Below are 108,401 nucleotides of genomic sequence, written 5' to 3'. Positions count from 1 at the left end.
CAACCCAAATCAAAAGGTTGACCGCATCGCACAAGAAAACAGTCAAAAAACAAAAAACGCAGCCATTGAAAACTTTAAACTGCAAATCAACAGTTTGGCAAACCAACAAACAAACAAACGAACAAGCGAAAAACAAGCGAACCAGAGAGGATGGCATAAAGAGCAACAAACTGAAACTTTTCCCCTCCAGTTAAATAATTCTACTCCTCGATCTGCACTTTTCCAACGAAATGCAAAAGCAAATGAAAATCACCTCCGTATTATATCTCAACTATGGTAATTTGCAGTGAAACTACTTTGCGGGCTGCAAGCAAACATTTCGCGGCTCAAATGCGAACTGCAAACAAATGAGTTGGTCCAGCGAAATAAATCATGTCGTGGCAGGGGCTTGGGCTTTGGCTTGGGTTTGGGTCTGAGTGTGGGTTAGAAAAGACTCCTGGTATCAGGCGGTGCTAAAGTGCAGAGTCAGGCTGCCTAAGTGGCGTGAAATGAAATGCTTTCTTTCCAGCAACACTCGCGGCAACAAGTTAAGTGCAAGCTAAATCAACAACTGAATTTCCCCCCGTGCTAAACAGCAGCAAAAAGAGAGTCAGCTCAGGAGGTGCCAGAAGTCAGCGAATATATGTAGGTGTTTGTATACTCTCACAGCAGCTGGAAGGGTACAAAGGGTTCTTAATTTTTAATGAAAATATACAAAGAACTGATATGATGGCTCCCTCTCTTGATAGCTACCACAGTTAATCCACTTTGAATCCCAATGTCGTAACTAAACCAGCTGCAAGGGTATTCAAAACTCTGACAAATTAAAATCCAGCCTTTTCGTTCTTTCTTTTCTGCTCATCCTCTCTAGTTGACCATAAAAGTGCATGTGTGATAGCGTCTGGGAGTTGCCTGGAAGCCGAAGATGGAGCTGCAGCCCCCAGACAGGTAATAAAAGCCAGAGAACGACATGCACAGTTCTTGGATTGCTTGCTGTCGAGGCACAAGCATTTGCATAAGCCTGACGTGAGTATTATTCACTATTCACTTTGATTAGCCCATGCCAAAGCGTTTTATTGGAATACATTACTCATCCTATCAATGCCTAGCCTCCAGGTCTGAGTGTTGCTAATAGTCCGTTTCCGGCGACTGTTAGACTCGGCGGCAAAGGTACATTAAAAATTCATAAAAATTATGCTATGCGCTTCACACATAACAAACCCGTAAAGCTCTAAGCTAATAATAAACGACTTTACTCGTCGAAAGAAATGGAAAAGCAAAGAAAAGAAAAACCTTTGCCTGCCCCACGATAAGCAATTATCTGACAGATAAAAAAGGGAGAGGGAGAGCAAATAGTTGCATTCTTTGTTTGTTCTTTGTTACGACTTTCGCTGCGAGAGCCTAGGCCACACTTCATTAACCCCCCCGCCCCCAGCCACGCGTCCATGCCCCTGCCACAGAATCTCCACTCAATTGTGGAGTGTCAAGTTTTATTAGCCCTCTGGGTACCCACATAGTTCCATAGTTCAGTTCCAGACTGAAGTTCGATGCGGGGAAAAAGTAAAAGTTTCTTTTGGCTGCTGTCCAGCGTTGACCCATATATATCTATTCGGTTTTTCTTTCGATTCTGTTCAGACAAAAGCGATTCGGAACGAAATGCATTATGCAAATGCAGCTGCAGCTTCAGGGGTTTTCTATATACTACATACATACATACATACACATGTACATACATATTGTCTGTAGAATGTCGGGGGTCGCAGCGGGTAACTGTGTGGGTGCTGCGGAGACAATGGATTCGCCTTGTCTGCCACATGTAATTGAAAATCGAATGAGATGAAGGCATATCCATCTCAAGAAAACATCTCAATATGGCTGCTTTCCGCCGCTCAAGTTTCCGAGTGGAATGTAGTAAAGTTTTCCCCTCAGCAGCAAAACTTTAAGAGATTTATTTGATTCGGAGCTCATTTCATGGCTGGACGGGAACCACACAATCCCGGTAAAGTTCTTCAGTCAAAGGTAAAATCAATAAACAAGTTACCAAAACCAACCCCTGGACTAAGGCTAAGGCCATAAACAATGGTGCGCCTGAATTGTCGGCTCGGGTCGGGTCGCCGGGTCTCCAATTCTCGAGTACAGGGTACACTGTACACTGTGTACAGGGTTCGGACAGAGGGCGACAAAGCGTGTACAAGTTGAACAATAATAACAAAGCAGAAAATCAATTGGAAGTACTTAAGCAAACAATGGACCAAAGTAATGAAAGAGCAGGCCAACCAATACCCCAAAAAAAAAAACCAAAAAAGAAAAACGAAGCAAAACAATAAAAGCCTCTTTGGGCAGCACGGAGCATGGGGTAGCTTGTTTCGGTAGCAAGTGGCGTCTAATTTAGCACAAGACGATTATTTAGATATCAGCAACAGCCACTGGAATTACGGCCCGCCCTCTTCCCAGAGTAATGCCCAGAGAGCGGCGAGTTAAAGTGCGAAAAGAAATTAAAATAAATAAATTGCGTGCCCCACACACATGCACACACGCGAGAGGAGTGCCGCGGAGCGTGGGGCGTATGAGTAATGCGTCACAGCAACTAAACGAGCGGAAGCATTTAATTAGCGGCTTTAATAATTCAATCAGCGTTATGTGTGCTCTCTGCCGCCTCTCTCCGTTGTGCGTGCGTGTGTCTGCTGACCGCTAATTTTTATACAACAATTTAACAATATTATTATCGTTCGAATTTCGGCTTTCGGTTTTCGTTTCTTCTTTTTTTTTTTGGCGGCGGGTGTACATTTCACAGGCAAGTGCTAAACGATTGGGCTTAAACGATTGATGCCTCAAATTATCGAAATTTGAATGGATTTTCTCTGCCTGGTCGCACAATTTATGCCATAGAAGGGGAATGGGGAGGGTGGGTGGCGGTTGGCCTGCGGCTGCCTTTGTAATAAGTCCTGTGGCTTTTCGGGGGTGGTGGCTTGAGGACCCTTTGGGGGTAGGCTGTTGCTTGGGCGCTTGTTATGCCACCTGCTGGGTTACCAGGCAGCGGTTTCCATTACTGTTTATGGGTTAATGAACCTCTCCCTAATTAGGTTAGCGGTTTTGCACCAGCCCAAAACTTAACACAAACACAAAACTGATCGCTGGGCAATGGAGGAGATAGAGAGGGAGACAGAGAGAGAGAGAGAGAGAGAGAGAGAGAGAGAGAGCGGGTGAGGAGGAAATGCAAATTAGTTGCAACATTATTGGTTTCGTGTTGACAGAGAAATCTCTGCTGGCTGCTGATGCGACTTTAAAGCGTTAAAATTGCAAATGCCCGACGCACGCACATATATGGCAGAAATTGCAATGCTATAAATTGCCAGACGGCCAACACGGGCAATGGTCAATGCCAATGATGGCCACAGAGCCGCAGGCAACGGCGCTGGAGAGTGTTTTGCAGCGAGTGCTTAATGAAAAAGTAGGAAAAACAAGCAACCAGCCAGAAGCAGAAGGCAAGGCAAGGCAAAGCCTGGTCAGGTCTGGTCTGGTCTGGCCTAGCCTGGTCAACATCCATTGATGTTCAAGAACAGACAGACAGACAGAGAGACAAACAGAGGAGACAAACAGAGGAGACAGTGCTAGACGGAGTCAGTAAAAACCATCAAAGCCAGCGCCAAATGTTGGCCTAAGCTGCAGGAACATGGAACATGGCCATGTCCAGTGTCCAATGTCCAATGTGCGTGCATCTTGGCCTGCAACCTGCAACTGACTTTTTTCCACCCCACCGCCAACCCCAGTCCAACTCGTGACCATATCGATGCTGCCTGCTGCCTGCTGCTGCTGCTGCGAGCTTTGATTTGATGGCCATGTGTCCCCATGTTCGCTTTCTGTTTCTCTCCATCTCTGTGTGTGTCTCTCTCTTGCAGCATTTCACTTTACCCCGCAGAACGCAGTGAAAACCAGAGACTCGGACTCAGACTCAGACTCGGACCCGTACAATCTGTGGATCAGCCTAAATGACTGCATCCGCCGAGCGCAAATAGAGGAGAATCTTCTGCTATGAAGTAATTTCATGCCATTCCAGATAGCTTTGCCGAACCGAACCGAACCGACCCGTAATTAGATTCAATTGCAGGCCATCCACAGCAGCAACTGCAGCGGCAAGTGAAAAACTAATTTCAACAAACGATGCAAAAATGATAGCCACACTCAGCTGCGATTCGGAGCCAGTTTCGTTATTGTTCTCCGCACAGAAGCGTCAATTGCCCAACTAGAACAAAAAGCAGTGGCAGCAGCCATAGCATCAGACACAGAGCTTTCCCATTTCCCATTAGCAGAGTAAATATAATTACTAAGGCTAACTGGGGCAACAAAAATGTCAGGGAAAAGCCAGCAAAATCCAGGCCTGGCCTGGCCTGGCCTGGTCTGCACTCTTAGCCTGGCCATGCGAGGCGAGGCGCATAAATGCATGTTGAAGTCAATTTATGCAGGCCAACCGACAATGCAGCTTAGATCCTTGGCATCCTCTTCAGGCATGTGCCTGGCTTTTGTGCCAGGCTCAGATTCCAAACACACACACACACACATGCCGAGGAACAGGACACGTGCTTGTTAACGTAATGTGAACACCTCTGCCGCAACCACTCCTCTCTCTGGCAGATTACCCTCCTCTCGCCAGCACCCCTTGAAATATGTTAAGTGGCTGTCGGGATACCATTGCGTATGAGCTGCGTGTGTATGCTGCAATCTCAATGGAATGCAATTTGCCATTTTAGAGCCTCAAACCTCACGTGCAATTAATTTTGCGATGAAAGAAAGTCGAGTTTTGAGTTTCTGTGTGGTGCCCAAAAGTCTCCACACAACAAAATGACAAATGGCCTGCACATGCCCCAAACTTGGAATTGGACAAAAGTTGCAACTCGCAAGACGAATGTGCAGTATTTTCTCAGATTTGACAGCTGCTGACATGTGAAGGCAGGCAGGCAGGGTCCCGGTCCCGGTCCATGTCCATGTCCATGTCCATGTCTTTGTCTGTGTCTGTGCGGGCTCTTCAATTTGCCATCAAAATTCAGACCCAAAGCATTTTCCTTTGGGAAAGTTTTTGGGGAAAAATTACATTAAGTTTTCATGGGCTTATCACAAATATGTTCCGCTACATTTATGCGGGGCCACAATCCAAAGTTAATTTTACCAATAATAATAATACAGAATAATGTATCCGAAAATCAATATGCCTGACGCGTGGCCTCCACGGAAATGTTTCGGGCTCATAAAAGAAATGATAAAATGAATAATATTCCAACTGTTTTTTTTTTTTTTGGTATTTATAGGGTGAGGGAGTGTCGGGGGACAATGCCTAATGACACGCAACATGGAAGTTATGAAGCCAGGAAAAAGGGTGTGGCTGCCCAAAAGAACTGAAACACATTAAGGAAGGCGGGGAAAAACCAAACAGGAAAAGGGTAAGTTTAACCGACTATGGAGTACCCGTTACTTGTGTACATTTAAGCAACAGTTGAAAGATGATTTCCCTATTCAGCTAGAAGTCGGAGGCCCCCAAATGTGGGGTTCCTCTAGCTGTTTAATACTCTTAGAATATCATAGAGGATGCACATACGGTTACGTACAACACGAGCATACCCTGCCCGCGACGGTTACCGCGCAGAGGAAAATGCTGCCAAGATATGTATTGTGTGTGCTTCCCTGCAGCGATCTGTTAATGATACTTTCCCGGTGAAAATCACCAGCGAAATGGCGTACAAAAAACGAAACGAACTCGAAACGAGGACACGCACATTATATAGCAATTTGCGGCTGTTGCAAACTGCGCTCGACTTTCGCGACTGCAAGGCAACAACAACAAAAACAAAAAAAGCTTAAAGCAATTTAGATTTGGGAATGGGATTTGGAATGGGAATGGGGTTTAGGGGCCACTTTTTCAGCACTTTTTGTTGACTGTTGTCGTCTCACGCAACGTGTATGGTGGTGGCGACGAACCAATAAGGACACACTGCCACAATTGTTGCTGTTCGTGAGAAAAGTCAATGTCAAGGTGTCGGTGTCGGTGCCGTTGTCGGTAGCGATTTTCTATTAATACTTGTCGATGCGATATATATTTATTTGCTATTCGCTGAATGTTTGGCATTGTTGAGCGCCTGAATGTGCATTCGATTGCGTCCGCTCCACCCCTGCTGATGGCGGGGAGCTCATTAATTATTTATGAAACATACCAAGACGGAATGCCATGATTCATCCCACAAAATGCGCTCTACACAAATGTATGTATTCTCTCTGTTTTGCCCCTTGCCCGCACACTGCCATCAAAGTTTTTCTCCCTAACTCAATTGTTCTGTAACATGAGATAAATTGTCTGTGAGAGCCAGAACAAAAAAGCCAGGCCATCAACGTTACATTTTGCCAATTTTTTAATTAAATTTTTAGTCATCCTACGGGTACAATTTTGTCATTCCTTCTCTGTTTTGCTCTGCTCTTCTCTGGTTTGGCAAATGTCTGACTGTCCATTCTTTTAATTGACAAAATTGATTAAAACATTTTGCACCAAAAACTGACATTTATCTTAATGGTTGGGAAAATGTCGTTCGTTCGTTCGTTAGTTCGTTTGGGGGGGAGGGGAAATAGAAAAAGCCCGAAATGTGGAGCAATGAAATGCTCCAGCAGACACATTTCCGAAAGATGGAGCTCTTAATTAGATAATGGCTGTCAGCGCAGTTTGTAAATTGAATTTCTGTCCGAGTTAAATGGAAAGTTAAGTGATGGAAGGAGACATTTTGGTTTTTCAATGCAAAATTTATAGCAAAAAGGACAGATCACAAATTAAAGAGAATGCAGAGAGTCCATTCAGTCTGTCTCTCTCTGCTCTTTTAATCTCTCGTTCCACGTTTTACTCGCCCGCTCGCCTAAAACGAATACCGTGTCCGCCACCATTTTGATGGGCCTGGCCCACCCGGAATACATAATCTCTTTCACAACATTCTCATGGCATTTTAAACACTGCCCCAAACTGCCGTCACGGTTGTCCATGTCGTCCATTTTACCGCCTTTTTGCTTTATTTTTATCCACTGAAATTCAAAGACTTTTGCTTTGGCATAGTTTCGGTTGCCAACAAAAACGAAAGAATATTTCTATGATTTAGTAGCAAATGGATCCATGCTCTCTGAACGTTTATAATTTATTTATTATTATGCGTACGAATGTACAAATGTGTGTTGTGTGCCATTGAGCGACTGCTGACACGATATACACGCTTTCGCCTCCGCCTCCGCCGCTCCACCCATCGATTTGTTTCGGTTGTCATTTGTTTGTAACGATATTCGGATGTTGCGCAAAGAGCGAATATAGACTCGGTTTTTCGCTTAAATTTTCTCGATTTGCCCCGCATTAAACGGCGGAAGGTGGAAGGAAGATTTATGAGTGTGGAGAAGCCAATGTACTGCGGCAACTATTTCCTGCCCGGATGTCAAGCATGTGGCAGACAAATGTTCTCCAACTATTCGATGTTTGGTCTTTGGCCTTTGGCCTTTTGCCTTAGTCTCAAGTGCCTGCCACACTGCAATGCACTTGACACGTTTCCAAGGAGCGTTTCTAAGGACTTTGGACAGTTTCCAAAGGCGCTTGGCGAAAAAAAAACTTGGTCCAGGGAGGCATCCTTTTGAGAGCTGTGTGTGTGTGACTGGCATTTTAATAGGCTGCAGCTGAATTATCGACACATTTTCGATTTGTATTTCCCATTTCCCTGGTGCTTGGCTGCTTGGCTACTATTGACTGCACCCGAGGCGTCACCCTCAGCCGGACTCAAACTCATTTAACTAATCAAAAGTAATTTTAATCAAAGGGAGCAAACCTTTGCGGCAGACTCAGACTCTCGAAACGTAACAGATAACAGAAACCAGACGAAGCGAAAGCAATTAAAGCCACGTGCAAAGTTTGCCCAAGGTTCGGCAAAAGTTTTCATCTAGGTGGGGAGAGAGACACAGAGACAGAGAGAGAGAGAGAGAGAGAGAGAGAACTCCACTCCAGAGAGAAGGATTGCTGTTCGATTTTTTTCCGTATTTGTCTTGGCAAAGATCAGAGGGAAAGGACCCAGCTTGTTGGCCTTTGCTTAAGCAGCGCCCAGAGGCTAGGGCTTGGGCATGGACTGGGAGTTGGGAGTTGGGTTACCAGTAGGAAAAGCTCCGTTAAGCAAACTTAATTAATAAACGAGCGGCACAGCTGAAGGGGGCAGGAAGGGAAGACTCGCTCGCTCGTCGGTGCAAGGAATCGAAACTCATTAAAAACTTCCGCTGCGGTTTTCATTAAGCCCAGCTGCTGACACGCCCACTCATACGAAGGATGCCGCTGCTTGCCATTGTCTTCTATTAATATGTCAAGGCTCGAGCGCACACACAATGTGCTGGCACAAATAAATTTGAATAATTAAACGCCCCACAAAAGAAAAACATCCAACGGAAGCTGAAATAGAGACGGAACAGATGTCCTTTTATTTTCGGCAAGCTGTTGCCTCCTCTCGTACCCATCCACCCCCCCCACTTATTATGCGGCAAAAGAGATGTGTACAAAGGCAGAGAAAAATAAAGCAAAGATAATCGGGTCTGGCAAAGTGCAGCCCCCCCACACTCACACACACACACACAAATAGACCAAAGCGACAGCTTGACAAACTAATGACAAAGGCCCAAACGGAATGAAGTGGCGGTCCCTTGGCCAAGAAGAAGAAGAAGATCCCAGCTGCCAGATACTAGCCAAAAGGGAAAAAGGCAAAGCCAGTCCTTAGCCCCTGGGCTTTCGGTTAGCTCATTAAAAATGAGAGTGCCCCAGCAGAGTAGCCAGGGCCAGGGCCAGGGCCAGGGCCAACAAGTGCCAAAGTCACAATTTTAATTTCACAGAGACACAACACAACAGAACCGAGTAGAACCTTGTAAAACAGAACAGAACAGAACAGCGTTACCAACGGTACCAACTGTTTGTTCTGGTCATGATGGGTTAGATTTCTCGTTCGCCTTCTTCTGCCATGTTTGCCTAATCTCTAGTGAAGTACCCTCATCCTCAAACATCCTTCAAGGAGTGCGCGCTGCGCACCCACATTACCAGCCAATTATGAGGCGGGGGCTCTGCCGTTGACTTTGGGCCGCACAAAAGTTTGCCAACTTTAAGCGACAGCCGACAGAATGTATTTTAATTAAAATTCAAAGAAAAATCCATGGCATAAATTGTAGCAATTTGGAAATTTAATTGAGCGCAGCCACAACAAGGACACACTCTCTTTGGCGGAATACATTTTGCTTTACGCTCTGTAAACTTTTTTGCGGATCACCAAAAGCTGCAGCTCTAGTTTTGGGCTTTATTTATGGCGTGTAATTTTCAGCAGGGAAAAAAAATCCTAGGAAATCTTGAACAGAAATCTTTAAGTATTTTCCGCACAAAACGTAAGAAAATCTTCGCGTATTTTCAGGCAAAATAATTTTCAATGAAAATGCAAATCAATTGGTGGCTAATTGGAAAAGCTTTCAGCACGCGCACTCTCCGCTGGCCGCTGGAAAAGGTCAAGAGAGCAGATTGGAATATGCCGAACATTGCGTATACGCGGCGCTGGTCGCACGCCTTTTTCCTATTAAGCAAACAATTAGGCGCCAATCGCGGGCAATTATTAATTTGGCTTGGCTTTCAATTAAGCAATTTGTACCCGTACCCCGTTCACTCTCCACCTCCCTTCCCTATCTCTTTCTAGTTGAGTTTTGGGCTTGCCCGCGAGACCGCTGATGAATTTTGTGGTTGCGGAAAAAGTTTTGACGCAACAATAAGCGGAAGGCGGCATGAAAATTGGTCCATTTATGGTATCACAATGCGGCGTATGTGCGATTTCTTACATTTTACGATTGGCAGGCGGCGAATGCTAAAAATATCAAACTGCCGCGACCTCCCACCACCCCCCACAAAGTTGTTATGCTAATTTTCCACCCATGAGAAAAAAAAATTAGGAGGAGGCGCCGCGCCAGCAGTCGAAGCCGAACTCAGCATCAAGTGGCGGGTGGCGGGTAAAACTTTCACAGCGGACAGAGTGTCGGGGAAATGTTTGTTTAGAATTTGGCAGAGCGTTATTTATGGCCCAATAACTTTTAACTTCACATGCGGCCCCCTTCCTGAGTGGTGTGGGCCTCGGCCTGGCCAAAAAATGCAAATGACTTGCCATTTGGCCAAGACTCACGTAGTGCGGAAAGCTCAATGGGGGCGAATAAATTTAATTTGAAAATCGGGCGCTCTGCTCTCTTCGGCAGGTGAAAAGTTCCTACACAGAATGTCAATTGAATCGATGGACCACCATGCCTAAGAGGATGCTGTGGCCGTCAGTCAAAGTGTTTAATTAATGTCTAAACATTAGACGGGTACAGATTTTCATTAAGGTATAGACACACCACCGCCGCCTTCTTTTGGGATGTCCACGACGAAGGTTAAGGTCACGCCCACGCGGCTGCTCAAACAAAAATTCATTTTCTGTTTGTTTCTTGATTGTGTGTTTTCGGCTACAAATTAATTTCAGAACAGAAGCCATCACAACAGCCGCCAAATGTTGGGCCAAGAATACAATATATATAAATAATTAACCCCAAGAATATGTATATTAAGAGGTAAATACTCTTATGTATATATTTATGGGTGGTATATATCCCACAATGACGTCACGAAGATGGTGGCCAATTAAACATGTTCTGGCCCTGAAAACAGTGGCACTTCTGCATCTGTTTGCTCTGTTTGCTCTGCCATGAACTAATTTATTAAAACGAAAAAAGTTATTTAAATGGAAGACCCTTTTTTTGTAGCCACCATTGAACCATCTCTTTCTATTCATGCTACGGACTATCTCTGGCCTGTCACCAGTCGCTTTGTGTGTCTATTCTCTCTGGCGGCAATGTCAAAGGTCGCTGTGAATGGTGGCACATAATTGCACTTGACAGCAAACGACAGCCAGTAGCTGTGGCAGCACCAGTTACTGGCTGCACAAACCGTCGACAGTCGCCAGTCGACTGAAGAGATAAGGCAAAGTCAAAGCCCGGGGAAACTGTGAAAGATTGCATAGGAAAATGAATTCAATTGCATCGTTTTTTCTCGGTTTTCCTCCTTTTTTTTTCGGTGGCTCCCATCCAGGGCTGTCACTGATTAGACGGGCTCCCGGCGCTTTTGATGCTGCTGCACAGATAATTTTTCCATCTTTTTGTTGTTGTTGTTGTTTTTTTTTTTGCAGTCGCTTTTCCCCCGAAACGTGAGCACAGCGGCAGTTACCGAGTTTTTTTTTTTTTAGTTTTGCGAACCCTTTTTCGATTTGTTTGAATGGGAAAATTGGCTGGCAAAAAAAAAATGATCAGAGATCGCAGCGACGACTCTTGTCATTAAAAGCAAAAACAACAGACATTTTTGGGCTGTGCTGCTTTTGTTTTGATAAGTTTTTGAGATAGGGTATTATCATTTTGGGATGCTGTTTGTTAACATGGGGCATGGCATCTACAAGCCATTCTCTGTCCTCTGTCCATCCTGCCATTTCCATACGTATAACTCTTTAAGGCTAAACTTTATCTATGCGAAAGCTGTCACATATTGTGGCCCTCCTTGCACGGCTCTCTCCCGGCGTAAAGAGTACCAAAACTTCGTTCCCCTTTAAGTTGGCTATCAAGCAATTTGTGTTTTTGTTTTTGGTTATGGCCAAGCCCAGTCAGGCGGACCGCGGACAGTGGACAGCTGTCAGCGAGCATCGACAGTGGCCTGGGAAAGGGTCGGGTTTGTGTGTGTTTAGAAACTGCTTCATCGAGAGCGTGCCACAGCAGCTGGCGCATGCAACTTCCGCAATTGAGCGCTTCGCTAGGCACCCACAACCGTTGCACCGACACAAACACACACACACATTTGCGTGCGTGTCCCATTTTGGTCAAAAAGCAGGGTGGGTGGAGTGGAGGGGCATGCATTTCCAGGGAGTGTGTGAGAGTGGCAGTGCGGTCTCCGTGAGCCGGCGCGCCTGCTTGCTGCCTGCTGCCTGACTCATTGACCATTGATCAAGGGGGGGAACTTGTTTGCGGCAGCTGCGCCAGGTGTAATTGCGAAATACGAGCCAATTTGCAACAGCAAATTGTGTAATAGATAATAAATGAGCAGCGTTGAGAGCAGAGCACAGAGCATGTGCCACATTAATGCCTCACCGATCAGCAACATTCGAATTTATTGAATCACCAATGAGCTGGTATGAAAGATAGCAGTTGGCCGCCAAAAAGGAAGCCAAAAACCAAAGTCCATAAGCCCTGGCCAAGTAATGGCCACTTAATCCTTGACGGCCAGCATTAATGTCGCACTTGACACACATTAAACGCGACTAGAGGCGGGAATTATGTCGGAAGATGTCGGGTCTGGGTGTAGACACTTCATCTTTGGCGTGCTGATGGGCTGGGTGCTGGTGGAACAGCTCTGCTGGAATTCTCGAAGTGCAAAGCAAACGTATTGGTGTTGGTATTGGTATTGGTTCAGGGGGAAAGCAGTGGCACTGCCACAGCAGAAAGAGTGGAAAGAACCAAAGAAGTGGAGGCAATAGAAATCAGCAAAAATCGATTAGCCAGGCCAACCAATCAGCACGGAAATAAGCGGAATGAATCTGTAATAATCCAAACGAACTGCAAAGATGGAAGCAGCCGAGCAGTGCACTGCAGAGGTGGCATTGGTAGATGGAAAGATGAGTTACCTCAGAGCCGTAAGCATCTCCTCAATAATGGGGAATCCGCTGTAAGCCCAGAGTTAATCATTGCCTGCCAAAATGGTAGCCATTTCCGCACACAAACACACACACAGACACACATAAAGCGAATATATCCTTAGTGGTGGTGTGGAGGGGAAGGAGTGCTGAACTTTGAACCGGAAGCAGGCCATAAAACCATTTAGCTGATAATTTGCAATGAATATGAAAATTCCCATAACCCTCACCTCACCGCGCCTCACAGAAGAGAAGATTCAATTTGGGGGCAAAAGCAAAAGCAAAAACCATTTTTCCATTATTTTTATTACACTTTCAAGTAACTGGAAATATTGCAAATTTTATTATTCGATTGAAAGCCAGCCACAAATCGATGGAGAGCAGAAAACAGAGCCAAAGGCCAAGGGTTAGCCGGATGAGGAGGAGAAACCGAGGAACGTGTAGGAACGGATGGGCCTGTTGCCATAACATTAAAAATTGATTGTACTTATTATCGAATGAATATGGAAAGCGGGCGGATACCCAAAAAGTACAAGTCTACCATACACGAGTGCAGTACCAACCATCAGAATGATGATCCGTGCATTGTCCAGAACAAATTGTGGGTCATAAAGACCAGCCAGGCGGCAGTGAGGCGTGTGCAATTAGCCCATGTAAACCAGACGAATCGACACGAGGCTGAACTGAACATGAACTTGAACTTAAAGCGAAAGGTTAAGCAAACATGGGAAACCGAAACATATTTCAGCACACAAAAAAAAAAAAAAAAAAAAAGGAAAACTCTTTAAGAGAAATGTTAGGTTGTACAGCGGAAACAGACAATCGCACAGCATGAGGCAAGGAACTTGAGGACTCTTCAGTTTTTATTTGCATTTTATGACTCATTTTTCACGCCCCTCGTTGGATACTGCTTCTGGTTTCTGCTGTGGCAGGCAACCGAGCCGCCGCCTGTTGGTGTCAGTTGCGGCTGATAAAAGCCAGGACCAGAAGCCCCCACCCACAAAAACGAGGACAAGGACCATGAACCCAAGTTAAATTGCAGGCCGCATAATCCTTTTTGGGGCGTACTCTCCACTCGTAGGCGTTGTCCTTTTTGTCTGCCTTTGTCGTTTGCCAATAATTTATATATGGCAAAATGCTTTTGAAATGCTCCTGCGCCGGCAGAACCTACAAAGGAAATGCCAGATAATTGAAATTGATATACGAGTAGGTCCTGAAACAAAACGATGTCTGCATGTGCCGTCGCCTACGCTGTCTCTGTCGTCTCCACCGTCTCCTCCTTAGATAAACACAATGCCCGAGGAAAGCACAAGTAAATGGCATAGGGCTTTCGAATACATATATTGCGTATACGCCGCATGAACCACATTCATAATTTTGCGAAATGGAAAATGGGGTAAACACAAAATGGAAACACAAAGTAGGAAAATCCAAGGCACACTCAGTAGCAGCAGCAGCACCGGCACACACACACATGCGTAGCACGTGGACCCAAGGCATGTGGCCGTCTCCGTTTTTATTTGTTTTTTAATATTTTTATGTGTGGCCCGCATTTTCTTTATTTTTCATCTCGATATTCTTCTTGTGCGGGTGCTCTGTGTGGCGCTGTGCGTGGAAAATTGGAACACATGCGCTTCACCTTCGCCTTAATTAATATTATTTTGTAAATAATAATTAATTTTACCTCGAGCGTAGAGCACTGTGCTCGTAGAGCCAAAAATAAATAATTTCTCATAAATAAAAACAGACATAATGGAAATAATATTGTAAATTGGTGGGATCAGAAATGATAATTAACATGGGATTAAAATAAATGTGAGAAAAAGTACGGAAATTGATTTTTGATTGGAAATTAAACCAACCAAAATATATAGCGAAAAAACTGGAAAACGCAAAAGAACGCCACTGCAAGAAATCAAACTTTTCCACTCAATAAAGTTTGCCACAAAACGAAACTAACGCTGAGCAGGCACCAAACTTAACCCAACATATAGATAGATGGAAAATCGTCCATTTCTTTGTAATAATTGATGAACCCTGAGCCCAAAAATTTCCCAAATGCCAGCGGAAGTCGAAAGTTGTTAAGCTAAAATAAATCGCCTTGAATCGGATGCAATCACATAAATAATTGATAGAGCTGCTGGCAACCCGAAAACCGCCACGAATAGCGAAACGAAATCAGGGACTAAGCTCCCGCGTTAAGCATACGCAGTATGCGCCAGGCGCGAAACATAACAAAAAATATACACAAAAAAAAAGAGTGCGATAAAGCAAAAAAAAAAACCCGTCGGCGCCAGGCATCGTGCGTGAGCGAATAATTTATACACCTTTTGAAAGATTTATGCGGCAGGGCCCAAAGGCGGTGCTTGGTGGTGGCAGTGGCAAGAGTCGACAAGGCAATTCGCGAAATCAAAGCGTGAAATTCAATTAATCTAAGCAGGAGAAGCGGAAGGAGTACGAGAAGCAGGAGATGTCAGGAAGCCCCACCAGTCTGAGGTTTTAGTGGGGCATCAGGACAAACACACACTCTTGGAAATTAAGTACCCAATCGAAGATCCAGTGACTCATAATTCCCATAATTCTGGAAGCTCTTTCTCTTCACTCAGTCAGATGAATCAGTACGCTGACAAAGCACAAACAACGAGACAGTCCCTGCTGCTGCTCCTCATACTCAGATTCGTATTCGTATTTGGGTTAGGCCAGCCAACCATATAGCAGCAGCAGCAGCAGCAGCATCGGTAGGTAACGGTATCCACCGTTGTTTCTTTTTGGCCAAAAGTGAGACCCAGCCAAAAGCAAACCCAAAACAAATATACAAACAAACAAACGATGAAGCTGCAGCTGAAGCAAAAGCACAAACAAAGCGAAAAAAAAACCAAAAACAAAAAAAGTGCAAAAGCATAACAAAGTGCAAAAGTTTTGTATACCCTAACAGAGATCATAACCTTAGTGCCATACATGTTGTAAGTTTCTATTATCACAGAGCCTATAGGAAGGGCATCAGGGGTTCGTCCTTCTTGTATTTTTGTGGCTTTTATTTCGTTGGTTTTGGTGCTGTTTTGTTTATGGAAATATGCAAATAACATTGAAGTTTTCAATGGGGGTGGAGAAAAACTACAGCACGTGCACGGTGGAGTGCAGCGGCGAGAAAAGTTAAAGGAAAAGGAAAAAGAAAAAGAAAAACCTCTCTTCAAGCAGCAAACTCCAGCGATTGGTTTCCCTCCACAATTTGGCATACAGAATTGAGTGAATTTAATTGCAGTTGCAGCAGCAGCAGCTCCAGTGGCAACTCCAGCGGCAAGTGCAATGCCTTGCTTGCCACACAATGAAATCAAGTATGCAAAATGCTATACAGACAATGTCTCTGACTCTTGCTCGGTACGTGAGAATGATGCGACTAATGTTCAAATCATTTGCATACAAAATTGAGCATGTAAAAAGGGGCAAAGTCAATGCCCAGGCGGCAAGGAAGTCATGAACTTGCCACAACACAGGTTTTCCCCTCCAGTTGGGGGGGGGGGGGGGATCTGCCTGTTGCCACAGCTCATCAATCTTTCAGGTGAAATTAATTGAAATTTTGGTCAACCGCATGTAACTGATCAAATCAAAATTGAAATCAAAAGAACAGCAGATACAACAGCAAGAACAGCAGCAACAGCAACAGCAACACCAACACCCCAACAGTGAGCAAAGTTTGGCACGCAAACAATTTCCACACATTGAACAAAAATAATAAACAGAAGCCGAAAAAGAAACCAAAACACCAACAACGTCAGAGAAAAAACGCACACAAAACTAAACAAATGCTCAAAATACGATGCTGAATAATTGAACACGATACACACTACACACACACACCTACACAAACACGCACACCACACACAAACGTGTATGGAAATGAAAAATTTGTTTACCATTTTCCCCACTGCATGTGTGTGTGTGTATCTGTAGCAACACCAAGAACAACAACAACAACCACATAACGAGAGTTGAGAGTTTGGAGTTGTGACAGTTGACTAACTCTTTGCTTGTTGTTGCCGACTGTTAACGTGGAAAACTCTTTATTTGCTGCTTCCGTCAACCGCAGCGGCTGCAGCAACAACAACAGCCAGAGAGAAACGCTGTGGCTAGACAGGCCGAAGCTTTAGATACCCTCCCAGCTGTATGTTGGTGTATTCCACTCTGTGCTGACTGGAATAGATATATTATTTATCTCTTCTATCGTATGATGGAACAGTAATCCAATCTTGGGATGTTTTGGCTTGGCACTGATTGCAGAAGTTTCTTTTTCTGCACTGCAAAATTAAAGTACCCTCTTTAAGGGTATAATATACAACTGCAACAATCCACATAAGTGCAACAACCGCAACAACAAACAGCTGCAGAATTGGTTATGAAGCCGGTCATACACATGTCACAAATGTTTAATTGCATTTGCAAATTATTTAGAATAGTTTATTTGCCCAAGTACCACAAATAAAATTAAACCAAATGAAGCTTAATTAAATGGAGTCAGAATAAAGAGGATTTTGAGCTGGGACAATCTATACCTATTTATAAAATATTTTCTCTCTTGTTGTTTTATTAATATGTACGTATTTAATTACAGGGAAAATCTCTTCAATGATTAATGCAACGGAAATTCCAGTTCGCAAATATTTTTGGAAGAATGTTCAGCAAATTTATTGAAGAAGATGCCAGAAACTTGAAGCATGCAAAGAAATTCCACGTAAGTACATACCAACAATTCTGTATCTCAAAATAAATACCTCTCATACATACATACATACATATGTATGTACGTATATTCTTATCTTAATTTACACTGAATCTTCTTAGTCACAAATGACTCTTTGAAAGATGGCTTAAAAGCTCAGGGACAGCTTAAGTTGGCGGAAAATAAAGACAATTTCATCGCTTCTCTCCAAATATCGTAAGAAATAGAAGCAGCAGATAATCCAGACTGTATTTTAAATTAGTTTTTAGCAATTTTATTGCCCTAAGCAAATAGTTAAAATATTTATTGATACTTTTAGACTTCTTAGTCATCGAATTCCATTAAAATTTAAGAGAAAACATTAAAAAAAAAAACGCTTCAACGATGGTCATAAAGATGGCACAAAATACTTGTCTCAAGAGTTCCCCGAAAAACGCTTCGAAAGATACTTAGAAATAAAAATAGAACTCACCTTTGCCTGAAATGTGATGCCATGGAAGAAGGCCTGCTCTGCATGAAGGGGCACTCGCAGATCCTGATCGTCCTGCACCAGATCGTACGGCGTCGATGGCATTCTCAGATAGTTCAATAGCACCGATTCGGACCACTTGTAGTATCATGAGATGGTTTTCATCTTCCTCGTGCTACGCTTGTGCAGCTGATGGCGCAATTGCCACAAAACGCCACTTGGCCGACGCTTTGGCTGCTGTTGTGGCTGTATCTGAGGTTTCTGCTTATTCTGTTGCTGCTGCTGCTGTTGCTGCTGTTGCTGGATAATGCCTTTGCTTTGGCTCATGCAAATTGCTGGGGGGGCGACGAGCGCTCGCTCTGTGATTGATTTGCTATGTTTCTGGGGTTGCCCCTCTCTGCTCCGCTTAGCTCCGCCACGCTCACTACACTCTCCCCAAGCTCTCTTGCTTAATCTCAATTTATGAGCTTGCGGTTCCCGATGTTCAGCAAATTGAATTGCGTCAGTTGGACCAGCGATTCTTTAGGCGCTTTTCTCTTGCGTTTTATTATGAAATCTGCCCATTCACATTCACTGCCAATTCACGATGCGGTGTGGTGCGGTGCGGTGTGGTGTGGTATCTGCAAGTGGAGATGAGAGAACATAATACTTTAATAGATTAGAAAAGTAGAAAGCCATTGGAGCTTCAGTTTGAGCTTTGTGTATACTTATATTTTGTAATCAAACGTCGCGTCGTCTATCGATCTATCTATCTATCTATAAAGTGAGTCATTAAGTCGCTGATTTTGAGTCAGCTTTTGAATTCCCTGGAAGCCCCATTCACCATGCCCCATGCTAATCACGAGCTGCTTACGATTGACTCACCATTTGACTAGACAAACTCTTGGAGCGATGACACCCCAACCACCCCGCTGATCAAAGGTATCAATATATAAATATGTATGGGTTGATTGACTTTGAATTTGAATCCATCTACCCACACGTGTCGCTGTTTGCTCATTGAATTCGTAATTTAATTTATTTGTGGCATTTGTTTTTGTGGAGCAAATGTCTGCACTTTAATTGAAATCAATTGTCGATTTGCGTTTTCTATGGGACAGTTACAGAAGAGCATTTTAATGTTCTTTTTTGCAGAGGTTTCACTGTACTGTGTATGGTGATGTTTTGATTAAGTCTACCCGAAAACTTAAACTTAAAATTAAGAGCTGGTTACCACCATCCTCTCTCTGTCTCTCTTTGCCAATATATATATTTTTTTCTCCCACTCTCTCCGTCTGGGTCTCTTTATCTCCATCTGTTTATGTGTCTATCCGGCTCTTCTTCAGTTGTCTTTGTTTTGCAGCCTCTGAGGCCTCCTCTGAAGTCTCAAGTCAGTTCAAAGCCAGGCCAGAGGGTCATGGACGTTTACGCGTGTAAATGACAAAGCAGCCAAAGCGCAACAGCAACAGCAACAACAACTAACAAAAACAACAACTGAAAACAGCCGCCTTTAGTTGTTGCTTCGTTTGTTTATCTGCCTCCTTTTTGGCTTTTGTGGCGTCTCCTCGGATTGCCTGGTGCCTGGTCTCCAATGAATAAATATGCTGGAGTCAACTTTTTAAAAGTCCCATCGACACTCTCTTGCCCCCCTCTCTCTCACCCTCTCTCTCTCCAGTGATTGTTTCTCTCTGTCTCGCATTAAGTTATCAATTTGGGTGTCGATTGAGTTCAAATTGCCAACAGCTGATGCCGCCTCCGAATGGAGGGCATTGGGTTGAGGTTGGGGCAGCAGCAACAGCAGCAGCAGTTGACACTTTTCGGGGAGCGACATAAATCAGCTTTGGTTTAAGGTCAGTCGCCGCATTCACATGGGGATTAGGGGCGCTTGACCCTAAAAGTTACTTTAATAGTTGCTTCTGAATAGATAAATGGAACACACACCTCTTTGAAAGTAAGAATCAACTATTTAAGGCGATAATGGATGTACTCTAGAGTCTCCTGCAACTTCTAGTTTGCACAGAATGGAGATCTGATATCCCTAAGAATACTTCTAAATTGTTTCCAAGCTTAAGTTTCCTTTGTCTTGCTCCAATTTACTGCAGCAATGGTGCAGCCCTCGCCCACAGTCATATATCATCCAAACTGGTGGCCAAGGTACACTAGCTCTAGTCTCGACGCCATTTTGTGGCACATAGATTTACACACACAAATGTATGTATGTATATGTACGTGCATGAACAATAAGGTTCAAGTACCTCCAAAGCGGTCTGCACATGCGTTGTTCGAAAGACCCATCCAGAGAAAGGAAGAAGGGAGACAGAGCGACAGAAAGCACAGCGGCAGCAGCAGTGCACTTAACACCCACCCTGGAACCACCAGCCACTGCTCTGCCCTAGCTGGCCGCCCCCCTGCCACGAACCGCAGTGCTGCCCCTACTCTACGCATGACTCTTTTCGGATTCTTCTATCTTCTGGCTTACGTACAAACTATCGGTTTCGCATTGCTCCCTGCCTGTCGTTCTTCTGCTTCGAGCAGTGTTCTCTCTCTCGATTCCGTTTTGTTCTTTCGCCCGCACTATCAACGGCAGGCCACTGCAACTGCAACAGCGACTGCACAGCAACAGCAACAGCAACAACAGCAACAGCAGCAGCAACAACAACAACAACAATTAGAAACCCGTATCGCCCTGCAAGTGAATGACTGGCGACTCGCGAGGCTGCTGACGATGACGACGTGCTTCCAAGAAGCATTCAAGCCCAAGAGTTGGGAACCGGTTTCCATGGGCTCGACTCGACTTCGTGCTGGAGTCGAAGTCGAAGTCAAAGTCTTGGTAACTTACACGCTCACTTCCTTTCCGGTTCTTGCATGCACAAAGCGAGACAGAGACAGGGAGAAGGAGCGACGGAGAAAGAATGAGTCAGAGAGGTGTATAAGAGAGGGATGCAACTATTCCTCCTTGGCTGGCTGAGCAAGAGAGAGATGGCCACAAAACAAAACACAACGCAAAAGTCAGCTGCAGTTTCATGATACCCTGTAAAAGGGTAGACTACATACTTTTGGAAGACTGATTGCAAGGAAGAAAAGTAAATATTTTAGCATAAATACGAGTAAATTTATAATGTGGTCCTGCCATGCTAATGTCTTTCCTTGCATAGAACAGACTTTGACTATAGTTTAATATTCATTGAAAAATGTATTTCAAGGCAGCCTTCAAAAACTATTGCTCTTCCAGGGTATTTGGTGCTTCGGCCATTCCTTCCTTCTGGGGAGTCATTTCTTCTTGCATCTTTTATTTTTTGCAGTTTTTCAAGTTTTGTACTTGGCAATTACGTAGCAGCGAATGAAGCGAATCGCTTCGAAGCTTTTGTCATGCCTGAAACTGAAAATATTTACTGCGCAGCCGCGGCCGCAGCCTCCGACGAAGCTGCACTTGCCGCAAGCTGTTGCTGTTGCCGTTGCCGTTGTTGTTGTTGTTGCAGTGTCAGATTATGCAAGTTACTGGCGGGACACACTGAAAACGAAGTAAGAAAAACGAAACTGGTCGCCCGCAGCAGGCTGATATTTTACTCGAAAAACGCTGCGCACTTTTTGGAAATTGAGGCGGGAAAACTTGAAAGGAAAATATCTGCGTGAATAGTATGTTTCGCGCAATGTTTTTTCCTCAGCGAACTGCCTAATAAACAGATACAAAGCAGCAATTAAACAAATTCCAAGCGAACAGAAGAAAAAGAGATGCCTAAAAAAACGGACCAGCTGCGCTGTCTCCTGTGGTGGCTGCTCCTCCTTCTTCCGATGCGAGCCCCAGACCCGATCTGGGCGTCCGGTTGTGGTGGCATGGCCAAAGCATCAATCGTGTTTTCGATTTCGAAGGAAACTAACTGCCGCGAAAGGCAACATGCTACTGCCTTAGATGAGAGCCAAGAGAGCGAAGAACATCTCTCCTTTGTCCCGAACCGCAATCCGCAGTCCGCGATCCGCGATCGTCATCACAATTTGAGTTCTGTGTCTCGCCATTGTCGTGGCCATATATTTATGGGGCAGACAGCCCCAGACAGATATTCCAACAGCAACATCCAGAAACGAGGGAGAGCAAAGGAGAGGAGACGGCTGGCTGGTTGAATGGCTGGCTGCCTGGCTGCCTGGCTGGGTGCGATGCAAAACTTTTTGCCTGTATCTATAAGATACATTTGGTGCGAGGAGAGCCAGCCCCGCGTATGTGTGATATAAATAGCAGCGGGGCGGCCACTCAGCCTGTGCCTCCGCCTCCGCCGCAGCTCCGCGTACCCCGTGCTCTCCTCTCCTCTGACCCATAGAACGCACCTCAGCAACATTCAGATACAACATAAATCTATTGGGCAGAAGAAACGATTTCGAAACCGAAATGAGAGGGCTGGCGGCTGCCGGAGGAGAGAGAGTAGAGTAGGGGGCTGTGGGGCAGCATTGATTTTTACTTTTTTTGGGGAAATATTTTCCAACATTCTACGGCCATCATTTGCCTCTGTGTTTATTTGTTTGTTTGTTTGCCGGACCCGGACAGCCCGTCATTGGGGATCATTAGACTAAGCGCTATAATCCATAATCCATAATCGAGCCAGAAGAACAGACACTAACCTTGAAAGTTATACGCTGCTGGACCTTTCCCCAGAGTTTTCTGTATCTTTAAGCGCGAGACAACAGAAATTAATGATCAATCGAAAAGACACAACAAAGGGGGACCAGCGGCAGAGGCAGAGAGTGAGAAACGAAGCGAAACTAAAGTTAGCAGCAATTTTGTCATTGCCCTGAAATTTATCGTTGATTATGCGTGTTGTGCCTGCCGCTTCGGTGGCACTATGTATCTTTCAGATGCATTTCACCAGAATCATATAAAAGCGGTACGAATCAAACAATACATTTTTCTTTTCTGTTTTTGTTGTGCAATAATTTATAAAAATAATAAACACGACTATGGCGGCGGTAGTTTTCATTTTGGTTTTTAATTTTTCGTATCTTTTTTTTTTTTGGCACACATTCAACTCAAAGGCACAGACAAACATACACACACACACACACACACTCACACACATACATATATTGTATGTAGAATTTGGATCTCTCTAGAGATTGTGCACTGCAACCCAGAATGTATCTAGAACGCGTCGCGTCGCGTCGCGTAATCAGTTTTTTAGCTGCGAACTGCAAAATCTTTTCTGCTCTTTTTTTTAATTTTTTCTTATTTTCTGCAATTCTTTCATTATGCGCAAAACTTTCCATTTCTATGCGTTCGAACAGTTCTCGAATGTCACAGCCGCTGCTCGTCGGGTATATAATTTCACAGTTATCTCACACGAAAACTCACACACACACACACACACACAGACACAGACACAGGTGTAACACACCTACGGCTTTTAGTTCGCTTGGGTTCGGTTCTCTTTCTTTTCCTTCTCTGATGCTTTTTGGTTCTTTTTTTTTGTATTTTTGTTGGAGGTGATTTCAAAAATTAACTGCCAATTCTTGGAAACGGACGCCGATGAAGACGACGCTTTTTTCCGTGCCTCAACAACTTGGCTTTTTGGGGGGCTCTGAGAGAGTTGACCAACTGGCGCCGACTTGTTGCTATGTTTGGCTTTTAGTTTTTGGTTTTTTTTTTTCGGCTTTGGTAGTTTTTTGTTGTTGTTGTTATATTCTACTTGAATATTAAGTTATAAATTTTCGCAAGTTTTGCTTTACGTTCTTTATTTGCATATCCTACAAGTCGTTGCGGTAACGTAACGGAAATGTTGCTTAGATTATGATCGCGGAGAGAACTTCACTTTCGTCACGAACAAAACCCAGACAGACCAGACCGACAGAACCCAAGTCAAATGCAGATGGAGAATGCCGTAAAACCCGTTTTCCAGAATGCATCGGACGCAAACCAATAAGAACCAATATTTTTGGATGGAGGGGTGCGGGAGTGGCATGTGGCCCTGCATGATTTTATTAATAAAATATTGAATGGAAAATTACTTGTATTATGCTCGGATAAACGATAGATATTCCAATGCGTTAGAACCGCTGTTCAGTCAATAATACTCAATCAACGCGAATCGAACGTGAAGCAACCGGTATGCAAGAAACAGAAACAGAATTTCGTTTTTCAGTGCGACGCCAGAACTGAGCGGACGATGCGTACAAATTGTATACGCCTGTGTCGGAACAACCACGATTAACGCCGAACCACCCAAAACTGATGTTGGCTCGGCAGCGGCAAGAGTGCCCAAGCAAGCACCAGGCCCGAATGCTATGCCAGCATACAGGGTGTCTGTTTCTCTGTGGGGGCTCCGGCTCCTCTCTCTGACGCTCGGAAAACCTGTTTGTTTCCATGGTGTCTTCATGCAAAGAGTGAGGTCTGCACGCTCTTTGGGTAGCATATTTAGTTGGCCACTCTGTCTCTTGCTCTCTTGTTGAAACAACTGAAGTCATTCAGGCATGTGAAAAATAATAAGGGCGGCTAAAATTCTTTAAAATTGATAGTTTCAGTAATTTCAAAGTCATCTAAATTTTGTTAAGTTGGGTTAAGGGTTTCTTTCCCTAAAGTAAATGAAAAATTATCCATTAATGATAAATAAAATATAATTTAATTTGATTCAATTTATTAAGAATAAAATTAAATATATTTTCAAAGTTTAAATCATTTCAAAATTAAAATAATGCATAAAATAAAATGAAAAATTCAAATTGGGAAACTGACATACAAAAAATTCAAAACATTCGATTTTCGTACCAGAAACTTGAGAACAAGAGAACCCAAAGGAGAATAAAATGCATTTAAACTGAGCTGAGAATACCTCACCTTCGGCTAACTTACTTTGCTTGGCCATCATCTGGCGCTCTCTTAGCACGCTCTCTTATGCTCGGTGCCTGTTGTCGTCGTCGGCTGACTCTGGCCTCCTCTCTGCGGAAGCGAAAAGCGAAAGCCGTTGGCCAATCAGCATGCGGCAAATACACGTGCTCGCTGTTTGCCTGCTGGTGCGGGGGGCTGTTTGGGGTGTCCGGTGGGGCGCCTCAAAGCGATTTCGCAATGTTTCTCTGTTTTGGTTTCCGTGTGGGGACCCAGCGTCTGGGGTCTCTCTCTCTCTCTCTTTAAGTTTACTAAAGATGCGACCGTGTGGGTACTGCCCGTACTACAGGGTAAACATGGTCAGAACTAGGTACCACAGGCTAAACATGGCTAGGTGTACGAGGTGTTTGATCTGTAAATGTTCTTCCAATATCAGAGATTACCTATAATATTTCAAAGATTCCGTCAACCGATTTAAGCAAAATAAAATTAAATTTAAAGCTCTCATCTCGCTCCACCTATGGTTTGAACCCTCATCAATAATTCCTTTGCATTCCTTTAAGTTCAGCCTTGTGACTTCTCGCAAACAAAATTCTTGCCGACATTGCGACTCAATATATTGGCCAGAATCAAGGTTGACAACTAAATTCTGCACATACCGAATGTAACTCAGTTTGTGGTAGACAGCCACAACGTGAGTTAGGATGTTAGGATTCTGGGTTGGGGGTTTCAGGCGACAGACAACCCCTGAGAACATACTCCGCAGAGCTGGGAGTATTCACGCATAATTCAACCTCGACTTGCGGTGAGTTTGTGCAAATTGTATTCATGGCAAATATGCAAAAGCCGCAATCATATGAAAGGCATTTGTAAGCGGGTATGGGGAGTGGTAGCTGGAACAGGAGTAGGATCAGCAGAGCCAGCGACAAGTCGAGACCGCAAAAAGGATGACAAACAAGCGAAAGCTCGCAAAATGGATGCGGATGTGGCCCGCTTATCAGGCAAGCGAAACGGAACGGAACGCTGAAAGTCTGCTCAGTTTTTTTCCGTATTAGATACAGCCATACGGAATACGGAACACGGTCAAGGTACAGCCCTGGGTTCTTGGCATTACTTGCAGAATTGGCTTAAATCGGCGGCTAGCCAGAGAACTGCATTCGAACGGTCTGCAAATATTTGCCGTATTTTAATTACTTTTTTGTCTAAAGTTTTCGCAACAGTGGCAACACAGAGAACTTCGGATTGGAAATGGAAAAGAGGCAAAAGAACAAGTTCAAATGGCTGTCGCCTGTTCTCCTTCCCCCCCACCCCCACCGACAGATGGCCACTTTTTAATTAAAAAAGCGCAAAACTCAAAATGGCGTCCACAAAATGGCGAACAATTTCACAGCTTAACATGGTACAACTTTTACAAGGAAAACTTTAAAGCCGCCACAGATACAGCCATCTACATACTCGTACATGTGAGTGCGGGTCCTTGAGGACTCCTTTCAAAATGCGTTCGATCATGGAAAGCTGTCCCCTTTGGCCTGTGTCAATTTTCACTTAACACATTGTCGAAAAATCTTAAGAAAACCCTCCATCGAAACAGGAGGCATGCTTCAGGCTTCAGGTTTCAAGTGGCAGCAAAAGCAGGGAAAACTTTTCCCTTTTTTTTCTGCCTACCTCGGGCAAACTTTTCAACGACTTCCCGTTCGCCGCCACTCAATGACTGGATCATTGGAGGTGCTGGATGGAACAGCTTTAAAGCCAAATCAATTAATAACTTTTCACTCACATGCACGCTGCTGCTGCTGCTGCTCCTCCTCCTCCTGCTCGTATAGCCTCATTATTTTATGCATAAATTATATTACGGGCTGTCAGGGAAAAGGGAAACAGCCACCGAAACTCATTTGACATAAAAATTTACTGCATATATTCACCGGAGATGAACAGACGAGACAGCGACAACAGAGGCAGTCACGATAAGCTCCATTTGGAAAGGAGGGTGGCCCATTCCCATTCCCTTTCCCATTCCCTTGCCCCCGGATAAAACAGGATAAAACCAATAAATTTATTGTCGCACGCAGGACAAGCTGCTTGGCGGAGGCTGCTCCTTCTTTTGTGTTAACGCTTCGTTAAGTCTGCGTTAATTTATGGGGGCGTGGTCGGGGATATGCCTCGGGGCCAGAAGCCAAATGACTTTGATAAACCAAATTGTCTAGCTCAAACGGATGTTTTAGGAACGGTAGGAAGAGCGTAGAGTGCGGATGAAATCAATCAGCAAAGCAAATAAATACAATTAATGCTACATTACGCATACGCAACATTGCACAGCGGCAAAAGAAGAAGGCAAAAAAAACGCATGAGGCTGTGGCATAAATTATGTCTGGCAACGTCAAGCGTTCTTTTACAATTTTATGCATGTCAACGCCAAGGAGCAGGAACCCCGCACGACTTTATGCAAATACACGGACACGGCGACACGGAGACGGAGAAGTGCAGAGCCAAGTCCTGCGAGGCACAGAAATATGAATAAAGTAAAATCAAATATGCACTCGCGTGAAAATTAATGCGACACGCCCTTCAAGCACTCGACTCATTCAACATTCAACATTTTCTCTCCTTTCTTTTTTCAACGCTTTTTTCCCCCCATTTAACTTGTTTAATTGAAAGAGAAGCAGCGGAAACAGCATCCACAGTAGAAATGGAAGTGCAAATGTGGAAAATTTCAACTAGGAAAATTCAACTGAGTGCCGAGCAAACTTGTGGAAAAGTTGATGTGAGCGGGGGCTTACCTCCCCCGTCAAATGGGCGGGTAAATGGTCCACATAAAAATGATGCAAAATTCATGCGAGAACAATTATTGTAAAGCGGGTGCGAATATCTGCCTCAAGGGTTCATAAATACTTTCCCAGACAATCAATAAACTCAATAAAACGAATAGCTGAAGCTTCATGGCAAACATTTCACAAACGGAACTGCACATAAATCAAATGCAAAGAGCACTTATCCCTAAGCAGGATATGCATATTTGGAAACAATTTGCAGAAGCAATTAGACCTGCAACCTGCAAAGCATATCCTCAGGAAGGACATTTAATCGCTTTAGAGTATTCATTGAGTGATCGAAATGCCACTGGCAGGCTAACATTTTCCTGAATTTCCCCCATTTTCTTGCTGGAGATACTCATTAAAGCACATTAAAGTCGTAAAACTTTATGCTAATGGCGGCCATTTCTCAGTTGCCTGCAATCCGAAGACCATTAGAGCATTTAAGGGGCGCCCAAATCATTTGTAACCTCCACTAATTAGGCACCGATGCCGAAAGATAAGCTCAGGCCATATGGCTCCTGGACTCTTGGACGCCTGGTGAAGTTGCAACCATTCCCTTGCGACATGTGGCAGCTGCTGGTTCTACTGCTGCTTCTGGCAAACACAGCAGCAAGTGAGCTGAACCAGATACTGGACTCCATCTATGCGGATCTGCCCTTTGAGACGCTTTTGATGCTGCGACACAGCCGAAGCAGCCAGGCAGAGGAGCCGGATGGGCGGTGGGCCTGGGCCTGGGCCTGGTCCTGGCCTGTCCTAAGCTTCGATGAGCAAGTGGATTGCTATCTGAGTGGCAGCTACAACAACGAGATGCTGGCCCTGGTCTGGCTGAGTGGCGACAACAATGAAATGAACATGGAGCTGTGGCAGGCATTGGACAGGAATCTCCTGAATATGAGGCATGTCAGGCTGCTGCTGGTGCTGCAAACGGAGCAAGGACAGCCACTTCAGCAAATTGCAGCCACCGCAGAGCCCCTGAGATTTCTTCATGTGGCTGTCCTGAGTGCCAAAGGTACGGTATATCGCCTGCAGCCTTATGCCCAGCAGCATTGGCGAGAGATAGATGCCAGAAGAGAACCCATCTTTGGCAACATTCGGGACTATCAGGGCAGGGCCATAGTGACGCTGCCCGATCAATTTCCCCCACGTTCGCTGGTCTACCAGGATCCCCACACCCTGGAACTCGGCCTGACGGGCTATGTGTCCAAACTAGTGATGGAGTTTGCCCGCATCTACAACCTGACCATCCAGTGGCAGCGTCCCGTTGTACCCGGCAAGCACATGTCGCTGATACTCCTAAGGAATCTGACACTGAACGGCACCATCAGCATGCCCATCAGCCTGTGCGGCTATGAGGCGCCCAGCGAATCGGGCGTCTTCTCGGTGCCCTACGATCTGGAAAAGTGGTTCATAATGGTGCCCTGTGCAGAGGAGATTTCGACAGCCGATGTATATGGGATCCTGTGTGGCAAGAAGTTTCTGGGCATCCTGGCGGGCTTCTACTTCATCTTTGCGCTGCTGGACACCTGCTTTGGCTGTCTGCTGCTGCAGCGAGGCATCGACTGGTGCACACTCGCCTTCAACGAGCGCATCATATCGGGAATGATTGGTCAGTCGTTCAATATGAGTGCCCACAACATGATCAGCTCCAGGGTCGCCCATTCCCAGCTCTTTCTGCTCGGCCTTGTGCTGAGCACCCTCTTTGCGGCTCACCTGAAGACCCTGCTGACGAAGCGACCCCCCGACCGACAGATTTCCAATTTCCAGCAGCTGCGCGATGCACCGGTGGACATCTATTTTGACGAGGCGGAGCACTTCTATCTGGACACATTCTGGGGCCCCCATACCGTGGAGTTGATACGCTCCAAGATCATATATCTGAGCACCGCGAAGTTCCAGGACAACAGGAAAACACTGAACAAGTCGCAGGCTTTCTCCGGGCTCGCCTCCGAGTGGCTCATCATGACCAAGCGGCAGGAGCAATTCCAGCGGCCCGCCTTCTGCTCTATGCCCGGCCTGATTCTTGGCTCGCAGATCATCTTGTCGCTGCCCATGCAGGCTAATTCCATCTTTGAGCGTCCACTCAATCGGCTCATACTATGTGTTCAGTCGTCGGGACTTTTGGCATACTGGAAACAGCAAACGCTGCACGAGATGATTTCATTGGGTCTGATACCTCAGGATGATCCCTTTCCCTATGCGGCATTTCATGAGTTCAAGGTGGCTGACCTCACCTGGGTCTGGGTACTACTCGGCGCCTCTCTACTCCTTTCATGGCTGATATTTATTTGCGAGCATTTAGTGGATTTCCTGCAAAGGAAACGTAGATGAAGATTACATTTGAATAATAATTATTGAAAAATTAAATTAAATTTTTAAATTAATAATTAAATATTTAAATATAAATATTTCATATTTTTTATTTATTTATTTTACTTTTTTATTTAATATTTAAATATTTATTTAAATTAATATTAAATATTTATATTCAATTCAATTCATAAATATATAAATGATAATTTAAAATGTGTGAGAAGTTCTCATAAAACAATTTAAGACGAAACTCATGAGTATGACCCAGTCGTATCTTTGCATATTTACTCCGAACTGTGACAGACAGCATATATATATATATGCTCGTATGTACGGCTATTCAATGAACTGAAACTCAATGGCAGTACATTAGGAAACATTCAACCAAAACATTTACGTAATTAAGCGACATTTAATGGTGTTCTGATAGCCAATCAAAGTGCAAATGTGTGCCGTTACACTGCACTATCTAATATTCCATTCCATATAACTGCACACTGGGGAACGGACTAGGACCCGCATAGTCCCGCTACAGGCTAATGGTCTAATAGCCTCATCCAAGAGACAGCTTCACGTTGACATAAATCAAACATTTTGCCAACGAGCGGATTACTTTCAACGAAAAAAATGTCAGTCGACTGCTCCTGCTACTACTGGAACCTGCTGCTGCTGCTTCTGGCCCACCTCCTGTCTCTGCTCATGGCAGTGACGAGGTTCAAGTGTCTGTCGTCAGTACCGAATGCTGTTTGTTTAGTTTTTGTTTTCGACAACGAGAGCTTCCAGTCATTCAATCATCCGGGCCGTGGATATACGCCCACATAATTGACGTTTACGCCGTTGTCGGAGCCCACCAGTTTTATCTTTAAAGAAATACCCAGCCATCCGGCCATCCGGCCATCCAACCATGCAGCCATACAGCCAAGGAGACATGGCAGACAGACAGGCGCTGTAAGCAGGATTTGCCGCTTATTGGCGAGTTAACGCGCGCGCCTTATGATGCCGGGGCATTACAGGACATTTATGGCAAAATCGATGCGACAATTTCTGCTTTAAAGGGAAGGTTCTTATTTGTGGCTCTGCCTGCACCGAAATGTATTTTTGTAGATAAAGTTTTCCGTTCTAAAAAATGCAAAGTGTTCTGCGGCAATCGAATTACTGCTGCACGGCATTCTGGCCATGGTCATGCATTTTGGATGCAATTTTTAATTAAGCCCAAAAGCATTGTAGGGATTCGCTCAGAGCGGAAAGCTGATTCCATCTGCCTGAATCCACTATCTCTCTCCCTCCCTGTGAATCCGCAGCAAACACCAAACCAATGCAGTTCCCACAGCTAGTTGGGAAATGTTCATGTAATGCAATATGCAAATTAGCGGCTAGCTGCACAGAGCTGCTGTCAGTCACCCACACACACACACAATACAATGCCCACTGCCCGGAGCAGTACACTCCGCTAATTGAACCGCATTTCGGGGCTAATTGCAATAAGCGTCAGTGGACGGCCAAAACAGCTGAAGCCCCCAAAATGTTGCCACTATTTTTGCTCATTTTGTGTTGCCTATCAATGCGGGCAGCGCGCACTGCCAAATAAATTCGCTAAAATAAATTACAAAATTGCAAACTAATTTTCGGCTTTCATTTTGAGATTAAAGATAGACAGAGAAGGGAGAAGGACATAGGGAATAGCTTTTTCCATAGCTCTATTCAAATTTCAGCAACCAAACAATTTATTTGCTGTGAATTCTGATCGATAGAACTTTCCGCGACCTAAAATCAAAATATCATCGGGAAGCTTTGGCACTTAAATTCTGATATTGCTTATATTTTTAAGACTCTTACCCTGGTTTTTTCATCTCAGCTAATTCCCTTTTAATCTATCTCCCACTCGCGTAAAATTTCCGTCCTGCCGCTTCTGTCGTGCCATATATGTATCAATTCCACATTAATTACATATAAAAGTAAGAGAAAAAAAAATACAATATTTAAACGTAATTATTGAAACCACAAATTGGCCCATGTGTTAATTAATTCGTATTGATTCGATGCCTCTGAAAATGCTCAGTGAAATGGCATTTAAATGCAATCCAAAGTGGATGTGGAAGCCACAATGGTTGGGTGCATCCAAGCCGATTTCAATCGGTATTTAAATACGGCTAATATTCTTACCTTAATCCCCAGGAACTTTAACTGTTTGTATCATATTCTCAAACTTGAGTGGAGAAGCTGAGCTCATGCAGAGACGGAGACAGAGACATTCCTGTATTTTGTTCAAGTTTTGTGCATGCAAAATGTAAGCCCAAAAAGTTTGTCCTGTATTCTAGATACAGGAAGAACAAGCAAATAAATGCTGCATGGCATTTGCTGTTGCATGTCCCGCACCCACCTGGTGTGGCAACTGTATTTCCTATGTCTCTCTCTCTCTCTCTCTTGGTTTAGCATTCATTTGCAGTTGTTTATGCAAATTGTGGCAGCATCAAGAAAACTGTCAGACGTCACAAAAAATGTCACATAAAACGAGGCGTGTCGAGGCATACTTTTTTTTTCGATTTAACTTTTGGTCTAATTAGTCGTGAATTTCAACGCACAAATGTAATTTGCATAAATTGCAAAAAGGTTCTGAGGCTCTGCGGCTAGCCCCCGAAAAATGGCATGCCATTCATTTGCATTTGTTCTAATTATGAGCTCAGGCAATTAGCAGTCGAAACTTTTCCTTTCCGAGGCGAAAGCTGAGCAAAAACAATAAACGGAAAATCAAAACAAGCTTATGGCAGACACCTCTCCATCTCTGTGTGCCTGCCACAGGATGGTAGCAATCCCTCAGAGAAACTGTCAAAAACTCAATCACGAAACTTTCCCCTAAGCCGGCAAATGGCAAAGTTGTTGCTTTTTGGGGTAAGGGAAGCTTCGGAGTAGAGCTGCGTAGGGGAAAGGGGGAGTGAGTGGGTGTGGGAGTGGCCCACAACTTAGTTGGCATTATTAACAAGTTTTCTATATGCAAATCAGCTACGAAAATGAATGTAACTGACAGCACAGAGGGAACTTCCAATGGCAGCCAAACAAAGAGGTGGAAAATGTTTACCTTACCCAAGGCTATAGACGTTTCCCCTGTTATGTTCTATCCGATTCCTTTGCACCTTTCCTCCGGACGGTGTCTGTGTCTTCCTGCTGTCCCTGGCTTACATTTTGCTATTAGAATGCGAAAGTACAATAAGTGAAATTGATGAATGCGCCAGTGACAATGGAGTGCTTCGCTTGTCATTCTCTTGTCGGGTTTGGTTCTAATAAATGAATGGGGTGGTAAAGCGAACGAGCTGCCACATTAATCAAGCAGCTACAATAAATTTAAAGCCACAAAATGATCTTTTCTCATAACTTGGCTGTAAGCCCTAATCCGCTCTCTTGTCCCCCCATCCAGTTGCTGTGACCTTTAAAGCTGTCTATTGATTTGTTACTGGCTCGCTCTTAGTTCTGGCTCTGATGCTGCTGGTCCTTGCTATGGCTCTGATGCTGGTCCTTGCTCTGGCTCTCAAGCTGCTCCTGACACTGGTCCTCTTGCTGCTTGTCATAAATCAATCCAAGAAGAATTTTGAAAGCATTAAAAGCATTACGAGAACGCGCACCATTTCTTCCTTATTTTCTTATTGCTATTTCTTGCTGCTGCTGTTGCTGCTGCTGCTGCTGTTGCTGTCATGTCTTTGTCATGTTGAACAAAAGCCGCCATAGAGGCTGAACACACACATTACGTATACACGACGTAGCCCACATGCAAAAAAAAAAAAAATATATATATCAGGAGAGACAAACGCCATGGCAACTGAATGAGCGAAAGAATGAATGGGTGAGCGAATGAATGAGCGAATACATGAATGGAAAACCTAAGGCAATCTTTTGTCTCCCCATCTCGTTGCTGGGTTCTGGTTTTTGTGTGCTGTGTGCTCTTTTTGCCAGCATTTGCCCTGAAATTTGATTGTTTTCCATGTTACATCTGCCTGCCACAGTCACATATACACACGTGGATAAATGTGTACACTACGCAAATAAAGCTCAGAGCTATAGCTTAATATTAAAGTATGTCCACCTTCTGGCAGATACATAGTTCTTCTCGCTGTATGTGGCAGGGTATCTGCTGTCCACACACCCTTCGGGGCTCTTTTTCTCGCATTTATATGCATTCGATAACAAGGGATGGTATTTGTATAAGAGCGTAACATTATCGTTTCATATCCGTAAGGTCAACAAAAGTCGTTTGTGTAGATTGCCTGCTGCCAATTGGTTTCCACATGTGGCATGCAACATGTACACAGCAACAGCAGCATCAGCAGCATCAGCAAAGCGAAGCAGAACCGAACCGAACCGAAAACAAGCTTCATTTCGGTTTCGTTGGGATGCCAAAACAAGTTTGACAGCTCTGGGCAACTGATAGATACAGATACTCGTGCAGATAAAGTAAGCTACAAATTCTTGGCTGCATCATCCCGCAAAAGTTCATTGCCACAAGGCGGGGCAATACGAACAGACCAGACCAAGTCGTGGATTCAAGAGGAAGGAGCACTGAAAGTGAAGACGCAAATTGCTTCTCCTGTCAACTCGCTGGACAAGTTTTGGGTTCGCTTTGCTGCGGTTCTGTTCTGTTCTATTTTAGATTAAAATACTTGCAAAAGCTTGCACACTGCTTGCAGATAAAAGTAAAACTTTAAAATACTTAATAGCCAAACGGACGGAGGGACGGAGGACGGAGAGACGGATGGACAGTTACGAGGAACTTTCAAATACATAAATCGCATCCATTCGTGCAAATTAAACAAAATGCCAGCTGCCATTATTCCATATCGTATACCCATTTATGCTCTCGCATATAAAGTGACAATTGTTGTTGCAGCATCATCATCACCAATCACAAATAAAATATTTATTCGATTGACATTTCAGAATGCTCTTCATGCACACGAGCGCAGCCATAGAAACGGATTCGAAAAATGGAACTAAATGGACAGAGAAAAATAGATGGGGGGGTGTACTTTTAACACATACAACTAGAGAAAAAAGCACAGACAATTTATATATTTACATTTCGATATAGCAAAGAAAAGTGTTTAACTTATACTTTGATTTGTTTGATTTAAATATGTGATTGTGCATTTAGAGTTGCATTTCCACCAAATGTAATATAACATATTTATTTTACAGATTTTTGTATTTAGAATGAATATACATAGATCAAGAAAGAGTCTGGAATACATTTATGTTTAAATCAAAGTAAGTTCTATTTAATTTTAATAATTCTTTTGCATTTAAAAATCGAATATTATGCTACTTTTCTCTGAGTGTATGTTGTACAATGGTGAATATATCGTCTCTAGGGGAAATGGGCATCAAACGAATTGACCGCGGCATAACGAAAATTCATTTTAATTCAAATTATGTTTACACGCTTCCTGAATGGCTTATAAAATGTTAATTAGCAATGTTTTTGCGGAAATGGTGGTCAGAATTCAATTTAGTTGCCACTTCACCTGAGGATTGTTCATCGGACTATGATGGAGAAAAACAATATAGTTAGGTAATAGCTTTACGGCTTGTGTAATTATTATTATTGTATTCTTGGTACAATTGAAGTTAATCCTATAAGTACATACCCCACGGCTTACATTTTATATATACATAAGTGCTAAATATGTATATGCTTTATTCTTTATTCATTTTGACTGGTAAAACCCCGAATGCTCAACTTGTTAGCAGATCGTTAGATGCATCTACTCCGGAATATTAATCTTTGGCATTCATATCGATAACATTTCCATCCAATTGAGGGCATAAATCTTGCATTCTAGTATTCCTTGAGACCTTCTTCCTGCTTGCGACATTAACCGCTTCATTACGCTCACATTCACGGCCCGACGTGACATTTCAATTGGCCCGTGTCGGGGCAAAGGACTACATAAATCCTGTGTCATCTACCTACCCCTTACACTTTACCCCCCGCAAGCACGCACACTCATATTCACACCATTCACACTGGCATTCGCATTCGCGTTCGCATTCTCATTCAGAGTCATGAGTGTGTGGTGGGCCAAATGCATTGCACGTACAGCAGCCCTGCCATAAAATGATGGCAGCGCTAAAAAGTGTAAGAAAATCAGCAACTAAATGGGTGCCGTGGCCATGGCAGCAGTAGGGGAAGCTGCCACATTTTGCTACTTAAAGCCACAAAAGCCACACGCACATACACAGACCCACACACAGCTGCATGGAGGATGAAGCGGCATCTTTAGCACCGCCATTGTTGTTAATTTTGCAAGAAGGCAACTCTGCGACGGAAGCGGAAACGAAAACTATGAGCACTTGGCTCCTGCCATGTCTCGCCGCGTCCCAGCTAATGTATCCGTGTGTGGCTGGCTGGCTGGCTGGCTATGTGTGTGGCAGTTACAGTTGAGTTATGAGCGCACATAAATAAAATGTCAGCGACAAAATGGCTGCCAAAGTTTCTACGGAAATTACCTGAACTACGTCGTTGACACAAAATTGAGCCAGCAGCAGCAGCAGCAGCAGCACTTTGACATTTTGGGGTTTTCTTTTGGGCTGGCTTTGTTTCAGATCACGTAATCTCGTGCCATTTTTGGATTTGGATTATATGCCGCTTTAGGAACTGCCAAACGGTTTGATGAACTGCTAAGCTGTGTGGAATTTTAACCCAGAATTTCACCCAGCCCCCTCCCACCCGAAACTAATGCGATGAGCAGACAACAACATTATGTAAGCCCATTAAGGCTGTCAAAATCAGGTTAGATTCCCAGCCCCAAAATAACCCAACAAAAGGGGATAAGTTAACCCCCCCATCACCCCCAAAAAAAAAAGGTTAAACAAAGGCCAAAAGCCGCAGGACTGAAGGTTCGTTCGGTTCGTTCCCATTTTATATATTTTTCTATGAAATATTTACATTTTATTTGCAAGTTTTTGAGTGTCACTCGCGCTGAATATATTTAAAATTCCCATTAATCCTTTACAGAGGATTGTTAGGGCTCTGATGGCATGCTTAACCCTTGCTACCTCAATTTGTTTCACTTTCAGACCCTTTTTTCCGTGTGTGACGAAATTTGCTTTTGATTTGAATAAAAATGCAAATGTCTAGACGGGGGGAAAGTCTGAATAAATTTGTGTGCTCCAAGTATGGGTAGGTATACCTTAAAGCTCTACCACAAAAGCGGCTTGAGGGATCCAGCCAGCTCGTTGCCTCCTCTGTTTTTTTGTGGGTCTTCTGGCCATGCCCATCTGGCCATGTAATGCAATTGTTTGGCCTTTGTTTCATGCTGCACTGAACAAGCAGCACCAACAAATAAAAATAAAGAAAAATAAGGCACCAGTTGCAGTTTCAGTTGCAGCAAACATTCTTGGATATTTATTTTACTCCCTTTTGGGCGCTTGGCCATTTTCAATTTACGTTTACAATAATTCAACAAAAACGCTCAAATGGCATGCAATAAATTTGCCACATCAGGAAATGAAAGGGAAACAGAACAGAAACAGAACCATTTACTTTACTCTCTCATGCATTATATACTAGATATAGAAACTTTTAGTTTGTTTTATTTGCACATTTATTGCGTACAATGGCAATTTATGTTTTTGCCATTTTCAGCTATAAAACAAGGGAAAAATATACGAGTGTATATGTTGTATTAAATGTATCTTTTGGGGGTCAGTGTAAAACAAATGCTGACAAGTGCAATTATCCCCGACGGCGTACGAGAAGGTGGAGCTGATGCTCAGTCTATGTTCAAAGGTCCTTCCGCCCAACCAATGAATGTAATGCCAGCAAATGGCATTGTAAGTGCGGTCTGCTTTAGTCCGGTGCGGAATCCGAGTACATATTTCAGCTGGCCAAATGGTCAGTGCACAAAGGCAGCAGGAGAGACAGAGGGAGAGTGAGAAAGATATGTAGCTGGGCATCTGGCCAAACGGTACATACTCGTACATAAGTGCTCCTGATACGGGTTAAGTCTCACGCGACATTTGGAGTGCTGCAAGGGCATTAGGATTAAAGCTGCTAAGGCAGAATGTGGCGGTTATCCGTGGCATTTATAGTGGCTTACACATATACTACTTATTAAATATCTAACCTAATTTTTGATAAAGGAATAATTATATAATTAAATTGTAGGGCGAACTATTAGGCATAAATGTTGGTATATCATTGCCTTCTTCTGCTGTAGTTTGAATGGGAATATTGTAGGAATTTTGTGATTTTATGTACGTGCGTGTAGATTCCGTACTAAACCGAATTTTATTTTAGTTACAAATCAAATATTTCCCCCTCATTGTTGCTCTTTAAGCTTCCTCTATCTAATTTCTGGATGCCATTAGCGTCGGCTTAAATAAACATTATATTGCCCTATTGTCGATGTACTTCTGACTCTACTTATTGTGCCACCTGCCACTGCCACTGCCGCGACTCACGTTCTAAGGCTCACCCACTAGTTGCCATACAATACTTACATTTTAGCGTCCATAAAAGTTGGCTGCCGCTTTAGCGTTGGGCCCTAAATGAATTTATGTCAACGGCACTTCATCCAAAGGCCCCCAAAAACAAAAACAAAAAGAAAGCTAAAGCTGAATGCAAGCCACAGCCACAGCCCCACAAGTTTTTGTGTCTTGTGTCTGACATTAAATTAATTTGTTGCCTACAACTTTGCCGCCTGCAAATAGTACCCATGGGTGGCCGGCCTTGCTTCCTTGTTGCTACTTTCTCTACTCATTCGCATTCTCTCAGAGGAGCACTGGCACTGGCACTGGCACTGGCTTGCCCGCTCCAGTTTGGGCTCCACGAAAACTTATTAAAGATGAAACTAACAAGAAAAGTTTTAAATCATTCGCCAGTGCCAATGTCGCAAAAGTTCGGCGGCAGCACCCAAAAAAAATATAATAAAAGAAACGAAACGAAAACTATAACGGAAACGGCAACGGCAACGGGAATGAAAGGAATGCAAGGCGTGTGTTATGGGTGTTGTAACTGCTTCCCTAGGCTTGCCACATGCCACATACCGAACGCCTTGAACCGTGGCAAGGCGTGGCAAGTCGTGTCAAGGGCAGCGAACACACAGAAGGGCGAAGAATCCAGCGAGTGCTAAATCTTTGGCCTAATAGTCAACGCATTTGGGGAACTGGGGTTTATGGCTGTTTGTACTTAGCCCGTAACCCAAATTGATAACAAAAGTGTAGCTGACCGGCTAGTATGTATTGGCGGGGATAATATTCAGTCGGCAAGCAAAAGATCTTCAGTAAATTATATTTGTATCTTTTTGTTTAATGGGGGATTAGATAGATATAGACAAAGTTATGCCACAGATTCAATTAATCATTTTTGCTTGCTTGCTTTGTTCTTTATATCTCGTACACGTAGATGTTAGATGGAAAGTGCAAATTCCCAAGCAATTTGGTACACATTTTCTGGTACATTTTGCTAAGAGCATTGCCTTAGTCTACTGTCTCTTGGGAACTCTTTTCCCAACCCTTTTTCAGTTTCGTAATTCCCTATTTATGTTGAATTTTCTGATGGCATTGCTGTATTTCGGATGCGTCATGCCTCATTGACAAACTTGACCCACATGCCGCGTCTCCGTCTCTGCCATATTCATCTCCTCTCTCTCTCTCTGTGTGTTGCTTCTGTGCCATTAGCTGCCACTCCACCAATTTGTCGATCGTTTGCCTCACACTCGCACACCCTCCCCTCTCTTGCACGCACACTCCCTCTGTTTCCGCTTCTATTTGCCGGACCCCTCGCTGGAAACTTCATTAAAAGCTTCGACACTGCAGCGGCGTAAACCAATTACAAGTTCGAGGGGAGGTCGGCTGGTGCCTCACCAAATGTGATTAGAGTGCAATGCCGTAGCGGAAACAGCAGCTGCTCCTGCTCCTGCTGCTCTCTCTCGCTCTCTCTCTGAAATGAAGTTATTGCAGTGTGGGAAAGAGGCTGCAGGACGAGGGTGCGAGGGCCACCTCTCATTGCAGACACATAAACAATTTTACGAGGAAAATGTTATAAGCAACAAACGAGCATGGAAGCTTGTTAAATGATTTAGAGACCGGTCGAAGAGTCAAGCGTCCAGCGTCCAGGCAGGAGTCCTTGGTGCTGGTCCTTGTCCAGTACAGGACACCGTTCCAGTTCCAGCTGCAGCTGCCTGGCCAATATGCTGCGACATTCACTTAAATCAATTTACGTCCGCCATTTGCTTGGGAAATCTCTCTCTTTCAACGACTGCCACACACACAGCCACACACACTAAGAGTTGGTAAAGGAATAAAAACTTGGCCAAGGAAACTATTAAATCGTGCGCATCGACATCCTAGGAGTGTTTCTCTCTCTGTTCCTGTTTCTCCTTTGGTACCCGTACCCGTGCACTTGCAGTAAATTAAATTTCACCCATAATAGACTACTGCCATGATATGGGGAACGGGGCAGGACCTAGACTGACTGATTCCAGGGCAGCATGCCCATCCCCAGCTGCAGCTTTGACAACTTTTGCATATTTTTAGTGACACACTGCAGGATTCCTAACCCCAGTTCCCTTTAGTTGTTTTAAGGGACTAAAACATTGTTGTACGACTACGAGTACGAACTGTGCTGGCAGCTGCTCTGCCACATTCGCATTTTGCGGATTTTGTGCCCTTAGTTCCATTGCGGGTCAGCGTGCATATAACAAAAATTACCCAGCTTCCGCTTCCCCTCTCCCAGTGCCCTGCCCGCACCGCACTGCACCGCTTTTTGTTTCCTGCTGCATCCTGGCTGTGTCTCCGTGTCTGTATTCCTATTGCCAACTGCAACACTTCCTGTGTGTGCCATTGTCGGGGAGTCCAGTTGACTTTTGTATGGCATACATGACGGCGCCTGTCTGCCATCCACTCCGCTCCCTCACCCTCACCCTCATCCTCTTCCTCTTTGGCGTTTTCTCTCATGCAGAACTAACCGCATTTCCCTGCACATTTTCTGTGGCACATTTAATAATGGAAATCATTTTCATACATGTTCTGTCACAGATTTGGTTTACTGCTTTAAGCACACACACATTTACCACCGATTAGCGATTGAATCAGGGAATATATAGTGGTGGTATTGGCAGAAGATAGAAGGGTTATGAAGGGTTGGTCCCTTACCACAGCTGATTAATTACATTGCCCGCGCATCTCATTGAGCTCACATTACGCATACGCAGATGCATACGCACTTGGCTACAAGATTGATGACAAGCCACCCACCACCACGCTGGCCCACTGGCTCTTTTGATTGATTGTGTCCCGGCTGCTGATGTTCTCATCCTTGGCAGTCATCAGCCATGCACGTCGCATGGCATTCTTCGGCTATTCATCAAGCGAACTGACTGCCAACTGCCGCTTGCTTGGCCAAGTCTAATCATGGCCAGAATGTTTTCATTCGCTCTCTCTCTCTTTCTCTCTCTGTCTCTGTCTCTCTCGATTTTTCCTATCTTTTTAATTTTCCATTTTCCGCTGTTTATTTGGCATATACCAAACCCCCACTTGGCTTGCCGAGCACGTTGGCTTTTCCGAGTTATTCTCTTCGGGTTCGGCAATATTTTTGGAATTTCCCTCAACTATTTGTGACAGCCTGACGCCTGCTGCTGCTGCTGCTGCTTTGTTGGTTTTCTAATGCACTTAAAGCTGACAAATTTCACGCTTAAAGTGAGTTTTGTTGTTGTTGTTGTTGTTGCTGTTGCTGTTGTCCCCAGTTTCTAATTAGCATGCAAAAAGTTTTGGGTAGAAGAAATTCTGCTGGTAATGCTGCAATGTGTATGCTGGGCACGCGACGCCTTGGCAGAGTTGGCATTAAATTTCAAATTAAATTGCTGTCTGCAATGTGATACGAGAAGGCAGAGCCAGTGGCACATACACACGCACAGGACACACAATATACACGAACGGAACATGTGTTAAAAATCAGCGTCGGCAACATTTGTCCCCCATCACGTATACGTCACGTAGGCAGCCCCCAAAACAACAGCAAAAGCAGCAGCAGCAGCAGCAAAAAAAACTACTGGAGGGCAAAGAGGATACTTGTCAATTGGTTTTCCGCTCGGTGGCGGCTTAAAGCTTCGTCAGCTTAAAGCCGATCGAAAAATGTACGCATGTGACACGCCACGTGCAACAGACGATGCGTTATAAAAATAAACTTCAAACATTAATTCGTGTGTGTATGTGTGTGATTTAAGTACACAGGAGCAGGAGGCTCATGCATAAATCTCTTTCAACTAATCAGCCGCCTTCTGGGGTTAGGCACCCAGAAGAAGCCATAGCCATAGCCACAGCCATGGCCATAAAGTAAAAAGTTTAAACAGCACTCGAACTTCATAAATTGCACGCACAGACACACACATCTCAGATGGTGGTAACCGAGAGAGAGAGAGAGAGAGGATAATAACCTTATACAGGGGCTGTCAAAATAAATATAATAAAGCGAGAAAACGCTGTCAGCATTTTTAGGCGCAAGGCGGCGTCAAATGTCAAAATATTTAACAACAAGACCATCATCAGCATCATCATGCTGGGGAGGATGTAAGAGCAGTATGGAAATGCCTGCTGCCAAGGTGCAAATTCAATAAAGATAAAAGTTTGCTTGGACGAGACACGACAGACAGGCCGGATAACCTTATCGAGTCGTTGTCACGCCCCATGCCTCATGCCTGCCCTATCATTGAACATTTGCTTACAGCGGGAATTATTAAGAAATATTTTTGTCGCTTTGTGGGCCATCAAATTCTGTAACGAAATGAAAGCCAAACGGAGATGGTTTTCCAGTTCAGTGACAGCTTTTCATTTGTTTTTGTTTCCCTTTATGCTGCCCAGAAAGCCTCAACATTATGACAATCACACAAACACACACACACACACACACACACATAGGGCATAGCAAGAACGAATATAAGGAATATGGCAAGGACGAGGGAATAAGTCGACACAAGTTTTATCTTTACGCTTGCCTGCGTCTCACCCAAGTCGGAAACAAAAGGCGAACAAAGTAAATTCCACGGCAATGAAGTGTAAAAATAACAAAAGCTGCTTGCTCTCTGCTCCACCCACCTGGCCATTGTGTCTGTGCTCCTGGCCGTGTCCGTGTCCGTGCAGAGCTCTCCCGCCACATAGTTGGAATTTAATTTCCCAACAATAGCTTTTAGGGCTCCACTCCTCACGCCCCTACTCACCACTCCACCCCCACAAGTTGACCAAAAACTTTGGTTTAAGCATTTCCTTTAAAGTCATTCCCACGCGCGTATCCAGGAGGGTTGCCTTTTAACGCACATTAAGCCCGAATGTGTCCCTCTGTTTGCCAGTTCTTCCCCTGGAGTTCCTTTGCCGGGCATTTCTTATGGCCATTTGGCTTTTTATTGACTCCTTTTTGAGGGGGTAGCACGGGCGTTGGGCCAAGTAGCGTATTCTTTCTGGTATTTCTGCTGCTTTGTGGTGCTTGTCACGTGGCCCTGGATGTTCTAGATTTGCCGGACTGTGGACTCCCTCTGGGTAACGCGGGGCAACATTGCCGTCGGTTTTTATTATTATACTAGGTCTCTAATTGGAGGCCAGGCTGTGTACGTGTGCTGCTGCTGCTGCTGCTGGTGGGCACTTCAAAATGCTCGCATCCTGCACGCTCCTGCTGCTCCGCAAAAGGCAATTAACTTGTTTTAATTAGTTTTAACGACAAGTATTTGGCACTCGAATTTGTTAGTGTACTTGGGGCTATCAGGCTCCTGTCTGAGGGTGTTAGATTGGTTGGAATAATCCTAATTTGTATGGCAGAGATAATTCCAAAGAACTTGTTATTAATGAGGTGCAAAATCATGGAAAAGCGTTTTAGAAAATTGTAAATAAATAAAGCTTTATCGCTTAACCATTTTATTTGATTTATTCCAGCGCCAGCATGCACCTGCAACGACTGAAACCGGTTGGCAGATGTTCGGTAAGTCATTAAAAATGTTGCCTAATTATGCACGAATGAGCAAAGAGTTGCAGCTGCTGCTTTAAGCCTCAAAAGAGATGAAGATTTCTTTTGGAATGGTTATCTTAAGCGGCTCAATGGTCTAGGGGTATGATTCTCGCTTTGGGTGCGAGAGGTCCCGGGTTCAAATCCCGGTTGAGCCCATTGGTAGCACTCTTTTGAACCTTTTGTTGTTGTTTTTTCTCTTCCAGAGATATTTTATTATTGTAAAAATTTCATTCAAGAGATTCGCTTACTTAAATCAATACTCAGACATCAACTTACATATATCTGTGGCAGCCACAACGAGGCAATTGTTCAGCCAATCTGTTGGCCTCGACTTCAAGCAGAGATGAACAATTCAATTCAATATATTGAGAGTCAATTTCTAATGTTGGCAGGCGTTAAGACGGTACGGCCCTTCTCTGGTATCCAACTGCTACCCACCACATCTAATCCATTTCTCCTCTCCCCATGCTTGCCCGATATCCCTGTCATATTATCCCTGCTCCTTTGCTGACTGCCACCCTGTCTCAGTCTCTCTGCCTGCCTGCCAGTCTGTCTGTCATGTTTGTTTGCTCGTTGTCAAGTGTTTCATATGCTTGTCAAATATATATACGATGGAGTATTGGCAACACTTGCCTTGCCACAGCTGCAACACCACACCCCTCTGAATGTGACTCCCCTTTCCACACCCATACACCCTAACATGTCAAGACACTTGTTGTCAATGAAAGATGTTCAAGTGTCGCTTTCATATTACTTTTATAACGTGCGCTTAGGGGTCCACTCCAAAAGTACTTCAAAAATCAAGCAAAAAGGGAAGGTAACCATAACCGCCAGATAGATAAAGCAACTACTGAGAACTCCCCCATAGACTTGCGATATCCATGAAAAATTAATGTTTATTGCATTTTATTAGGCATATACTCATATGTATACTCCCATTTTATGGCTCTATGAATCTAATCACCATCAAAAGTGCCTCAATTAATATGCCTGGACAAGCACAAGGACTCTGCACAAAAAAAAAACCCACAAGCAAAAGCCCCAGGACCCTCCACACATGCAAAAAAGAAAATACAAAAAATATGGAAGGGAATAATTGTTTACGCATTCGAGCCAGAGCAACCGGCAACAACAAAAATTCAGCACCAGGACAACGAACCGCAGGAGAGGTCATGTTTTTGGGTACTTACACAGGAATATAACCAGTGTATGTGTATGTGTGTGTGTATGTGGCAGGAGCACGTTTAAGTGGCATACAAAGCAACAATTGAGGAAAGCAAATTAATAAAGTTAACAAGAGAGGCAGCCCATACAAAAATAGGAAAAGACATGAAAGGACAGCCAGCAAAAAAAAAAGAAGAGAAAGCAGAGGAACAAAACCAAAAACTCATGTGTGACAACACACACACACACACACACACAAATGGAGTGATAGAAAAATGTTGAAAAAGAACCTACAATCGAGAATGATAGATAGAAATGTACATACATACGTTCGGATTCAGTTTTATCAATATTCATCTGGCACAGAGACGAGACCCCTCCCTAACCGAAACATGGCAATTCAATCAGCAACTAGACAGACAGCAACTTTCAGTGTCCTCGGTGCGAGGGTGGAGGGTGAGAGGAAGACCCTCGAAACATATTCACCAAATCAAAAACTGCACTCAGCCGCAGATTGCGCTCACCATGCCACTGCCCGCCCGCACTCAGAGCCTCGCAGTCACAGCGTTCCCTTCACCCCTTCTTCACCCCTGCCATCAACAGCCTCACAGTCAGAGCTCGACGCAACTTCAATAAATTTGATATTCGCACCAAAACTGAAAATTCAAATGCTGGACAAAACTTTGAGCAAAAAATAAAACTAAACCAAAATATAGAGCTCACAAAAGAAATCAAATAAAAACAGCTGCGCAACAAAATGATTTAGTGACTTTCCTCAGAGTTGGAAAATAATTGAAAGAGGCGGAAATAAAATCACAAAAACCGAACTGAGTATCGAACCAGTTGCCAAAACCTACAGATCGAAGGAAACAAATAAAAAAAGGAATGTTAGCTGAAGCTTTGTATACCCTTCAAGATACATGAATAATAATAAATTGCTTGAGAATTATGAGCATTGGTTCCATTGGTGCTAAGTGCACTCGACTGCTAATGTCGAGTCAGAATATATGCATAATATACCTTATAGAATATAAAATACATACATCCTTCATTGCATCACAAACATCTTATGAAAATAAAAATACACGCGTCAAGGGTATAAATATAAAAACTTGTCCAAGGCAAATGTTGTGCCAACAGCAAATGGAACTACCCAATGGGAAAGAGATTGATGGCAACAGCCACAAGAACAGCAGCAACAGCAGCAGCAGGAACTAAGCCCAAAACTAAATGGACAGCATTGCGAAGGGTCAGAACAGCAGCAGGAGCAGGAGCAGGAGCATGAGGAATAGGCTGCCGGGCCTGGCGAGTGCTTTCAAATAAACGAAATTGCTTGTACAGCAACTGGCCAGACACTTGGCCCTGACCTTAGGCACATTTTCACACGACCAGCGCCAGCACACACTCAAGCAAATCGGAAAAATCAGTGTGGGGAAGAGAATGTGTAGAATAATGACAGTGGAACTACACGCCTGGTGAATGCCCTGCAAAAAGGAATCCCTTTAACTAGGAAATTTATATTCCGTATATTCAAAAAAACTTTAACACGATGAAAGAACTTTTGGCATGAATCTACTGCCCCAAAGTACGCAAGAGAAACTAAACCTTTACTGCAAAATTCTGCGGCAAGAAACAAAGTTTGAAGGAAAAAGCCTTCACGAAATAATGGAGCCCTAGGATAGTGTGCGTATAACTTCATCAACTCTCGCTCGCTCAGCGGCTGAGAAGCTCAGCAACGACCCCTCAGGCTCAGACAAGAAACGGAGGCAAAGCAGAAAAGCATACGCCACACATAGCACACATATCACATGGCACATACTCGTAATACTCATAAAGAAGAGCAGAAATGTTGCTGGCAGGCAGATCTGGCACCCACAGAGCAATGGCCAAGAAAAGGGAGAAGAGAAGGGAGAAGGAGGTAGAACCATTATTACATTTTTCACGCCAATAAAAACAAACACAGAAAGCAGAAAGCAGAAAGAGAAAAGGGAAAACTGTGCCAAAACTGGCCCTCGGCTGATCCACTGCCTTGGCATACAGTCGGAGTCTGAACCAGTCTGAATGCCTATACAATGCCAGTATTTTCCATTTTTTTTGTCCATGTTTTGGGTTCTTTCTTTTTTGTCAATTTCCTTTTTTGAGGCGTCGCCATCCGGATGGCAGTTCGATTTCGATTTGGGACACGGCCTTTGGTCACTCACGAAAATTACTAAAATTGTATATCCGTTTCCGTTTCAAGTTGATGGGTCCCGTGCCCCACAACCCACATCGTTCCCTTTGGCACTGCTTCTTTCAGTGCTTTTTGACAGGCATATCGAGTTATTTATTGGCACATGTGGCCCATGTCCTCGAACTGACCAAGTCCCTGCCAACCAGCCAACCAGCCAATAGTTGGGACAGCACATAATTTATGGCACGCATTACGCATACGCCGCATTGCACACCAGTGCTAGCCAGTGTGTCCCTGCGTGGGCTCAAGCGGAGACTGGTTACAGTCATTTCTCATTCCATGCAGTAGCATGGAAATGTAATCCCCTGCAAGCCTGCAAGTCAATTTCCAGAACAAGTGGAACAATTGCCCAGCCAATCAACACACAGCAAACAAATCCTTGTTCAGCTCCAAGTGGCTGTGGCAATTTCCCAAAAATGCTAACCAATTTCGAATGCATCAGCATCAGCAGGACCAGGCTGGGGCTAGCAGAGGTAGTTAGAGCAGTCAAGAGGTATTCATTCTACCCCCTCCAAACCCGTATGAAGATGGGGTGTTTTCGTTAATCATTACGAGAAATTGCCAGGCCAGGCCAAGCCAGAGGCTATAATGGTTAATAATAAGGCAGCTGCAGTAAAATGGCAAAAGTTTTGTGCGGTCGCTTGTGGCTTTATTAAAATAAATAACTACGGTTAAGGCCAGTTACGGCCAAAGGGGAATGGGGAATAACGACGACGAGCCAAGGTAAGGCTCGACTCAACTCGACCCTTGTTGCTGTTTCCGCTTCCGTTATGAATAATAAACTTGGCGCGACTTGAACTTTAACGAGGCTCCAGCTCCAGCTCCAGGTCGTCGTCGGCGTTGGCGTTGGGGCCAAAAGTTATAATTTGTGTAATTAAAAAGTTCTCCTGATTAACCTGACAGCTGACAAGGTCACTTAGTGGCTGGCAACTATCTACACGATATGACAATAGAACAAGTCGACTGCCAATGCAAACAAGTGTACGATGGGGGGCAAAATTGGGATACATTGGGTCTGTTGGGTGCAACTTTGCAGCATTTGTTGCGTACTGACACTGGTGGCCCATCAACCTAATGCACGTTGTTTTCTTTTTGTTATTTTGCCATTTTGTTGTGGCATTTCTACGTGCAGTTTATGGCAAAAGTTTTCAGCTCATGTCCGGCGGAGATGTCATGTGTGGCGGACACAGTTGCCAAGAAAATTGTCAGTCTCTGGTTCGTATTGTTGTGCCAACAGAACACTCTCTTCGGGCCATTTGTAGATATGTAAGCTTGAAGCTTACAGCAAAAAGTTTAATCGAATAAAATGATAAAAATAAAAAACTGTGATTAAAAGAAGCGATGGATCAGTGTACAAGTGCAAGTCAAACCCATCATTTTTGCAGTGCACTAAACTTTTAATAGAATGAAATTCTGTTCACAAATTTAATAACGAAAGCGGACAATTCGATAACAATTTAAAGTGAACTAACATTTTTGGAAGTGTTCGAAATCTAAATAAACAACATCATAATAAATGCACAATATATCCAAAATTGATTTATAATTGAAGGCACTAATGTGAGACCAGAAATAAATCCATTTATCATTTAGTTCCCTGTCAAAAGCACAGTTGAATAGTACGCATAAAATGGAGCCCCTCCATCTGTATTCAGAATTCTCGTAAGAGGCGTGAAGCCCTTGGACTTCCACCGCTGCCAGATGAATCTCTGCCAGCTGCACCGCTGCACATCAGACCCTTAGACCCTTAGACCCTAAGTGGCTGGCTTACATTATTACGTTAAATTCATTCCTTTCCTGCTGGGTAAGAATAACCCAAAGGATCTGCCAGTGCTCAATGTTTAATGTGAAAATTGCAGCCTAGAAAATGTACCGCTTCTCATTTAAGAGAGTCATTAGCCAAAGTGATTAATTGGAGGGGAAATAAAAACCATTTGAGGGTGCCCATTACCTACTCGCATTTAGTTTGGATCTGAACACACTTTAAACACGCAATAAGTAAAAACAAAAATTAGCTTTATCTGTTTCCAAATCGAATCGAAATACCGGCTTTTGGGCCAAACTAATTGCCCTGGCCATCAGGCCGCGTAATTGCCAAATAATGAACAGAGTTACACATCCAGAAAAACAAAAAAACTGTGATCAAATTGCAACCAACTGCCAGAGGAGACTCAACATGCAGTGGAGCCTGTTGCTGATTCTGATTTTGATTCTAATTGCCCCGTGGCCGTGCTGCCTGGGCGCCTACTTCAAGTTCACCAACGTGGAGTGCAAAATTCTGGATCCGAAATTCGTCGAGTTCAAAGAGTGCTACCTGAAGCTGGTGCGCCGCAATGTGGTGGGCATGAACTTCCATCTGGGCGTGAAGACTGACAGACCCATAGACAAGATCGAGTTCAATCTGTGCATATACCGCAAGTCGAATGTCTACAGGCTCTTCATGGTCAATCATACGCTGGACTTTTGCTACTACATGAAGAAGCCGCAACAGTATCCGCTCTTCTACATATTCCACGACTCGCTGATGAGCGCCACAAATGCCAATCACACCTGTCCCTATCAAGTAGGTCTCAGCTAACCAGCTAACCCCTGACTGATGTGCACCATACTTAAACCATTCTTTGGGCCCACAGGAAAAGGATATCTATCTGAGGAAGATGACGCTCAGCGAGCAGGCCGTCCGGGACCTGCCACTGCCCAATGGCGAATACAAGCTGACGGTGACTGTGGGCGCTTTTAAGGTCTGGCGCCTACAGGTCAACTTGTATGGAGTGCGTGGATAGTTTTTCAATCATCGTTTTTCAATAAGCAGCGCTGATCGAAGATAACAAAAAACAATTAGGCCCCAATCAAACGATACTGTGAACCATGTTAAAGCCCATAAGCCCATAAACTTGTCCATTACCCAACACAAATATCCATCAGTTTAATGTCTCATTCCGTTTGGGGAACATGAAAGATCAGCAGCTGATCCTGTCCAGTCTCATACTGTCTACACTGCTGCTGCTGCTGCTGTTGCTGAAGGAGCCGCACACCATCGAGGCCAGGGTCTTCAGAGTCACCAAAATGGAGTGTCGCACGTTAGACCCAACGTTTTCCCTCTTTAAAACCTGTAAAGTTGTGCACAGGGAGCACGGCAGGGCGGCACTATATGTCCATATAACGATGCCATACAAGGGGCCCATCGATGACATCATCGTGAGTATGCGCTGCGTGTCCCATTACATCCCCAGTGGTTGGTTTGGCTAATACTAAGTGTTGCTGCAGGTTAATTTGGGCGTTATCAAAATATTGAAAAATCGTCACTTTCAATTTGTGAACGAGACCCTGGACTTTTGCTCGTTTAGGCGCCATCCATTGGTGTCCGGATTCATTGGCTTCCTCATCAATCCGTTGCTCAAGATAACGAATATCAATACATCGTGCCCTCTACAGCAAGACTACATTTTCAATGGCTTCCCCATCGATGAGAGCACACTCAAAGAGATTCCTCTACCAAAAGGCGTCTACGTACTCCAATTGCGAACATCCATGCTCAAGAAGTGGAGGACTGACATCAAAGTCTATGCAACACGGGTTGATGGGTATACATAATTATTGATGTTCTACTCTCTGCATTTCTTTATTGGGTTCTTCATTAAACATATTTTTAAATTGTGTAAATTGAATTTGGTTGTATGAAACATTTGGATTTAGTTGTACGTACTCTATTTATATTTTATTGCAACTGGCACAAATTCGGGCTTGGCACGCTTCGTGTCTATCAGTTCAATTTAGAATGCCTAGGCAGCTTATTTTTTTTGAATTTAGCGTTCAAGAAATTATTTCCAATTTCCCGCCTACATTAGCATGTTTCTCCCGTACGCCACCTATCGGACAAGCGTATAACCAAACACAAGTCTGGCAGCACTGTTGAGCTGTAACACATCGTGACGCACGTCATAATTTTGAAATTAATTTTGCATTTATTTGATCCCAGCAAATAGCCTTGAAAGCTTTGTAAAATTGCTGCTAAATATACAACGTTTCATTGTTGAAATATTCAAAAACTAAAGAACTCGCGCCAAGTGTCATGGCAGCAAGTAGTTGTGTGTTACCAAATGCAATGTTTTCATATCCATATGGCAGACTTGCTGAAAATATCGATACTTTTGTGCGATAAATATACTATCGATGTTTTGCCCATTTGTTGATATATTTCAGTGTGCTCTTTTTTGCGTTGCAAAAGGTAAACAAAGGCGTTCCACAGCTGGCAAGATCAGGCAAATTGGGCGTGGAAATAGCAATGCAGACTAACTACAAAAACAGCGGCAGCAGAAAAGCTTATTCACGGCCAAATGAGAGTGGTAGCTGTGCAACTTGAAGTGGCGCCAAGGAAATGCTGGTGGCGGATGTCAAGGATGAGGCGCTGGCCGCCATGAGGCCAGTGAAATGCCAAGAAAGACTGAAACAGGCATCGGTGCTGCTGTTTGAAATCGGAAACATTATAAAACATAAGGCGGAAATGCAGCAGCTGCTAAGTGCTAGCAAATATGAAATATGAATATGAAATATGAAATGCTCGAATACTTGCTCGTCAGGTCCAGCCGTCCTTGAAGAAGAACCTGGGTGGGTGCTGGTGCGCCAACCCCAAAAGAGGACTTACGACCAAGTGAGTAGTTGGGATTTTAAACAATCTATATAAAGCCAGCCCAAAAGATACTTTATAAATTTAGTCCAATATATGCCCAACTCTGCCTGAAAGTATGAACTGGTGGCGGTCGATGTGTCGCCACCGAAAAATGTAGTTGGAATGTGGTGGGAATGTGGGGGGAATTGCTTCTCCCGAGTTTCTCCGTTCGTATATTTCTATGCAAACTAGTCAAAATTATATTCTGGAGCAATTGGAATAACAATAAACAAAAATCTGCCAAATCTTAATCAACAACAAGAAATGTCCAAGTCCTAATTAAGAATATATTTCTGCATCTGTGTCCTGTGGTCATACGTCCCTTATGGGGTCTATGACCAAATGTATAATAATCTCTGCTGTTGGGGTAAACACATTCATTCCCAATGAATTTGGTTTTCCCAAAAATGTATGTGAATTTCCCACAATAATTTATCATGACGACAGACTGGAGCAGATCGATTTTAAAGCCTGCCTGCAGCCAGCGGACTCTTTAAATTATCCCCCAAGGTTAAGAAGATTCCATGCGCAGGCGCAGCAGCATCAAAAGTCATCAAAAAGGTGTCACAAATCATTCACACGACACGTCGCAGCACCCTCCCCCATCGCGCGGTGAAAGTGGAAATGATATGAAAGCAGCCGAAGATAAATACAGGGAAAATGTAATCAGAAATCGAAACAGTTGTCTGGAAAAATCAACCGAAATCCAGGGGTCGGGCTGAGCACTTTTCCAGCGAAGCATTTGGGCAGCATGTAACACAATCCGTGCGTAACTATAACTACTTAGTACAGGCATAGCAGAGCACAGCATAGCATGTGTGTGTGTGTGTGTGTGTGTGTGTCTAGTACGCAGCATTGAGGTGAACAAACTCTGCTGCGCATGCGTCGCTGTCTTCGTCTGTCTTCCTTGGAAGATAGTCCCCCTGTCGTCCTCCTGTTTCGTTGTCATCCAATTTCAAAACATGAAAAATTAGTCCACTTCCGTCGCATAGAGATCCAGGCAGTCGCAGTCACCTCTCCTGCCTGTTCCCAGGTTGAATGAACTGCAATTGTGACCAATCCTGCAACGCAGACTTGTTGCCTTTTGGCTTAAGTGCATTGAACTCGGCTTGGGGTTGCGTGGATGTTTGTGTGTCTGTACAGTCAGCAGGATATGGATATAGCTGTGGAATTTTCGAGGCAGGATTTGAAAGGTACTGGGGTGTACGTGAAATACGCATTTAAAGGCACTTTACATTCGATTGTATTATCTTGAACAGGGCAGGCATATAGTGGCACTAATAGCCATTCCATGCCCCTTGGCGCAGGCCCACTTCAGTGCCATGGGGCCCTGGATGCGCGTGCAATTAAATGGCAACCAAGCAAGCGACACCTCTGGTTCCGCTGGCAAACTTTGGCTGCCGTTTCACTGCGGGACCCCCATTAGAAACCGAGAATCCGACTCCGGCTTCGCGGGGTGCAACACAAACAGACGTCGCGTCTGCTGCGGCTGGTTGATGTGGCATGTGCGCGGGGTAAGGCGGAAAGGTAGGGGACTGGGTCGGGGACACGGAGGGAAAACGGAATCTAACAAAAGTGATGGACCGGCGCTGACTGCACGTCCGACTCTGGACTATTTTTAGCCGGCCGCGCGACGTTGTCTCCGTCTAGTTAGTATCGGGAACACATCTCATATCATCTTCTTGTTGCCGAGGGAGGCTGCTGCTGCTGCTGCGACTGCGCTGCCTTACGGCTGCAACGGCTGCAACGGCTGCAACTGCTGCAACGGATGCAGTTGGTGCCGTGAACTGGCTTCCGAGGCGATTCAATTGCATTCCAGCGCGCGCTCGGTACGGATACGTTACGGCACACCAGAGACACGGTACGGATACAGGCAGCCGTGTGGCAGTATAGATCGCGTGCAGGCGAATCCCCAATCGGACTATTTATCACATTGGATTATCAGTGAAAGTGAATGACAGAATTCTGACAGAAAAGAAAGTGCAAAGCTGCTAACTTCTATGGTTGTGCCTTCAAAGTGTTATTCCAATATTTTTTGCAAGCTTTAACAACAACAAAGTGATCGTTAACAAGCGAAAAACAAAAGTTAATTCAAGGTTCGAGCTGAAAATGTACAAGAAACATTTATGCATATATATAATAATAAATTTATAATAATAATCGTAAATGGCAGTGCAGTTATTTGTTATATTTTAAAATCTGTTGGTTTTTTTTTTTTTTTGCTGGAGCTCAAGTTTCCCCTGGCTCAGTGCTTTCTTCATATAATCGTAGCATACTTTTTGCATTGTGAAACTTTCATTTCGTACTAAGAATATCTAAGAGTTCGCTTTAAACCCAGACAACGAAATGGCAACGAAATGAGTAATGCCAATATAATGCTTCTTGGCTGTAGGAATGTGTATAGGCATGTCCCTGGGTGTCCCCGTCCCCCCCCGTATCGTTCAGTGACCACAATTCTCAATGCATTTGAGTGCAAATGAGTGTCTGGAAGGGCGAGCCGAAACAAAGACATTGGCAGGACAGGGGTCGTATCGGAGCGGGCGGGAGGCGAAGCGGAGGGACGCTGATTTAAATTGGAAACAAGCTGAAAAATGTCGCATCTTCGATGGTTCCCCATTACCTTTCCCCTGCCCGACATTTGTAAGCATTTTCACCACTCTCTTCTCGTTTCACTTTCCACCCAAAAAGAACGAAGAAATATGTAAACACAAAAAAAAAAAAGAGTGCACGAAGCAGCACAAGTTCAAGATTCTCACCAGAGGCTGAGATATGTACGAGTACACTGGGCATATAAAATGTGAGGTGGAGGGGAGGCAGTCCCTCTCTCTGCATTTATTTCGATATTTCCCAATAAATTATTATCAATATTTATTATTTGTGCTGCTGATAGCTGTACAATCTTTTTGTGGCATCCGCACATGGGAGTCCACTCTCTCGGATTGCCTTACCTTTAATATAATATACCTTGCACAAACTCACGCACACACACACATGCATGGAATAGCTAAAAGTAGAAACGCGCGCAGACAAAGCAATAAACTGCAACGAAAGTAGTTTAATGCAGTTTGCTGGGGTTCCTCGGTCCTCGTCCCCTGGCCCCGCCGTCCCGCGTCCCACACCCAATTCCCTTTGCTCTGCTGCATTTTCCCGCATTTGGCTTTGGCGCACGACAAACAACTGCCACCACGTCGCGTCATTTTGGTTTCCCCTGCAAACAGAACAGGCAGCGGCGGCAGCCTCCGCTTCCCGTGCTCCGTGCACAACAGACGCGTCAGCGTCACCCGATGCGATCGTTTGGTTGATCTATTTTTGGCCTAGCCTTAGCCCCAGAGTCCCGCAGATAGAGAGAGAGAGAGAGAGAGAGAGATGGGATGGGATGTATAGTTTTTCGTCGCCTCAAGTAATTTGTTTGTTGCATTAGTTTGGTGGAAATTCTACACTGTGGAAAATGTAACATTACTTTTGGGCAGAATAAAACGTGATTTTTATCTCGCCAAGAAAAAACAATCGAGTTTAACAAACACTAAATCACAGCTTAACCCCACTGCTCGCTTCCCTACCGCATGGCGCGACTCGTGCTGCACAAGCGAATGCTGCAAAAGAGAATGCCCCAGAATAGTAAACAAAAAAGTACATACATTTCGTGTGCATGAGGCGGCGTATTAATGCTCTACTAAGTATATTTATATATATTCAATTCTGAGTTTCTTTGAACTGATGCCAACTTTTGTCAGTGTATTTTTCCCCCAAATGCCGCAGACCAAACCAAAACCAAAACCAAGTTCAGGCCACCAGCCATAACAAATTTTGCATTCAAACAAACTGCAAACGGATCGGCACAGAGATGTTTATTTAAGAAAACTTTGCACTGCCTGAGTCAATGTTCAAGGAGTTTTCCACACCGCCATTGAGTCCCAGTCGGAGTCGGAGTCGTAGTCGTAGTCCCTAGTTCGCTAGTTTTCCGCCAATGGTGGCGCAAGCGACTTAAAAATAGTGAGCTACAGCAGAGCATCTAAGACAGCAACAATAACTAAGACAACACCTACTTGAGTGGAGCGGAGCATGGGTATGGGGGGTATGGGGGATGGGAGACAGACCGACTCCGGCCTGGTTGGACTCGTATGTCAAGAGTGCGACGACATTGCCCATGTAATGGCAGCAGAACTATTACGAGTTCTTTGCACCACGGAAGAAGCAGACGCCAGCAGAGGCAGCAGCATCGTTGCAGGGGGCCACACGTTGAAGATGCGCTCACATGTGGCCATAAATGGGGGAAGTTGCGTGCATGCGAGCGTCTATCGTTTTTGGTTTGGGGGACACTTCCGTCTCCAGCTCCGGCAGCATGTGTGTGCGTGTGCCCCCTCTTTGCCCTTCCCCCACACACACACACACACACACATGTGTGAGATTTATGTTGAAACAATTTCACGTTCTGTTGTTGCCCTGGCATTAAGTGGCATTAAAGTTTCCCGGGCTTATCGCCTATAAGCTCGCACCTACAGATGTACAATATCTTCGGGCATGAGTTGAGCTAAGATTTGGGCTCATTTCCGCTGTACGTACATCCCCGTGTGCTGTGTGCTGTGTGTGTGTGTGTGTGTCTTTTATGGAGGATCGTTAATGTCAAGTCAGCCCTCAAATTACATATGTCAAATTATGTTGAATGTGGAGCATTGTCCAGGTACAGTTGTGCTTGGATGGAAGCTGGAAACACACAGTAGTTCAGCCGCAGATCAGGATCAATAACCCCGCAGAGCCGTTCTTATTTTTATTTTTATTATTATTATTTCCTAATTTCACTTTCATTTTTGTAATAAAATTCCTTCTATTGTTATCCTTTTTAGCATATGGCCACCCTGCAGCCGATGCCACTCCATCACATGGACGACGAACAGCTGGATTTAGCGACGCCACCGCTGCCCATTAATCCGCCACCGAAACTGCTCGCCAATGGGATTATCTACGGCTTTCGGACACGTCACTTGTCCTGCATCGAGGAGAACGACGCCGACTCGCTGGCCGGCAGCTCCATTCCGCATGCCTACGACATGATGCAGCAGGCGGACGAGACCTTCCAGAAGCTCAACGCCAATGCAGAGCAGAGCTGCGAGGAGGAGGACGAGGAGGGTCAGTCTGGTAGCGAGGATGGGGATGGGGATGCGGATGCGGATGATACGATTGCCATGATCGATGAGTCGCGACTGTGCGATGCCGATTATCTGGACGAGCTGGTGGCCGATGAGCAGCAGCAGCAGCAAGAGGAGTCCTCGGATCTAGTCGATTCGGGCAATGTGGAAGAGGACTACTGGCAGCACAGCTTCAATCGCAACGACATTATGATGACCTCCGTCTACGGCACACTGAACGGCTCCATGGCCAGTGAAAACTCCTCGACAGCCCCGCCCGCCTACTCAGAGATGGGCACACCCAAAAAAGAAAGAGAACAACCCGAGCCCGTTTATGCCACGCCCGAGAAGCGTCGCGCCAGCAACCGCAGCTTCGACTCCACCTGCGCCTCCCTCACCAGCTCCATCTACGGCGGCTCCATGAACTCATCCCTTGATCTCAAGTACTCCTCGCTGGTCGTCTCAGTGGGCGGCGGCGGCGGCGGAGGCGACTCTGGCGGCATCAGTGCCACTAGCACACTGCGCGGCACCTCCGTCCCACCCATGGACATCTCCATGATGTCCAGCGATGGCGTGAGTGCCCTCGACTGGAGCTCGGCCAGCGTTAGCTACGGCCTCCTGGACACGGACGATGCCAATCCCGAGGAGGAGCTGAACGAGGAGGCGTCCGCCAAGTGCCTGAGCGCGGCAGAGTCCGGTGAGTGCTTCACACACACACACTTAATAATTGCTATAAAATCCATAAAATTATCCATTAACGGCTAATTGTGAGAGAGACTCACTCACAATCCTTGGCATAGATATTTATTACTTTTTTGGCGATTTCTCTTGTATTTCCATTTGAATGATGACTGAATGGCAATTCATCAATGCAGCCCGACATTAAACTCATTTACAATCCTTCATTACCGGACATAGACACAGTGGTATCTGTGAGTACTCCTCGTACTGCTCGTACTCCTCGTACTCTTACTCCTCTTCTTCTCAACTGTTTTAATGACCGACTCGCAACGGACTCATTTCTTTCGGCATTAGAAAGGTAGCCCGCAAGGCGGCGGCTAACCAACGCTGACCCCCAGCACACACTTCAACATCATCAGCATCCACAACAACATCCTCTCAGTAACCAACCACCGGGCGAATGGTGCTACGATTGGTACGATTCAATCGGCCGTAGAGCAAACAAAGCCAAGCAAAGAGGGAGAGAGAAAGCCATTTCATACAGATGTTTAACAAGCGAGCAGCACCAGGGTCATAAATCATCCAAGTGGATTTTATATATCTCTTATTTGGTTAGCATATGACCGTGGCCAGCAAGTAGGATCCTCGGCGACTCCGCCTCGGGGTGAAAATGCGCTGACATTGACAGTTTCTAATAAGAAAATTGGCCAAGATTTATGTAGCCAGCCTGCTGCTGACTTCCTTCCACTTTTCATTTAAAACTAATCAATAAACTGGCACAGCAACCAACACAAAAAAAAAATTGTTGCAACAAATTGCCAAATGATGCTGCAAAGTGCAATGTCACAGTAATTTACGTGCCACACCAAAGCCTCCCCATCCACAATGCTGATGAGAATTTATGCAAGGGTTAAGTGTCAGCATCGGCCTCTCAGACCCGTCAATATTTGCATAGTGGGTGTCGTCCGCTTAAAGCTCTTAACAAATATAATTTCAGCTTAACTCTTTTTTTTGTGTTTGATTTGTCATTAGCTTATCAGAAAAGGAACCTTTTTGGGAGCCAAATATTATCTTCATATATTTCGAAAAAAAAAACTCTGTACCCCGTTCGCAGATATTCGCATATTTTTCTAAATTTTCATCCACTGTTCTGCCATGCCTGTGGAAATTCGTGGCTTGTTGCGGTGTGTGTGCGAAAAAGTGAAAAGTCATGAATCATATGCATCATGATCACACACCGACCGAACACCGTGCCAGTGCCACACCAAACCATGGCAAACTAGGATGGATGATGATGATGAAGCTCCAGCCATAGCCACTGCCAGGGGGTGCATTGAGTGCGAGTGGATGTGGCTGGGCCATAAAGTTCCATTGCTTATCGCTGGAAAACTTTTAAAAAACACTTGAGATAGCGCTGAGAACGTGCAGAGAGACTGAACCGAACCGAAGCGACCCCAAAGCGAAGACGCATCCATGGAACAGGTAGAAGAGCCTCTCAGCACACACACACACTTCACTCCACTCCACCGCAGAGAAATGGGGAAGACGTAGACGTAGACGAAGACAGGCACATGCACAGTCACAATCACAGGCAGTGGCAGTGGCAGACGCTTGTTGTTTGGCTGCTTGTATCTACAAATAGACTTGGAGGAGAGCCGACGGCCGCAAGACAAAGTCAAACAAAAGACCCAAACGGTAGTTGCCATGAATGGACCAACCAACCAACAACGAATCGAGAAACCGGCTGAAAACTATCTGTATCTGACGGATGCGAGAGAGGCCAACACTCGGACACAGTTGTGCCATTGCAACTATGTTGCCCGTGGGCACAGCTGGACCCGGTGGTAACTATTTATTGGCAATGGATGGATCCCAAGCTCGGATCCAGATAGGAGACTCAATAAAATCCCAGCGCACGCACTGCGTTGAATGCATTTTGTGTGTTCGATAAGGCCCCCGAGTCGGGGCGAGTCGCTGATTTCCCACAATCGATGCACTTGAATTTGAATTTCGCAATTGCTCTTTCAATATTTATGAGTTGAACTCTGTAGTTACTCTTGGCCAGTGTTGCGATAATGAAAGTGCTACGATGGAAACCATTTACTTGGCTCTTGATTAAACACAATTTACGACACAAAGGGATACAAGTCCAAGAATGCAACGGCATGAGAACTTGAAGAACTTTTGTGGTTCCCACTCTAAGATAACTTCTAGATTTCCAGTGCAACATTGCAAAATGTTTAAATCAGTTGCTGCTTTACTTTTCTACTTTTCTTTTCTTAATATTTATGGCTCTCTTATCAAGTAGATTCCTGTAATTATTTGTAATTTTCTAGATGTTGGTTATGGCAAAGATTTCTACACATAAAATGTAATCGAAATATCCCCATGCACATGGCTCTCTGTCGTTCTCCCTTGCCCTCTCTGCTGCAATCAAAGCCCATTAATCACGATTGTGTCACAGGTATTAGCTCATTTGATCGCTTTACATGGACTCAATAACTGAGGGATCTACGACCAACACGAACACGAACATGAACATGTTTCGAGCGATTACAAACCATTATTGTTATTGCTCGAAGATTACGTGAGCTGGACGCGGGCGGGCGGGCGCGTTTCTTTCTTCTCTCTTCCACCTAATGAGTAGATTAATTCTAGTGTAATTGAAAATTCTGTTTGGCTTACAGCTATCAAAAAACGTTTCAAAACTTGGGAAACCTTCCCATGTGATTGCAATGCTACCAGAAATGGAGTTGCAGTCCCATTTGATTGGGTAGCGGCTTTCAATATAAAACTAATTTGGGAAATGGGAATATTTATTTTTTAAAGGAATTATTGATTTTGGTTTTTGTGACACCTGGCCACAAAAACTACAGTTACTCTGAACACCTCTCCTGATGGAAGGCACAGATCAAATAGGACTCCTATCTTATCATTTTATTTATGTAAATATTCGAAAATAATAATGTTTGCACGTTGCCATCCATCGGTGAAAAGCCGATGTAGAGTGTAGCAGCAGCGGGCCTTAGAATAATTTCAAGGGAGTCCCGACGGCACCCTGCAGAGTGACACCATTCCAGCTCATTCTCGGCCAAATCGATGTCGATGTCTTGCCTAATCCACTCACTTTCGACCAGTCACTTATCTGAGAGGAGCCCCCGGAGAGGAAAGGCACCTCGCACATTCGCTTGCGTCATCATTTGCTCCTCGGTCAGCCGGATGCGGTGTGTGCGGGGGGGAGGTAAGGGAGAGCGAGCGATAAGCGACGCGACCAAGTCAGCACCTCAATCAGTCAAAACCCATAAAGAACAAATACAAATACTAGAACTCAGCGTGAATGAATGCTTCCACACAAATTGAAAAAAAAGAAAAAGAGTGATAGTGGAACTGATAAGACAGACGCAGAGACAGCGACAGAGACAACGACAACCAACGCACGCCGAGCGCCGTGCAGAGATCGCATATCAGCTGGAGCTGGAGAGCAGAAAGACAGCGGGAGAGAAGAGTAACGACACGACGACGAGAGCGCAAGCACACGCTGAACTGTGTCTTGGCTTTACGGAAAACCGGTAAATGTGCCCGAGAGTTGCGCGCGCTCTCTCAGCCCACTGTGTGGAGAGAGAGAGAGTCCGACACTTGTCTGGCTTTGGCATAGCATTAAGGGGGGTGGTGCCAGCCTAGCGAGCTCTCTCCATTTGAGGGACCAATCTCTTTCGGTACACAGAACGTGCAGGCGCGCATGCTTGGGCGCTGAGTTGTCCCTACCTTGCGGCAAGGTATAGCATGGCAAAGTTATACCATGTGTCTGGCCTGGCTTTCCGCCCGCTCAGTTTTCAAACGCATTTTAAAGCTCGCGCACGCGCACCTCTCGGCCAAGCAACGGCTCCGCCAACCGCGATCAATCGTACGGAGGGACGGGCCCGGCATCGTCGCTACTTTGGATACGGTTCTCATTTCAGAAATATGCTACATACTCGTATGTCAAATTGCCAAAAAAAAAAAAGTGCAAAATTGCTAAGTTAAACAGAGTTTCCATGTGCCGTTTCTTTGTGGCAGGTGATGAGTAATGTGGAATGTGGAATGCACTGAATAAAAATGTAATAAACTTAGCCGAATATAAATACTAGTGTTTGTTTTGAGTGTGTGCTCTGTGTGTGTGTGTGTGCATAATCGTCTAGGAATTCCTCTTGTGTTATGTGAAAAGTATTTTACTGTTTACCGATGACTCCTCTCCAAAGCGGGGGATAAGATAATATAGTAAGAAATGATTTAAGAGTCATGCGGGCAAAGCAATTACTAAATTTGATGAAATTGTCTTACATTAAAATTTATAAATGATAAAATTACAGTAAAGTTCTTTGCACATTATGGCCAAAACAAAAGAGGATCCAAAGGGAACCAACTGCTCAATCTAATAGTAGGAAATGAGAGCCAACATCTTTATTTAGTGATTTATTTTAACTCAAAGCATTGCATTCCACGGCGGCTTTTGTAGGTGCATTTTGAAAACGAATCAAACGAAACAAATCGAATATAAAAAAAAAGGAGCGACCAAGAGAACGTGATACAAAAAGTGTGACAGAGGAGAGAATGAGCAGGAAGACAGACAAGTATTGAGGCAACAAGAAACAAGGCTAAATCCGGCGCCCGGCAGCCAGGGCAACGACTTAAAAGGATTCGCCTCACCGGCAACAGGCAGCTGGAACTGCATCCATCTGAAAGCTATAGATACAGCAACCAGCAACCAGCTACAGATACCGATGCTGAGATACTTGGGGCATACATGAGGCAACCAACGAACCCACAGCGAACCACAAAAGATACATGCCATGTTCCCACTAACCAACCGCTCTTCGAGTGGCAAAGGCACCAGCAACATAACCCGAAATAACAACACCAACAGCCAGACGACCACAAGCTTTATAATCGGCAACAGCAACAACACCAGCAACACCACCAACAACAATCATAACAACAACCACAGCGACAACGCAAAGGATAAAGGAAATTTTGAAAATAATTGGAGCTGCAATAAAACAACCGGTCGTCGATCTGGAAGCGGGAATAGCTGCAGTTTTTTAGGTAAATCATCTCCTTTGATCTCTTCACTCACCAAATGATTTTGGTGTCATAAGTAAAGCATCATTTACCGTTAATTGCCATGTTTCGCATTCGTGTTGGTTCAACGGGAGGGGAGGGATCATCGTTGTGCTTTTTTTTTTAAATACAATATTTTATTTAATGGATTTTACGAAACAGTTTTTAGAAGTGGAAGGAACCACCAATTAGATAAATATCTTTCTAGTGCCGAGACAAGTGGAGTATGGTATCAGGTATACGGTTTTCAACTAAAAGAAAGCTCTTGCCAAACACAACCTGAGTCTGCCTCTGCCCACTTATTTATTGTACTCGCACTGGTAAAGCTTTTCGACATGAACTCCATTGGCAAGCGGTTTCTTTGATCGCCCGAGTCTTATCTTATGGCCATCATCTCATCTCCTTCATTGGAATGGCTTCAATTTTGCAAATCGCATTTACTCCTTTCCGCTTGCAGTACTTTCGATGTCCCCCAACTGATAAAGGGTTGTGTTCCCTCTTTTAACTGAAATTTACAATGCAAATTGCATTAATTGCAATTTTCTGTTCAAATTGACTTTGCAGCGGCGGCAGCGGCAGCGGCAAGGCACTGTCGTTGTCGTTGTCTCGCTGTTGTTGTTGGATTTACATTAAAATGCAAATACTTTTGCACTAATTTACATGTCGCGCCGGGTTTGTTTCCTCTCCTCCCTCCACCCCACAAATGTCAGGGAGAGGCAGAGGGAGAGAGTGAGACAATGGAAGCCTTTTGTTGTTGCAGCAGAGAGACATGGTTTGGATGGGGGAGTGCAGAAGGAGGATGTGTAAGTGTGAGCTTCAACCATGTGAAATGCCATAAAAATTCCAGTCTCTCCGCAGGGTTGTCCACTGCTTCCTCTGCTTCTTCATCGCTCTTCTTTTTGTGTGTGTGTTTCTGCTGCTGCTGCTGCTGCTTTAGTTGCGCTTGCGCAATCATCGACGAAAGCTTCTTCTTTGCTCTTTCATTGCGCATGCCAAAAAGAGAAGCAGAAAGAGACACAGCCAAGTGAAGAGTTAGGAGAGAGAGAGAGGGGGAAGTTTGAGGGGATGTCGGCACATGCGCTTTGTTTGCCAGTCGCTGCTTGTTGTTGTTGTTGTTGCTGCTGTTGTGTTTGGGAAAGAATTCCCAGAAATATTTTACTTGGAAATTTGTTAACAGTCAAGACAAAGACGGCAGCAGAGTAGGGAACATTGTTGTTCGTTCAACCGAGCCAGGGGCCAGGGGCCGTGGAAGTGTATCAAGTGTTTGCTGTGCAGACCCGCTCTTCCCCCCCATACCCACACCACGATGCCAAGTTGAAGGTTAAAGTTGAGTCGCTCTCAAGCGTTCTGATTGAAATATAGTAGAAAAAGTTTTGGTTCTGTTGCTTGGAATTTTGTTTGTTCGAGTGGATTTGAAGATCCTTTGTGCGGCATTAGAACTGAACGGAAAGTTTGCTTGAATTTGATAAGCTTCAGACAGCTCTGAAGGATCTCCAAGAGTTGGGATAAACACTCATGCCGTGAAGGCTCTCCTAAACAAAACAAATTCCCAGAGAGAGAGAGACTGGGAGGGACATGCTAGCCTAGGCAATAATTCATTCGACATGGTGACCAGCCTTCAGACCCAGAGCCTTATCCAACAGGGTTCCATGTTAGTTATTGACTCTTGTGTTAGAAGACCGAAGGCTGAATGGAGTGGCTGGGGCAACATTTCTTATTCCAATTCCATTTCCACTTCTCGGAGCAGCTGTCGAAGCACTCGTGTGCATAGTTTTAATTGCAAATTGCAAAACTGACCAGTCATAACAAGTCTAATTAAGGCGAGATGCCTGCCGTTTGCCGTCTGCCGTCTGCTGCCCGACCGATGGCAGGCGGCGAATAACTTGCATATTTTTAGATTTAGCCGCTCGCGCTCCGCATTTGCATGCCAATCTGTGGGTCTGGGGGGGTGCTTTCTCAATGTCAGAGCGTCCGCGTGTCCGCGGACACACCACAAATTAGAAAGGGAGATCCATGCAAAAGATGAAGAACCGCGAGCCGGAGTGGCAATGAGTTAATTTGCTGCCAAAACACACCCTCAGGCCTCATTAGGTTGCACTCTGAGTGAGATTTATAGGCAAACTGTGAGTGGAGCGGCGCTGCTGGCGAATTAGTTGGAAATGCAAAAAATTGTCGGGTCAGTCGTAGCGGCAGGGCGTGCTGTGGTGTGGAAGAGGAGGAGGAGGTCGGGGCTCTGGCTCTGCCTAATTGTGTGGCAGAAGCAGCACCATCTCTGCGGGTTGCCCGACTAAATGAGCGTCTAAAGTGTGGCCAAGAGCACAAGATTGCAACATGCCCAGGGGTCGCTGGGGTAAGCAAAGCCGACTGTCCAGTACTCTGGTTTTGGTTGCACTAGTATTCAAAGTATTCAAGTATTCAGTAGGGATAAAGTCTTCTCCTATAAAGTTAAACGATTCGGCAGTATTAAGATGTCTAAAGCTAAGAAAAAAAATGACTTTCGATTTGTTTTTGCATTTGCTGTGACATTTTGAATTATTTGACACTTTGCGCATATCCATCTGCACCGCTTACTCACTCTCTCGCTCTCCCTATCTCTCTCTCTCTTTCTGTGTGTGTGTGTATCCCCCCATAGCTGGAGTCTTTCTTCATGCATTTTATTAACTCATTATTTTGAAATCAACTCTGCCTGGCAGGCAGGCAGGCAGGCCAGGCAAAACGTGTTGCAGACAGCGACACAGATGGACAGTTGTTGGGGCTGGCTTCCGTTGCACTCTCTTCTTGCACAACTTTTCTCTTGATTAAGTACTGCACTGCTCCTCTCTCTCTCTTCTGCCCCTGTCGATTAGCGAGGCGAATATTACTCATCTGGTGACCGCAATTTTGGGACTAAAAGAATTATGCTCTTAATTAAGACAATCAATAATTGTGGCATATCTTTAATTAACATCAATGTGCGCTTCTTCTGTCACGAATGTGCATTTCAATGACTTATAAACCGCAGTAATAATAATCAAATTAGCAGTAAAATTTTAAAATTCGAAAATCTTTAATCGGATCTGAGCATTGCATAAATTCCGTATCTAAGGTTAAGCCTCTAAAACGCTTTAAGACCACAACAAAACCAATTAATTATTTGCACATTTATGGGGATTTTCTCCCCACCCAAAATTTGTGTGGATTTCAAAATTGAAGAAACAGCTAAAAAAAAAAAAAAAAACAAGGAGCTGGCAGCCGCTGCGTAATATATTTTTTGCTGTATTGTAGATAAATAATAATGAAAAAACCAGCAGCAGCAACAACGGTTCCTATCTCTCCCATCTTATATCGGGAGTTGTTTTTTGGGGTCTTTGCGTGTAACTGTAGTAGAAGCTGCTGCTACTGCTGCTGCTACTGCTGCTGCCGCTGTGAAGTTGTAGGCGTAAGACAGTTGTCTTTGCCTCTGTCGCTGACTCTGTCTGCCTGTCGTTGGCGGCAGCTCCCTGTGATGTGTATGTGGTGTGTGGAAAGAGACATGAACAAGTAGCCGAGGACATGGCCAACCATCAACGAACGACATCAAACGGAGTGCCAAACGAATGGCAAACGAAACCAAAAGAAACCAAAATGTTTGAGTACTATATACGTATGCTCGAATCTCTTGGAAGTTATTCCGCGATCTCTGTTCAATGGATTTGCAATTACATTCATAAAAATTTAATTGGCGATGGGAAAAAACCTTGAATGGATTAAGCATATGGAGACAATGTGTTTCAGTACGGAATGCGTACAGTTATAGCTATATACTTATGAAGAAGCATTGGGATGTTGGAATATGTTGGGGAGTTTTTGCCTTGACAACATCCCAAGAGGGTATCTTTGGAGTCAAACAAGTCTGAGGGTGCAGCTCTCCGTAAGAGTGTAAAATATGAACATAGATTGGGAAATCATTGGGGCCCATCTACCCCATTACCGTATCAACCTTCGCAATCTCTTCACTAAAACTCTTTCCATCTTCCCTGTTGAAACTCTACTAGCAACGAAAATTTAGCTTAAGTCACGTTTTCTACCCCGCTAACCCCTCCTCGCAAAAGCTAAGATCAACACTTGCGATAGATCTCATGCACAGAAATAAGCGTACAAATAAAAAACTGCAAACAAAAAACGTGCAAAAAAACGCTCAACTAACATTTGTCGACTTTTGTTTAAACATGCAAATTTACCTTTTAATATTTGCACTAAAAATCTCCAAAGCCAAAGCCAAAGCCCAAACCACAAAGCTCTATTTCGACTATTTCCCATTTTTATTGTTTTTTGGCGACGCGACAATTTGCAAAGCAAACGACAAAAATTGGAATAGTTTTCGAACCACTCGCAGTAGAGTGGAGTGGAATGGAGTGGGGTGGAGTGGAGTGGGGTGGAGTGGAGTGGAGTGAAGCGAGGTGACGACGACAACAAGCAAAGCCAATTACCGTTTTTAATTATTTGTAAATATTGAAAAAGTCGGCCGAACTTATTGCTTGGCGCCGCAGCAACAACAACAACAAGAGCAGAAGAAAAACCTTATCGATTTGGCAAAGCAGTGCAACAGGTGCGGCCCGTCTCGGCCCTCAGCGGCCAAAGTGCGAACGTACCTGTACATACATATGTATGTACCCGTATCTGGGTTTTGTCTGTGTCGTATCTGCGAATGCCCGTTGTGTGTACATATCTAATCAAAAGGTCTTCACATTTCGCGTACCAAATACCAATTGAATGAGCAATTGTAAGCAGAATCTATCGATCTTGACAACCTCTGTCAGCTTTTAACCGTTAAAAAGGAGAGATATTCAATAGACATATTGAGAGACGATTGATAAAATATACAAAAAAATTAACATCTTATTTAGAATAAACATAGATAAATATCTATATATGAATCTAAAATTAATCTAAAATAAATCTCCTTAGATCATAAAATGATCTCAATATCTCTCACTTTCATCTAAAAAATCTGGGACAAAAGCTTTCTTTGTCTGCATTAAAGAGGCTTCTATCTGCTACCACTTCTGAGCCATTTCTAAGAGCCACACAAAAGTCTTGCCAAAAAAGCAGACGCGTGGGCAATAAACACACGAAATTCAATAAATATGAAGGGCACTCCGTCTGGAAATTAAAAAATGTCCGCATTTACATGAAGTACTTGATGCAGAAATGAGTTGCGGTTGTTTTTTACGAGTACATATATTGTGAGTAATATCTGCTAAATGAACATGCGATTTGGGTGTATTCACATTCATTCATTCATTCATTTATGGCTTCCCTCTTTGGCACGCTGTTTATTATTTATTGTTATTATTTTGTTTTTACAAAGTGGGCGTGTCGAATTGCGGTAATTTATTAAGTGTTTTTCTTTCCCACTCTGTTTAATTGCCGCTCAGATGATGATTTACGAGTGTCTCTGTGCTTTGTCTTTCGTCTTTCCTCTCCACTGAATGCTTTGACTTTCACCTCAAGTGAAATTACGGCCTAATGACTAAACATTTCTTTTAATTAGAAGACTCATCTCTGAGAAGGGGCAAACAACACAACAAAAAACACTACAACGGAACAGGAAAAGTTTCTTCAACTTATTTTCGTTGTTCTTTTTATTTTTTAATGTTTATTTTATTATCATTACAAAAATGGCATTTAAAATGTTGATCCGACACTTGAGGGCTGCCAAAGAGATTAACATTGAATTCTTCTGCGTTCTGCAAGGCGTCAGACATTGACGGATGGGGAATAAGTATTCTTAGAAGTAAATTTCTGTGCATAAAATATTCATTATTGTTTTTTTTATATTTTTTTTTGTTAAAAACTTTCCAAAAAACCTTTTTGGCAAACTCCAGAAGAGCTTTCACAAAACAAACCCTATGCCCCGTTATTTTGACATTTTGTGGCAGTTTCTTGTCGAACCTTTTTGGGGGTACGGGGTACGCTGACTCACTCTGCAAGCTGGAACCTGGAACCTGAAGCGTTCATCTGCCACATGCAACGATGGTGCAACGTTGCAACACGTTGCAGCGAATTAATTTATCAGCATTTACCGCTACAATGTCAACGCCATAGCGGGGATAAAGCGGAGGAGACGCTTACGAAGAAGTTTTCGCAGCATTAAAAGGCAATAAATTTGTTGTACCAACCAGCGGCCGGCCGGCCGGCCTGGCTGGAGAGGTCTGTGGACCAAGTTCCAAGAAGCTGGAGCGCAACTTGATATAGTCAAACGTTTTTGAATACCAATACCCAGACAATTTGTATGGGTTTGTGTGTGCTGAAGAAAAACCTCTGCGCCGAGACCAAAGTTTGATTTATGCGTTGCGATGCTCAATGGGCGATATGGAACACAAACCAAACCGAACGGAATGGAACGGGCCAACGGCAACTGGCCAAGGAAGTCAGTCGCCTCAGAGCCCGGGCCTCTGTTAAATTACCATGGCCCAAGCGACGAGGCACGACTACCAAATGCGATCGGTGGCCTGCCTGCCAGTCTGTCTGCCTGCCGGTTAAATGCAGCTAAAAACATAAATTATAGACCAGGGCTAAGACTAGAAAAAAAAATAGCTCTGCTTGAAAAACATAACTAATCAAAAAAGTCTTGTTATTTTTGTCCCTTGCACTTACAGCTCCTCTCCTTTCTCTGTTTCGTTTTTTTTGCTTTTCATAATGATGTTTTCCAACACTTTACGAAAGTCCCATGCGAATATTTTCCCTGTGCCCGCCATGCTGCCATGCTGCCATGCGGCGGGGACTTTTGTTCTCTCATCGGCAACATGCGGCCGCGTCAGTGCTGCGCCTTTGTCTCGTAAATTTTAAACATTTTTATTATAAAACCCAGCTCTGGGTTCCGTGCCGTACCGTGCCGATCCGAGCCGTTCCTGCTGCCGCTTATTTCTCACACAATGCGAATGCGATTTATTTGTATGCACATTTCGAAGCAGAAATTGATTAATTACGGATGTATAAGTACGAGTACGAGTGCTCATACTCGTACAATACAAAGCGGAAGAGCTGCCCAGAGATCGAACTCTTGTTCGTTACGATTATTCATTGATTCATTTGTTATACTTATTCATTTTTCACGCTCAATTTTTTTGATTTTATTTTTATTACACAAAGCAAGCACACAAACACACAAATCGAGTTTTGTAAGACACGATTCCTTGATTGTAATGTTATTCTATTTATTGTAATGCTGAAGGTTTCTGCATTACCTAGCTGACACGTCCCTGACACCACTTCAAGGCACTTGTGTGTGTGTGTGGTACTCGTAAATCGATTAAACGATCGCTTGAAACGATTAAATTCTGTAAAATCGTGAAAAAAAATTGACACAATTGTCTAACGATTCCTCATATGTGTAAGAGCATCAAGTACATGCCTCCCCATGTCGTTCAATGTGTCTTTTTCCCGCCGACGCCGCCCTGTGAATTTCGCATGTCATTAAATATATTCGAAATGACAGTAGGGCGGGGAGTAGCGCCATGTTAAGTGTAGTCTCTTGGTCACACTTAATTGCTGTCAAGTGTTTTGCACAGCCCTAAGCTGCCATCTCCACTGCAAGTATTTAGGGTGTGGAGCGGGGAGGAGGGGTGGTTATGGGTTATCCAAGCGAAATGTCAAGGCAATTAGTTCCAATCGACTCGCGCTAGATACAAATACTTTAGGTTTGTCTCTGTCGATCTTTTTCTTGAATGCTCTCTGCTCTGTGCCAGAGTCTGATGCCGCAAGAGTTTGCTAGAGTGAAAAAGACGGAGAGAGAGTGAGAGAGAGTGAGAAACATAATGCTTTTGATGCCACATGTGTGTGCGTGTATTTGTTTTTATGATTCTGTGTGCTACTTAAATTTCATGGAATCGTTTGTCTGTCTTGTGGTTTTTAATGAGCCATTAAAATGTTTAGGGAATTGTAGTACATTTTGCTCGACAAAGAAGTTTGTTTTTATATTTATTTTAGTGCAGGAGAAGAGATACGCGAGCATATGAACTAAATTATATTTAAAGACGTTTATGCTGAGTACCTTTTTGTATTAAGTATAGTTATATTATATTATAATTTATATATTATTTATACTTTGCTATTTTGCACAATCTCTTAAATTTTGAAATTTTTCTACTTTTAGGTAAGTTTTGGTTCCAATTTACATCTTTCGTCGAAGAAAACTTCACACATTTGTAAGTAAATATTTGAATGTTAAAACCTTTTAGGCCAAAGCCCTTAATTTGCTCAGCCAACAGAGGATTAGATCATCCGAATAGCGTCAGACTCTGACAAATAGGAAGTGTTCAGCCTGAAACTGCTACAAAGGCTCTCGCTCTATTATTTTGTAATACACTTTGTCACACACCCATGCCGACGAGAGCAGACTCGCTGCTGTCGAATCGCTTCATTTGCCAAATCATTAAACACAATTAGTCGTGTGTTCGCATAACCAGTTTCCATGCCAAATCCTTCAACTAATTGGCTGGAACTGAGAAAGCAATGAACCAAGGAAAGATCTACCTGTGTCCACCGCCCCAATTCATAATTCATACATCAGTTCTGAGAACAGTTCTGAGAATGTGTGGACACAATATTTCATAAATGGCTGGTTTGGCTTCCCTTTTCGTTTCGTTTCAAACACACACACAAAATGCACAAAAAGCATAGCAGAAGATACATTTAACCTTCAGGTTCAGGTTCAGTTTGGCTGTAGAACTGAATTGTATTTTTCTTTCTCCGTTGTCTTTTTGGTTGCGCAAATACAACGTACAAACGACAGCAATGCTGACAGCAGCAGCAACAGCAACAGAAACGACCCGACTTTGTATCTAAAATCAACAAGTTCACGACGACACAAGCACAACCAGCAGAGAACCACAGAAAGATAAAAAACTTTTAAGCGTCAGGCAAATAGACAAAATGATACACAAAAAAAAAAAAAAAAAAAAAAAAAAACCACCAACCACCGATACTAATACCCACAAATGGCCCCCACTCCCGCCACCCATTCATTGCCAGACGTTTGCTAAGAAGGCAAACAGAAACCCCAAAGCCCCAAAGCGAACCTCTGGCAAACCCCATTTGAGTGACAAGTCGAACCCAGATAATTCACTCGCTTACTCAATGGGTTAGACTTCTGCCTCAGTAGATGATCCATATATCTATATCTAATACCCCTAAAAATTATGGTGACGCGTCATGCACACGCCATGAATATGCTTTTTGCAATTTTCGGATATTCTCTTATCGAATCGTTTATTGATTTGCACAAATAGCTATCCAAATGTAGATCTATATCTCAAGTAAAGTGTAGGAGCGCTTTCACTCCACACTCAAAGAGTGCCGTGCCGCAACGAGAGCTCCTTGTATCTGTTCCATTGCTGATGATGTCGTTACTTAGCCATGGGACATGGACACGGACACCACTAATGGAGGCATTCGATTACTCCAGTGAGTAATGTGGCATTGGAAATCGATCCTACATCGAATTGGATTTCGTATATTCGTATTTTTAGTCGGAATTCAATACGACTCGTATTTGGGTTGCCCCCGTAATGGAATACCATATTTCGACTTCAAGTTACAGCCAGAAACAAAGTCAAGTTGGGGTCACAATTTCATGGGTTGGTTGTGCGGTTTCTTTTTATTGTGTGTGTGTGTGTAGAGTGTACAGGGGAAAAAAGAAGAAAAATGTATACAGAAACATGTGACAAACGAGCTGAAGGATCCTTCGGCCAGTACCTCATTCCTTCTTGCTCTGTTCTTTGGCTGTGGCCTCGGCCAACATCAAGGTCTCAATCATCTTGAGGCTCTCCTCGATATTCCGCCGCTGCTGCTGCTCCTCCTCGGCCAGCTTGGCTTCCTCCACACTTGACTTGGCTTTGACCTCCGCCTCGGCTGGGCTGTCGCCTGCAGTGCGTCGCCCCATGGGCAGGCGCGTCACCATATGCGGTGGCACGCGGATGCCCGCCCCTATGCGGTTCTCGTTCTTGTACTGCCCCACGGCCCGGACAAAGGGCTTCAGCGGACAACCCCTGGCCTGGGCCTCATCCATCAGCTGGCGGGCATAGTCGAAGAAGAAGGCGTCCTCGCGCAGACACTCCAGCTGCGCCTCCCGGTTGTAGTTGGTGTCGGGACGCGTCTCCTCCTCGTGCCGCTGCCGCACCTGCTCGTCCAACTGCTGGCGCAGCTGACGCATGCGCTGGAGCTGCTCCTGGCGCTGCTGCCGCTTGAACTGTACGTGGACGAGGTCGTTCTTCAGGCGAAGATCGACGGCATCGCGTTTGTCAGCCTCTGCCTGCTGTCTGGAGGCCTGGGCCAGCTGCTCTGCCTCCCGCTGGATGGCCAGCCGGGTGGTTTTGGCCTGTTCCCGGCTCTGGCGGCGCCTGGCCTGCTCCGCACTGTGAGCCTTTTGCATTTCCACCAACTGGCGCTTGTGGCGCGCCTCATCCTCGCCAGCGCTGTAGTGGAGGCGAGGGGCCAGCTCCAGGGCGAGCTTCTCGTTGCGCTGGATGCGTTGCTGGACGCGACTGCGGGCTATATCCCGCTTCATCTGCTCCAAGCGGCCCTTGCCCTCGTTGTGGATATCGCACTGAGCCTGCTCCACCTCCTCCAGCATGAGGAGGCGCTGCTGCCGCTGCTCAGCCATGGCCAGCGAGGCGAGAGCCTCCTGCCGTTTCTGGCGTCTCCTGGCGACCTGCTTCTCGTCATCCTTGCGCTGCTGCTCCCTCAGCTGCCGTTGGTTCCTCTCCCGCTCCTGGCGTGCCTGCTCGTACTCCTCAGCCTTGGCCGCCTGGCGCTCCCTCGCCCGCTCTGCGATGGCGCTGAGAAGGTCCTGCTTGTGCTCTCCCAGCTGCTGGCAGCGCTCGGCCTGACGCCGCTGCGCCTCCTCTATCCCGTTGTGCACCTGCTCGTGGTAGATGCGCCTGTCCTGCTCCCTCTGCCGCTCCAGCGCCTGGGTGAACACCACCTGCACCTGCCGCTGGGCCTGGACACTGCGCAGCACCTCGCTCTGGAGCCTGGCACACTGCAGCTCCCGTGGCCCCGGACGCAGTTGCTCCAGCAGCTTCTTGGCCGCCGCGATGCGCTGCTTCTGACTGCGCTGTGCCTCCCGTCGAGCGGCTGCACTCTCCTCCTCCGCCAGTCGCTTGGCCACCAGCTCCTGTTCCCGCATCTGTTGCACCTCCCTCCGGCACTGCTCCGCCTCGGTGATGCACAGCTTTCTGCCCCCAAACTGACGCAGCAGCTCCTCGCCCCCGGCACGTAGCTGCTCCTCCGCTTGGTCACGCAGCTGCTGCCGGTACTGCCGCTCCTGCTTGGCTGCCTGGCTAGCATTGGCCTGGATGCGGGCAAACCGCTTGTTCGAGATGACCAACGGCGGCTTCTCGCGGATGATTAACGCCCGACGTTCCTGCGGCAGCCAGGAGTACTGCATGGCAAGCAGATTGGCTGAGAACTGGCTGAGACTGGCCGCTTGCTTTCTTTCGTTGTTTGTTGATGGTCGATGGGTTTCCATGGCAGGGACTGGGGGTAGCAATCCTGGGCGTTCCTGGTTGTCAGGAGATTGTTTGGTGTCGGTGTTTTTTCCCCCGTAGAAGTAGCCATGGAATGAAATCAAACAAATGAAGATATCATCGCCATCATCATGCGATCCCACAAATGTCGCAACCAAATGCCAAAACAGAAATTGTCGACATTTTAAGTAGTTTATTTTAATTAATTAGTGTTGCTCCGTGTGCTCCGCAACGACAACTGTCAACGCGAATGGCCAGCATTTTGGCCTGGTCTGGCCTGCTCGTTTTGATGGCTTAATTATGTCCAAAAGTTATGTTGCAGCCATTTGGCATACAACGGCAACAAGTGACAGGTTTCGTGATAAAGATTGCCTGATGCTTTTAGCCAATTACAGTGTTTGCCATACCAATGCTCGATACCCTCATGCCCCCATGCCCCCATACCCGTAATACGCGTAATACCCGTAAAGTGCGCTGCACACTGGTACTGGTCCCGGTCCCAACGGATCCGATCTGATTCGAATCTGGTTCGAAATTGTCAAATTATATTCCAAATTAATGTGGAAGCCCCAAAAAGGCACGCTTCATTTGCTTCCTACCTCACCAGAGAGCCCTTAGATTAATTTAATTAACACTTGGCTGTGAATCGGCTCCACAATGAATACTTTTCAAAACCCCACGAATATTCATGTGATTTTGAATTGGGTCAGTGCCTCGCCTTTTACAGCGTTTGTTGTGGGGGGTTTTTATATCTAGCCAAACCCCCACTAAAAAAAACATATAAAAAACTCGTACAAAACCTCAATGCGAGTGCGATAAAGGTGGCCCCACGACTCCACTTTCCACAAGCAAGGCAGAATATAACATTCAGAATAGTGAGAGAACGAATGAAAGCTCATGGAATAATATAAAATCATTTCTAATGACTATTTGGTGTTTACTTTTCAAAGCTTGAAGCTTGTTGAATATTAAAAGGTGCATTTTTATAGCCCTCCCTCCGATTCGAGTGCAGGTTCTATTCGGTTTTTCATTTAATTTCAGTTTTTAGGGCACGCTGTCATTTCACAATTCTTATGGCATGAAGTGGTGTACTATATAACACCTTCTGCACCAACTTAGTCCCACCCCCCTCGATTCCAGATTCTTATCTAATCGAAGCTTATTGATTCCCCATAGACCATTGCCTTGATACCCATGTAAATATACGACTGGACTGTCAGGGCTATCTATCTTGCTGTCTGCTATCGGTTTCAGATTCTACTTTGTCTTCGAGAAAGAGAGAGAGAGAGAGACACACACACACTCGGAGCGACAGAGAGACAGCCAGACATATATCACTTGATCTTCAAGTGCGAATGACAGCAGCTCCAGAGAGGCAGCAGCAATAGCAGCAGCAACAGCAGCAGCAGCAGCCGAAGCAATGCCTTTCGCCTGTCCACTACCTCTGACTACCGTCCAGCCTCGTTGTTGCCTCCACTTGAATGACTTCATGTGCCCCCTGTCGGAAAACTTGAAAAACTTGTCTTTGTTTTCAGATGAAGAGTCAGAGGCAGAGGCAGAGGCAAAGGCAGAGGCAAAAGCAGAAGCAGAGTCGGGCCATAACCACACGTACTTTAGTAGGTACTGACTGGCACTCGAGAGATCAGAACAGAATGGCGAACAAGAACAGAGAACAACGACCGGGACAACAAATGAGTGCAACTGTTTTATACCTGTACCTGCAGCTCCAGCACCAGCCCCAGCTCCAAACCAAACCAAACCTGGGGGACTATCAGCAGAAACAGAGAAAGAACTAAAACAGAAACAGAGCAAACAGAGCAGTCCAGTCCCCAGTTCCCAATGACTTAAAAGTTGAGCAAGTTCCTCTCTCTCTCCTCCTCCTAGCTGTTCTTTGTATCTTTTACCGACCTGCACACTGTGCCTCTCTCTCTCTTTCTCTCTTTCTGTGCAGCTCCTCTTGGATCTGAGCTGAGTCTTGGTTAGAGCAATTAACATGCAATTAAAAGACGTTTCAATCTGAAGATCCCCTGGTAAAGAGTCACTAAACAGCTGAAAAACAGCTTATAGAGAAACGCAGCTTCTGTGGGGAACTGAATGCAGAAGTTTCTCCCTTTCAAGATTCTTTTTATAAACTACCATTCGCTGTCTGCAAAATTTTTGTAGTGGGAAAATTGTAACCGGAAATTAATGGAATAGTTTTTGCTTTAATAAGCAACGTGAAAATATTTATATTAAATCCGATTTCTGGGTAAGAGAGATTGTGTTTACACATACGCCTCTTGCTCCTGAAAATATTATCCCATGTGATATGACTAAATAATATATAGCCAAGCTATAACTGAAGCAAATATAAAGCTATTCTTATTGAGAACTTCCTAATTTCCCAATAATTTTAATCATCTTTTTTTGGCCCTGAAAAAGGTTTCAATAATGTAACTGAAATCTCTGAATGATATTATCTCTGTTCCATTCCGCTGATATTACGAGTATTTGTATGGCTATTCTGTAAGCACCGATCGGTAAAGAATCTATGAAATGTCTTCTGTCTTATCTTGGGAGCATTTGTGCCCATGCTGAGAATTAAGTTCAAATTGCGATTTGATTTATTAACCTGTCGGTCAGACCATTTACAAACCAAACTGAAATAAAGATTAAACCGCCCGCCCGAAATACTTTGACTTTGGCTTATGTCATTTTGCTGGCGTAGTACATAGTATTCATATATAAATGTAGTATATATATACATATATAGCGCTTATTCCAAAATCAAATTGAAGTGAGACGCAAATTGATGTTGAGGCTTTTCAATTTGGTGGAATTGGTGGGGTTAATTCTGGCGCTGAACTCTCAATTAAATAGTTTCATTATCAATTGAAGCACTTCGATCCGCTTCGCTTGGCTCCACTCTCCACACATTCTGTTCTACAGTTGAATTTTCTATACTTTAAAAAGTATTACTAGTATATGTGCAGGCATAGGCTGATTTCATAGGGCGATACGAGTACGAGTACGAGTACAAGTACGAGAAATGTATGGTATGTTGTTGTTTGCCAACAAAACAACACATTTCAATGTCAACTCGATCACGTTTTCGATGGCAATTTGTTGCTGGCTGGTTTTATTTTTCGAATTTGATACAGTCTAAAGAGCGTGGCAAATTGCCCAAGCATGTGGCAAGACAGGGATAGAGAGAGTGAAGTGGGGCTTAACATGAGGTTTTACACTGGTTTTGTCATCCATTGACAGACAAACAAACACACCTGCAATAATCTTGAATTAGTTGATGTGATGTTGACTCTTCTTGACGATGATGATCATTTTCCGTCCATAATCTGAGGTTTATCTGAGGCTCATTTGTTGCCGCTCCATTAATCAGGTGGTTAAAATATATAGCCATATGATATTACCAATAATAAGTTCACCATGACTTCTGAGCCTATGGACATCCACTCTTTGACAGACCCCAAAACTCCAATCAGATCCAATTCAATCTGTCAGTCATCAAATTCAAACTTTATGTACCACTTACGCAAAGAAATATTGCCAATATTCCATTAGAAAAAAACGAAAGCAATCAATCAAAAGGCATTACAGATTTTACGACCAATTCTGAAGTAGAAAAACTGAAAAATCAACTCAATCACACGCTCTATTTATAGCAAATTAAAAATTCAGAAAAAAAACAACAAGAGATAGAAACAAAAAACTGGCACGAAATATTGGTCAAAATATTTACCAGCCACGCCCCAAACGAAAGAAGGAATTGATTAATGATGCCAGATACAGATACTCGATGGAACCGGCCAAAGAAAGCGTCTTAAACGATACAATAAACGGATAGATATACGAAAGGAAAAAGGGGAAATTAAATCTTACACACATTATGGGGTATGGCATGGGGTATAGAGAATGGGGATTGGGGATTGGGGAGAAGGTGTTGCATTATGTTGAGGTATCCACTCCACTCCAATCGAATACGAGCCACTTGGAGAGTGGCGCCCACACGTGATAGCAAACCGATACGAGCGGGGGCCTCATTTGGTATGCAGCTCATCGCTGGGCTACGGACCTGGGACACAGTGGGGCACACAGATAGCCATCGATGGCGTCGCGTAACGCGCCGGACAAATGCTGAAAGCTTGTCAATTCCTGGACGGGGGCCCCTGGGGGGATCGGGGGCTTAGTTTTCCCACATTGGATAATTTATGCAAATTTATGCCCCATTCCCAGTTCCAATTGGAATGAAATATTTTATAATTTGTTTCCAACTTCTGCAACATCTCGGGAGTCCAAAAAGCCGCTTTTAACCCATTACCATAATGGACCAACAAATGGTTAGAAAAATAATCTCACCAAAAACCAGAAAACAGTAGAAAAAAAACCAACAAACAAATCCCCTAATGATGTGCTAATGTCGCCAATAATATTTGACAACCAAAACAGAATTATTATGGAAACAAATTATAGATTTTGAGCATGGGACCACTGATAGAAGACTTGTGCCAAGGGGCTGTTTAGATATGTTATATAACGATCTAAGATAGCATAATGATTATTGGCTTTAAAAGAGGAGATTGATGTCAATCTTTGGGTAGAAAGAAGATCATCTCTGAGCGAGTCTATTAATATGCACTCTCACACAAAAATAATAGACAAAAAAAAAGGCACACAAGCTAAAAGTATGCACAGCCAGCCGCAAGCATCCAGCCAACATTTATTTTGCAATCAAATCGAATTTCTTTGGCCTTCCATCGTTGGCTGTGTGAATTTCGCATAACCAGAATTAATTTTAGCACATTAACAACTTTAATAAACAATTAAGATGGCATCGTAAACTGATGTTTAAGCATTGAATTAGCAATTCAAATTTTGCTGTTTTAGCAAACAGCAGAAGCAAGACACCGCAAAAACAGTCTAGAATTCAACTCCAAATCTGAGATATTTCAATATCTGTTTCTTGGTTCAAACTCTAAATATTTGTTGGAATGAAAACTGAGTAATTAATTTGAGCGGCGCTTGTTTTCTTTAAAGAAATTCGAATCCCAAATGAGCCACTTAATTTCGTTTAATTAATTTCTATCTAATTTTTAAAACCCCAAAAACAAAGCCCCACCGCGACTAGCGAGAGCTGCTGATTTATTCATATGCATAATTATGCCACATTTAGGCCCTGTGCTTTAGACCTGATTATGCTCTGAAATAATCGAAGATGCGCCAAGGTCGAGGAGGATTTTTGTCTTTCCTGGGAATATTTGAGGGGAAAGTATAACTGAATTGGTTTGTCCTACAAGAAAATTAAATTTACGGATCATATTTCCGTACTTTTATTCTTGAGAAATATATTTTCCCATCCTAAAATTTCGATCCTGGATTATTTATACTAATCAATTAATTACTCAGCTGCTTAGCTTATTGCCCTTGTCTTCCAATACCCGCATCATGAATCCAATTAAAGCTGAACATCTTAGCATTAGGAGAACCGCCTTGGCTTTGCACCAAATCTGTGGCAACTCAAATTTTTAGTGGGGAAACCTACAACTGCAACTTCAACCTACTGCAGTTTCCGTAGACGGAGTCCCGAACCCGCATTAGCCGAGGCCACTGATCGATGGTCGCTGCCAATTATGGACAGAGGCGATCGCTTGGACCCCGCAAACCAGGGATTGGGATTCGAAGATTGTTTGTCAAAAATGTCTCATGAATGGGAACCTGAATGAATGATCGAGTGAATGAATCAGCTGTGAATGCAGCTGGGGCGTATTGGAAATGAATGAATCGCCAGAGACTTAGGCCGAGACGCAGGCGGTAAAAGAGAGGTATCTCGTGCGCCGCGGCGGCCACCTTGTCTGGGGCTGCTGCTGCCGCTTTGGTGCTTTAGTGCGTGCGTGGGTTTTCCCCCTCGAAATTCGCACTCGAATGAAAAATAAAAGAAATAGTTTACAAGTACGAAATCTCTCGGCATTGACTGCTTGGTGCTTGGGTGCTGGGTGCTGCTCGTTGTCTGGTCTGGGGGTTTTCGGTTCTCTGAAGACTTACTTCCACATGAAACTTTGTCACTTTTCATTTGGCTAACGGGTTCGTTCCCCCAAAGCCCACGCTCTAGCGGAAGTTCCATTTGATTTATTCGCATTTGGGGATTATAGTATTCGTGTTTGTGTTTTATTATACATATATGTATTTTTTTTTTTGCGTGCGTTGGCAAATTTCCGGCCGCTGGCACACATTTGAATGTGTCGCACAATTTTTTAAATGCAATAAATATTCATTTTTATATTTGATTTGGCTTTGACTAATGAAGACATTTATCGACACATCACCTCGGTCTCGGGATGGTGTCGATGGCATACGAGATTTGCCTTTTTAGGAATGTGGGTCAATGATAAATGATGGTTCCAGCACATACGAAGACGTCAAGAAGATGATGCACAAGGTTTAATGTGAGGTTTCTCGTTGGTATAAGTATTATGGAGACTTACCTAAGCATATCATAGTTAAATACGAGTAAAGGATGATTAAGTACAGCCAAAGACAATCCATTTTTAGGTTTGGCAACATTTCCATGGCACTGCACTGCACTGATTGGAACCGGCAAAAAAGCATAACAAAGTTGCGAGAGTGGTGAGGGTTTTCCATGAAAAGTGAACTATGGCTACGCCTCGTTTTTCCTGCCCTTCACTCCGCCTGCCCCCTGCCCCCTGCCAATGGACCCTTCTAGGCCCGTGGGCTACGCTTGGGTAACTTCTTCGCCAACATTGGGGCTCACGTTTTCACGAACTGCTGCGAGAGAGCGCATCAAAGTGCAGAATCTCACGAAATTTGCCATTCGAGCGGCCATTTGGGTTATTTATGGTCTGGGTCTGGGTCTGGGGGTCGGTCCGCGGGATTTGCTTGCGACTCATTTAACCGGACAGCCACAGCTCTTAAGCTTTTTTTTATGACACATTTAACAGTTCGTTTCTGGGTTTATTTTACATTTTGCTTTCCCAAAAAAAAAGAGAGAGAGAACTTGCCTGGAAAAAAAACATCCAATTTCGCGCTTAATTTGATTTGTTTTTGTTTCAGTTTTCTTTGAGGAGCTTCTCTTTTTCTTTTGTTTTCTCCTGAGCGAATGGAACTCTCCTCCAACTACCATTTCTGTTTCTCTCTGCAATTTCTATTCCTTCTAATGGGAGACTATTTATCAGCAATGTACACGACATGTATTTTGTTCGTCTGTCACCGCTAAATTGTATCCCATAAATAAAGCTGATGCATCCGTAGAGCTTATGAGTCAAAATTCATCTTCATGAGTTCCAGTGAATAATGCAAATTGCAGATACATCCCAGGAAAAAACATACATACATACATATGTACCTACGTAATTACCACCTCTGCTGATCCATGCACTTCCGACTCTCGTAGGAAATGTGACTCATCCCGCTGACAAACGAAATCCACACAGATACCTCGTACCACACACAATCCAAATGATTTCCACGCGAGAGACGGGGCCCAACCATGACCCACGCAAAAGATTTAAATGTAAAACAAAACTTTTGCACCCCACGCTTTGAACTTGAAAATCTTTGAACCAAAACAAAAGCCCTTAAATAATAAAAAGACGATCATCTATAAAATACAATATGAATACAAAAAAAAATATGTTAAAAAGCAATTAAATATAAACAAAACAAAACCAAAGGCCAAAGTCAATGAAAAACAATGAAAAATCGCTTTTGGTGGAAAATGTTCCATGTCACTGGACTACCATTTGCTGAAATCTGATTTGAGGCTGCCAAAAGCCTGTCGATTGTGGTGGATGGAGCAGCACCAGCACCAGCCCCAGTACAGCCCCCCATTGGAGCCTCACTCTGGTGGTTTTTGTGGTTAGCGGTGACTGGTAAATGGTAAATGGTCCATGGTCCGTTGGGTGTGCACTTCAAGCATGAATTGATTTGCGTCTGTGTCCAGTCCAGTACCGTACAGTACAGTCCAGTCCATGTCTGTCAATCAATTGTAATGAATACGCACTTTTCAATGGCAGTGGCTCGGCGGGAGTGCTATTTCGCCCTTTCCCTCCTTCTGGCGGGGTCAGACGTTTCTCCCGCTGACCGTGAGCTATCTGATATTACAATTAACTATTTAGAATAGCCATGACCTAGCCTAGCCTGTCTGTGCCTGTCTAACAGCCAACTATTGTTCTTCCTACGAGTATATTTAAGCAACAATCAAGTTTCATTTTATGCTTCATTTTATTTAAACGCGCGTGTTTTTCTAGCTTATTTTTTTTATTACAACGCCAGAGATTGACACTTTTTTACACATTTCGTCTCGCTTTTTCGTATCTCTGCTTTTGCTTAATGTCTGACTGTTCGCAGAAGAGCGACACGTTGCCTTTTGTTTTGGCCATATTTATTTTAATGGCACATCAAATCGGAAACCAGTTTCTGATATATTCCATTCCATTCGCGGGGACTGCGAGTAGATAAAGGGCTTGGATTCGCATTCTTGTAAGCTTAAGATGTAAGCTTTCTATGGACACGGGGGATTCATGGCATTTATAATTATCATAACATTAAACCAACAGATACATAAGACCGGTCCGTTTCCCCTTTTAGAGTTTCATTTATATTTCCGCATATTTTGAGAAAATATATTTAAAAAAAGTACAAAAACATATTTGGATTTCCATTAACCACAGAAGGATTTGATTTGCTGTATTAGTTGTTTTTATCCATCGTTTCCTTAGTGAAACTCCGCTTTGTTCTGTTTGCCCTTTACTTGCCACAAATTGTGGCATTCCCCTGCGCGATTCCTGAGAACATTTCTCTGGCATTCCTCTCACCAATTTACTACTTAAGTACACTTACAAATTACAAATTCGCAGCTAACCATCATTCTGCGGCACATCATTCCACATTCCATCAGCAGTAGCAGCAGCAGCAGCCATTCCCTTGGGACTAAAGTTTCGTGGAAAACATTGAAGAAACCGCAAATTGAATTACGTCCAAGTTGGGTATTAAGAAAATCATTTGCACAGAAATTACATAAAGGAAAACAAGTGCCACAGACAGACAAGCGGACGGACGGACGGACAGAAAGAGGCAGACGCAGACACGCAGATATCGCCCACACACACACGGGGCAGCAGGCAGCAGCAGCAGCGGCAGCAGCAGTGGCGGCAGCACCGAGCGCGGTTTGCCAATTTAGCAGAAATAAACCGCCCACATGGAAACCACTTGGATCCATTGAGGGGGCAAACCGGCAAACCACAGCCAGCCAGTCATCGAAGAGGAGAGGCTTAAAGAGGGGCGGAGAGGAGGTCAAACGAGGGAAAATTCAAATTCAAATCAATTTAGCGCAGACCGCAACGCGAGTCGCGAAAAAACAACAGAAAATTGTGCCGCCGCGCATGCGTACAGCGGGGGGAAAGAGAGGATCGAGTCGTCCCTAGCTGCTGCTAGCTGCTGGTACTCTCTGGCACTCGTATAATTTAGCAATTTAGATTTAGTTGCATTCCCAGCCACGAGAATTTCCATTTTTCCCTTTTTTTTCTGTTTTGTTTTTGCCTGGGCTCATTGTTGCACAAAAGCGAGATCTTCTGATATCTTCTTGGCAGTGCATTGGACTCGACAGCCATTAACCAACTCCATAAATCAGCAGGCACAGTCGTCTCTCATTTTGGCCATAGTTTAAGCCGGAGAATCGCACAATTAATATGCTTGAGCTCCATGAAATTACACTACATTTGCGTCGTACATAGAACATTTGGTGCGTGTCTAGGATAGATCAGAGATAAATATATGCACATATATTATTGATGTATCCAGGCAGGAAGGAGGAAGTCACACAGGAAGTCATACATCCAATATGTATACTGCAACGGAGAGGAGTACACTTACAGAAGTGAGAGATTTTCAAACTCTCTTCACAAATTTCTCTTGGCCATTGTTCAGGCAATAAATTTTCGTCTATAAAGATGTGTGGGGAGTTTGGTCACCCGTGATGCTCGTGTGTTTGCCAATGTAAAGATCAAATTCGTTTGCTTTCTTCTGAAGTATCGATAACCCCCCTGGAACACTCTTCAGCAGCAGCCCACACAGAGACAGACAGCCAGCCCACAAATCATCATGTTCGGCAGGTGACTTTCGACTTTCGTCGAACTTCGACGATAACACTTTATCGATGGCATAAGTACGACGAGTACGAGAAAACTCCTACAGCGGCAGCGGTCCTAGTTGGCGGCAGAGCGAGAGTAAGAGAGAGAGAGAGCAAAAATGCCTGGGCCTCAACGACGCCAACGAGAACCACGTCCGGTCGTTGGTTTGTAAAGTGGATTACAAGCAGCAGCAGCGCTTGGGCCTCCGACTTCTGCAAAAATCCACATCCACATCCATTTCCAAAGCCATTCATGCCCACTATTTGACAAACACTCGCGCACAGGCACAGACCGGCATTCGTTTTCCTCTCCTGCTCGTTGGCTCGTTTATTTATTGCAAATCAAAAACCGCAGTTTGGATATTTTCCCCCCTCTCTCTCTTTCTCTTTCTGTCTCTGGGAGTGGCGTGGGCCGCCACAGAGCTACAGCTGGCACGTCTGGAGTGGCGGGTAATCCAACAACCCACATGGAATGGTGTATACCTTACTCGTACCTCGTACCTTGCTTATCTTTGAACTTCACTGGCAAAAAGTCAGCATTTCTGGGCATGGATTGGGAGGGATGGCATGGAATGGAATGGGGACTGACCATGCAAATCGTTAACCGCTTCAGGAAGAGGAAAGGGGAAGGAGAGGCAGGCAGGCAGGCGGGCATGCAGCAGCAGACGCAGCACATGGCACAATTTATGAACAACTGTTTGGGGTTCCGGTTCGGGTTCGGGTTCTGTTCAACAAGTGCTGTCCGCCTGACATTTGCCTAGGCAGAAAGAAACACAATTTGCATTTGCAGAAATGTCAACGGCAATTGCCGGTGGCATGGCGTGGTGTATTGTGGTGTGGTGTGTCGTGTGCGCAGGCGCAACAGCAGATGCCACCGATGCAACAGCCGAGGCAGAAGCAGCAACAGCAACCAAATGACGCTTCAGGGGTGGCAAAAATAAATGGAATGAGTATTGGGGTTGGGGTCTACTGTCGTGTGGATGGACTACAACTGCAACTGCAACTGACGTTCTCGAATTGCACAAATAATTGGGGTACAGAATGCAATTGAAAAAAAAAAACAGGGAATGACAATGCCAAGAGGTAAACTTATCTTAAAAGCCACAAATTGGTTGCAACAACAACAACAACAAAAAAGGCCGTTGAGCAAAAGCATCTGTCAACTGCAGGCAGGAAGATAGAAAAGGTTGCCACTGTCCTGAGGCTCCCTCGATTCCCCATCGACAGCAGTTAGCAGTCAGCAGTTCTTTTGTTTAAGCAATAGCAAAACTTCCGTTCCATGTGGTCATCAAAATGCTGACGATTCGGTGGCAAGTGGCAAGCCTTTTTACATACAAACTCGTACGCGTACGCGTACTCGTACTGGTACTCGAACATAATATTGACACAGAAAGACAAAGTGCTAATAGAAATAATAAACCAGGCGCAGATTAAATCAATTAAAGCGCAGCCGCTCAGCCACTGCAAAGAATGCCGCTGATTGCTGCCTCCTGGCATTGGATTGAATGGTTGCTAAAAAACAAAATAACAAAAAAAAGTTAAATACCCAAACAAACGATCAAACAAAAACGGAGCCAAAGAAACGATATGGAGAGACGAATATTTATTTTTGCTGTATCGTAGGATTGGGTCTCCGTATCCGAATCCGAGTCCGCGTCCGAGTCCGAGTCCCAGACAATTGACAGTTGCACAAGCCCGCGATTTAATTGACAGAGCGGCAATTTATGCAAACGGTGGCCATAAAACAAGTGCACTTTGAGATTTGTGCATTTGTTTGTGGTTGGTTGGCCATTGGGTTTTTCTTTTGCATTCGTTGATTCGTTGAGAGTGGAAAATGGTTGCAATGGTTGCTCCCAAGCTCACAGCCGTGGAGGGGGGTAAATGGCAGTCAAATCTTTGCCCCAGAATCTGAATCGTTGAAATTGCTGATAAATGTTTCAAGATAATAAGATAAATCTCCGTTAAACTGTTTTTCTTATACATATTATATATACAAAGGAAAATGGATCGTTCCTAGGCAGGAAACTGAAAAGGTTATTGAAGGTTTATTTCCTTTTGAATATCTTCTTTGGGCAGGCTTCGTTATCCAATATTTTATTAATTAATTCCTGGAATAATTCACTTAAAATACCACCTGCCTTTGGAACCCTTTTAATATTTAATTTCCCTATTAGCATTTCTTAAGTTCTTAATTCACGTATCGTAACCACCGTTCTTAAAGACACTTACACTTACACTTCGATATCTATCCACTTGCAGATCTCCAGTCCATACGACGTCTGCTGGAACACGATGCCAGCGGCTCTGTGTGCCCCTCCTGCCGCATCTCCTTCGACAAGGGCAAGCGACGGAAACTGATCGACACCTGCGGCCACGAGCGCTGCTATTCCTGCATGTTCCGAAACGATCAGTGCCCCATGTGCATGAACAGCTCCCTGAAAGGTGAGGGGAGCTTTTCATTCGTTTTATTTGTATCCAAAGTTATGCAGTTGTTTTTTTATCGGCTATTCCATATGAGGCTGTGCAGATATTTGGTTACAAGCGACTAACAAATGCCAAAGAAATTGCAATGGAGACAAAGTATTTGCTGAGGCGTGTTTTTGGTTGTTGTAGTTTTGTTAGATTTTAACTTAAGCCCCTCAAACCTTTTTTTCGCAGTGCACGCGAATACCTGTTTGTGTGCATTTCAGTCAGTCTGTGGATCCCTTATTATTTCTGTAAAATTAATATGCCAATTGTGTTTAGAAATTGCTTGGCATGCAGATATCGTTTTGTATTGTCGGTTAAGTTCATAAAAATAAGCGACACACGAGTCACAGACGTGAAAAAACTTCTACCCCGAGTACAAGCCCATGAAAACCGAAAGTTATGTCCGTCTTTAGCCAAGTGCTGACACGATTCCATGGGGCCCATGCCTGTATGCCTGTCCACGCCCCACTTGGCACTTGCCGCTGGATTTATTGGCTGTTCCGTCGTACACGATCATGTCACACTAGCTTTAAGCCTCTCGGGCTTCTGGGTCTCTCGGCCGCGGCCGGTGAGAATTTACGACCTGGTCAGCAGTGGTTTCTGTGTGCTGTTGCGGCTGCTCTTTATTTATGAGTGCTGCCGATCAGGGCTCTCAGCTCTACTTAATTAGCATACCTAATTAGGTGGCGATACAGTTGTTGTTGCTGGCAGTGGGGAAAACGGCTTCAATCAGTTGGGGTTACGGTGCTTAGGTGGGTTAATTGGGTATCTCAATTGAGATGCGACCAAAGTGACAATAGACATTGTTGGGAATTGTAGTATTTCTTATTAGCTTATTAGCGAAATGCCTAATTAAAAAGGTGAGTTATGTGCAGTCGTCAGTGCCATTACCGAACAATAATAGAGAATTACTTTAAGCTGCACCATGAACTGGCAATGAATTCTAGATTTAATAGCGCATATCAGGCTGCGTGACCGAACAGATAATCCCACTAAACGACCGATGTTAATGCTTTTTTTTTCCTGTAGCAAAGTTCACCAAAGTTCAGTAACAATATCTCATGCCACATTCATCATCATCTTTCATGCCATAAATTACACAGATACTTACCTCTTATCCAAGAGGTTCTTATGTGTGTATGTGTGTGTGTGCCACTTTTAGTGGCAGTTTGCAGTTTGCTTATGCAAACACTCTTCCATTTGATTACTCACATGTTCTTATGCTTTATTTCTTTATTTCTTCTTCTTTTCGTTTGTGGGCACCACACAGATGTTGATGGCGCCAACGCTCAGGGCTACGATACGGGTATCGGTGGCTCCACATCCACCATCGTCAGTCCGCTGGGATCACCGCAGCCGCAGCTGAGATCGCATGCGCAGAGGAACGCGGCCCTGGCCCGCTATATGCAGGTGAGTGCGTACTTAAAGATACTCTCTCTCTCTCCCTCTCTGAGAGGTAACGTTTCTAACGTATGTATGCTTTAATGGCCACTTGATTATGCCTTATGCCACTCCACTGCAGTGGATAGAAAGAAGACTCCATGCAAAAGAAATCTAAAGAGAAAAAAGAAAATGAAAGAAAACTCTGTTATTTTTTTTGTCGTAACTGTCTGAAACGACTTTACCCATTTCCGTTCATCTTTTCATTGCTTAGCGCCTCTTTTGTATCTCGTTTTGGGTTATCATAACAAAGAAGTTCCCGGTTCCCATTACCATTCAACCCATTTTCTCCACCCAATGAAGAGCACGGGGGAACGTAGGCGATCATAAAACGCTTTGATTTGCTCTTAATCAGAGCCACAAAAGAGAGTGTGAAACAATTTGTTTTATGCCTAAAAGACGCTGAGTGGCAATAAAAGTAAAGTTCTGTCTGGGTTCTGGGTGGTATAGAAAAGCAATAACCAAACTTCGGGATAGAAATATCACATAGAAAACCAAAAGGTTGCCTTGGGTAACTCACCAAGTAACCCTCGTTATTTTGTTGTGTTTTTTTGTAGATCTACAAAACAATTACCGTCTCCACTCCGTCTATACTCTTAATTAATTTAATTTGATTGAAACTCAGCAACAAACCTTCCTGCACGGACCCATCCGACGTGCAACGAGTCTAGTCATGGGCTGTATCAGAGATCAGAGATGGATCCGAGATGCCTCCTCCTCCTCTGCGGATCATCGCCGTCAGACTGTCAGCAAATGTCACTTTAAATACGCCAAAACGGCGCAAAAGTTTCAATTGTCGGGCGCCGCTGGGAGCCCCACAAAGGAGTAGGAAAAGATCGAAGATGGCGGAGGAGGAGGAGGAGGAGGAGCCAGAGTCGGAGGAGATCTGCTAGAGCAGATCGCCAGTGCCAGATATGTATCTTGTCTGGCAGGATGCAGCAGCAGCAGCTTCAGCATCAGCTTCAGCATCAGCTTCAGCATCAGCGGCAGCAGTAAGTAGCTGGGAGATACTCGAGAGCCCCGTACTCGTATCTCATATCTTGGCTTGTGTATCTCCAAGCGACTGTCAAATGGTTAAACTGACAGTTTGTTTTCCACCAGAAGATGAAGTTGGGCAGGCAGAAGGTGCTGCAAGATGGAGGGAATCTGGGTCAGTCAGGCGGCGGCTGCCTGTCGCCTGGGGGCTAGGGGCTGGCTTGGGTCTTCTGCTTTCTAACCAATTGAAATCCTTACTTGACTTTACTTCTACTCGCGGCATACGAATGTACGAGTATTTATGAGGCAGTCATAGCGATTCTCAATTGATTTCAGTTTTCAGTTTCAGTTTTATTTCGGGGCTGTACTGCGGTCCGTCGTCGTCCCGCTCTCTGACACGTGACATGGGATTTCACTTAAGAGTTTAATACTCGCGCATAAGCAAACATAAACGTGCCACAAGTCTCTCGGACACATGACATGGACATGAATGTAAATTTTGCTGTTGCTTTTACCCATTTTGGTGGCCCCGCGGACTCGACTCCACTCTGACTCTGTCTCGGACTCGGACTTTGATCTGACAGTCAAAAAGGAGCCTTAGACAAACAATGGAGCTCTCTCAGAGCCAGAGAGATGTAGATCTCCTTTCCAAATCCCAAATCCGACGTGTAAATTGATTTCTAATTATTGTCAAAAAGATTTTGATTTGAATTTGATGCGAAAGTTGCAGTTGAGGCGCTTTCTTCTGGGTGGCTGAATAAATATTCGTGGAAAGTTTAGCCACAAAAAACAGGCTGAGAAACGGAGAATAAACCGGAGAAGGCTTACCAGTAGTTGAGGTTCTACTTATTCCTTCATTTCTTTCTATAACTTAAGCGTGCATATTTTCTCTCCTGAAGATTCCCCCACAGTTCAAAGAAGTTGAAAACAATGGCAGCATTTGTTTCTTTTGCCCACAATTTGTCGAGAGTCTCTGATTTAATCAACAGCAGACCACAGAGCAGATCCACAGAGCCAGACACCATATAAATATCTGTGATCATAAAATGCGAGACCGACACCTAAGTGCCATTAAGTCAAATACAAACAAGTCGACGTTTGCCCATGCCTTTGAAAATTCCACCAAACTGCCAAAGAAAGAAAGTTTCCTTTTACAATCAGCGGAGAGCTCTCTGATTAATATGATTCGAAACGTTTTGATTTGCTCCCGAGATGAGTTCGGTTTGCGTTGATGATGCGCCCCGGAAAAAGCTGTTCAATTGAAACGAATTGAGTTTATGGTCTGTCTCTGGACTGGCCAGCATTCAATGAGCTGTCTCTGTCTCCGCGTCTCTTGACCAAGAAGCGACAATTGGGGCAGCATCAGCGGCAGCAACAACCTCAAGTGGCAGGCTTTTCCATTTCTCTGCCTAGATATACGAGTATATGCGAGTATATTGATATGGTTATGGCCTGGCTGTGTGTCGGAAGTGTGTCAGCAATGGAACCGATCGAACTGCCTCGTGGATAGAGGTATCTGTATACAGATACTTAGATAGTTGGTGGCTGGTGGCTGCTTTGGCTGGTAGCACTTTACATAACGTATCTCCATCGAGGACTAAGACAAACCAGAAGTCGTTTAGGCAATTGCTGACTGAAGTTGTGAGCAAGTGGTGCGGGGAGAGCTGTGCCTCTGAGAACTGTCATTAGATCAACTGGCAGCTGGGGTCTCTGTCTAATTATCGTTTGGAAATCGTGTTATGAGCTGCACAAGAAATACACTCAATCAATGCCGGTGATTGACATGCACAGGCGACAAATCAAGTCGGAAAATGTCTGTGATTCAAATTTGAAATAGTTTGCATTAGAAAAAAACGCCATATACAGGCGAGCGACTTGCGATCGACTTGCGCGCGACTCCAGCGCGTTTTACAGCCATTAGGAAAAACGCGAATGCGATTTTTATCGCGCATGCAATTTATTTTATTTTTTTTTGGCTTTTTTCTTGAGTTTTGGCATGTTTTGGTCTGTGCCACGTCTAATTGTCCATTGCTGGCAACAAATATGGCGTTAATTATCCACAATTTCGATAGCATCACGTATTAATGATTAGTAAAAGACTTACAAAAAAAATACAAGCAACTAAATCGAAAATAGTGCGAGTACAACAACCAACAGAGGCAATCAATCAAATGGAGCAGCGCGCACCTTTGTGGAATATATCTTTGACTCTGCGGAATGTCAAACATTGTAATTGGTATTCGATTGAATGTGTGGCAGTTGCCGTGTATCATTAGCTCTGCTTGTTGCCTCTGCCCCTACCTCCGTGCCCCTCTCTGCCACTCGTCTGATTTCGCAAGAGATTTATGTGTGACACCTGTCTCTGGGCTCTCGATCTGCCATCTCGTACCGATTCCGATTGTGAGACGGCAGCGAGCTCTCTGCTATCTGCTCGCTGCTCTCTGCTCGCTGCTCAGTGTGTGTTTTCAGCTGCCCGCTGTGCAATTATTCATTGGACGTTCGATTGGCCGTGATTTAGCAAGGTGTTTGTCGGCATATTCATGGGCTCCCACAAGGCGAAGCGAAGGTGTGGCCATGCAGGAAGTGGAATGCACTGTAATCCCTCAGCTAAAGCGACACTCCTTAGCCAGAAATGATCTTAACTTGGTAGTTAGTATATTAGAGAGGCCATACCGCACCGCCAAACCACATTGACTTTCGCTCACTTAACAATCATTTGCTTAATTGGCCAGGCCATAACAATAACTGCAATCAGGCTTAAATGCACACGGCCAACATATCATTTACTATCACAATTCGCTGTCCAACTAGCCACAGACTCTCTGTGTTCGTTGCAACATTTGAGCGCAACGACACCTCAGGCCATCAGGTGGCGCCTTACAAAAGGCCCTCTAATTAACACGGCAACTGGCAATCTATCAATATTCTCTATGGCTTTATAGCCGAGAATCAGAAGAGAACAGAACTCTAATTAAAGCTGAAAGCGTAGAATTCTCTTTCCATTTGGAATATTGTGCCCCGTGGGGCACTGCAAAGGCCACCACAAACTGTCGCTAATTGCCTTCAAGTTGAGCCACTGCAAGATATATATACATATATACATACTCACCTGTACACATATATCTTTCGGATATATGATTTTTTTTAGACGTTTTGACTACCTGAGAATGCAAAATGCAAATGAGCCAACGAGCCTGACGTTTTTCGAGTTAGTTGTGGGTCGCTAATAAACTTAAATTGCTGGAAAATTGTTTATTAAATGCCGCAAATTATGTTTAGGTGCCACGCCCCTTTGACATTTATGTGCTGTGCACCAGACAGAGGGGAGGGAGGTGTGTGTGTGTGGCAAATAGATGCGCCACTTTGATGAGGCCACAGGGGTCAAGTGCAACGATCTATCTACAGCATCGGACTCGATCATTCCCTTTGGCACATTTCGCTTGTGGACGTGCCCGCCGCTGATACAACAGCAATCCACATCCAAATCTATGGATATTTATCTACAAACTGCATCAAATATAAGCCAGTCTGCAGTCCACACTCTGTGGCATATTCAATTAATGGCAAATAATAAATTTATGAACCAATTTTGATAAAAATCCAATCCATATTCGTATCATAAACACACCCCCCCCCACCCATCAAATTAACTTCAGCTTTGGCCTCAGCTTACTCGCAATTAAACTCAAAATATACGTAACATAACATAAGCGCACCACTGCCCACATCCAAGCCGCAAAAAAATATTGCACACGGCTTATCTTTATTGGCCCAGATTTCAATTTGGCAACAAGTAAATTAAGGCCTGCCAAGAAATGCAATTAAAGATTAAAACAAAAGGTAAATCGCGTGGCTCCCCAATGATAAATGGAAAGAAAGAAAGTTGCTTTCTGAGAGGGCCTGCCTGGACATGGGTTCGCTTGTCAGCAGAAATATGAGATACATTGTTGAATGGATGCAAAAAAAATAAAAGATACATCCGAGCATACATATGTATTTTGTGTGTATAAAATTAATCATTAAGCTGGGCGAAGAAAGAGCGAGGAAAGCAGATAAAACACACCTCTTCCCAAGGCAGGGCAGCGTCAGCGCCAGCGTTTTGACTGAAATTAATTTGACTTCTGGCATCTGGCATCTGCCATCTGGTTGAATGACCAGGCCATGGTCTGGCTGGCAAGATGCGAAAAGAGGTGCAGAAAAAGATATAAGCCATGCAGACACTTTTGGGAGTAAACAAGCAAAAAGATCATTGTAATACAATATGCAAATTATAATACCTATTGTATAGATCAGTGACTCGATTCAGAGCTAGAATATCTCTTGAAAATTCATGTAGAACAGAACCCTGACGAAGCATTTCATCCTCGATTGATATCCATCATTCCCATTTCTAACATGAAATTAAATCTGTAAACTCTGCTTTGATTTCTGATATAATAGTCCACTTTTTGCCACATTAGCAACACCAACAAAATGTGGAACGGGACGGGGGGCGGCATAAAAAAAGTAAAAATAATTTGTAATTGTTTACAGAAGCCCAAAAGCCACGAACTGCAATTAACGTTCCAGCTTTGGCTTTGGCTTTGGCCTCAGCCAGGCGTTGGCTTTTGGGCCTATTATAATTTGGATTGATCGTCGACATTTTCACTTTCTAAGCGTCGCGGCCAAAAGCAAACAAAGATTTGAAGAGCTGAGGTTGAGTTTCCGGCCCCGGAAAGGTGTCGAATCCGAATTGAAGTGGCTGACGGTGGTTTATTTATTTTAAATGGTGCTAATTAACCAACTTTTCGATTGCTACGAATTGGGTAAGGTGTTTTGGTTTGTTGCATAATTGCAGCTGGAGGAAAGCATCAATGGGTTGGAAAGTCGACGACTTAAACACTCAGCTGTACTACGATAAGACGTATCTCTAAGCTACATCTACCCAAAAAATAGAAACGCATTGCTCCAGGTCACGCAGAATCATATTCTTGAATAGTTATAATTATTATACGCGTATGGAGAGAATCGCTTTAATTTAATGATCCCATTGTACTCATTACCCTCCTCCATCACCTTGCCTTGTATCTTTAGGGTTACTCTCTTCCCCTCCTTTCCGATCGTAGTCTCCGTTTCTAATGCCAAATGCTCTGCTCCACATGACCCCCCATTCAGGGAGGGGAAGAAGAAGCCGCTCTGCCTCTCCCTTTCGAACATCTTGAGATTATTTACGCTCAACTAAGCCGTGCTCAAGTGAAGTACTTAAACGCCAGCCCGGCGCGGTCATGAGTGAATGGATGGGAGGTGGTTGGATGCATGGATAGATGGATGGATGCTCATGTTTACCGTAATGCTCAGTCCATTTCCATTTGCATGTGCATGGCCAGTACGATTACCATTACCATTTGGCATGCCGAGCACGTTTCACACACTTGAGAAAAGTCCAGAGAGGCCAGGTCATAAATGACTGCCCTGAGAGGGATCAGCCACGGCGCGGCGTTAGAAAGCTGCCACAGAGTGCGCATGGGGCATGGGGCAAGTGCAATGCAATGCAATGCATTTAATGCTCAACTTGTTCTCGTTACACCAGTACCGCGGCGGACTCCAAAAAATGCATTTCACTTTCTCAGAAATCAATAACTGACCGCGCTCAGAGACCGCCCCGCCTCCCATGGCATGTACTCGCACTCGTACCCATACCCGTACCCGTACGCTTCATAGGCACCTTTATGCCAGCTCCCAATCAATGCTCAGCCAAAGGCACCTCTAAAACTCCTAAACTGAACCTTAACTTAATTAAATAAATGCAGCTTTTCCTCCCTCTGCACTGACCAATCGACACAACGAGCCGGGTACAATTGTGGTATTACTCAACCAAAAAATGTTCGTTGATTAACGGAGCTGAGGCTCGCTCCCAGGCACGCACAAAATCGCTTTTATGTGATGTTTTTTTTTTTTTGGGTCTTTGGCTTATTTACTTTATGATTTCTGTGCTTTCTTTCACATAGTAGTTATATTTTTTATGGGCTCTCTTGTGGAAAGTCATGGAGTTGCTGCATGGCCCGTAATAATGAGTTTGGCACCTCCAGCAAACGGAGGGAATGCACTGTGGGAAGCTGAGATATTTGTAGAGAGTGCTCTGGCTGTAGAATGGTTCCCCCACTCAATCCATCAGTCCAGTAGCTTCTGCTTCTACACGTGAATTTTAATTTGCAACTGAAATTTCACTTGGACTGGGGTTCATTTAAAGACAGTACGAGTAAGTAGTAGCTGTCAGCCATGCAGCTGTGGCTGCTGATGAAGTTGTTGCTGCTGCTGCTGCGATAGGTCAGATGGCAGATAGCGAAAAGATTGTCAACTTTCCAAATGCCATAAATAAATGAGCCAGACCAAACAAATAACAACTTCATTTCGCATTTCGCATCGCAGCATATTTGTATATCTTTTCTCACCCATTTCACCCGATGCCACTCTCTAGCTATCTATCTATATCTCACACCACTCGTTGTAGTATCTCCCACTTACTCTGCTCATCTACGGAGTATCTCTGGGAGTTTTTGTTTTCTGTGTGTATTTTTTTTTGTGTTGGTTTGGCATGCGAGCCGCTTCCTCAAATAAATCGCACGGCATTTGCATGTTGAAAAACAATTTCTCAGGTCTTGTTCGGTTCGGCCTCTGCTGTTGATCTTGCTGTTGGATTAGTCGTACTCCCCCGTATCTTGGCCCAGTCAGTGTCCGAGGGGGCCGCCTTTGATGATATATGCCACATGGCGATGGTCATAATATTTTTGCGCAATTCGGTTGTCGTCGAACGGCTTTTTAACTCAATTTATCGATCGTTAAGTAAATGCATTAATTTTTCTCACCGCACTGCGCTCAGCCAGGCACTACTGCACACGGAATTTTCCCTGCCTGCCTGTCTGGCTGGCTGGCTTGCTGGCTGGTTGCTGTCCCCACTATTGATTTATATTTGAAAGCCAAATTCCCAGCTTGTCAATTAATTATGAGCATGTTGGAACCAAACCGAAGCCGAACTCCAGTCTGTGCAGTAATTTCTCACTCAATTCGGTTGCAATTGCCGGAATGTTTCCCCGACGACAGCTCTATCTTGCCTGCCTCTGATTTACTATATTTTCTTTTTTCATCATCGATTTGTTTATTCAACTGATTAGTTTTTGTGGGATGCGGTGAGAGAGAGTGAGAGAGAGATTTTGTTTATCGATCCACGCTACGCTACGCTCTGGCGCGAAAGTTTCCCTCTTGTGGGGCTTGTGTAATAATTATATATTTCAAAGATAAATTTGAAGAACTTCTCAAAAATAGTGCTGAAAAGTGCGCCGCACTCCACTCTCAAGTCCCAGCCTAAACCCTAGCCAATTGGACAAGCAAAACCAATTTGAGCAAAACACCTCATACCCAGTCCTGGGACTAGGCACTTGGCCAACATTCTGCCATGATTACAATACAAGAAATATGTTTTAATAATGCCAGCCACAGAAATTTGGCAATCGTTAACAGATACTCGAGCTAAACCGAGCTGAGCTGAGTGCGCATACATTAACCGGAGATACTTTTACAACACCAACAGTGCTGGGGGCTGGATGCTGGGTGCTGTGTGCTGGAGGCCCCAACTTTATAGCCACTTTTGGGCCCAACGCCAACAAGAGCGACGATTTTGCATTGGATGCAAAGTGGGCGATTTGCAGGCGATTTTCAAATGCCAGTGTGGCTAAAATTCGCACAAAAACATATTTTTTGCATGCAATTTGCTAATGATTTTGCCACTAAATGATACTCGAACAGAGTTTCATTCATTCTTGAGCGGTTCGTGATCACTGACATTTGTCTTGTCTTCCATTTGGATGGATTAGGACTCGTACTCAAGGTTTATTATGGGTTGAATAGAGTGGAGGGGAGGGATTGGCTAGCAATGAGAAATATGCCATAATAATTGCATATGTATGTATGTGTTTCAAATATCAATTAAGTATAGAGTGGATAAATCATAATTATCAGTCAACATTTAATCTGTGTATCTAAGAGTCTATTCCAAAAGTTAATCTCAGCCAAAATCAAATTCAATTTTCTATCGCTTTTTGGTAAATGATTCCCCCCACAACACCACCCACCCCCTCTGCTCATTGACCTGACCCTCCGCTGAGATTGTGTGGTTTATTTTATGACATTTATACAATTATTTTTCAACACAAGCAACGCTTGTTGAAATATCATTTTATTTTTGCCAGTATGCCAGTCTGCCAGTCGGCTGCAGTCGGCTGGGCCCACACCCTAATGAAAATAATGGCCAAAACAAGTTGCCTACCAGCTTGGGATCGGAACGGATCGGAGCTGCTGCTGCTGCTGCTGTTGGTGTCACAATGTCTGGGACCGTCGAGAGATCTGTGACGCGGTTGTACGTGTAGTACTCGTAGTTGTTCTTGCAACGCCCCGCAGCTAAACATGAGATGCATTTTTTTTTCTTGTTTTAAAACAGAGAAAAACCCGCCAAAAAAAAAAGGGGAAAAAAAATACTTTTGATACGAGGTAGTCTGGTTGTGGTCGAAAATCGAATTCTTGAATGAACCATTAATCTTGTTGGCAGCTTGCCCGGACTCGGTCATTAAATGCCGCTGCTGCCGCTGCTGTAATTGCATTGCCCGAGACTCCTGCCTCTGCCGGAGTCTGCCTCTTGGACCAAAGCCTGACTTTGGTTTTGGTTTCGGTTTTTGAAGTACAATATCTGTACAATTTCTGCCGTTTTTTTTTGTTGTTTCTTGTGAGCAAATTAATGCGGGTTTGTCATATTACAATTACGATGCTTGGCCCGTTTGGGCTCCGTCTGTGGCAGCTGGCTTTATTACACCTGCGCCTCAATGAGCCTGCCACAACCACAACGACGACGGCGACGACTCCCCTTGGGGTCCAAAGCCAATCCAATCCGATCCGGTTCTCAATGCAGATACTTTTTTCATGGAGCCTAGAGTTTGGAGAGTCGGTCAATTGGTTCTCTGCTCATTTGCTTGCCGGGGGTGCGGTTAAAGTTCAGCTAAACATTTGACAATTTATAACGATTGTTGGTGTGTTCTCACGATTTTAATTTGCTATAAATTAAGATAAAAAATTCAGCCAAATTAGGTTGATTTTTTTGCATGTAGAATTTATCGAATTCGGAATGTGGGAGACTCTCGAATGAAAATGTAGTGAAGCAGTGAAACTGTTCCTTCTGCCATGATCTATCCGATATAAGATGCACGCATCATCTTCACTTTTGTGGCTTTGCGCTGACAGGGGAGAGATCAATGTCTCCTCCAATCACCTTCATCTTCAGCCTTCATCCAGCAGTGCAAATTTTATTGAATTGCCTTCCGAATGGGAAAAGTGAAAATCACCTTTCGAGATGTTGTTGTTTTTCAATTTGAAAATTTTCCATGCCCGTCTATGGCCAGGCATAATTTGTTAATTATTTTCCAAAGCGTAGCGTGGCGTAGCTCGTGTGGCCGGGCTACAACTTAATCAAAGAGATGGGGCCAATTAAAACGCCACCGCGGGATGCCTGCCGCAGTGGACGGAGCGATAAGAGAGCCACAGTCAGAGCCACAGCCAGACCCAGAGACACCCCAGGCGCCGCCGCCCCAGACTCCGAACTAGTTTAAAGAAAGCCTTTCTATCTCCCATGAGTGTATGGTATGTGTGTGAGTGTGTGTGTGGATGGGCCAGGTGGGGGCCTGGGTGGGTTGGGTCTCTCAAGGTGAGGTGGCAAGGTGAAGCGCAACGAAATGGACCAAAGCGAACCGCTGCTTAATTACGACCAAGTACGAGAGGCGGAACTGCAGCGACAGATCTCCATTGATCCATTGACGGATAGAAAGGAGATTGACTCCACTGCATTCCCAAGCTGATCTCTGAGAGATTAAAGCCCCAGCGACAATGACTCCTCCAGGGAGTTCATCACGACTCAGACACCAGACATCAGACATCAGACTTGAGCAGGTCCAGATCCAGTGACTGAAGGCTGGAGGCTAGACTAGACTGGTGGCATGTGGGATGTCTGTGACAGCAGTCTGTGGGCAGATGCCCGACAGGCACATCCTCAGCGGAAGTGGGCGAAGTGTGGAGACATCCGTGGGGCTCTTCTGAGACGGCAGACATGCCTCTCCTGACAATCTGCCATAATTTCAGCAGCGCTTGCAGACATCTAATCGAAAATCAAAGCCTTCGAAACTGTTTATTTCGCTGTGTATCCTTTACCATTCAATTTATTTAAAAACAGTCCCTCCATAATTTGGCTCCAAAGTCCAGTCTCCAAAGAGGGGAGAGGACTTTTGGGTCCCACCACCTGACATCTTCCTCCACACACCACACAGGCGTGCTGCCTCCTGCCTGCTGCCGCCTGCCTGTTGCCTGTCAATTAATGGACTCTGTCTGGCGAAGCAAACCAATTTCATCTTATTATCCCACACAGAACCCAGCAAGAGCAGCTTGGAACGAGTTTGTGACTTGGGTTCTGGGTTCTAGCACTCACGTTTTGTGTCCAGTCCCAGTCTCAGTCTTGGTCTCGGCCTACCTAAAAAATTATGAAAAATAAAGTAAAGAGAAACAGAAACAGGAAAACCAACGCAGACACAGCCGCAAAATGATTTGCAGTTCATTAAGACGAAACCCCCCACCGAAATTCTAAGGAGGCAGACAGTGAGGGGGACTAGACGATGACTAAGACCCCGCCCTGGCTGCTCTGCCCTGGCTGCTCGTAAGGCGATTTGTGGTACGCATGTGAATGAAATTGGTTTCAGTTTTAGTTTGGGTCCAGTCCAGAGGACTCTACAGCCAACGCAGAGTCGGCAGGCATGTGTCTGATAAGGTGCCGCCCGATTGTTTGACTGATGATTATGTCTGGTCCGAGGACAAGGTGTGGACGTGGACTTTAGATAGGTTAGGACTGTGGCTGAGGCTGAAGGGTGGGCTTGGCTGATTAGCAGCTAGAAAGAGTCGAGATCTGTGATCTGTGGGCCATTCGAACGAACGCTTTCTACGTGGCTCCGCTCCCTGTGGCGCACTCTCTCATATGGCACCAATCGATGTGCAACGCCTTGCCTTTCCCCACTGACGAAGCATGTCGAATCCCCGAAACAGACTTTCATCATTGATAATGCTCTAATGCTCCACTCTATTCTCACTTGCAGCAGCATCGCCAGGAGTCGCAGTCGCCGGACTTCCACCGCTATGCGAGCAATGGCAAACTGCCGCGGGCCTCCCCGGCTGCAGCATCGATAAATGGCAATGGATTCGTGGCTGGCACCACACAAACCGTCACCGTGGATGTGCACAACCACAATGGGCCGGCTGGATCTGCGGCAGCGGCTGGGGCTGGGACTGGGACAGGCGGCAAGCAAAGCAACGTCATCCACAGCCACAATCTCAACCTCAACCACAACCACAGCCACAGCCGCAGCAGCAGCCTGAGCCACAACATCCATGCGGCGGCGTACAGCGAACTGAGTGCGGCACCACCGGCTTTTGCCACACCGCCGACGCGTAGGCGGTTCTTCAACCACAAGAATCTGCGGAGCGCCCTCACCGGAGGAGGTATTGGTAGCGGTGGCGCAGGCGGAGGCGGGGGCCACCGACGCACAGCCTCCAACGGAGGCTGTCCCATTGACACGGCCTCGATCCTAACCGGCGGTAAGTTTAGACTGGGTTCAGCTTGGGTTAGGTTACCATCAAAATCCCCCCACAAAAACCAAATGAAAGCCAAACATTCACCCAGCACCTTCAACCCAACCATCATCGTTGTCCAGATCATCATCATCATCATCATCATGAGCAGACCACGGGCAAGGAATCGAACGCCCTGAACACCTCCACCTGCTCGGACTCGGCGGTGACCCGAAGACGCCGCAAGAGCGTCAGCAGCAACAACCTGAAGACCTCGACCTCGGCCAACAGTGAGAACCGGCTGAATCGACTCAGTCTGGCTGGCACCTCCGTCTACGCGGGGCACCTGTCCTCGCTGGTCTTTGGCAAGATCAAGTCCCTGTGGAGCGTCAATTCGTCAAACTCGAGCGAGGCGGGACTCAATCAACTAGCAGGCAATACAACCAGCCCATAAATTTCAGTTCTTTCAGATGTTTTGCATGTGTTTTTGCACCAGCCATTTATTGATCTTCGTATACTGTAACCCCACAACCCATAACCCTTTCGATTTGCATCATTTGAACCCCTTAAACATTCAGACATCAGCATTCTGATATCGAACGATATTGGATGCATGTCCCGCCCTCTTTGTTTTGCATGTTATTCAACCTAAATACGAGTACATATAAATGAAACCTGCCTTAATGCTGACTTTTTGCTTGGTTCCACAGGTGGCGGCGATGGCTTGGACCATCACTCCTCGTTTTTAAACGAGAAGCTGCAGAAGGATCAGCTGCATGCGCGCCTGGGCCTGCTGCTGAACGACAACTGCAATGGAAACTCCAGCAGCAGCGATCCCTCGCCCCACTCGACGAGCACCACAAGCAGCAGCGGAGTGGGTGCCGCCAGCAGCACCACCACCAGCAGCTCCTCCCAAAACATCAGCCCCGAACAGACGCTGGCCAGTGGCGGCTGCTCGGGCCTGCTCAGCGGCAGTCAGCTGTCGGTGGCCACCAGCCACCTGGCCAAGGACGACACTCTGAGTCTGTCCAGCAAGTTCAAGGTCGGCTGCTCCATGCTGCATGTATACGAGGCGCTGCCGCTGCCGGGCAAGAGCCGCAAGGGAGCCACCCGACGCTCGACGCGATCGAGTCAGCAGGCATCCTCTGCGGCAAGCAATCGAGTGGCGGGCTCCACGCTGGCGGCTGTGAAGCTGGCCCTGAAGCCGCTATTCTTTGAGGTGCCGCTGCAGGAGCCAGATCCGCCGTACGTGGGCCGCCAGTGGCTGGTGCAGCAGCTCTCGAACATACTCCTCGGCACCGAGACCCGTGTGGTGCTCATCAACGGACAGCCGGGCACGGGCAAGACCGCCTTTTGCCTGCAGCTGGTGGAGTACTCGTGCTTTGGCCGCCGCCAGATGCAGGAGGACCCGGACGGCATCTACAGCCAGCTCCAGCTGGGCGCTCACAACGAGCGCATGCGCGGCCTGGCCTCGCACATGGTCGGCTACCACTTCTGCCAGGCGGACGCGAATCTCACGTGCCAGGTGCCGGACTTTGTGCACTCCCTGGCGGCCCAGCTCTGTCAGGCGCCACAACTGACAGCGTACCGGGACTACCTGCTCTCGGAGGCCCATCTGCAGGAGATCCTGAGTGTGCGCGAGTGCATCGCCGATGCGGAGCGGGTGATGAAGCTGGCCATCCTGGAACCCCTTGCGCAGCTGCATCGGGCGGGAAAGATCCCCGCCAAGGTGGCCGTCATCCTGGTGGACGCCCTCTGCGAGGCGGAATACCATCGACCCGACCATGGCCACACCATTGCCAGCTTCCTGGCCAAGCTCACGCCCCACTTCCCGGCCTGGCTGAAGCTGGTGGCCACCGTGCGCACCCAGATGCTGGAGCTGGTGAAGGCCCCCAGCTACACGCAGCTCACGCTCGACAGTTGGGCGAGCAGCCAGTCGCTGCAGCAGGACATGCTGGACTACATCGGCGCCAGGCTGTCGCACAGCACGGAGATCCAGCACAACATCGGAGGAGCGAGTGGCGGACAGGGACAGCCGGCGCAGGCACAGACCAAGTTCGTGTCCCATCTGCAGTCGCTGAGTCGCGGCTCGATGCTGTACGCGAAGCTCATCCTGGATCTCATTGCGCGTGGCCAGCTGGTGATCAAGTCCTCCAGCTACAAGGTGCTGCCCGTCTCGCTGGCCCAGATCTTCCTGCTGCACTTCAACCTGCGCTTTCCCACCGCGCGCAGCTTCGACCAGGCGGCGCCCATACTGAACGTCTGCCTGGCTGCGCTCTACCCGCTGACGCTGGACGAGATCTACTACAGCATTGAGGCGCTGAGTCACGGCCAGGAGCCACTAAGCTGGCCGGACTTTATGCAGCGCTTCAAGCTGCTCGATGGCTTCCTGATCAAGCGCCTGGACAACACCTACATGTTCTTCCACAGCTCGCTGCGGGAGTGGCTGATGCGGCGGGACGAGGGCGAGTCCAGCAAGTTCCTCTGCGATGCCCGGCTGGGCCATGCCGCCATTGGCTTCCGTCTGTCGCGACTCCAGGCCCCGCTGTCGCCGCAGCTCACTCTGGAACTGGGCCACCACATGCTCAAGGCGCATCTGTACGGCGGCAGCAGCCAGACCATTCTCTCGCCGCGGGATCTGCAATCGTACTGGCTGGCCGGATCGGCGGACAACATATCCGCAGCGCTCGGGGCGCTGCGCAATGTTTACAGTCCCAACCTGAAGGTGTCCCGTCTGGTCCTGCTGGCGGGCGCCTCGCCCAACCATCGCACGGACTACATGGGCGGTGCTCCCATTCTGTGCATTGCAGCCCACGAAGGCATCCTGCCCATGGTGAGTCTGCTGCTGGAGTTTTGCGCCGATGTGGGCCTGACCAATAGCCAGGGATGCACACCACTCATCCTGGCCGCCATGCGCGGCCACTGCGATGTGGTGCGTCCGCTGGTGGCCGCTGGCAGCAGTCTCGGCCAGCTGGACATCACCCAGAGGTGCGCCCTGGTGCATGCCGCTCGCATGGGCCATCTGAGTGTGGTCAAGTATCTGCTGGCCTGCGAGTGGACGCCGCGTCCCAATAGCCAGGATGTGAGCCGGTCTGTGGCTCTGCAGCAGGCTCTGATCGGAGCCGCCGCCCAATCGCACTGCAAGATCCTCGAGGACCTGCTGGACCTCAACGAGAATGAGTTCGATCTGGATGTCAATGGCCTGGAGCCGAGCAGTGGCGAATTGGCCCTCACGGCTGCCGCGCGTCACGGATGCGTGGACGTTGTATGCATTCTGCTGTCCCGTGGCGCTCAGATCGATGCCCGCAACCGACAGGGCTACTCGGCCCTGTGGCTGGCCGTAAAGGAGGGACACTGGAGCGTGGTGGAGCAGCTGCTGCAGAGGGGAGCTCTGCTGGACGAGCCGTTGGGCCAGACCCGTAAGACGCCGCTGATGATTGCGGCAGAAGAGGGCCACCTAGAGCTAGTGGAACTGCTGTTGGCGCGCGGAGCCGCACTGGAAGCGCAGGATCACGAGGGATTCACTGCCCTGAGTTGGGCCTGTCTGCGGGGACACTTGGCGGCGACCAAGTGCCTGCTCGAGCATGGTTGCAACCGCCACCACGAGGACCACAACGGACGCACGTCGCTGGATCTGGCTGCCTACCAGGGAGCAGCCGGTCTTGTGTTGTATCTGCTGGACCAGGGCGGCAATCTGGAGCACATAGATGTGCACGGAATGCGACCATTGGACCGCGCCATCGCCTGCCGCAACATCCAGGCTGTGCAGGTGTTTCTGCGCAAGGGCGCCAAGCTGGGGCCCACGACCTGGAGCATGGCCATGGGCAAGCCGGAGATCCTGGTGGTGCTGCTGAACAAGCTGCTCGAGGACGGCAATGTGCTGTACCGCAAGAATCGCTTCCAGGAGGCTGCCCATCGCTATCAGTATGCGCTGCGCAAGATCTCCGGGCTGGAGCAGCTGCTGGAGCGGAATGCGGTCTTTGCCCAGCTGCGCACCAATCTGCTGCTGAATCTGTCGCGCTGTAAGCGCAAATTGAATGTAAGTCGATCCCCTATTCACAGCTAGATATATAGATAACCCTTTTGTGTCGTTGCAGGAACTTGACGATTCCATAGATTTGGCAACGCAGGCGATTGCCCAGAAGCCGCACAGCTACGAGGGCTACTACGCACGGGCCAAGGCGCGAATGGAACAGGGTGCCTTGAACGAGGCTCTGGTAGACGCAAATGAAGCCATGCAGCAGGCCGCCCAGAGCGGCGTACTCTGTGAGGTTGTCGAGGTGCTGAAGCGCATTCAGACCGAGCTGCTTACCCGCATCTCCATCAGCAGCGAGGATCACTTTTCCTCCGGCAAGTTGCCACACATTGGCAGCGGTAGCGGCGGTGCCTGCGCCATCTACGAATCTCATCATGAGATCACCGATTTGTAAATTTCGATTGTTGTGTATTGTTTTACTCCTGGTACTCGTATCGTATCCCATTCGAATTAATCACAATTCTAAATTTAAAACTACCTTTAGGTCTAACTCTAACTGTTTGCTATTTATTGCCTTTGAAAGTTGTAATTTAAAATTATTATGCCTTTTAAATTCTTTTTAATGTGTAATTAAAAATAAATTCGAATTTTGTTTATCAATAAAAACAATTCAAATAAAACATGTAATACATCTAATAGCATTACATTGTACAAAAATGAATCAAATATGTAGCACCTTTTGAGGTCTAAGGACCATCAAGGACCGAGAAGGTGTAGCACGCTCAGATAGGATGAGAATTGACGGAGCTAAAGCATGAAAACTTACCTGATCGTTGTCCGAGTGAACGGAAGGGTCTACTGTATCCTTTGAGTTCATCAAGGACCTCCAGGGCAGCAAGGAAATGCCCTTTTACGCAAATTGGTATTATAGGCCTGAATATGCCATCCTGAAAGTATGCCATACTTTTTTAATAACGCAACCAAAACTTGCTTGACTTATAAGTATGCTTGAAAGTATGCTATATTTCGCAAGTAGAAAACGAGGTAGAAAACGTGAATTTAGGAAATATGTAAAAACTTAGGAAAACTTAAAAAAAAATGTAAAAATTTTGGAAAAATGTAAATTTGTTCAAAAAATGTACAAATAAACATGAAAATGTAATAAAAAATAAAAAAAAAACAAAAAAATGTATTAATTGCTCAATGACAAAAGCTGACTGATATGAAACGAATAAAATTGGATTGCTCGCTGACAAAAGCTGACTGATATGAAACGAAAAATTCGAATTGCTCGCTGACAAAAGCTGACTGGTATGAAACGAAAATTTATTATTGCTCGCTGACAAAAGCTGACTGATATGAAACGAAAAATATATTTGCTCGCTGACAAAGCTGACTGATATGAAACAAAACAAATTGCTCGCTGACAAGCGACTGGTATGAAACGAAACGATGCCGCGACAAGCGACTGGTATGAAACGAAAATTGAAAAAGCCGCGACAAGCCGACTGTATGAACGACAAATGCCGCTGCAAGCGACTGGTATGAAACGAAAATCGAATTGCCGCTGACAAAGCGACGTATGAAACGAAAATATATTTGCCGCGACAAGACGAGACGAAAAATTACATTTGCCGCTGACAAGCGCGATGAACGAAATTACATTTACTCGCGCGCGCTGGTAGACAAAAATTGCTCGCTGACAAAAGTGACTGGATGAACGAAAATTTATATGCCGCTGACAAAGCGACTGATATGATTGAAAATTAATTGCTCGCTGACAAAGCGACGGAAACGAAAATAATTTGCCGCTGCAAAGCTGACTGATGAAACGAAAATTGAAAAGCCGCTGCAAGCGACGATGACGATTGCCGCTGACAGCGCGAGAACGAAAATTGCCGCTGACAAGCGCGAAGACGAAATACATTTGCCGCTGACAAGCGACGAAGACGAATACATACCGCTGACAAAGCGACGGAGAACATTGCCGCGACAAGCGACTGGTAGAACGAAATTAAGCCGCGCAAGCGCGATAGAATGAAAATTATATTGCCGCTGACAAAAGCTGACTGATATGAAACGAAAAATTATATTTGCTCGCTGACAAAAGCTGACTGATATGAAACGAAAAATTGAAAATGCTCGCTGACAAAAGCTGACTGATATGAAACGAAAAATTCAAATTGCTCGTTGACAAATGCTGACTGATATGTAACGAAAAATTATAATTAGTCGCTGAAAAATATGTAAAATAAAGGGAAAAATTTAAAGAATGCAATTAGCTAAAAGCAATGTGTAGCTTTATTATTGCTTACAAATTGAACAATTCAAACGAAAATTACGATTTTTAAAGAGTTTTTTCGCTTCCGTTTTTTCCTCCGTTATAGAGTAGAATGCCGGCTGCATCTGGCGCACCGAGAAGAGAATACTCTGAGAATACGCTCAAATTCAAAATCCAAGAGCACATAACCACAATACCCTGCCACTAAACTAAAAAGCGACAACTGGCCAGTTGATGCCGTACTATCAACTTTGTCAATAAACTTATGTTTTTCAGAACAAATAAAACAGGTGGTTTGAACTTAAATAATTTTATATATGTATGTATTTACAAATGTATATGTACATACATATATGCATATATGAATATGTATGATCTATGAATATATACCTAGAAACCTAGAATTCAATTCAATTCAATATTCAATTCTAGGTTTGTAATATTACAAGCTAGCTAGGACTCTCAGCACTGGACATATAATTTTATCAGATAGAAGAATCACTTATCGACAAGATTAGCAAGATCAAAATACTCCTTTTTATTTTATTTGATTGCTTTCCAATAGATTTGTAAAATTTGCAGCTGTTTTTATTTGGCTAACCAGTACTGCAAAACGAACAACGGAACTATCGATGGGAAACAAGACATATAGAGTTTATTATTGATGTCTGACAAAAGCTAGGCCCCATGACACGGTGAGAGAATTCAAACAAAAAGGCGCCAACTGGCTGCAGTGCAATGAAAAAGTTCCAAAGAAAAGTGTCATGGTGAGTAGGTGCAGAAAATTTAAATAATTAAACCATTTGATGTCCGATTGGAGATTTGTTATACTCATTGTTGAAGATTGTTTACCACCACACAAATTAAGGTATTTTTGAAGCTATTTTGAACATTTTTTTAACTAAACAGAAACGGGTAAGGAAAGGAACAAGTGCTTCCCCCAAACCAGAAAAATGATTAACTTAAGCAGCACCGAATTTCGCGGTTTTAAGCTTGAATTTCATTGAAGATTTTGCAAGAATTCGTCGGAACGAGATGATCACCACATTCACATTAAGATGATATGGGAGAAACTGGTTCCTCAATTGACGTACATTTCGTCAGGCAGATGTTGTACGAATGCGTTGAGGCGGAAACTGTTCAAAACTTATTTTACTTAATCTTAATTGGAAATTCAAGCCGAAATCTGCGACAAGAAGCAGCCACAGCCACACTCCTCTATGCAAATGTCAAGAGTGGCAAAAATAGACAATGACAATT

The 108,401-nt window shown here is 44.9% G+C and overlaps 6 protein-coding genes and 1 non-coding gene across 12 annotated transcripts; 6 read left to right on the top strand and 1 right to left on the bottom strand.

The window, feature by feature from the left end:
* The first annotated feature begins 17,312 nt into the window (after window positions 1–17,312).
* LOC111079201 lies at window positions 17,313–60,013 on the top strand. The gene is made up of 4 exons (XM_041594148.1): window positions 17,313–17,427; window positions 43,703–43,748; window positions 56,683–57,661; window positions 59,982–60,013. The coding sequence occupies exons 1-4, from the start codon at window positions 17,411–17,413 to the stop codon at window positions 60,011–60,013; spliced, it is 1,074 nt and encodes a 357-aa protein (XP_041450082.1). The 5' UTR covers window positions 17,313–17,410.
* On the top strand, window positions 27,968–29,809 carry LOC111081668. Its single transcript, XM_022377785.2, has one exon. The coding sequence runs from the start codon at window positions 27,968–27,970 to the stop codon at window positions 29,807–29,809; it is 1,842 nt and encodes a 613-aa protein (XP_022233477.2).
* Window positions 43,859–43,930, top strand: Trnap-ugg. The gene has a single exon. It is a non-coding gene; the product is annotated as a tRNA-Pro (tRNA).
* Window positions 48,777–49,971, top strand: LOC111079202. Its single transcript, XM_022374276.2, has 3 exons — window positions 48,777–48,973; window positions 49,029–49,732; window positions 49,803–49,971. Exons 2-3 carry the CDS (start codon window positions 49,271–49,273, stop codon window positions 49,950–49,952), a joined length of 612 nt encoding a protein of 203 aa, XP_022229968.2. The 5' UTR covers window positions 48,777–48,973; window positions 49,029–49,270; the 3' UTR covers window positions 49,953–49,971.
* Window positions 50,071–50,763, top strand: LOC111079203. Its single transcript, XM_022374277.2, has 2 exons — window positions 50,071–50,367; window positions 50,437–50,763. Exons 1-2 carry the CDS (start codon window positions 50,122–50,124, stop codon window positions 50,761–50,763), a joined length of 573 nt encoding a protein of 190 aa, XP_022229969.2. The 5' UTR covers window positions 50,071–50,121.
* A 1,458-nt stretch (window positions 60,014–61,471) lies between the features above and the next one.
* LOC111080492 (protein TANC2) lies at window positions 61,472–105,502 on the top strand. Of its 6 annotated transcripts, XM_041594176.1 has the most exons (8): window positions 61,472–61,742; window positions 62,141–62,727; window positions 86,629–86,811; window positions 88,109–88,248; window positions 100,413–100,911; window positions 101,028–101,318; window positions 101,595–104,923; window positions 104,982–105,502. In XM_041594176.1, the coding sequence occupies exons 2-8, from the start codon at window positions 62,475–62,477 to the stop codon at window positions 105,312–105,314; spliced, it is 5,028 nt and encodes a 1,675-aa protein (XP_041450110.1). In that variant the 5' UTR covers window positions 61,472–61,742; window positions 62,141–62,474; the 3' UTR covers window positions 105,315–105,502. The 6 variants fall into 6 exon arrangements, with proteins under 6 accessions (XP_041450110.1, XP_041450107.1, XP_041450108.1 ...); XM_041594173.1 differs by lacking the exon at window positions 101,028–101,318 and having other exon boundaries at window positions 61,473–61,621; window positions 104,982–105,501; XM_041594174.1 differs by lacking the exon at window positions 101,028–101,318 and having other exon boundaries at window positions 61,473–61,621; window positions 62,114–62,727; window positions 104,982–105,501.
* Window positions 72,333–75,260, bottom strand: LOC111079200 (trichohyalin). The gene is made up of 2 exons (XM_022374273.2): window positions 75,173–75,260; window positions 72,333–74,266 (listed from the first exon to the last, which is right to left on the bottom strand). Exon 2 carries the CDS (start codon window positions 74,231–74,233, stop codon window positions 72,461–72,463), a length of 1,773 nt encoding a protein of 590 aa, XP_022229965.2. The 5' UTR covers window positions 74,234–74,266; window positions 75,173–75,260; the 3' UTR covers window positions 72,333–72,460.
* Window positions 105,503–108,401: the final 2,899 nt, after the last annotated feature.

Source organism: Drosophila obscura, unplaced genomic scaffold (genome assembly GCF_018151105.1).
Source record: "Drosophila obscura isolate BZ-5 IFL unplaced genomic scaffold, ASM1815110v1 contig_208, whole genome shotgun sequence".
Lineage (NCBI taxonomy): Eukaryota > Metazoa > Arthropoda > Insecta > Diptera > Drosophilidae > Drosophila > Drosophila obscura.
The sequence above is the reverse complement of the archived record's forward strand: the minus strand, read 5'-3'. Positions and strand labels throughout refer to the sequence as shown.

Excerpts from the sequence above, each read along its gene's own strand:
- LOC111079201 (XM_041594148.1), top strand. Across the intron at positions 43,749-56,682 it reads AACCGGTTGGCAGATGTTCG|CATATGGCCACCCTGCAGCC; the intron begins GTAAGTCATTAA and ends TATCCTTTTTAG. Across the intron at positions 57,662-59,981 it reads CCTGAGCGCGGCAGAGTCCG|ATGTTGGTTATGGCAAAGAT; the intron begins GTGAGTGCTTCA and ends GTAATTTTCTAG.
- LOC111079202 (XM_022374276.2), top strand. The coding sequence starts at position 49,271 with ATGAACAGAGTTACACATCCAGAAAAACAAAAAAACTGTGATCAAATT. Across the intron at positions 49,733-49,802 it reads ATCACACCTGTCCCTATCAA|GAAAAGGATATCTATCTGAG; the intron begins GTAGGTCTCAGC and ends TTGGGCCCACAG.
- LOC111079203 (XM_022374277.2), top strand. The coding sequence starts at position 50,122 with ATGAAAGATCAGCAGCTGATCCTGTCCAGTCTCATACTGTCTACACTG. Across the intron at positions 50,368-50,436 it reads GGCCCATCGATGACATCATC|GTTAATTTGGGCGTTATCAA; the intron begins GTGAGTATGCGC and ends GTGTTGCTGCAG.
- LOC111080492 (XM_041594176.1), top strand. The coding sequence starts at position 62,475 with ATGTTCCCACTAACCAACCGCTCTTCGAGTGGCAAAGGCACCAGCAAC. Across the intron at positions 88,249-100,412 it reads CCCTGGCCCGCTATATGCAG|CAGCATCGCCAGGAGTCGCA; the intron begins GTGAGTGCGTAC and ends TCTCACTTGCAG. Across the intron at positions 104,924-104,981 it reads GCTGTAAGCGCAAATTGAAT|GAACTTGACGATTCCATAGA; the intron begins GTAAGTCGATCC and ends GTGTCGTTGCAG.
- LOC111079200 (XM_022374273.2), bottom strand. The coding sequence starts at position 74,233 with ATGGAAACCCATCGACCATCAACAAACAACGAAAGAAAGCAAGCGGCC.
- LOC111081668 (XM_022377785.2), top strand. The coding sequence starts at position 27,968 with ATGCCGAAAGATAAGCTCAGGCCATATGGCTCCTGGACTCTTGGACGC.